Below are 121148 nucleotides of genomic sequence, written 5' to 3'. Positions count from 1 at the left end.
TGACCACCATTTTACTGGTTTATAAAGCGTAAACAGTCCCAAACCAGTTTATATCGTATAAAACTAGAGTATAATCAACACTGAATTCAATAATATTGAAATTAAGTATCTGGAAAGTATCAAAATCCTAGTCGGATTTGTTGGATAATTAGTGGGTTGCATTAGGGAAAATACGGAAATCTTAAAACAACTCATTTTATGTACATTTTGATTAGAAAAATTCCCCTGTTGTTCTTATTCAATTTTCTATAATTAAAGACGTTGTCAAAAAAAGTTCTTCAATTATTATTTTTCTTCACCTTTCCAAAGTTTTGTTGCATTTCTGCCATTTGCAGTGGAATCAATCACTCTGAATTTGTTTCCATTTTTATTTCTAATTTATTGCCCTCCTTTTTTAATAAACCCATCCCTCGGAGTTTTTCAGACTGCAAGATATTTTCCTGCAATTTTTTTTTCGCTAGGCTAATAATCTTCTGGAACTCAATGACGTCTTTGACGCCACTTTCTTATTTAGATTACGTCACAACAGACAAAAGCACTAAAGCTTTACTTTAAGAACAGTATAACAATTTCTAATATTTTTTTTTATTTGTAAAAGAGTAGTCATTCATTACTATATAAATAGTGCCTGTTTGGGAGGGTAACAGTTGAAATTGACACCCCGAGAAAACCATTGTCAACCGACGCGAAGCGGAGGTTGACAATGGTTTTCGAGGGGTGTCAATTTCAACTGTTATCCTCCCAAACAGGCACTATTTATTTTGTTATACTGAATGTCTTTTTTAAAATTTTTAAGAAAATTTTACGGCTTTTATATAGGAATAACGTGAATTCTACAGCGAACCGTACGCGCATAATTTTTGCGCATGTAACATTTTTTAATGTTACCCATTGCCAAGTGCGTTGCTAACGCTGAGGGTAATAGTAAATATTATTAACTGCGTCTTAACCAATCAGATTTCAGTATTTAACATGAAAGTATAACAATAAAAGATAAAATCTTTTTACTGCAATAAAAGACTCAGAATTGCATGAAAATAAGATTGTTTTTTTTAAATATTTTATTTATACCACAAGTCAATTCTGTAGAAATTTGGTCTTCCAAAAAGCAACGCTTGACTGATGCATTATTCTGTTGATCAAAACCTCAGGTAGCAATATTTACTGTTTTGATCGTCAAAATCAATAAACGGTATATTGAGAGTGTTTAAATTTTAAAAAGGCATTGTTTTTGCAGAGTTAAAACAAATCATTTCATATCTTTCGCAAAAGGAGCTGTAGTGTTTCTTCAATATACATATTAAAAATCATTTCATATCTTTCGCAAAAGGAGCTGTAGTGTTTCTTCAATATACATATTTCATTTCCTTAATTTTTTGTAATGCTTAGAAATATCTCTGGTCAGTCTCTACAATCGATTGATATGTTCTGCAAAGGAAAAAGAACCACGGCCTTGCAAGGTTGGTATCATATTATCTATCATCAGGGGTTTTAAATCACGGGAAGAAGAAGAAGAAGTTCGCTGTTCAATAACGCTTTATTGCCTTTTTAGCATATATTTTAAATAAGTATATATTGTAAATAAATAATTTTAATCGTAACTATTACAATCGTTTTTTCCTCTGTTTTGTTGTATATATTTGTAATTTGTATATTTTAGATAAAAGAACAAGACGTAAGGATCTCAAAATAGTTTCAGTACTGAAGCGTTTGGTTTTGCAAAGTCTCCATATTCTGAAATTTGTTAACCTTTAAATCTTAGGAGAAAAGTATCCTTATACAGTTATATATATATATATATATATGTATATATTAATTGCCTCAGAAATAATGCCACCCTCTATAAGTACTTTAAGTCCTTTGATTGTAACTGTTACTAAATTGATATTTGATTGATGTTAGCGAAAATTATGGTGTGGGGATAAAACTGCCCCTCATTTCCCAGCTACACATAAGTAAAAGATGTTTTACGCAATAAGTCTAATGTTGCATCCTTGAATGAGACAACTGTCATACCACCTGCTAATATAGATATTACGTATACGGTATTGACATAAAAAAGTAGTCGGATAGTTACGTTAAAAGATTGTGCGAGGTGTTCTGAATCATTTTCAAATTGAGAAAAGATTTTTCGTGATAAATATCCATAAGAAGTTTGTCATTTCAACTCACATGTTCAATTAACCAAGAATGTTGACACAAATGATATTGTAAGCAGCGCTAACTCAAACCTGAGGAATAATTATGAGTAGTATCAGGTGTTATGAAAGATTAAATTTGACCTGTCGACCTATCCATACACCACAAGACCTTTCTAATGAAACAATTAATAAAAAAGTATTTCCTTTTAAAATTTAAAATATTTTAAAATGGGTTTTCTTTTTTAAAACCCGATTCACAGTAAATATAAGTATCATTAACAACCTCCACAGAAAGGCTTCAGTGACGTGTTTAGTCGATAAATGCCCTTTGCTGTTTATTTCTTTTTAGAAAAATCTTTCGGTTGAAACCTTTAATACATGCCGCTGCCTTAGTCATTCAATATGCATTCCTAACCCATGTGCAGGAAAATATTTCATTGACACTGGTACTCAGGCTATAAATAAACAATTGTTAACACACACAAACAAAACTTTTTTTCGACAGTATTGCCTGCACAAAATGTTTGACCTAAAATAACACATTTTTGTTACCTTTTTTTAAAGTAAAAATGAAGGTCACATGCAGTTTCTATACAGTACATACTTTTTGCTTTACCAAAGCAAATGCATTTTGAAAAAAAAATGTATAAACATGTTCATGAAATTATAAAATATAAATCGACATCTGGTTTTTTTTAAAGACATATTTTGACAACCTGTATGTTAATTAGTATAATTGCAATAGTTATCTATCCTAAAACTATCGATATTCAGATCAAAATTGAATGTCATCACATACTTGTAACATTTTTATACTACTATTAGGAATTTCTACTTCAGCATGTGATATTATGATTTAATTGCATCCAAATGCGTTCTATTTCCCCCGCTGAATAAGGATGTCCTGTGGTTAAGTTCCTGAAGTGTCCCCCACACGGTTCTTTAATTCTGGTAACGCAGCTAAAGCCCGGATGTCCAACTGCTTGAACATTTATATATTTTCTACACAATCCAGTTATGTATACATCCTCAAGAAATATGGATGGAACCTCGCTCGTAGCCAGGTAAAGCTTGCCGAGGATATCACCGGATATGACATATGCTGGGCCGCCAAAGTAATCCGGGAAATTATCTGGTTTGTATTCTTCTTTTGAGATGTAATATTTTGAAAGCTTATTTCTGTCCACGGTCCCGTTTGTTAGTTTACATCCAATAATCGAATTCACCGGTTTGCTTTTTTTAAGATAATTTATTAGAAGATAAGAATTTAAAAATACATCGTCGTCTACTTTAAGAATATATTCGGGGTTGTTACAATGGAAGTAAACCCATTGAAACAAGCCAGTGATCTTGTTCACTAGATTTTTATATTTCTCCTTAATATCTAATTCAACAATGTCCATGAATTTTTCCTTCTCCATGGCAAATGTGTCTTTTATTTTTTGGTCGAGTTCGTCAACTTCTTTTCCGACAAAGAAAAACAACCGTAGAGAAGTATCCTGTTTAACAACACTACCCCATGAATTCCTGATAGCCATCCTCTCTCTGAAATGACCTGCTCTACTAGGTACAGCCATTAAAAGAAATAGAGAATGTTCACTTCTTTCGCAATGAAGAGGTGAATAAAACTGCAAGTAGAGGTTGTTCAAATGGAAGGTCGATAATGATGTAAAGTTTGCATTTGAAATATACAGCATAATGTTTACACTTGATAGTATTCCAATCATGAAAAATAACGCTTTAATGCTGTACATAAAAGTTGGTCGTTCCCATCGCAAACACGCCATTATGGTCATCTAAAAGTGAATCAAGAAAACAGTCTCATTGTCAAAATTATTGTTTTAACTTTCAAAACTTCCACCTCATTAACCAACTTATGTAACATTTATGATGGCTTTTTATTGTACAGGTAGGTTAACATTTAGTGTACATAAACGTCTTGTTTTGTTTTGAAAATAGGTTGGTTGAGACGATTTCTTTTTTTAAAACATATGAATTTATATATATATATTTTTTTGCAACCTTTTAAACAATTAAAATTTCACTGACAAGTAGTATCGAAGTAAAATAATTTAGTTTCGTACCTCATTTGCTTGAATAGATTCAATCCATTTTTCTTGCATCAATTGCGCATGCAAACTTCAGAAACATTTGTTGAATATGCTCTCATATTTTAGATATGCCTCTAAATATTTGAAAGCTAACGTCCATGTACAATGTCATCGGCAAATAAAAATATTCATACAGCCATTTCCACGTTGAGATCGAGTTTAATATTAAATAGTAGTCAAATTTGGCGTCATAATGGAACCATATGGTGCCTTTTTATCAATAGCCTTAGCGTTGCATACACATGTACATTAATGTTGAGTAAACAACCCAATAGTTTCTTTCTCGACTGACTTTAATAATAAAACTACTCTTAAAAGCCTTGCCCGTCCTTGGAATTTCCTTCTCATTCAAATTTTTTGACCTAGTTAAAATAAAACTTGCCTTTTAAGATGTGCAGAAAAACCTAACTACCTAGGGTGCACCGGAGATGAATGAGACTGTGTGTCTTGTCAGTAACAATGTAAACAACCCACCCTTAAAGTTATTAGCAACCGGAAAGAGGGGGGAGGGGGGGGGGGGTAAATGAAGCTTTTCAATATTACTATGCCACTGTTTACTTGCAGTAATAGTATATTACACGCAGAATATTGACAAGCAATCCGTTTATTGATGTATGAGAAATGAATGAGAAAGCAGCTTTGTCTAATTATCAACCTTTATTAAACTAATTGACATTGTGTAAGGATTCGCTATCCTTTTTTTTTTTTGCAAACAGAATTTTTTTTATAACATAATATTTTTCATTTTTAAACAATTTCCATCTGTGTTCCTATACCGTCGGGACCACCAGCCTAGTCTAATTATACCCTTCACAATCGTTTCACCTCTTTGTACTCCATCTTCTTTTAGCTTACAATGCACTGACCTAGTTTTTTAAACGTCAGTGTTGACTTGGGAAAGCGCAAATAATGTGTTAGTTGTATCGAGAAGACATTTGTAGGTTTATCATTGAATTTTCTTATACACTTGCCCAGTAAAAAACAGATTAACAGTATTATCGTCATAGAAGTTTTGTTTAAAGAAAGAAACCCAGCAATTTTCTTTTTGTTGAAGAATTAATTTTCTAACACATGAAATTTTAGTATTTCGGATATGTTCATGCGTACTCTTTCCGTATATACAGTATTTTGAAAGCCGATATGTTTCAGTGTTTTATTTTGCTATGAACAATTGCTATTTAGATAAATCAGGGTGTAATTTAATATGATGGACATGATTGAAGCAAATCTTTATTTTTTCTAGGCATAAACAATTTTGCTTATTGAATTGTATAGTAATTTTGCAACCTAATGTTTTGCATAGAATGAAAATTATGTAATTTTGCTTCTATAGATTCTAAAAAAAATTAATTACAAACACTTACAGTACAGGCAACGCGTTACCGTCAGAGTATTTTTATCGTTCCCGCGATACACCATCGCGGTTTTTGATCGCGGTATGGATTGCGACCGTGAAGACACCGCGACGGTGTGGTTTACCGTTATTCCTGCTACCGTACATTACAGGCAATGCGGGTCGCGTAAATCCACGTCAAATATGCGACTTCAGACTTAAGCATAACAGCTGCATTGTAAATAAATTGTGGTCTATATTATTATAAAATTAATAAATTATATTTATGAAATGGAATTTCATTAAATTGGAAACTACATTCGAATTACAACATAACATGATTATTACGCTGTTAAATTTTGTGATGTGTAAATGAGAACACATATCTTTGTATTTGACGTACTTATTTCAGTTATTATTTCTATTAGTTGTTAATCCTGTTTTTATAACAATCTTAAAATTAAATATTTTCATTAGATGAACTTGTATCAATGCAGAGCAATTTCATCTTCTCATTTTATAAGTTGACACGCATAGCGCCGTAAACGGTCAATACATGTGTATGTTTTAAATTGAGAAATGAACAAATGTCAACTAAAAAATCTATTTTTCCATTCAATAATAAAATTATCATCCATATATAAAGTTGGTGCTGCGTTAAATCACATGGAATCATAACGTGTTATGTCAGTATGCGTTTCCTGTGTATACATATAAAGTTTAAGTCACGATCATTTTCTGTGTATACATGTAGTGATTAACAAACTTAGGGTAGAAGACATCATGTCCTTGGGGGTTTTCACACCTATTCACGACAAAAGAAAAATTCTATATCGCTTACGGCTTCGTCTAATCGCACAAAACCTTACGCGAGAGAGAGAGAGAGAGAGAGAGAGAGAGAGAGGGGGGTAGGCGTAATTTAACGTACACTTATGTGAACTATACTAATATCCAATACTAGATATTCATAACATTAGTATTCATCAAAGAATATGGTACACTGTGATTGAATCCATCATGTAATTTCAGATTTGAGTCCACGTGCTGCACCTGTCATTCAAATCAGCCCGCTAGCTCTACCACGTATTCCCTCCATGATAAAGTTTCGTTCTATTAGTTTTATTTTTAATAAAGAAGATAAGAAGTATGTCTAACAGTTAAATTTTTTACAATGTTTGTGATGCTTGATATACTGTGTTTGGAAAGTTTAATTCGTTGTGGGTTTTTTTCTATCGTTTAGTTTATAACGGAGGTTTTTTGCGGGAAGGAACATCTTAAACACGTTTAGCGGTTAAAGAACGCAGTAAAATGAATCGATTATTTGATATATATCGGTGAAATTGTTTGATATGCATGTAGAATTCTTCTTGGTCAATTGTTACACATATTATCTACCTGCCTCATTCCTGTGTATTTTGTGCGTTCAAGCGTAGAGTGATTTCCTGTCAGTGCGATGGTTTCACACCTTTGTGTACAACAATTGAGACTACATAAAAAGTCAAATAAAGTGAACGTTGACAGTCATAAAGCTTTGTGGTCGGGTGGGGTGGGGGGGGGGTAAGGTTAGGAAAACGGGTTTACATATGTGTAGTAGCTTTATATTCAATAAGATAACATGCACAGGATGAGTGACCATCTTTAAGTTCTCCTTAAAGATAGCTTAAAGGTGTTTAAAGGTAGCTTAGAGACGATCTTTAAGCTACCTTTAAGCTATATGTGTTGCTTAAAGGTGGCTTAAAGAAAGCGTAAAGATGGCTTAAAGGCAGCTTAAAGACTATCTTTAAGCCACCTTTAAGGACAACTTATAGGTCCTTAATGTCCAAACCTCTTTCAGCCACCTTTAAGCTGCTAAGCCATTAAAAAAAAAATTTAATTCAATATTGTGCTTAATTTACCAACAAAATGTATTAACTTAATGAAAGAAAAGGTATTAAAACGGTTATTGTTCTAGAAAATAAAATGAAAAACAAAAACGAAAAAAAAAACGCCCATGGCGAAAATTGAACCCGGGCCCCTTTGTTTACAAACATCACCATGCTTCCTCTACTCCACGGTATCTTGCATATATAGGAGTGTTTTATATCCTATATATCAGTATATGTTGAATCAATGTATTGAATGTGTTTACTTGAAAACATTTTTGACAAACCATTGACAAACCATTCAGTTTGTAACAATTAATTATATCTAATTTATAAATTACAAGCATGCATGTATTTAGAATGAAATACGGAACTTGGTCTTCAGTGAACAAAAATATATTATACCTAAATGGAAACCGTTAGGCTCACTAGTAGGCTTTCCTAGTTAATAAATTTAAACCGAGTAGATATACGTTCATCTAATTTATAGCTATAAAAATGTAAGAAAGAAAATAAAATCATTTCTTTTATTAAATGCATTGATACTATTAGAGTATTTGTTCAATTTCCCGCAATTTCCCGTTTTTCGTGATCGCGGTGCCGTTCCAATATGTTTAAATATTTACATGTAATTGTATACATGATTTTTAAACTATCAATTCAATACAAACAATATTACCAATTACCGGTGACGTATTTACTGCATGTGGCAATTGCAAATGATGTATAGATATACTTGTTCATACATTTGTATGATGTGCCAGGCCGGGTATGTGACATATTTACCCTTCTACATATATTTAAATAATCAACCCCTATGTATGATCACCGGTACATTAATTAATTAGCCTCAAGATGTTACTCTTATAAACATGTATCGTTAATTTGTAGACCTAACATTTTTGAAACCCAGAGCTAGGAAATAATACTTTGAAAATGAATTACAAATGTAAATTAAATTTTATTCACTAGAATTATCGTATACTCGTACATACTAAGATTCAAGGCCTTTAGAAACCCTGACGTGCACCTGGGCACACGACACACCTGTTGTGTATATCTTGTATATTCTGTGTTAGTTCTAGGGGTTTTCTTAAGTTGGACAAACAATAGACTCTAATTAGATATACACAAACATGCACCTGGGCACACGACACAACTGTTGTGTATATCTTGTATATTCTGTGTTAGTTCCAGGGGTTTTTTAAAGACCGGGTTTGACCTAGTTGAATATCCACACGGACGGCAATTAAGCATATAAGGAGGCAGGCCACACCTCCGCACTGATAACACTGCAGAGAGAAGTTATTTATAGATAGCTGCATACCACAAGCACGTGGTGGCACTAGACAAGAACACACTGTTATCTTACACACATTTAATATATCATAGGATACGTGCACACAGATTTAATTTCTTTTACGTTTAGAGAAAACATGTTTCATAAAACGATTCCAAATGTTGTTTCTAAATTGAAATGTTTGTTTTGAATAATTCTTTTTTCCAATTTGTCTACGTGGGGATTTTGGATCACGTCTATATCAAACTGATGTGAATTTTCTCCCCACATTTTCATTCCAGTGGCAAGTTCCAAGAAAAGCCCTAACTTTATATTGTTCACTGCCAAATGCAATTCGTTTATCTTGATAAATATTCAAAGTATTATTGAAACTTTCAACAAAGTAAGTATCTCGTCCGAGCTTGAAATCATCAGGGTATTTGTAAATGATGGAGTTAACAATGACACCTCTCAGTCATTTTTCTGCTACAGGATTTTCGATCACAACACGTGAAGGCTCGTAATTCGGATCAACTCTACATCTAGAGGACGGATCACATCGTTTGTGATTATTCTTGTAGTGCTCCACAATGTTGTCAAGCATGGCTTTCAGCGTATTTCCATCCCCTTCACAGTGCTTGATAGCCCAATAGAAATGTGTGGCCACAGGTTCGGGTTTATCGTATAGTTCCTCAGACCAGGTTTCCCCTCTTTGTAACGTGGACCGCTGGAAATTAGAGTCAATGCTTTTTTGACACTCTTAATTCCATGCCAAATATCATTTTGATTGCATACAAAACCGTGTTCACGCTCTTTCACAAATTTATTTATTGCCATATTTCTGTCGTGGGTGTGAACATTTACGGAAACTTGTTTGTTATCAAGATCGTTGTAATTTTTTTCCGTTCCAAGTTTCTCGTGTCTTTGGGTGACAGGGTCCTCCGCTGTAGTGACATGCACACAATTCAAAACCTTGTGGCTTCGGTCCCCTATAGCCACCACACTTGTATCTTTAGCATTTTTCCTCCACCCATGACGTGCATCCGTTATTATGTCTATTCCGTCCAATTCATCATACATCCCAACTTCTTCCAAGAGTGCAGTGCTAATGGATTCCTCCTGAACAAACGATTTGTACTTGTGGAAGAAGGAATTGCATTTGGATACAGAGAGTACCCCAAATCCTGCTGCCTTGCAAAACCGAGAGTAATGGGAAGGTAACATCCCACTGCAGACGAATGCATGGTTGATACGTTCATTAATCAGATATTTTCCATTGGGAAGGTATGGTGATGACGCCCACAGATATACGTGTTTTGCCCGATCGGTCCTTGTACATCTAAGCTTCAAGGAAACGACATGTCCCCTTTTGGTCACCTTCTTGACTTCAAGTTTTCTTGTTGTTTCCCATGAATTGCAGCAACCCCCATAAGTCTACCAACAGATGACACTGATGTAAGAAAAAAATCCTGGTTCACCTCATTTTTCTTCACATTGATGTAGGTTCCTGGGGTCTTTGGATATTCCAATTCATTCTCATCGTTTGACTTTCCCCAGGCATTAACTAGTGCATCCATGATGTCAGTATTGTTGACGGGTCTGCCTAGTTGTTTCACTAAAACTTCTCTGACTTTTTGAAGATTTTGCAACAATTCATTTGTTTTCTCCTCGTTAGCTGGTATTTCTAACTTGAATGATGGTGGACGTTTCCGCTTTGTTTCTGCCATGATAACTTCCAGTAAATAATATTGATGTGTGGGATGGTCACTGTAAACTTTTTTTAGTACTTAGGTATCTTATAATGATTATATCTACTAATGATGGACTGTACCATTATGATAATGGGGTGTGAAACGTGCCTCTTTGTTTATCATTTTTATTTATTTTTCTAGCTACTTATATTTTTAAATATTAAATTAAGTCCATGTTATAATTATTGATACTTTATTTAACAGAGATATGTATATATATATATATCGGTATCAGTTATTTAAAAAAGTAATGAAATTCTTTTAAAGTACAAAAAAACCCTGTGTACCCTGTCCAGTGTTTGTAATGGAATCGACAATTAGCTCACACTTGCACAGCTTTCTTCATACTGTGGGGAAAACCTCCCGCCAATTGTCAATAAATCAGTCAGTTACAGAGATGAAGATAGCTAGGGGTCCAGCAGGGAACATCTGACTAACACACAAATGTAAATTGACAATAAATGTTCTGGTATGTTAAAAACTAGACATGTAAAATAGCTCTTATAAGCGAATATTTCCTCAATAAATTTAAAAAAAATAAGAAATATGATTATGATCAATTATGAAGCCTCCCTTAGTACACCCAATTCCAAAACATTTCCCTCCAAAACAAAGCGCGGTTCTCAGGCCATCTCACAATGAAAATGGAGGAAAATGTGGAAACAAGTGTTATATCATTGAGAGTCAATTCTGAGCAAAAAGAAGCTATTATTCAATTTTTTAATTTCAATGACTGGGATTTAAATGAAGTGAATCAAGAAGATGCGGACAGTAACACTGAAGAAACTGAGTTTGAAAGAACATTCCGTATTTCACAGAATGAAAACTGCGAAGAATGTCAGCATTGTTTATGTAGACCATGTATCACAGATGAAAATAATAGACAGATGTGGTGGTTAGGGCAAACGAACGAAATAGGGTCCTGAGAAAAGAAAAATACAAGCTTTTCTGGACAATGCTATTTCACAGGGGAGTGTTTATGGACACAAGATACAAATCTCGGAAAATAGAGTCATTGCGGGCAGATCCCAGACTAAGAGATGTTGTATGCCATCGCAGAGATATTTTGCCACAGTGTGTTTTAAAACTTGTGCGATTCTGGTATCCCAATCCGAAAAATATTCCATACATGGGACATCGCTGGAAGTGAAATCATTAATTGCTGAATTATTAATTTTTATTTATTACTATTATTTTTTTATATATTTACAAAAGAAAAGGATTAGTATACAGAAGTTATGTCATCGTGCTGTGACCGCTATCATGTGTGGACTGGTATCATCTTTGCATGGCCATACCACTCGCTGATTTCGATAAGGCTAATGATAAACACTAAAACGGACTGCTGCTGAGACGGTTGTTTACACCGTATGTGTTCTTTATCTTGGAATCTGTTTATAGTATGAAAGAGTTATTGTGAAAATAAATAATTACAGGAATACTGGGCTTTTTATTTTATGGTAAGACTGTCAGCCATTTGCATGCGTCCATGGTGATGTGTATTTCCGGTAAAAATGTAAACACAGAGTGAATGTCTGTGAGCTGTCAATCAAAACCGGTAGAAGTTTAAATTTCAAGTCGCTTCAGATTTTTAAATTAAAAATACAAATTTATCAGATGGTATTTTAATGTTCTGTGAATTCTTGAACATTTGCTTCAGTTAACTTTAGTTACTGGACAACTTTCAAAAGATGAAAACAAATGAATAATATAAGAAATCAAAAATTATCCCTTCGAAGTGAAAGCTGGCAAGAAAATTGAAATACTAGTATCCTCCATTTTTCTCATTGGCTGTTATTTATACCCCAGACCCGGTCTTTAAGTTGGACAAACAATAGACTCTAATTAGATATACTCAAACGAACAAAACTATGTCTAGACAAACAAAGCAGTAATATCCTGCCCGATATAACAAAGGCAGTTGAGAGTCTTTTCTTCTAGAGTTAGACCTAGAAATATTTCTTCTAGAGTTAGACCTAGAAATAATGAAAATTGAAAAAAAATACAAACCTTAAACCGATTATAAAATTAATTCATGCATTTTTGGTTCATTATCTTTATTTTGTTTAATTACCGGATGAACATACTTTAATTAGTTTTATGCACAGATTAAGATACAGAGACTGTGCTCACCCCTAAAATAATTTTGAAACCCCAAAAAATTATAAAGAATTTTATAACGGCAATTTGTGTTCATCGGAGCGGTGTTGATGATAGCGAACTGTGTTTAATAGAGCGACAATTAAAACCGCCTGGAACACCCCCTCCCCCCCCCCCCCCCTTCTATGGAAATTATATTATCACTCAGATGACCCCCTCCCATCCCTATAAAAGAGCTTTTGCATTTAATATATGTTTTTATTGTTCACTTTGATCAAACTTGACTTAAAGGGAACTTAAAGATGGTTTAAAGACAACTTAAAGGAAGCGCAAATGCCACTTAAAGATGCTTAAAGGCGGCTTAAAGATGGCTTAAAGGTGACTTAAAGAAGTTTGGACATTAAGGACCTATAAGCTCAGCTTAAAGGTGACTTAAAGGTGGCTTAAAGATTGTATATCCTTTAAGCCACCTTTACGCCACCTTTAAGGACTTGCTTAAAGATTGTTTTTCGCCATGTGATGTACATGCACACATAAAATGATATCAATATATTTACTGAAATGTTTAAATGTTTTTTTATCGGCATGAAATATCAACAGCAAAACTTTCAAAACCTGTTCTTAATTTCTTTGAAATGTGTAAGAACATAAGAACAGTTTAACAACATTTCGTTATCAAAAAAAATTATCTAGTTCTTCTGTTAAGAGAGAGAGAGAGGGGGGGGGGGGCTCGGTCGCGAGCGAAAGCTAACCTCTGTCACGGCGGGTAGCTGGTACACCATCACGACAACATGACAAGGGATACCCACAATGTATTTCGATTACATAATTTATGCAACTCTGTGTATCTCTAACGCTCCTTACTCTCTATTTGTTATAATTCAGTTCAGAGAGATACACGTTAATTTGATTTTTTGCATTACGATGGGGCGTATTCGAAGGTGACAAAGAAGTTGATGAGCAAGGAGAGGCTGGTAGACACTCGGTATCTTTTATTTCTCGCAGCTTGACCCTCATATCCTGCTCACATCCAGCATGCAAGACCTCAGCTCGATTGACTTCCTTAGGCCGGCCCCACTGAACGTCACACTCACTTCCACACTGAAAATTCAAGTCAGACTGAGTCTTGAAGAACACACGGCTTCGCACCTGAAGATTGTCGTCGCAAACGTAACGCACTAGAAAGGTGGAAGCCCAATGACAAACATCGAGCCATACTTAAGTAACGCAACACAGAATCACTAAAACGTGAATTCACAAAAAATGTTCTTTACACGTAAAAGACCTTGTAAGAAATGAACGGAACGTGCTATAAATACTGGGTTGGTAACTATAGGAAGCCCTAGCTTTTAATCACTTGCTCATCATTGGTTGACACGCATGGACTTCAACAACAAAAAAATTTAAATGTAGGCGGACCAATTAATTGTTAAGAAAACACAATCACACTGCGTACACATTTATAATTTTATTGACAATTAAAATAATTTCATGATAAGTTTTATTATAAAGACCTTCTAAAAATATGATAATGGAATCGATTATTTCACAGTATTAAATTAAATTAAATACTTTAATAATTTATTTAATAGCTATGAAATTAAAAAAAAAGATAGTAAAAAAGACTCCAAGTATTTCGATTATAATCTCTGTCAAAATCTAGTTAAATATCGTCATTAAATATAAAGAAACATGCAATTTATTTGTCATTGGGGGAGATAACTCCCGCTTGTATACGATACTTTTCCATCGATAATTTTACCGTGGCTGGGTAAGGTAGATGATGAGTTTACCGTGATGGGAACGCAGTATACCTGCCTCACCTGGCCAATCACCTCGATGTGTTTATACCGTGACGGGGCGCGGGAAACACGGGATCCACGTTGCCTGTACTGTACCTGAAGTCAACCATAATTGCTTTCGCCAATGAAATGGTAAAGTGCAATTTTTGAATTTAAAAAATCGTACATGAAAATGAAGTAAAGGATCATGGTCGGGGTCGGAGTAGGTGGTGGACCTTCATATCACAGGCACCTACATTATTATAACGAAGAGGGTATCTATTTTAAAGTACCTGTGTTTCAAATTTAGACGTAGTTAATGAAATTTTGATTAAAAAAAACAACAACAATAACATGCAGGTATATGCAGAAAGTTGGCTGGTACTTCAAAAATAGTCATCTTGCAAGTTATGAAAAATTGTCGATTAATGTACATGTTTAATAAAAACTGTTAACGACTTGTCATATGGGAACTGTTCATGTATTAATGTCAGAGAAATATCCCTACTTCTCAAACTTACGCACAGGCACCTCAATACGTTCAATATAGTAATTACAAAAATGGATCAGACAACAAGCAATGCAATGTAAAGAATGTTTACAAGCAATGTAAACATTCATCATAAGGTACCACAAGGTACAATTAATAATTACTGACATAAAATTCAAAGCAGCTTTTAATTAAGTGCTTATCTAATAAATGGATTTAAATGGCATACTAATGCTCAATATGATCGTAAAGTAGATGAAAATATGAATAATGGGTTGCAGATAAAATAAACAAACAAAACGATGGTAAAATAGGTAAGAATTAATAAATAAGCAAAACCCATATAAAGATATTTAATCGTTTAGTATTTGCAATACATTCATATACAAAATTTAAGGCAGTGATTTCAGCATAAAAAATGTCATTGCCTCCAGACAGCAATTAAAAAAATGAAATGCTTTTTCAATATGAAATCCACAACTATTGCAAACATTTTCTTTTTTATAAAAAATCTTTATAAAGATCAGCATTTAAGCTTCCAGTACTATTCCCCAATTGACAATGGATAATATTTTCCATTCGATTTTCCCTTTTTCGCTTTTTTGACATATGTACAGTTTATTTACCATTATATCTTTCATAATCAAATAGTTAACTGTTAATTTTAGTGACTTTTCGTCCACCTTCTTTAAAGGATAACTACTTTCAGGAAAAATGCAGGGCTTTAAGAGATCTATGAGATAATCATTATAGCTGTCCATACACTATCTTGTGAAATAATGTTAATTTATGTACTTTTAGACATACATTCTGTTCTGTATTCTGTTCTAGTACACATGAAAACAAATAACCTATTTTCTATAAACTACAAAAAAATCTGACAGTAAAGAGTTATAATTAATCTGTACTTGGTTACCTTAAACTTCAGTCTCGCAAGGGAATGAAAATCAATTTTAGATTAAAAAAAAATGCTAGCCCGACTCGCCCGTCCCATCCAGAAGGAAAAATGCCCTCTTTTGAGTTTTATTTACATACTAGTAAAATGAATTGATATCAAATTTTCAGTTCTAAAACTAACTGCAATCGGAAAATTTTACCTTTAAAAAAATCAACCAAGTCCATATATGAAACGCACAGTATACAAAAATCAAAGTTTTAAAACTGAAGCTTTCAATTCAAACATTACATTTATATCGGGTAGAGCAAGTTCCGTTCAGTTGAATGAAGTCGGGGCCAATTTTCAACAGGGTCAATTTTCAACGTGTCGATATCATCAGAATTTAGAAAAATCTTTTTCAACTTGTTGAAAAATGACCCCGGGTATAAATTTCATTACTTTTGGTCTCAAAATTCAACGTTGAAAAATGACCCCCGGGTCAATTTTCAATGTTGAAAAAAGACCCCCGTGTCAATTTTCAACCCGGGTCAATATTGTTTGTTACACCGGGTGTAACTAAAATGTGACTCACAATACAAGTGCACTTATAAATCTATGCGCAAAATAATGCATCGTTCAATAAATAAATAATGTCAAAATCCTTTTTTTTTCTTATAAAATTATATTGGTACGAATTAATGATTGTCAGCACAATATGTCAATTATAACAATTCTTTAATTTTAATTGATTTTCAAGTTGCAAAGCACTGTCCGGAAAACAATATAATATTAAAATTTGTATAACATTTGACATAAAATTCGTTATTCAGGCCCAATCAAGGGTGTACGGAGATTTACTTTGCAGGTTCAGGGTGAGCGGAATACAACTGTCAGTTTAGGTTAGTTAACGTGGAATAACACATCATCTCAAAATGGCTGGCCGTTGATCGAAACGACATTTCGTTTCATTAAAAGGATTTTATGGACTGAAACATGTAACTTACTCCATATCCGAGTAGATAAAGTGTCATACTTGTGATCCGTACATCCCGAGTTCGAATCCCGCACGGGCTTTTGTTGTTACGTACTGGAACAATTATTTTAGATATTTCTTTTTTATGCCCAAACTGCAAATTGTTCGCTCATTTCACAGTTGTACGTGTACAGTATATATCCTGTTAATTTGAGGGACTTTTTCCAGGTGTGTTATTCCACCTTAAAACGTTTACTACTAATACAAACGAAATACAGAAACATATCGCGTAAATACAATAGTGTGTATGTTTTCTAATGTGATTTTTACTACATTTATATGAATTAAAATATCCTATTAAATATGCAAAAGTAATGTACTCGTGAATACACTGAAAAAAACATGAATATGTTTCAAATCAACAACTGTTAACCACTTACAAAGTCGAGACAGATATGTTTTCTAGCAAGCAATAACAAGTGACTTCCTGCAGACATGCCTAATAAGGTCGGTGTTGCTCTGACTTTATCAATAATCATGAAAAGAAATTAATCACTTCAGTGAAAAGGAAATAAACAATTAAAATTGTTATCTTTGTAACTATATTTAATTTTTACCAGCGTAACAAACAAAAGAACTTCTACAAGTAATAACAAACATGTGTTCTCCCCGTTTCTTAAAATTGACGCAAATTATAGCGCGTATAGCTTTGATTAACTTGTTGCATTCAAGCATCAGCTGTTGCGTGAAGCAGGACTCCGTTTCCTTACTGTTCTTCTTACCTCCCCCCCCCCCCCCCCCAAATTCTGTGCACGAGACTTCTCGAAATCTATTCGACCAATTTCGATTATTTTTTCACATGTTTAGACGTGATCTAAACTTAATACATTTTTTTCGTTGACACTTCCGGTACCTTATTATCGGCCATTGTGTAATTTTTGACGAACAATTTTGTGCAGCTATAAACTCGGAAACCATAAGAGATATGAATATGAAATTTTCAGGATATGTAGACTATAGTTTGACATTGTGCAGCATGTAATTGTTTAACGCCTGTTTGCCAATTCTTGGAGCTCGCCTGAGCACGAAAATTGAGTTCAAGTTTTAATTCAAAATTTTCATACGTTTTGATTTGTATCTTTTGATCAGTTAATATTTTGTTAAGACAATCTCATATATAACAAAAGTGGTCGATAAAAGTTTCCAACAAATTCAAGAAAAAGAGGTCAGTCCCTTTTTTTAGGGGCCATGACACTTGTAAACTCTATTACAAATAACTTCAAGATTTTGTAATGCATTATATAAGCACAGTTGTCGATCGTAACAATATCTATCGGGTAAAATCATTGCCACGCCCATTTATTACGTAATTGGGGATTCTGAGGGGCCAAAGTACTTTAACTTTGACGCAATATATTTAGAGAAGGAGACATATCTTGTTAAGCTTTGTAGAGGAGAAAATGCTTGCATTGATGAATCTAATCGATTCCATCAATCAATACACCAAAGTTTGTCCCATTAAGGATCTGGAGGACTGGCTCCTAAAATATTCAATCATTTGTATCTCAAAAATGATCAACAAATGTAGATGGTTGTAAGAACAAAAAATGTTAATATTTGTGAGACCTTTTGATTAAATTCGAGAAAAAGAGGCTGGCTCCCTAAATTAGGGGCCAAGTCACTCGTAAACTCTATTACAGTTAACTTAAAAATGATGCAGATTTTGTAATGCATTATAGAAGCAAAGTTTTTGAATGTAACAATATATATGAGGTAAAATCATTGCTCCGCCCGTTTACTACGTTATTAGAGATTTTTTTGGGCCAACGTACTTAAACTTTGACGCAATATATTTAGAGAAGAAGACATATTTTGTTAAGCATTGTAGAAAACAAAATGTCTGTATTGATGATTCTAATCGATTCCACTTATCAAAACACCGAAGTCTGTCCCCATTAAGAATCTAGAGGGCTGACCCCCAAAATATTCAATCATTTGTATCTAAAAAATGAACAGCAATTTTAGATACATGCAAAAATGTTAGTATTTGTGAGACCTTTCGAATGAACTCGTGAAAAAGGGGCTGGCCCGTTAAATAAGGGGCCAAAACACTCGTAAAGTCTTTTACACAAACCTTAAAAACGATCAAAATTGTGTAATGCATTATAAAAACAAAGTTATTGATCGAAACAATATCATTTTGTAAAACTCATTGCCACACCCATTTATGATGTTATTAAGTGAAAAAGCAAAACACTTTGTTAAGCATTTTAAACGATATTGACAATCGTATACATTATCTGAAAAGGAGTGGTTGAGGGAGAATTCTGAAATTTCATAGATATTTTAATCGTATCGTTTAAAAATTGAACGGAATACCTACTCGTTAATCGTAACGAGATCGTATCTAGATTTATTTTGTTTTGGTCCGGTCGTTGGAAACGATTTTTTGTGCATTATTATAACACCCCAACACATTAACCTTACACTGCTTAAAGAATAAAACAAAATCGATTAATAATCTGTTTATAAAGTAAACCATAAAAATATAACATATTTCATTGTGCAACTGTAAGCCTCCTCATATAGACATTGTTTTCGGCAAAACAGCGATATATATATATATATATATATATATATATATATATATATATATATATATATATATATATATATTTATATTATATAAATTTCAAATCAGACCACTCAGGTTTAAGCTGCACTTGGTCTGTTACTCTTGAATTTGCACTTAGACATTTAATTTTTTTTCGTTAACATGCCCTTGGTGTAATATGATGTAAAAACCGATTTTACTGCGTAGTTTTGTTTTTTTACTTCCTTATGCAACATGCGAGCTTTTGTTTGGACTGCATTTGTTTGGACCATTAGAACTGCCTATTGTTATGGTATAGTACTGTTATATGCATCAAACCTGCGATGTTAAGTACCAGTAAATATTATTCTATAAAAGGATAATCATACTTCACGTTTATTTTTATTACTTGAACTTTCCTTTTTAGGTATGCTATGTTTGCATTACTAAATTTCATATATAATGAAAAACGATGTGGATAAGAACATATTTAGTTTTTCGTTTCAATCGACCGCAGCCATATATATATATATATATATATATATATATATATATATATATATATATATATATATATATATATATATATATAGAACTCAAATATATGTATATCTTGACCGCCATATAGTAATCATATTTATTGATTTCAACCTGTTACAAATGTAAACATATGTTAAATTCACAGGAGTTGATAAGTATTATAAATACATGCATTGCAATAATTTCCAATATTAGGCTATTTAGTATTAACTTGCACATTGACCGGTCTACATTTCAGATGTTGTTGCACGATTTTCTGTAACCGGAAATACGACAATCGAACTAAATTAAGATTTCATGAATGGAGTTTACAATTCCGAATAAGTTCACTACACTCCCCCCACACTAATGACATATAATATAACCGTATCACTTCTGTTCTTCAGTTGGTAAGATGATGACTAAACGTCGTACATATCTGCTTATAATTGTGTCCTGACATCCATGATGATCACGTTCTGCACTAACGTTCTTGTATCTTAATTTGACGTCCCGAACTCTTCCATCCACTGCAGGGAGTGCTTAACAAATTTCGGCCAATTTCCATTTTCCGCGTATGTTGTTTGAATCCTGAACAAGCACTAAATCTCCAACTCAAACATTTCGATTTTTTGTATGCCATTTTTGTCTAATAAGAAGGGTGTGAAAATAGTCCCTCATCCATCGTTTCCAAAATGTACCAATAACACGCTGCACAAATTTCCACCTTATCCTTGGGTTTAAACAAGTGTTCCATTCTCCCACTGGCACTCGTGAACTGGCACGTCCAAGTAGTAAATCATTAGGGCAAAGGTAAGTGCCCTCTACAGGATCGCAATTCTTGGTGCCGATCGGACGTTCGTTGAGTAAGTTTCCAATTTCGAAAAGAACTGTTTGAAGTTCTGAATCTGTTATGACTGCAGATCCAATAACAGATTCCAAACAGATTTTTGTTGGTTCGCTGCATCCATTCTCCCATGGAGCATCTGCAGATTTGATTGTCTCCCAATCCATACCCTCCTGTTTCCCAATTTTTTTTATGTTGTTCCATTCCCATGAATGTACAACAGTCCTTAACGTCTTTCCTGTTGCAACAAGTTGTGTTCCAGCATCTGATATCATTTTTCGGGGATATCCACGTATTGACACAAATCTACGCAATACCATCATAAAACTTCCAACATCATAACATTCAGCTAGGTCAATGTATACAGCTCTAGACACTAAACAGTTAAAAAGTACTCAATATCCTTTGCCATGAGTCCTTTTCTTTACAGTATCTTTGATAACAAGTGGTCCAAATAAGTCCACAGCACAGAAGTATAATGGTGCTGCTGGCTTGAGTCTGGTGTCTGGAATTTGTTCCATTTGCTGAGATTCTGTGATTTTAAATTTTTTCCTGCAAGTCACACATTTTGATTTCACACGTTTTATTATGGTTTTTACTTTTGGTATCCAATATCTACTTCGAAGTTTGGCAAGAGTAACATCAACTCAGGAATGATCTCTGTCATGAATTTCTTTTACAATAAAGTCTGCACTCGGTGACTTGATGGAACAAGAGCAAATGATTTCTTATTCCAACTATTTTAAATCCATTTCTTCATTCTTTGACCAACAATAATAATTTCATCTGATGATGTGGTCCAAGACGTCTAAATCTGTACATAACATCCTTTGGATGATCCATTCGAACATGTCTAATCCAATTATCTTCTGCCCTTTTCAATTCGTCTGCTGATAGACAATGTACAATGCCTCGAAATGTGCGTTTTTCTACGATAAGTTGTAAAATGCATGTCAGTCTGAGAAGCTTGTAATGTTGTTATTCTGTTGAGATCAACAATTTCTGCCACATTCAAAGTTTTCTTGTTTCTCTCTGTTACTGTAACATCGGTATGTTGTATAATAATATCAGGGATTTCCTTTACTTCTATATCTTGTTTAATAGGCCACTTTTCAAAAGGATGGTATAGAAATTCTGGACCTTTCTGCCACACAGACTCGCTATTAATAAGACTTGGTGATGTTACTCTAGTTGTGAAATCTGCAGGATTCTGACCAGATGGAATCCAATATCAGTCTGTTTTACAAGTTTTGGATTGTATTTCAGGTACTCTGTTGGCAACAGATGTTCCAAATCCATAACTCTCTTTTTGAATCTGTGCTCTAACTATTGCAGAATCCACAAGGCGCATGACCTTTTCAAAGGAAATTCCCAACCCGTTCACAATATTTTCACGCAGACGAGCAGTCAGCACAGCTCTACATAGTTCTAGTTTGGGAATAGTAAGTTGTATTGTTGGAGCAATACGATTTTTTGCCATTAACAGTCTAGCAAAGAATGTATCCCATGCCGTTTCCCATCGGATGTATGCACAAGCTCCAAATGCCAGGTTGCCACCATCAGAGAATAATATCAGCATTGGATTTCTATACATCGTTTCTGGTTGAATACACCGTGGTATCTTTATAAGTTCGAGATCAAAGAGACCTTTGAAAAATTCAATCCATTTTTGTTTCATTTCTAAGGATAGAGGTTTGTCCCAATCCTCACAGCTGTTTGCATTTTCTTGACACAGAGTTCTCATTAATGACTTTGCAGTTAGTATGTACGGCACGGCCATTCCGAGTGGGTCATTTACCCTAGCAACTTGTTTCAGTACCATTCGCTTCGTGAGTGTGATGTTCATATTTGATAACTCTGACACATTGTGAGACAAAATACTAACTATCCTGTGTCTGTTTTCAGTTGGACTTTGAAGGTGAAAACATCGTCCTGTGGTCTCCAAATCAGTCCCAGAACCTTTTCTGTCGCTGTATTCAACAATTTAATTCCATTTGCGTCTTTGTCATGATTTCCTGAGATGATCCAATGTTTGACAGTAAATCCACCATTCCCGAGTACATGATCAATATCTTGTGCAAGTCGACATGCATCTTCAATACTTGTTTCTGATGTAAGGATATCATCAATATAGCTACTGTTTTTACAACGTCTACAACCTTTGCATAATCATCCTCTAATAGTTCAGCTGTTTTTCTCAATGCTATAATGGCAATGGCACCACTTGGACGGTTTCCAAAGGGAACACTTGTAAGTGCATAATGATCAGGTGGCCTAGTTGTGTCAAACTTTCTCCATAAGAATTTGTGTGTGTGTTGATAATCGTACAGAGCTGTACATTTTTGACATGTCTCCAACAAGTGCAATCTGATTTTCACGATATTTGAGTAACACAGACATGAGATCATTGAGCACTTTCGGTCCTTTCATCCCATAATTGTTGAGGACATGACCCATGAATGAAGCGGATGAGTTAAAAACAATTCGCAGAGGTGTGGACTATGATCCAGGCTTCAAGACTTCATGATGCGATATTGTAACGGTTTTTCAAGCTACAAATAAAATAATTAGTTTATAATTCGTGAGTTCGCTTAGGTTTCCTTCCTAAGAATCAAGTAAGAATCAACAAATGCAACGAAGACTTCAACTGCCAATAGAACACGCAGTAATAATAAGATTTTCCTAGGGCCTACCTTGGCTATTTGATTGTAAAACAACTAACAAGAATCAAAATACAAAATTAACCTATAATCAACTATCCGTAGACTGTGGATTTAAACAAACAATTCTGTTTGCTACCACTGTGCTACACAACCACTATCAATTCACCAATACACGGTCAGTCGAAAGTCACCAAGACACAATCGAAGTCACAAAGACACTATCAAGTCACTAAGACACAAGTTACAGAAGCAGGGTTAAGAACTGAGTGGTCTAGCTAACAATTCTGTTGCTTTCCGACACAGCTCAAATCCCTGTTCTGTAGAACTCTAACCGAAGAGTTTCGCCAGAAGACCGGTTGAGTCGTTCAACGGCAGAAGACTGACTAAGAATGATAGGGTGGCTGTATATATACCCTGCAAATTCTCACTGATTGGTTAATCATGCATCATTTCTATTGGGTATACTGATTATCACTGATTGGTCAAAAATGGAGGCATCTGATTGGTTAAACACATGATACATTTCAAATCCGGAAGTAAAATCATTACAATATGTAGTGTATAGGTCCTTCATATGAATTTATTTCTGCGTTTGTTAGCTGTCTTGCTACCTTTCTGTGTATCATATCCTCTATCTGTGTGTGATATTCCTGTGCATATTCTTTGCTTGTGTTGATGAGTCTTTGTTCAACTGATTTCAATCGACTAAATGCTGCCTTAATGTTATTTGGTAAGTTGACAGGATCATGTTTCCATTGATATGATGCAGTCCAGTATTTTCCAGATGTATCATATTCTAGTCCTGCTTCAATTGTACGTAGTTCATGTTCTTCCTGTATGGTAAATCGTCCATTACCAATGCTACATTGACCGCATCGACAGCCTCCACACTTTGGATTACAGTATGATCCTAGATTCTCAATATCTAGAAAACTGCCAAAATGTTCCTCTAGAGGTTTTGTATCGATAACCTGCATGGAGTTTATATCAATCCCAGACAGATGATTGATGTATGCGTCCTTTGGAATAGCTGACAATTTCAACATTGCATGACTTCCTCTTAGACAATATCCAAATTGGTTTTTCATTAACTGAAGGTTCCTTCACTTTCAATATTCACTGGTAAAAGTATACTACAGCCTGCAACTATCAACAGTTCAATTTCACCATCTGTTCTAGATATGTCACTATCTGATATTCCCTTGAATAAGTTTGATACTCCACTGATATATACAGGTTTCGAATTTATTGTTATCTTCTCCATACCATATGCCTTGATCTGCCATGTTTCTCATCAGTTAAGGGAACAATGTATTCCTTGGTGTAAAGATGCTCAATGATGTTCCCAACTTTAGATATACGAAGTGTAACATCGATTCCCTTCATACTAAGGCGTTTTGCAGCTGTATGAGATATCAAAGATATATTTAACCCAGGGTCACAAAGTGTTAATAAATTGTCATCCTAGCATCTGACCTCACTAACCATCAACACAACAGTTTCTCCAGATTGTTCCCCATTCACTAATTGTAAACAGTTATTAACTTTGTTCATAGGTTCTTGGTGTAATGTTGAATGATGCTTGTTGCTACAATGTTCACATCCTTTTTTATCTGGACAACTTTTGGATATATGTCCTATCCTTAAACATATGAAGCAAGCTCTGTTTTTTTTCTGAGACAGTCGATCTTACTGTTGACATCCATTCTGTTAAAGGTCCAACAATGGCTAATATCATGCGAGTCAGTGTCATGGTACCATCAGGGCTTCTGTGAATTCATTTTGGACATTCTTGCATTGTGTGGTAACTGATTACCTTTAAAAAACTATATCTGGAATATGAGCTAATCCATCAACTCCTTTTTGTAAGATTTCTTGGTTTTGTTTCATTTGGACGCAGAGCTCATTTGTGGCCGAAGCATTTGATGGTTTTTCTATGAAATGATTGGTTGAATTTGTTTCAGATAAGTAATGAACCTTAGCTCTAAGTTCACATCTTAATTCTGATTGAATGTATTCCATTGCATTTATTTCTTCCAGAAGAAAGTCAAGTAAAGGGATAAAATGTACATAGTTCTTATGCTACTTCTATTGCAGAATCCACTAACGTTTCTGAACTGGAGGAAGAATTTTCTCAATTTCACTTATCAATGTTGTGGTATTTATTTCTCTGTCCATATTAACACGTTTTAAGTCTAAGTAACATCTTTCTATGACTTCAACACTGTTAATAAAACACAAATGATCCCCGTCAGGAATAATTCTGAGTTTTCGAATGTCTAAAAGTATGGAATCTGTGAATCTTTCAGGTATACCGTATTTCATTTCAAGTCTTTTCCACATTTCTTCATTATCATTATCTACACCATGCACTGTCTTAAGAGCTTTGCTCATAAGACTTTTCTTTAATGCAAACGGGTCTGTTCCATATGTTGGATACATAATGCTTTCATAATCTCTCTTGAAACTGGGGAATTTTCTTATCTCACAACTAAATATTGGAACATCTAATTTCTTCACTTTAACACTTTCCTTTTGTTTGTCTTTTTCTTTCTCATTTTGCTGTATAGTTTTACGCTGTTTATTAACATGTGCACGACATTTACACAATTCGTGATACATTGAGTCCATATATCTATCTGCATTATCAATGATATCTTGCTCAGTTTCAGAATTTAACAATTCTATATATTCTGCATGTCCACTCTCTAGTTCTTTATAAGAACCCTCCATATTAAATAAAAGGTTCTTAAGTAAATCTGGACTTTCAGAATTCTTTAATTTTTATACCCCCGCTCCGAAGGAGAGGGGGTATACTGTTTTACCCTTGTGTGTCTGTCTGTCCGTCTGTGTGTCTGTCCGTCCGTCTGTCTGTCCGTCCGTAACAAAAATGTCTGTCGCATTTATCTCAGCAATTATTTATCGCAGATGCTTGAAATTTTTACACCGTGTTTGTTAAGGCATGCCATATCGTGGGATATATTTTTGTACCAATCGGACGTCAACTTCCTGTTAAATGACGACATTGCTTATTTTTTTAACCAAAATTTTCAAACAAATTTTCGTCAAAGATTTCTCAGCAACCATTTATCGCAGATGCTTGAAATTTTTACACAATAAATGTATAGGCATGCCATATCGTGGGATATATTTTTGTACCAATTAGACGTCAACTTCCTGTTAAATGACGACTTTGGTTTTTTTTAGCAAAAATTTTCGAACAAATTTTTGTCAAAGAATTTTCAGCAACTGTTTATCACAGATGCTTGAAAATTTTACACAGTATATGTATAGGCATGCAATATCGTAGGATGTACTTTTGTACCAATCAGACGTCAACTTCCTGTTTAATAAGTACTTTGTTTATTTTTAGCCAAAATTTTCAAACAAATTTCCGTCAAAGATTTCTCAGCAACTATATATCACAGATGCTTGAAAATTTAATACAGTATTTGTATAGGCATGTTGTATCGTGGGGTGTATTTTTGTACCAATCATACGTCAACTTCCTGTTTAATGAGTACTTTGTTTATTTTTAGCCAAAATTTTCTAACAAATTTCCGTCAAAGATTTCTCAGCAGCTTTTATCGCAGATTCTTGAAATTTTAACACAGTGTTTGTTAAGGCATGCCATATTGTGGCATATATTTCTGTACCAATCGGATGCCAGCTTTCTGTTAAATGTCGACTTTGCTTATTTTGCATATTCACATCAGAGTGGGGGTATCACTAGTGAGCATTTGCTCACAGATATCTTGTTCGAATCTGTTATTAATTCTGTGAAACTTCCCTTGTAATATTGACCGCCTCCGTTTCTTGGTCAATGCAAGTGGTGACTTCTGAGGGGTTCCAGTCCTTTCCATCATATTTCTGTCAGTATTTATATTGTCTTCCCTTGTGTTGAAATCTAGACCGCCATGTAGTAATCATATTTATTGATTTCAACCTATTACAAATGTAAACATATGTTAAGGTATTCGATGTATAACGACCATGTTTTGTACCAAATAAATGAATGGTCCGATATTCTTAAACATGATATCATTTTGAAGATGTTATAAAATAGAAATACTCCACCAAAGGAATTTTCAAAATATTGATTATGGTCCAACTAATTACACCTTGAATTTTGCATTGGAGTCTATGGGCAACGTATGTTTTAATAAGATATTGTAAAAAGTAACTTAAAATTTGTAAAACTCTCTTGGTTAATACATGCATAAACTTTCTCTCTTTTAAAATATGAAATAAAATGAAACATTTACCGCAGATATTTTGACGAAATTAAAATGTTTTTCTTTTTAACAAGGGGAGATAACTCTTTAAAAAATTTTAAGGTGCAAAATGACCGGCTTCTTACATGTTGACAGTCATGTGAATTTGGTTCATTTCACTTTTATTGTTATCTAGAAACACATATTTAACTAGTTTAAAATGATTCAAAAAATTTCAACATCTCTTCATTATACATTGAATCCCTTAAGTTCACAGGAATTGATAAGTATTATAAATACGTGCATTGCAATAATATGCAATAAAATGCTTTTTAGTTTTAACTTACACATTGACGGGTCTACCTTTCAGATGTTGCTGCACGATTTTTTGTAACCGGAAATATGACAATCACACTAAATTTAGATTTCATGAAGGGAGTTTATAATTCCAAATAAGTTCACTACAATATATATACAGTATATAGTTTTAGAAACTATTGTGTTGAAGGTGAACTTGACATACTTTAATCGACAAACCATTCTACCTGTTAGGGATTCATTTTGCAAACACCGGTTTTTCAGCCATTTTTTTTTTATCAAAGTGAGGTCGATTTTAAAGTTATTTTTGTCGAAAATTGCATGCATTGACCCCTCTGAGGATGAAAATCTTTTATAATCAAAGTACTGATAGACGGAGGCATCATCTTGGAGAAGATTAATTTATAGTCAAAGTATTAGTGCATTGACTGGAATTGATTATATCTATTATTATTTATCTTAAATATGTAATTTTGCATGACAAGTAGTTTTGTTTCCGCATTTGAATTGCGTACATTTTTATAATATACATTTTTGGACTTTTACGACAATATTAAGAATTCCGGTAAACACCATATAAATCGTGTTAAGTAATATTTATAATTAGAATTAATTCTATCAAACTATGAATTAGTATTTAAAGTATTTCTCAAACATTGTATGAATCCAAGCAATATTTAAATGTAGTCTCGTTTATCTTATTTTCTGCGAAGAAAATTAGCGGCCACTGCAAGTAACTGGAATTTTTCTATGTCCAAGGGCCATAACTCTGTCGAAAATTGCTCTATCGTTCCCAATATAAAACTTGACCTAGATATTATCATGATAAACCTGACCAAATTTCATGTCAATATGTTCCTCTGCGAAGAAAATGACCGGAAACTTTTGGTAGACCGACAGCCAGCAGCAAAGCAATATGCCCTCCCTTCTTCGAAGGGAGGCATAATAATAATTAGTGCGTAAATTCAAAACAATGCAATAATCCTTAATAACTTTAGGAAATACCAGTTGGAAACAGTACCGGTTCAGACAGTTTTATTTAGACATCTCCACTCTACGTGCAACTGAGACAACAGCCGTACAGAGAACACGCTGTTACACGGACAATACAACCGCCCCCTACCTACCATCCACAACCATTGACATTCCATGTAAAGAGACGGCGCGATACATCATAGTGTAAACGACATATGACGCGCCTGAAGATGACCCAATTACAGAAGCTGTTCTAGAAATCTGTGAAATAGAAGTTTATGGTATGTTTATCAAGTTTCTCAAACAGTTTCATGTGTAGTAATTTGTCGCAAGAAGCCCATTGGTCTCATTTCCGGAACGGGGTGGGGCATTTTTGAATCTGAATAATCAAGGCTGCTTTCATAGCATTCTGACAAATTTCAGTTTTGTAGATATCGAGAATAATATTTGTTAATATGTTTTTCTTTATTTTGAATGTTGAAATGTGACTTCTCTCATGGGCCTAAATTGTATCTGTAGTGCCACAGTTTTAACAAGTCTGAATGTATACTTTCTGAAAATGAATGCATAGTAATGTTACAAACGCTGGTTATAGCTAAGTAGTTAATTGGAAGACCTTTTGAACATTTCCGTATATGCGTCTTCATGTTGATAACATCTTCAGGTGTTTCCTAAGGAATATCGGCAATTATAGTTTTTTCAATTTGTAAACAATTTGTGTAATATTTCTTTTTTTACATTCCTGTTGGAGCCCCAGTTAATCATTTGTAATAAATCATTCAGTCATAATTTAAACAATTTTTTGATTTTCACTATATAGTAACAAATTTCGGGGTAAATATTGGTGTCTCTGGTTCTTAAGAAAATAATGTATTAAGACAAGCACCTTATTTTTAATATCTTGTGATTATTTTTCCTATGCAAATGTTTTGTCTTTTATTTTAACAATGAAAAGTCCTTTCTATTATAACGCTTTTGGCCAAATTCGCGCTAGTGGTTCTAGAGAATTAGAAGTGTGGAAAGTTACCAGAGGTGCACACAACAGTTCAAATTATTTATCTTTTTAATTTAGGTTGCGAAGTTGGTCAATATGGCGATTATTGCAAATGTTGTGAAGGGTGTCAAGAGTGTGACATTGAAAACGGCAAGTGCGGTATGTTGACATTTGAACAAATGCATTTTAAGATATGTGTATAAATTGTTTTGTTAAGTGCAGTGTATTTATTAAAAGATCGATTTATTATTAACCATTATAATACGATTACTACCGGATACACATCCTGATTATTTACATTTATTAATAGGTTGATCACTAGGTGCACGGAAATGTAATTCTCTCTCTTGGTAGAAGCATTTATTGGACATTTAAATGTCTACGGTTCTGTTTCGGTGGAAATTCGGCATAACTCTTAACGACGAATACTTTTATTTTCGAAGATTATAATTGTTGTACATCTTTTTCCGATTAACAGCCAAACAACCAGAGCTTTCAATCCAATCCCACGACCAATCATGTGATCAATCCATTATATATGGCGTTATATTGGCCCTCTGCTTTAGTCTCGTTTTTAACATCACTTTTGTCATTTGGTAAGTCGGATTTGGATTGTTTGATATTATATATGAATAAACGATATTTTATTTATATTTATGCGTATTTATTTGTTTGTTTATATATCTGTATACATGTATTTATTTTTTAACTTATTGAAATTCGTTATTTAGTAGTTTTAGAAATAAAATGTGCAGAGGCGAAGGGCAAAAGAAAGACGTAACAGTTCCTAACCAGACATCAAGTAATGCCTTTTCAACAGACCCTGTATTATATAAGATAGGAGAAGACAACGAAGGTTACCAGGAACTTAGAGTTACTTGAGTCTGTGATTTCAGTGACGCACAATTCCAAATGTGTTTTTCTAATTTTCAATTGTTTTGGATAAATAATGAATGCATTTTTTCCGTTTAGAATGTTTTATCTAAACAAATCAACAAATGTAAATTGTTGATTAAGAATCCTTATCGAAATGTTCCGTTTATTGAAACTTATACGAATTAATTCTCATAAATTGTGTTTATCTATAGTTTGTGCATTAACAAACGTCATTCTATGTATAAAAAACGTGTTTTCTTTTTAATCAGAATAAAAGAAAAATATAACAAAGCGGGAATCGATAAACTATTCGAAAAGATCAAATGATTGTCTTTGCCTGGCGATGTTACTCCTTTACTGGTTATAACGTTCTAACAGTCATATTCATATAGAATTCGAGGAATAAATAAAAAAATCATGTAACCCAAAATTATATATCTTTGTCAAAAATGTGAAATTTAAACATCTTTTAGTAAAGCATGTGGATGATGGAGACTGACGCACAACATATTACTGAAATATAACTCTTTTAGAAGATTACATTTGATTTTTTTTATCGTACGTTGTGAACGTTGTCAGATGCACTAACCAGGTTATTGTAGCGCCTTTTATGACGACTGATGCAAAGAACCACAACCCCTGCACACAAAATTAGTTTGGTTTTTAAAAGTGCAAATCATGTAGCCGTTTTTCGGTGGATAAAATGACGGATATCTGTAATAGATAACTTTGTAATAGATAACTATGTATTTATCATAATGGTAGTCTAAACGAGAAACACTGATAGAAGTTTCCAAATGAATTTTATGTGTACGTATTATTTTTTTTAATATCAATATTTTTTTTCAATTAAGATTTCCTCATGTAAAAAACATAAAGTGTTAAATACAGCTTAATAATTATTTTTTTTTAAGAAAAATAAAAATATACATTGTATATTTTACAAATTGTGCTTTCTGCATTTTTTAAAAATCGAACGGTTTTGAGTTGTTCAAGTATGGAATCTGATCGTTCGTTGTAGAAAACCTTCGTCGCATCCTTTTTAGGCCAAAATTATCAAAAATTCCAGTGCTCTTTTGCATTCGTTTTCCACATTCTACATCGCACTTTTGTCACTATACTGTCCTTATTGGTCGACCAGACAGTCTCCGATGCATCCCCCTGTCAGTCTGTCGCATTCATTTGTACACGAAACAGGGTCCATGCTGCACATGTTTCCTTATTATTCCGCGCACTTGCATCTAGTTCTTGCAGAATCCTGTGAAATCAACACATGTTATATATTTACAGTTTACACTGCATCTTTTGGATCCGGACTAGTTAGTCCCAAAATTCCTTGTGATGCGTCATGTTAATTTGTATCAATCTCGACATTAAAGCAAAAAAAAAATGTTCATGGGATTGTTTTATATGTAAAACATTATATTATGTACATGTAGCGCTTACAAGAGGTCGATTGTATTTTTTTTTATCAATCGAGTACGTATTAGGCTTGCACACATTTAGGTATATTAGGCGTTTAAATTAAAACGATCAATAAAAGCCATTGTCAGCTTTTGTTGTCTTTCCTGATTGCTATTTCTAGAGCCTCTTTATAAGCCGCTGACTTTTTTACAATTCGAAGTGAATCAATTCACATGCCTAACCCATGGCAACAGAGGTATTACATTGCCACTGGCAGTCGGCCGATGTTTTATCAAATGCATTTTGCACAAAATAGAGGGTACACGTAAAACAAGGAAATAAAAACCGAAAACATAGAATTACATAAACAGATAATAAAATCGCCTTTGAAGTCTAAGTGCCTAACAGATGTAACGAATGCAAAGGTTGGTGTTGGTAAACTAGAATGGTGTGGGCTTTAATTTTGGAAGATGTTTAGGATATGTGATAATGTGGTTAAATGTCTATATTTATCAGAAATTCATAAACTACATTCACATAGCTATTAACATAAGTTATTCCCCCTTTACTACCTGTCGGTATCTGTACAAAATACGTCGTATTATCTTTTTGTTGTTGTAAAAAAGGTATATGAGGCGTATTTAAATGATCACCATTTTGAATATAGTTTAAACTAAACTGAACGGAACAATGTATAATTAGCTTCAACTAAACAAGTCATGTGATATTTGAATGATCAATAACATGTCAGGTTTAGATATTCGAGAAGACGAAATACAAGAAAGTGCATTGATTAATATGAAAATTAACTATGTATTTTAGTCTTCCCCCACCCGGGAAACACAATTATTCATCCAACATTACTCCCTCCCTCCGGCGAAACAATTTCTGGAACCGTTAATATAATGTACTTTTGCGGACTCATTGTAAATATTAAATTCTTTATGGCGATAGGTTCCCTGATAAATATCGTTTATCTTCCCCAGTTAATATCCAGGAATAAGTTTTGGTAGACAGATAGGGGGATGGCTTTTTACTACTTAGATCAACAATGTAAACATACGTACCATCATCAATCAGTTTCAACCGCCCCAATTTAACCTAGTGAAACTTTCTTTATTCGATTTAATAATCCGTTAAAAACGTGTTCAAACGAACATGTAGTTTATACCTAGGGTACGGGTTTTTTTGTTGTTGCAAAACTTTAGGGTAGTGAATTTTTTTTATTCTCAGTGTAGGCAGTATGGAACCTCGCACCGATTCCCTGTAACAACGCCACCTTCCCCCCCCCCCCCCCCCCCCCCCGGGAAAAAAATATTTCACCCAAAACTAGTGAATATAGAGTATGTACAATGTTGATTCAGTATTCTACGAGGTCATTTTTCTGCACCCCATACGGAGAATTAAGACCTTAAGGACATCCAGGTAACCTTGAACAATTGAGGAAGTTTTATTCGTGTTAAACACTTGTCTACGATGATTACTCTTTAAACCGGTACTTGCGTCTGTGCTAAAATATGAGTGCATAGAAAATGCTTAGAGGAATACTATTTGTATTTAATTTGCCTAAAATTCATGATCCGATAATTTACCAAAAGTTTAATCTTAAATTTAATTCTACATCAAACATACTTTATGGCAGAGTTACTTTATGCCAATAGCTTTAACCCCCCCCCCCCCACACACACACACACACACACATTCAATAAAGATACGAAAACGAAAGTTAATTATTCTAGAATACAGCAGATTTTTAAAGACCGCCATTTGAAAACGAAAGTTCATCGGTTTCAGTAATGAATAACTGTAAAAATAAACAATCTTTGAACATATACAAATAGACTACTTTATGGATAATTCTTCAGCAGTATGCTTACAAATGTCAATAAAGAATGACCCATAATGGGAAGAGATAACCGGTAGAAGCTTTTACTTTAATCTTGCATATTAATATAGCGTAATAATCAAATCTGCGTCGATAGATACCACATATATTGATTTAAAACCCTTCTTTCATTTATTTTTCAATAACAAATTCTATGGCAAAGTTTCATGGTAGCTTTAGAAATGTAAACATTCAATACACACTCGATGATCATAATTATGGAAACAGCTAATCGCACCAGACAACAAATAGTGAAACTAATCAAATCACTTACATTCCGTTAGATTTTATTCGTGGGTTTTTGTTACTGATAATAATGCTGCACTAAAAACAATGTTAAACAATTAGGATCATACACAACCTATTCAATATCAGAAAACATGATAGTTATGTCAATCGAAACTTTTTTCTATGAAAAAAAGACATTGTTTAAAAAAAAAATATTACGTCTTCATTAGAAATAGAAAAAAAAACGTTTACAATGTAAGAGCATGGTTATATCAAATGCAAAATTTAAGAATAGAGGAAACAGTTCTACTTCAATGTTTTGGATATATTTCAGTCCCAGCTATATTGTAACTAAATGTCTTGGATCAATCCCTGGCCAGAATAGAAATTTTGTTGTGAACAAAAATTATCTTAGAAAATGATTGACTCACAAACAAATCGCTAGTTTCACCTTAACTCGTGTACATTTTTTGCCGATTAGTAGGCTAGGTACTCTGGTGTAGAAATTGAACCAATTTGACCCGCCTCTGATACCGAAAACGAAAGTTCATTTGTTTAGGTAATGAATAAGTAGAAAAATAGACAATCTATGAATATATAGAAGATAAACTACTTGTTGGATAATGTTTTGCAGTATGTTAACAAATGTCAATAAAAAAAAAATACCCAATAAGGGGATAGCTAACAGGTGGAAGCTTTTTACTTAAAACTTGCTAATTAATACAGCGTAAAAATCAAATTTGCGTCGAAAGATACCATATATATTTGTGTGTGTATATGGTTTAAAATCCTTCTATCGTTTCATTTTAAATAACAAGTTCTATGGCAAAGTTTCAAGGTGGCTTTAAAAATCTACACATTCAATACACACTCGATGATCATAATTATGGGAACAGCTAATCGCACTAGACAACAAATAGTGAAACTAATCAGATGACTTACATTCCGTTAGATTTTATTCGTGGGTTTTTCTTACTGATAATAATGCTGCACTTTAAACAATGTGAAACAATTAGGATCACAAATAACGTATTCAATATCAGAAAACATAATAATTATGTCAATCGAAACTTTTTTCTATGAAAAGAAAAACATAGTTTAAAAAAACATAACGTCATCATTAGAAATAGAAATGCGTTTGAAATATGACAGCATGTTTATATCTTATGCAAAATTTGAGAATAGAGGAAACCGTTCTACATTGATATTTTGGATTCCGATATATGTTTAGGTCCCAGCTAACTGAATGTCCTGGAGCAATCCCAGGCCAGGACAGAAAGTTTGGGTGTGAAAAAAATTATCTTAAAATATGATTGACTCACAAAAAATATTGCTAGTTTCACCTGAACATCACTATATAAACTCGTGTCAATGATTGGACCATTAGAAGGCTAGGTAAACTGTTGTAGAAATAGAACCAATTTGAAAAAAAAACGACAACTGGTTGCCTACACAAAATGGAGGGGTACAATTTAGAAAACCTACAGTCAGACTTGAGGATCGAGCTTGTGAATGGTCTAACAGGAGAGAATGTTGAGTCGGTGAAGGATCTGATGTCTCGTTATAAAAGTGACCCCCAGGACTGGAAGGACATGGAGAAATGGAGCGATATCAAGTAGGTGATTTCTTTATACAAAGGTGGTCGTATATTATGTATTAGCGTGTACGTGTAGGAAACTGGTAAATGTAATGCGGAATGCATATAAATATATATGTTTTTTTAGGTATATATCATAATAATTTATAGTACATGTAAAGGTAGCTTTCGTTTTACAATAACATGTTTGCCATACAAGTTTGGAAACACTTGCTTGTTTGAAAAAGAATACATGCCTTTTTTGTGTATGTAAATTGAGCTTGAGAATAAATAATTCAATCCATTTTTAACTCAGTGTTGAATACGTTGAAAAGATATGATTTTAAAATAAAACAACATATGTTAAATCCATTCTATGAAACAGTATAGTAATTCTAGAAAGGGAACCTTTGATACTGCATGCTATATTTCTGTTCAAGAAAACAGTGATATTTTAACTGCATTTAAATTTAATGTGCTGATCGATTAAATGATTTGCTTTTATTATTGCAATGTCGTATTATAAAGTTCAGTTATATTGAATCCGAAACTAGTTGATTGTTTACCTGCGGATTTTTCCTTCAGGTACACAAGGACTTTACTGGACAAAGGTAACGGCCATTATAATCTGATGATTCTGTGCTGGAACGTTGGACAGGAGAGCCCCATACACAACCACCCCAACTCACACTGCTTCATGAAAACACTAGAGGGTGTGGTCCACGAGGAGCTCTACAGGAAACCGGATATGACGTCGTGTCAATGTTCATGCGGATGCAAGATGGAGAAGATTGGAGACAGGGACTATGCAGTAAATGACGTGGCCTTAATAACTGGTAATACTTTGTTTTTCATGCAATTGTCATCATCAACTATTGCAATTATTTCATTGGTTATTAGGAAACTTAAATTCGAACTTTATTTTGTTAATTTAATTATCCTCTACAGACGAAGATGGCGTGCACAGAGTTGGAAACAGAAGTCACGTGGACAGAGCCGTGACGCTACATCTCTACTCGCCGCCATTTACCACGTGTCACAAGTATGACGACGACACGAGCAAAGAGACCGAGGTCCCCATGGGATTCGATCAGGACTTCAGTGGTCGGTGTTGTAGCACCACATGCTTCAGTTAATCATTTTGTATTAAAAACGATGTGCAAATTTTTTTTTACTGTAATAGAATCTCAGTGTACCATTTGAGTAAACCATGTTCGTGTGTATTTATTCATACATAAATTCGCGCATGGTGGAAAGATTTGTAAATTATTTATTTCTATAGTTTGCTTTTTGTCAGCTTTGATTTCACTACATTCTGTTAATATATAAAATATGGTAGAATTGCAAAATTGAATCTTTGCCAAACATTCTTGTATAAACCTTGTATGTGATGTTGTTCTGTAGATGGAAATATCATTCCACATATTATTGCAACACAAATGCAATTTGACATTTAGTGTCTTTTAAGATACATATACCTTAAACAGAGTTATGGTATTAACACTTTTCCAGTAAAAACAGTTTGCTACTTTCCCCAAACTCTTACCGAATTAACTCTGGTTTGTCATTTGTTTCCCTTTTTTCAAAAATGATATAAGACTCAAACTTATACAGTATCTTTAATGCGAATTAAAAAAAATCACTTGTCCTGTATGGAGTTAAACATCTGTTTCGGAATTGGATATGCCATTTTTTTTTTACTTTTTGTACATCTAGTATGCTGATCTGTATTGATAAAGGTGTTTAACATCTTATGATTATTAGTCTTTATTAATATTATTATATTCATAAGTGGAAAAAGCTAATTGTCATGTGAATTCTGATGTTTCCTAGCTACTTTTTTTATTGTGTTACATGTATTGCATCTTATTTCAAACATATGTTTTAGTCACAAACAAATAAAGCGGGTGGACAATGTAGCTTTTTGGACAATCATTTAAAGGTATGTGTATTCCGAAATGAGTACGGTTGAGTAATAGTTAACCGAGAGTTTAGATATTTATGTTCTAATAAAATGGAGAGAAAAAATATATGAGTTGTTTACTGATTGTATTGTATTAGATGCTTTAATTGTTGTTATTGGTTAAGTTAATAATAACATGTCCCGTATGAAATGTGCATAACAGTCAGGATATTTTGGGAATGAAAGTTGGACAAAGACATGGAAAGTACATTCATGTCTTTAAAAAATGTTTTACAATTGGTGTTTGTATCACCATTAATATCTGTCGTTGAAATGTTATGAAATGCATGCGCAATATATTAAATAATATTGGCCAATATAAAGCTAGAATATTTATTAAACAATATGGAAGATTATATGATTGACGACCCCTTCTTATTTCAAACGTAATCGAAGGCCTATGTATTGATCTTAACAGCAACAAAAATATCATCTAATCTGTATTACTCATCCAGCGAACGAACAATACATGTAAAAGAAAATTCCAGATTTTCACTCTTACACAAAACATTCAACTCAGAAAATGATTCTATATCAAGCTTTTGTTAAAACTAGGACGTGAATCGATCGTGTTACACATCGAATATACGGCCTGTTAGTTATGGAGGGATTTAAATCACCCTCCATGTTAAAGGTTAGTCTTTTAGACGTGTACACAATGCATTTCATGACTGTGTGGGATATTCAATAAAAAGATTAAAAAAGAGAACTATTGAATGGTTCATATATTAAAGAAAGACATGGTAATCATGGTATTGATTTCGTATCGCTTTCCTTAACTGTCAGAGATGTAAATCTATCTAAGTTATTGTAAATAGTGTTGTAAACAGAGTTAATTAGTTAAAGTGTTAATCAATATATGTTTTCCACCCAGCATTCCTAAAGGGCAGCAGAGGGTAAGAAATGCTAGGTGACTAAATGCTTTTGGATAATAGGTTAATCTAATCAACAGGCTTGTTTTATCTAAATGTTTACATTTTGTATCTGCAGTGTTGAAGAATAATTTGACAGGGAATATCGAAGTGAATTTGGCAAGCCTTTTTTGTGGAAATTAATCAGGAAAGACCGTTCAACATTGTGACTTGTGGTAAACATATGTTTACATATTTTTATTCGTTGCATACCTGTGTGTAATGACACAGTGCAATCATGAAGAAACTCTACATCCGGGAAGAAATTGATGTACGGATGAAACCAAATATTACGGAAAGCTGAATTGAATGTCTCTCTAAAATCCGATGGATGCTCCTGTATTTCTAAGACTCTTTCTGTTTTCACAAGGTAATAGTTTTGTTTTATTTTTGATAATTATTGTTTTGATAATTATAACAGTTTTAATATGCAGTATCATTTTCTTTGTCCATGACAATTTTAGTAATTATACATTTACATATACACGTACATACAGTTCACATTCTTTACATAACATGTTTTAATAAGATTTAATAATATAATAATTATTAAATCTCATACTTTTATATGTTTTCTGTATGACATATGACCTTTATGTACTTTCACAATCAACGGAAATTCTAGAACCACGGATACTCTGACAATATTGTTTGATAGCGTAAAACTTATGAGCTATAGATTTATGTCGATTTTATTACCTTTCCTTTTCTTTAAACGGGGTGTTTTTTTAATCATTTACTAACTCAAGTCAAAATCAAAGAAAAGAGATATCATCTATATTTATTCAAATGCAGTAGGTAGGTGTAAAAGCATATTACCTCCTATCTATTATACCTGTATATCTATTGAAAATTAAAACAATCTAGTTAATGATAAAAATATCTGTTTATATAAAACAGTATTTAGCTAGAAAGGAATATATTCGATTTATGTACCGTTCGCATACCAAGCTATGAAAATTAAGGGATCTGAAGTTTAATTTGAAAAAAAATCGAAACAAATGTATTGTATACAATGCCATTTTTTCGTGTCCTTTGCGAGATTACTCCACCGGTCAATGGTTAGTTTTTGAAATGTTTTCGGTAAACTTTTAAAACGGGGTTTTCAAAGGAAATAAACCGGTTATTGAAATTGACAAAATGGCGGGCAACTGCCAAAGGGGTACCTCTATTGTACATTAACTACTGCTGCAAGTTTCAAGGAAGTCTTTTTTTTTTGCACATTAATAGTACATAAACATGTACATCAAACATATTACCTAGAATTTGATTTTCGACAATTTGAAACTAGATGCTGTCATTAGACAGTAATACCCGCACCAAGTGTTTGCCCCTAAATAACACTGTTTCGTATCAGTTTAATTAAAAATGAAGGCCACATGCAAGATCCGGTAATACATTTAAATATTATAATTTTTATAGCTAAAGGATGAAATACCTTGCCATTTGATAATACACACGAAAAACACTTTATGTGCAATTTGGGGTTGAACTGTTTGCAGTTAATGTTCAGTTAATCAATAATCTTAACATTTTATGCCATAGAAAGTATAATGTTCTATATGATTTCTACAAACAAAATTGAAATCAAATTATGCTCTCTGCCCGTGGCGGTTGCCGGTTTTAGATTTGCTTTTGTGTGCCTACATATACATCATCGTGTTCACAGATTTAGAGAAGGGGTGGGATGAGGGGTCGAGACCCCCCCCCCCCCCCCCCCCATGAAAATTCATTTATATCAATAGTAAAATTACCAAAAATCCACCTTGGACCCCAATGCTCTAACACACATGTAAACGTTCTAACCCATTGCATTTCAATGTTAGGTAACATTATTTTGGGGGTAAATATTTAATTAATATGTATACTTTATTGTTTATCTCAATAGGAAGTACATCACAATATGCAGATGTCCTGCACCACCTTATAAAGCTGATATTTAACTAATAAAATAGTGCAAGGGTTTTGAAGAATAGGTCATAAAAATACATGCATGTTACAAATAACTGATCTTTGTCTGAAGTAACGTACAGAACACAGGTCTGCAGGTCTCATTAGCCGGTACTAGTTTTACCCGGCTCTTCGATTAGATGGTTTCACGTGTATACATACATGTATGTGTTTTCCATATACAGAAAAGGATTGATTAAGATCAGCTAAAGGAATTCATTATTGTGCTTTAATTGGATTATCATTATAATGTTGACCAATTTAGGTAAGCATAATACATGTAGTAGCAGTAGCACAATATAATGAGATGGTAGCACACATAATTAAGTTTTACTTTCACTTTCTAAATGTGATATCCCTTTTACAGCATACTGTATCATCATCTTTTAATATTTCAATAAGCTTATCATCGTTGCCTATCCTATCGCATTTGTAAAGTTTCTGTCGTTTTAATTGCAAAAGTTTTTTTTTTTTCATTTGTCAGACTTACACTATTGAGTTAACCCCATATTTACCTTGTATAAACAATTTCGTTTTAAATTTGTGTATTGCATGTAAGTAAGTGTAGACACTTATCATTTTTATATGAGTTATAATAGGAAGGAAGGAGTATTTCTTTCTTAATGTATTATAATGCATCAAATACAATGTAGGTCATGACATTATGGGACTGTTCTGACCCCACGAAACAGGAAAATACAAAATATCTTATAATGTCATTATGATGCATCAAATAGTGTAAAGTACATTAATGACCCCAAGGTGTTGTCTTTACCCCCCCCCCCCCCTTTTTATGAAATAGGAAATGATGATACACTGTATATTTTGTTAACTTCTGAGATCATCATCCCTAAACCATATTATTTATTCTTGCTCTTTGTGTCATTGCGCGTCAAATTGTATATAGGTTATGCCCCCTTGGAGACAAACGGACATTCTAGAACTAAAAATAATAAAGTAGTTTATCTTATTCATATGTAGTGATTGATCCGTGTAGGTAATTCCTAGCCTAATGATGACACTGCTTTGTTTCGGAGACTTTACAATTGCCCCAAATAGGCGAATACACATGCATATAACATTTTGTTTATTATCTTAAAAATTGAAATAAGCAATTTCCAAAATGTTAATGTGCATCAGAGAGAAAAAGCAATCAAGAAATGATTTAAAATTTGCTACTGTACATATGTAAGAATGTATTAAGAAGACTGAATCTTTAGAACCAGGTTGAATGGGGTAGGGGGGTGGATGTGGAGTATAAACATTTATAATTTGAATCATTTATTGTTATTAATTTTAACTTGTCAATGAATATTAGTTATTGATCCCAAGGTAGAATTATGACCACTGATCATATCTCAATATATCATTTGTCAAGTATGTAATGTATGTTTTTTAAGAATAACATTTTTTACCAGTTTATAAAAGTTTTTAGACACCCAAATTATATTTGGATTTTAATAGATCATTCGACAGTTAAGGGGAAGAACAGTTTATATTTGAGTTTGGTTGTTGGTGGGGGTTCCAAGTCATATATTTGACAATTTTTTAATGTAATTTAAAATAAGACTTAGCCATACTACAGTCATGAACATGAATAGTACAGAACAAAACACAAACTTATACATGTATATATACATAGGAGGTATTACAAAACATAGATGATTGATCTATATCTAGGTTCTTAAAATGAATCATATATCATGTACATATTATATTATTGTTTCTTTGTTCAAGGCACTTCAGATGGTATGTAGGTCATGATCAAGATGCTCTTCCTGAAGTTATCAAATATCATAAAAACCATTAAGATCCCCAGCTTAATCCAAAGTTGTTCTTCCTCCTTAGGCCATGGCGCATCAGATCATTATGGCATGTAAGTCATGACCCTAAGGGGTCATCCTGACCCCCTTAGAATCAGAAATTGTCAATAATCTTTAGATTATAGATGTTTGATGATCCTATCTCTTTTTAATCTTTATTATTAAGTCTCCCGGATGGAATTTGGAGACTTATTGTTTTTGTACAGTTCTAAATACATGTATTATTTGCTCACCTGAGCTGAAAGCTCAAGTGAGCTATTCTGATCACATTTTGTCCGTCATCCGTCTGTCCCTCCGTCCGCCTGTCTGTCTGTCCGTCTGTAAACTTTTTACATTTTGAACTCTAAAACCGATTGGCCAATTTCAACCAAATTTGGCGCAAAGCATCCTTATGGTAAGGCAATTATAAATTGCAGAAATGAAATACCTATCTTTATTCAAAGCGGAGAAAACCTCGAAACTGTAGAAAAAGGGGGGGGGGGCAGCATTTTTAAAAATCTTCTTCTCAAGAACTACTGAGTCAATTTCAACGTAGTTTAGCATAAATTATCCTTATGGGAAGGAAAATATAAATTGCAAAAATTAAGGGCTAATTCTGTTTCAATTTGTGTAATTTACGGAAATGATAATAAGACAGAGAGAATGGGGTCAATCAGTTTAACTTCGGATTCGGTATTCCATATCTCAAAAACCTCTTTGAAGCGTATCAGAAATGGGTCAATCTGACAAAGATGAATTTGGATGTCGTGGAACAGTTTGCGTGCGTAAGGAATATTTGAAACATGCAAGATATATTAATGCCGATTTTGTGAAGTAAATTGAGATTAAATATTCCAATGCGTTGACATTTTCACCTTTGACGGTGGTTTTAGCTTGTTTTGATTTTCGTTTCGTTTTCATGAGTTACGGTTTGTAACTTAGGGGAACTATCGCCTGTATTTTGTAATTTTTACGTATCAATCAAATATAGATATCGGAAAATACGACAGCTGACTGTTACTTGTGGAAATAAGATACATTAACAGATACGGTACTTCAAGAACTAAAATACAAATTCTAATGGTAATACGGTATGGTCTTTGCGTGATAGTTGATTACTGCAATGTGTTTTAGGCTAGATATCAGTGTTTTCTCTAGTCTATTCAGTCTAAACGGAGATTAATTTTGCTGATGGCAATACTAAGTGTGTGTAAATGCAGCATAGACATAAATAATTGTTAGCTCACCTGAGGTGAATATACAGAGAAATATCTTTGAAAATATTCTTCTCAAAAATCAATTGGCCAGAAAAGCTGTAACTTGTGTGGAAGCATCCTCAAAAAGTGTAGATTCAAGCCAATCCAATCCAAACCAAGATCCCCAGGGGGTACGGTGGGGCCCCAATGGGGGGTTAATTTTTTAGATACCAAAATTGTAGAGAAAAATCATTAAAAATCTTCTTCTCAAAACCCAGATAGCCAGAAAAGCTGTAACTTGTGTGGAAGCATCTTCAGGTAGTGTAGATTCAATTTTTTTCAAATCATGATCCCCGGGGGTAAGGTGGGGCCACAATGGGTGGTCGAAATTTTCACATAGAAATACATAGAGAAAAATCTTCTCAACGAAAATCATTAGGCCAGAAAAGCTGTAACTTGTTTGGAAGCATCCTCAGGTAGTGTAGATTCAATTTTTTTCAAATCATGATCCCCGGGGGTAAGGTGGGGCCACAATGGGTGGTCGAAATTTTCACATAGAAATACATAGAAAAAAATCTTCTCAAAGAAAATCATTAGGCCAGAAAAGCTTTAACTTGTTTGGAAGCATCCTCAGGTAGTGTAGATTCAAATTTTTTCAAACCATGATTCCGGGGATAGGGTGTGGCCACAGTGGGTGGGTTAAATTGGAATACATAGCGAAAAATCTTTCAAAAATTTTCCTTTCAAATACCAATTGGCCAGAAAAGCTGTAACTTGTGTGGATGCATCCTCAGGTAGTGTTGATTCATTCTAGTTTGTCCAACCATGTTTTCAGGGGGTAGGGTGGGGCCATCAGGGGGGGGGGGCTCAAATTATGTTGGTGCGTGTAATTCGGTACGATCTCTACGTAATGGTTGATTAATGCAACATGTTCTATTAAGATTCTCAGCAATTTCAATCTAATCGGGGATTATTCTCGCTGCTAGAAATATATAACTAAAGTATATATGTGATGAATAATAAACTGAGTTTTTTCTTTGTTTAAGTGCAGTTTTCTCTTGTTTTAATTGTTTACAAATTCCTATAATTTTACTAACCTGAGAGTCAAGCTTCGAATTATAAGCAAGATACAGAGCTTTGCGCCCAATATTACTATATGCTTGTACACAAAGCTGAGGTCATGCTAAGTTTGTTAATATTTTATATGCAGCTATGCTGAATAGGAAATACCAAGTTTAAAAATCTTAAGTTGAATGGAATCAACTCATGTAACAAAAACATGACTCAAACCAAGCTATGTATCTTGCTTATAATTCTACGATTGACGCTGAAATTTTGGTTGATCAATAAAAATGTCTAAAGGATGATATGCTGTAACTACTTTCTGGTGCCCCTTCTTCAACGATGAATTGCCTAAAATCTACACAAATTTTTGATAGTTTTTCAAACACTTGAGGATAAAAGCATTATCAGTGTTCGTAAAAAAAATATTGCAACGGAAAATCATCTTTGTTTGTACACATTTGTTGCCTGCCAATACATTAATTTGAATTATAGCTCTTTAACATATGTGACAACATTTTTTAGTTAAGTTTATTCTTCAATCAAGTGAGTAAGGATATGAAACGTCATACGAAATGAATTCATGCCTGGAAAATGACAATCGTCTATAATGGAGAAGGCCAACTAAATTTTTCAAACGCCCATATAAAGCCAGTGTTGCTCAGGTGAGCGATGTGGCCCATTGGGCCTCTTGTTATTCTTCGTCTTCTTCTCTTCTTCTTTCCCGCTCTAAACTTGTTTCTCAGAGATGGCTGAACAGAATTGTCAAAACTCTAGGATTATGATAGGCCTGCATATCTAGTTCTGCATCCTGGTTTGGTTTTGTTCTCATTTTGAGATAGACAACCACTTTTCTGGGGGGGGGGGGGGGGGGGGGGGTTAAAAGGATATGGGGTCTAACATTGAACCTTGTAGGAAGAATAGTAGACTCTATTGTAAATGGTAACTTGAAAACGGACAAGGATAATAATATAGGGTTTTCATAATCATATATGGACTGTTACTGGCTACATATAGGGTTTATTAGATCTGGCACCTGGGTCATTCCCACCCCCAGGAATTTGAAATTACCATATTTTTTAGAAACTGTTATAATCATGACCCCTAAACCATATATATTCATAGTTCTGATGTCAAGGGGCATCAACTGTAATGTAGGTCATGGGCCCTGTGGGTGGTCCTGACCCCCATGAACAGCAAGTCCCTTAATATCTTCAAAACAGTTGAGATCCCCGCCCTTAAACCATATATATTCTTGTTCCTTTTGTCAAGAGGCATCAAACAATATGTAGGTCATGGGACCTGGGGCTGGTCGTGACCACCCTCGAACTGGAAGTGCACGAATATCTCGAAAATGGTTGAGATCCCCACCCCTTAACCATATATATTCTTGATCCTTAAAGTGCATTAAAAAGGTATGTACGTAATGGGCCTCAGGGCTAAATTTAATTTTTCAAAACCTTACTGCACATCTATAGAACAGTCCCTATCATATCCCAAGATATGATGAATCTATCCATTAAATCATAAGAGGAGTTCTCGGATCTATGTTTTTTAGTGATAAACGTCAAATTTCTGCTACTATTTGACTCCCTGGATGAAATTTAAATTTTTAAAACCTTATTGCACATCTATAGTACAGCCCCAATAATATCCCAAGAGATGACGTAGCTACTCCAAAAGTTGTAAGAGGAGTTCTGGGATCCATACTTTTTTTTGCAAAAAGGCGTCATTTTTTGTTGCCCACCGATCCCCTTAAAAAAAGTACTGGAACCTAATCACACTTCAATATAACACCACCAATCATATTCTAGAAGAGAATTTGGTAAAAAAAAAAAAAACCCAGGACTAACAGAATTTTTGAAACCTTTTTACAAAACAACATGATACCCCAAATCAAACATCAAGAGTTCAGTTTGCTGGTTTATAAGATGTAAGAGCAGTTTAAGAAAGAGAAACGTGACAGACGGACGGACGGACGGAACAGGGTAAAAACAATATACCCGAACTTTCTTTAGAAAGTGCCGGTATAACTAGATGCTGTCATTAGACAGTAATAACCGCACCAAGGTTTTGCCCCTTAATAACACCGTTTTTTAAACAAGTTTTAGTAAAAATGAGTCCAACTGCAATCTCCGGTAATTTTTTAAAATAACATTTTTAACCAGGTTTTTCAACGGAAAAATCCGGTTATTAATATGGTGAAAATGGCTGGTGGGTGGGCGGGCGGCTGCTTAAAGAGTACCCTCTTACAGTTTTCATGAGAGGAAGTTGTTCATTTCCAGAACAATTGTACATATATCAGAGGTGTGCATATTAGTAGGATTTGGATTTCTGATAATTTATGAAAAAAATACCAGCTTTTGAACTCAGTTTATAGGGCAGTCCATTTCACTGGATATGGTAGGTATTGTTTTTCAATTAAAGTTGACAAGGGTTACGGATACAGTTCAAATAAAAGAAAACCCGGTTTGCTGTCACATTGACCGCTTTTTACTTGTCATAAAGGATAAGATCCCATCCAATAATGCACATGAGAGCCTCTCTATGTACAATTTTGGGTTGAACTTTTTGCATGTGAATTTTAAACTAATCAATAATTTTAACATTAAATTAAATAATGCCCCCTCCCTTCGGCGGTTGCCGGCTTTAGATTTGATTATGCCAACAACATCGTGTGCAAGGATTTAGAGAATGGATTGAGAGTGAGGGGTCCAGACCCTCTTCTCATCTTGAAAAATTCATTTATATTAATTAAATAACAAAAATACACCTCGGACCAAATTACCCTACCCCCTGCAAACACAATTTCATGCATAACTGTGACCCCCCCCCCCCCCCCACACACACACACACACTCTCACCATGGATAAATAAACATTAGAATAATTTGGTATTAATGAAAGCCTGTCCTTGTAGTTGCAACAAAGGAGATTGTAAAAAGTGCAAAATAAATGACTTAATAATGGTGCGCAATGATCCTCATTGCAGAATTGCGAGGTTGGAAGAAATAATTACTGATTTAAGGTGGTATAAGACATATGTCGATATATATGTGGATAAAAGTGCGTTGTGATCATAATTTTTTCACTGTGACGTTTTAGAATTATAAAATTTTACGATACATGTATTTGGCAAAAAATATATTTTTAAATTTATTTGAAAACTTAAGTTAAAAATAGAAAAGCCCCCGCAGGATTTAAACACTCTACTTACAGACACGTAATTAACCTTCTAATACATTGTGCTACACTCTTAGGTTACATTATTTTGGGGGGAAATAGTATATACTTCTTTGTTTGTTTCAATAGGGAGTATATCACAATATGCACGTGTCCTGTATCACCTTAAAGCTGAAATGTGTGCTTTACATAGTTTTTATACCTGATAAAATATTGCAAGGAGTTTTGAAGAATAAAGTAATGAAAATACATGCATGCTACAAATAACTGATGTTTGTCTGAAGTTACGTACATAACAAGGGTCTACAAGTCGCATTAGGTGGTACATGTACTAGTTTTACCCTACTCTTCGGTGAGATTGCTTTCTCGTGGTATACATACCGGTATGTGTTTTCATATATTTACATGCATAAACGTTTCGTTTGTGATGATTAGCTAAAAAGGGATTTTTAGTGTGCTCTTATTTGATTTCATAATGAAGTTGACAAATAGAGGTAAGCATAATAGTTTATACATGACGTAACACAACATTATGAGACATTGATATACGTAAGTTTTACTTTCACTTTCTAAATAAGTAATCTCCCTTTGCTAGCATACTGTATCATCATCTTTTAATATCTAAATAAACTTATCGCTGCCTATCCTCTTGCTTTTGTACACATGTACAGTCTCTATCATTTTAATTGGAAACGTTATATTTTCATTTGTCAGACTTACACACTGTTGAGTTGACCCCATATTGACCCTTTGACATTTTTTATTAATTTTGTGTATCACATGTAAGTAAGAGCAGAGACTTGTCATGTTAATATGAGTTATAATAGGAAGGAAGATGTCTTTTTTTCTTAACATATTAATGCAGCAAATATAGTGTATATGACGCAATGGGATTGTTCTGACCCCACGAAACAGGAAAATAACAAATATTTTGAACACTGTTGAGATCCCTACCAACAAACCATATATATTCTTGTTTCTAATGTCATTACGATCCATCAAATGGTGTAAAGTACATGACCCCCAGGAGTTGTCTTTAAACAACCCCTCCTCCCTCTGAATTTGGAATTTAGTATATTTTGATACAAAAAGTCATGTTACTTTTGAATTTCGGAGAGGATATCTTGACTACCCTTCCCAAAGCCCCCTCCCCCCCCCATTCCCTCTATATCCGTGCCTAGGATAAATGTTAATGTTCTGCTTCTATTTGACTACAAAGATTAAATTCAATTTCTCAAAACCTTATTGCACATCTTTAGGACGGTCCCTATCATATCCCAAGATAATGTGTCTATACATTAAATCATAAGAGGAGTCCTAGAATCTAGGTTTTGTTTTGGAGATATACACGTCAATATTATTTGACTATGTGGATGAAATTTAAAATTTCTAAAACCAGATTGCTTATCTATAGGACAGCTCCTTTATATCACTAGATAGCATGTGTCTATTTATTAAATCAAAAGAGGAGTTCTGTGATCTATTTTTTTTTTTTTGAGTAATAAACGTCGTTTTTCTGCTTTTATTTTGACTCCCTAGATGAAATTTTAATTTTTAAAACCTAATTGTATATCCATAAGAAAGCCCCTATTACATCCCAAGTTGTGGTGTGTCTATTCATTAAATCATAAGAAGAGTTCTGGGATCTGTGGTTTTTTAGGAGTGGAAAACGTCATGATGAAATTGAGATTTTTAAAAACATTCCACATCTACACGACAGCTCCAATCTTATTCCCAAAGATGACAATGGTGCTCCAAAAGTTAAAAGAGGAGTTTTAGGAACATTTTTTTGGCAATAAAACGTCACTTTGTTATTGCCCATCGACCCCCGTTATAAAAAAAACATGAAACATTATCACACTTAAGAATGACACCTCAAATCATATTATAGAAGATCATTTTGCTACTGCAAAATATGCTGACGTTTTAGTAACCAAATTTTTTGGAAAAAAAAAATAGGAAGCAACTTTTCAGTTACCAAATGACCCCTTGGGAAAATTGAAATTTCCGAAACCTTATTGCGCATCTATAAGATATCCCAAAACATATTCCGATTGGTGATTTGTCTATTGTTGAATATTTATGGAGGGGTTTGAAAAAGAAGATTTTTTGCGACAAAACGTCATTTTTTACCAAATATTTGACTCCCAGGAATACAAAAAAATTTTTGAAACCTTTCTACAAAACAACATTACACCCCAAATCAAACTCCAAAAGTTCAGTTTTGCTGGTTTATGAGATGAAAGAGCGGTTTGAGAAAATTAAATGTGACAGACGGACCCGCGAGCAGGGTAACAACACTATACCCGAACTTTTTTAAAAAGTGCGGGTATAAAGAGTAATAACACCACTCCAACTTAGTTATATTCATTGCATTATATTGAAAATAGGGTACTTCTTTTTACTGATGACTCCTCCTACATATCTCAAACCACGTTGTTGTTGTTTCTCAGATCAACTATACATATATCTAAGATGTGCACATTTCTTTTCTTTCTTTTTTTATTTTTGATTACTGAATGTTTTTCTAAAAATGTCACCTGTTGAACTCTTCGCAGAATACTGTAAATAGGGTACCCTATATATCTTGATATGTAGTGTTTATCAAATCAGGGTAGACAAATGGATCATAGATACTTTTTACACAAAAAACCGGTTTGCTGTAACATTGACAACCTTTCTCTTGTTTTTGATATTGAACGTGTTTCTTGCTTTCGTATCTGCTTTCAGGACTTATGTATGGTTTTGCTGGCAATGATTTTATACAATTATGTTACTCGATCTTCTGAGTGGTATAATTGCATACCAGTTAATAGTGTCGTTGTTACAGTTATAACATATATGTACATCTGTTGAGTTTTATTTGTTTACGTTATGTGACACAAAACGAAACACATTGATCATTTTTTTCTACTTTACCTACAACAAAATGTGTTTTCTTCAGGATATATTAAGTTTTAAGGTGTTTTTTTTAAACTCCAAACTAGCTACATACAAAACTGCTCATATCTTAACTAGGTGCTTACAAATACTCATTCGGAATTATAACACTTTAACGTTTAGAAGATGCGCTAATATCAAGGTCAAAATGAATATGCAATTTCTTTTAATTTTTTTTTCTCTTTCTGGCAGCAATCTCAATAATTAAAGGAAACATCGATGACCATGGTTTCTGTCATGAACAAAAACTTAACGTAACATTCTGCGTTTATTGTGGATCCGGTGTTCCAGACTATATTGCAGTTACAATAGTGGCAGGTGAAAACAACCCCAATGGGACCTACCAGTTATTCTGTAAGACACCTCAATGGATTTGTTCTGGCTCTATGACAGAAACCTACAATACAACTAGTGATACACTAGAGATAGGATTTATATTCAATCATTCAATTCATGGTGGCCGTTACTTATGGATAATACGTGAACGAAACGGCAGTCAAGAAAATCAACAAATCCTTCTGAAACCTTGCTGTAAGTAATATTTCAATTTGAAAAAAATCGACTCTTACAGGATTTTATTATATATAATTAAAAACTATACAATAGGTTGTATGTGTAAAAAGAGTTGTATCAATGTTGTTTATAATCGCTGACAAGTAAAAATTAGAACATATGTTTTCAAAAATTTCATAAGAACTTTTATTAGTTTTGCACTTTTGGATAGAGTATTTGACCAAATGACTATAAGACTCTAAGCAAAGGACAAACATAGATAATATAGCATCAGTCAACACTAAACAATCAATCAGCCGCAACTGTACACTTGTTCTTTCATGCTTTGTCATACTGATATTTTTTAGTGTCAGGATTTACAACAAACGCCAGCTTTTACAATGAGTCTCACATTACTGTTGATTGTCAGCATTCGTCTTTCAATTATTCCAATTCCCTAATAAGAATAAAGATAGAAGACGGAACAGACTTCGGCGCTTGCTCAAAAGTTGGGTGCCTCGAATGCAAAAGTAAGAACACATTTTAATTTTAATCACAATTATTTAAGGCAAGACTTTTGGTAAATACATGTATAAATGCGTAAAGACAGTCACAAAACACTTATTGTACTTTTTTATTTTATTTTTATGTTAGCTGCCTCTTCATCCCAACGTATACCTTTTAAATCAAACAATAAAATATATGAAACGTTTTAATTAACTATAAAGATTAATTTGGTTAAATTGATTAGCCATGTTATGAATCATCATTTAAATACGTTTTAATGCATAATAGTATTTTGGCCTTAAGCACGACTTTATTTGTTTCATGGCATGTAACAGTAAAAAAAAAAAACGTATATTCATTAATCAAACGTAACGATTTGATAGATAGAACTACATTAACAATAAAATCGAACAGTGCATGTTCAGTAAAATATTAATTTCAGTAGAAAAGAACAGAATCCTGTTTCATTAATTACGAACATCTAAATCATTTTCTTCCCCTAAATTATAGCTACTTTTTATAAGCTTTTTGGTTTGCATCAGTGGTTCTGGGCTGGGATTCATAAAGATGCTTAAACAGTACTCAAGTGTAAGAAAATACTTAAACTCATAAAAAATACTAACGCTTAAAAAACGTTACGCTTAGAATTTGTTTTTAACTTAAGTTTTATTCATGAAACAACTTATGCGTTAGAAAAATCCTAAGCAAAACTTAAATCTAAGAGTCCTCTTGAGGTGTCTTAAAGTTCTAAAAAATACTTAAGTTCAGAATCTAAATGGCTGCCATCGGAGCACAAAGAAGATGTTTTCACAAAAGAAAAGACTGTTTGGTACGGTACAGTGATGTTGAACTAGTTGAGAGGTACAGATTTGATTCAGCTGGTATCCACTTTTTAGAGGGGTTGATTGGTAATGTACTTATGAGTGGTTCCCAGAAACTGTGCAATTTCTCCACTGCAGAAAATTTTATTAACACTTAGATTTCTAGCTAACGGGAAAATGCAAATTTGTAATGGAGACGACATGGGTGTCTCGCAGCACACCGTTTCTAGGGCAATTACTGCCACTCTTAGATGTCTCTCTTCTCCATAAATGTGTGCTAAGTTTATAAAATTTCCACTTAATCTTCAAGAAATTGGCAAAAATCAAGAATTTTTTTTTCAAAATCGCCGGGTTTCCTGGAATTGTTGGGGCAATCGATGGCACACATGTACATATTATCGCTCCTTCTGAATACGAAAACGAGTATGTCAGCAGACATAATTACCACAGCATCAACACACAGGTCGTCTTTGACCCATTCCACAAGATAATTGATGTCGTAGCGAAATGGCCAGGGTAAACACATGACTCAAGAATCTTTGATGAGAGTGGACTCAAGTCTTTGTTCGACCAAAACAGAATTCCTGTTCACACACATTTGCTACGAGACAGCGGGTATCCTTCAAAGATATGGCTCCTTACTCCATTTTTGCGACCAAACCAAGGTTGTCAAGCAAACTATAACAGGTACGTTTCCCATTTCACACAATTCTCTCTTAGGTACAAGCTAAGTTATGTCTTATATATATCCACCCTGTCCATATATGATACAACCAACACTGAAAATGCAGCGAAAAAATGGCCATGACCGTTTTACTTTCAATTTCCTGATAAGCGCCCTCTAGAGACAGCAGTGCTAAATTTATACAAAACATGGGGGGGGGGGGGGAGTCAATGAATTTTTCCACCAAAATTTTATTTTTATTTCATTCAAAACTGTCACTGTACAGAATATAACAGGGATATGGCATTTTGTTGGTTGATCTAGATCACTGTTTCACACCCCTCTCTCTCTCTCTCTCTCTCTCTCTCTCTCTCTCTCTCTCTCTCTCTCTTGGGGGTGTGGGTGGGGGAGGTTAATATTGTTTGGTTAATTTGGTTTTTAAATCATAAAAAACTTTTTTCATTGTGTAATTTCAATATAAATATATAAAAACATGCTTATGCTATCATGAAATCTTCTGTCTTTTTAAGTAGTCATATATAGCCTACTTATAAATTAAAAAGTGCATGTACATTTCAACATGTATATAAATATATAATATCTTTATTAAGGAACCTATCTAAATTTGAAAAAAAAAATCATAAAAGAATCCCTGAATCCATGTGAGACCATTCATTTTATCCGGCATGGGTTTATATTATTTTTTTAATATTTTTGAATATCCAAAACCTTTAACGACTGAGACAAATTAGAAATAAAGTACATCATCATGTTCTGAATTTCAAATGCAAATTTTTGTGATGAAAACACGTATACTATAAGATGGTATGGGACATCTGTCGATATTAATGTGGATTAAAGTACTATGTAATTGAAAAGCTTTCACCGCTTTAGAATTTTCCAATTTTACAATATTTAACCAAAAAAAATAGCTTTTAAAAATATTTGAAAAAGTAAAAATTGTAAAACCCCCTGCGGGATTCGAACTCATGACTTACAGGTTCGTAGTGAACCCTCTAACCCACTGCGCTACGGATTTAGGTGACCATTTTGGGAAAGAAACTACTTATATAATTACACTTTATTTTATTGTTTATTTCAATAAAAAATACGTCACAACATGGAAGTGTCCCATACCACCTTCATTTAACTGGCATGTCCTTTTTAAAATCAATTACAGTTACTTAAATGCAATATATTTCTAAAATATATAAATAACAGTACAATATTTTATGTTCATAGTGGTCACGTGATATGACAGTCGAAAGGTACAAGCAGATGTATTTGTGCTTTTGAGGTCATTTAAAAAATTCAATATTGCAAGGGCATAATCATGTCAAAATTCACAACTGAATTATAAAAAAACTAGATGTTATATCGTAGATTTTGAAAAACGGTGCGAAATTTATAAGATAAGAATATTTGTTAGTTGAAATTGTAATTTTAAATGCATAGGTTAAATAATTTTGAAGGTCACAGGATAATTTCATTAAAAAAAATAATTAATTTGTAAGATTTTACAATGATCGTAGAAGGTTTTAAGTTACAGAGCATATTTAAAATTCACATGTCAAAGTTTGTCAGGATCATTTAATTGTATGTCCTTGCAATGAAGTGATTTATTTAGGTACTCAGTTTTAAGGCATACGATATTTTACACAGAACCGAGGTTGCCTCTTTAAACAATGCATACTTTTAACAAAATGAAAATAAGACTATATAGGTAGCATTCTACTAAAAATAATCTTCAACAAAATATCCATTTATAATTTTCCGTTAATCTATGAAATTTATTTTTCTTCGCTATAAAACTGAATAATAGCCTTCAATGACTTAACAGCCATTCTCCAGAAATGGTTCCAAATATGGGATTGCTTTCAGTGAAAAATGAACTTTTGATATTCGTGTTTTAATTGTAATAATATTGAAGTACAATCAAATACAGGTTATTCATTGTAGAAAATACATTTTCAACTTAATAAGCACGCTTTTTAAAAAAATTCATTCGTTTAATTAGTATGTAATCAACATTACATAGATTTAAAAATGTTGACATGAAATATCCGTCTAAAATATTGAAATACCTAATTGTATTAAATTTGCATGCTCTGATGGATGTACCAGACACAATTATGGAATATAACGGTAAAAAGTCAAACATATAAATCAGTTGTCTTTTTATATTTGATAAAAAGCTTGGGTGGTTCGTTACGGATGTCAGAGATTATCATTTCACAAATATCTACTGCTATGATGTTTTAAATAGTCATTAAATTTATTGGTTATATCTTCCTAAACTTCCTTTTTTATGTGGAGGAACTGGGGTCTTATCCCCATTTAAATATGGGTTGACTGAATCCACATCTCACCTTTTTCGGATTATCACTTATGTTTCTCCCTGTTTGCCTGCTTTGCATTAATGTATATACGCATATAATGTATTAATGCATATATATACATATGTATATGTATTGTTACTAATAAGTCAACTAAATAAGGTCTATTTTTCGCAAGTATATATAAACTCTTAATAGTTTAAGTTTCGGGTATTAGTTCTAAAAAAAAACTGACATCCGTAAATAATCATGTTTAGAAAAAAAATCATGAACAGAGTATTTATCAAATATTCTGATCTGGGAATAATACCATTTCGATATAAACATGCATGCATATTAATACAACGTTGAAAAGCCAAATATATTTTGGTCACCTGATATTTTTTTTTATCAAATCACATGTTGTAGAAAACAATAAGCTTGATGCACTATATTTCAATAGAGTAAACTTTAAATAGCATATTATGCTAATATTACATGAAAAAAGACCACTTTGTTGATTTTAAAACATACGAATAGATTATCCATCGTGGAAAATATACATAAGAAGCACTGGAATGAACAGATGCCAAATCTGTTTTCCCCCTGATATCCGTAACGCTGCAGCAAATATTTAAAAAAATATTGTCAAATGATAAATTGTCTTAGGTGAATTGGTTTTAATCTGCAACTGATATATCTCTTGCAAATAAAAATAAACTAAAACAGATAAATCCACACATAATGATTCATATTTTTTCGAGAGTTTAGCACACTCTCATCATATTTTTCTCAAAAATGCACTTTGTATCAAAATATTAATTGCTTCAGTTTAGAATATCAAAGTTCCTTTAGTTTCTAAACTCATCTTCTGTTTCGCTTAACAATCCAAATTATTATCGATAGAAAACCGAGCCATATATCACTGATTGAAAATACTGTTACGGATGTCATACGTTACGCCGGTCAGGGGTTTTGGTAAATTTTCCTCTCCCTGTACCATGCTATTACATTATTTTTCTACAGATGATGATAGATAGCTTTGGAACACTGTGTTCTCCAAAGGCAGCATGAATAAGTTTTTCAAATGCCATCAATTTAGTTGAAAATGGCGATACGGTAGTCAGGCTTTGAAATGCGTCAAACTCAATTTTCAATTTTATAATCGATGATTAAAAAAAACACATAGATTTTCGACTGTAAATTGTATATATTTACTTTTAATATGCCTATGACATTCAATTACTATAATATCAATATATATTGTTTTGAATATCATCGTTTACTTTTAAGTCAAACACGTGTTACGGAAATCAGGACTGTTTCAGCGACAATATATAAATCGGGGAGATAAAAGAAAGAAAAGATTGTTATCAACAGGTGTTTACTGACAATACACGCTATGTGATGCTGAAATAAAAAATGAGTTTTAATTGTCTCTTTCATCACTGTAATGCTATTTAGTATTGTAGTAAAATTGAAATATTCACGTGCAACATGCTGAAAAATACACAAACCGATTTTTTATTGAAATAATTTGACATTATTTGACACTTCAAATGCATATTGTTTGGTATCAAAATCTGTCATTTTTACTGTAGATATCTCCTTAGAAAAGTATCAGCCAAATACATTAAACGGCAAATAATAATTTTGTGACGAATGCTGGCGACAACATTATATCATAATTGGTACTATTTCTGGAGAATGGCTGTTAACCTAATGCGTCATTTTGAAGCATATGACGTCATATTTTGTAATATAGCGAGAACGACATCTCGCTTATTTTTCAGTGTTTACGATACAACGGACATAAAAATTGTAAGTAATAGCATTTGTTGTTCTCAGTTAAAATATTAGTATGAATTAAAGCTAATAAATAGATTGATAAGTACTTTCGAGGTTTGTAATACACTGTGATGTCATAATGCACATTTCCCGTACTTTTTGTCTGAACGGAGTTTATTGACAGCCTTAACTGTGCTGCGTAATGGATATGCTTAGTAGTATTTAATGCATGTACGACTGTTCATGTAATAAAAAGGTGGCCTACAGTAATTCTAGGCATTTAGCATCTGTCAGGGAGTATAATTAAGCTGCTTAATTGGTATTATTTCTGTTAGTGTTCTTACATGTACATGTATGCATTGAATTTGATAATTTTTATAAGTCAAAAATTTCTATTACTCTTCATTTTTTATTTTTTTTGTGATGTAAAATAACTGATTTTTTAAGGGTATTTTAAAGGGCTCATAAAAAACAAGAAGCATTATGGAGAGAGGCATAGGTCAGCTAGGAGACGGTTCCATGTTCTGCATGGAGAAATAAGACTGTCTCTAGACAAGGCATGTCCCGTTTTTGTTGCTTGCTGCATCTTTCATAACATTTGCAAGGACAGGCAGATCCCATGCCCCCTGGATGATGGTGACCTGGATGACAATTAGCAGGATGATGGTGATGGGCTGAATGTACAGGTTAACCAGAATGTCAATGATGGAATTCGGTACAGACAATTGTTCGCTGAAACTCACTTTTGACAGGTAAGCAATAATTAACGGTAATTGAAAACAAATATTCATGTTTAAAATATATTTTATTTGTTCAACAAAAACAACAGCAACAAAAACAAAGAAAACAATATGAATGAATTTTCATAGAATATCACTTGAAATAATTTGATGTAGATTATCTCTTCAAGAATATTTAAAATTCTTATTACTAAATTCATTGATTCAAGAATTTCATGTCTGTTATATAAATTTTAAACATTTTAGACCTGTTTACATACATGTACTGTACCAACTTCAAAGAATTAATATTTAACACATTATTGAAGGGTTTTTAAGAAGTTAATAAACAAACTGGCTAAACCTGAACATATTCAGTTTGGTTACATATATTGACAAACAATTGTACAAAAATTAATTAAAACTTTCAAAACTGTCATAACAAAATAATTTTTAAGCCCAGTCTGATAGATATACAACCAAACAATACCAGACAGGTAAAAAAAAAGAAAGAAACATACTCATGTATTTTCTTTCACCGACATATTCACTTATTTTCCAAATAATGATAATATTAAAACCAAATTGAAATAAATCTTCCATGGATTTATATTATACTAGCTCAATATACATTAATTTACGATAAACATGTACAATGTATATGCGTCTTTCTGTCTTATGTGCATGCATTCTCATAATGTTATTAAATAAATGACACATAATATATATCCATAAAACATAATTAACTTCAACTTATACAGAACTATTATCCTTAAATTTGTACTGCTAATATTTCGGAACATCTTGTATAATTTGATATGGTAATCTTATTTAAAATGTAAGTTACATACATTATTTATCTGAATTATGTGCTTATAATGGCAATTATAATTTTATTTATAAAGGATGACTATGTTACCAGGTACACTTGCCAAATAATATCATTCCTATTAATGAACAATTTTATTTATGCCGGATGACAGATGGACAGTGAATGATTCAATTTATTCCGGTCCCTTTAACTTTCTTTTTTTCAATCGCAAGTAATCAACTTCATGTTTAAGTTTTTTTACAGTTAGTTATTCAATTATTCTTTTCAGACTTGTGCTACTGCTGTATTCAGCATGAATGGCTGGCGTTTGCTGGGACGCTGCTGTTCAGGTAGTGGCAGGGAACTTTTTGTGGCCGTAGTGTCCTGTGTAGTGTCTGTGGAAATGATGTGTGGCTCTATGTCTGGTGGTCCTTCAATGACATGTGTTCCCCTGAAAATTGAAAATTTAAGTTAAAATATGACTGTTTCCAACAAAATTATTTGTACCTGTATTTTTTACTGGAAATAAAACTTTGTTGATGTTACATTGAAAAAAAAAAAAAACAGAATCCATTCCCTAGATATGCAGCTTGGCTGATATTGTGGTTCTGCTTCAGTTTAAAAACAAAATTTAAGATACATGTACTAAGTGTTTCAGTGCAACAATTACATATTAGGCTACTTACAGTCCTAATTGTTAACTATCGCCAAGAATCTGTAGCATGGAAGAGTCAATGCCGCCATCAATGCCACTTGAACAGGCATTATGTTGACCTACAACATTCGATACCGTTTCTGCAATGGCACTCAAAGGCATGGGAGGGGGCCGCCACCTGTAAATTTGTTGTTCATAAATTAGGCAAAATATTTCACATCTGGAAGTTTTTTAGAACTCAACTACATGAACATGTAGTATAACTGAAAAACCTTGATCTTGAAATTATAATGAGATACAACTGACATTCAGATCTATAAGCATGTTTGCTCTGTTTGTAATTCAGATACAAGTTATTTTTTTGGATGTATATCAGGATATAACTACGAGTAGGTTACGTGATCAAATCTCATAGTGCCCTTATTTCTTTTATTTACGTCTTTTACAAATTAGGACAACAATATTGCTCCATACTTTCTTTTTTGTAATGAACTAGAAAGCCGCTTCGATTAACATGACGTAACACAAAATAATTCAACAAAGTTGCAAGTGTTTGATTATCATGATAAATAAATAAGACACTATTTTTTATAAGACAACGCTTATTTTATTATAATAAAACGAAACAGTATAGAAAATTCATCTGTAGAATGAAAGAAAATGATTGAAGCTTGACAAAAATGTACCACTTTTGTTAAAGTGGCAGAGCGGTCAGAGATTTGAAAACAAAGCGATAGAAAGTCGAGTTAGAGTCTACTTAGGCATTTTCAGAGGATATTGTATAGAAGAAAAAGATCCAAGAGCATAGAGTCTAATGATTTCCCTCCGACATTATAGATCTACGTGCAAGCTATTTTATTTTTTCGGAACAAAACCGACAGAGAAGCATGAGTTAAATTTTATTGTGAATGGACTAAACACGAAAGGTCTGATCAGTTTTTTGTTTTTTCTTTTACTTGTGCCTAAATTATGTTTTCATTACGATATTTTGTATGTTATAGCTTAATCGGTTAGTTTGAGTACATGGAGAACATGGAGAAAAAAGTGACCTAGATTATTCATGTTGTGCAGAAATGACAGCTGATTGCACAAAATGTGCTACATAAGGGAAAATATTTGCAAATGTAAATATTGAAATTAAACATTTTAGAATATTTTTGTGATTATTTATCATTCTAATATATTTATATATATATATATATATATATATATATATATATATATATATATATATATATGTGTGTGTGTGTGTGTGTGTGTGTGTGTGTGTGTGTGTGTGTGTGTGTGTGTGTATAACAAATATAGAGCTTATAAAAAAAGAAAGTTTTGAATGTACGTTAAATCTACTGTAAGCTTTATGTAACCGATCAAATTTATAGCACTGTGTAGAACAATGACCAACTGACCTGTGCCAGAAACTGTCCTCCTATAACTCGAAATCTCGCTCTTGGAGTTTGAAAAAAATGTCGTACCATTTTATCTCAACATCAGCGGGTGTCCTGCTGGGCCCAACTCCCATCGCGCACAACTTCTGCAATACCTCGCCTCATGCTTTTATCTTCATGTCAGAAGTTAAGGAAGGACTAAGCTTTCCCCGTACAATGTGCTTGTAGTCATCAACAAGTGATGCTAATGCCAACGTTTCGTCAGAGTTCCAGTTTGGCTTCCTTTTCTGTTTCCCTTCCATTTTGTCCCTGACAGACGACTTTGTTTACATTCGTCTGCAGTGTTACGTTACACAACAAAATTAACCTCCTTTCAAAGAAAGCGCTCTTTGTTACTATGTACTTTGACGCCGAACTCAAGTGCGAAGATATATTAGATCTGTACTTAGTTAAGAATGATGCTTAGTATTTTTATGAATTTGTTCTTAAGTTTTTTTCAAACTAAGAATTTATTTAGCACTTAAGTGCATTTTTGAAGATAAATCTTAGAATTTTTATGAATCCCGGCCCTGGTTTTTTCATCTCGTAGGGGACAGATTAGACGCCCTCGAGCTTCCGTCCAAATTGAATCCATTTAAATGTACACATTTTGAGATTAACTGCTAATGTATTCCTCTTTTCTTTGACTTCCTTATCAGTAATGCGTTATATTTGTTATTTATTCGTGAAATTGTTATTTAGTGGTACAGACATCAATGGCATTCCACATATATAGTTGACTTTTAAAGATATGTATTTTTTTCACGAATTCAGGGGCTCATTTTCGGTAAAGTGATCTATTACCTTTCTAACAAATTGTGTCATTACACCCTAATTGCTCCATAAAATTTGAAAAACGTAGAATGTATGCGCATGACTGGAAGCGTTTCTCTGAAATCATATTTCACTTATCTGTCAACAAATTGTCTGCACTCTTCTTATCTAATGCATATTTTAATGTATTTAATGTCGATTCTTACTAAATGGCGTTTGGAAAGTAATATTTGAAGTTCTTTTTTCATAATATAAAAACGGACTTTTTTTTCTTTTTTATTAGCAATTTATTATTTGTGTGGTCTTTTTCTATTAAAGATTGGTGTCAATAAATGTTTTAAACGGTTTAGACATTTTTAGTTTAATCCCTGAATTAAGTTTCTCATAATTGTTTAAAAACAAAATAATTATTCCAGCATCAGTGACCAGTAACCGAGTATAAATATGAACTTATGTTTGAGAGCATTGCAAATGCACTGTCCTGCAAATACAATAAAACAAATTTCGTCAGTGTCGAACAAAAATCATTTAACGTTTTACGAAATCCCGTTAAAAACAATATAGATAGGCATAAGGAACTAGAAAAAGTAAACATTTAACAATTTATGTCGTGCGAATGAGATATAAATTAAAAACTGCAAACAGTTTTGAGTATCTATTCGTTTATGTTAATTTGCAAATAAGAAATAAATTTTGATAGCACTAGCTATTATCAAATGGGGAATTTATCATGTAGTATGTACCATCAGATATGATCATCAGATGTTCATTCTTATGCGTATACCAAATTATATTGATTAAATCATTAAACGGTTGTTTGCTGTTTTCATTTTTTCCATTCTTTTTTTATGTATTTATGTAAGATTACATAGAGTATGTTAAAATAAATCTAGACTACCTAAATAATGACACATATTACCATATATTTTAACGTTCACTCCATCTATGGTATGGGTGTAGGCAATAAAATTACCAACTTTGTTATTGAATTGAAAAAAAAATTGTGTTATGTTATAGGGCTTCCAGATGGCATACAATGCATGGTGCCGTATATTCCAGGAAAAGCAATTCAGTGTATATTAGATGGGGCAATCTACAATATTAGCGCTCCAGATATTGCAACAACAACCTTAACTCCAGAAACATCAGAAACTATTAGTACAGCGCTGCAAGGCACCTCAAAAGATACCATATACACGACACAAGCCACCTCATATACGTCACCAGAAATCGAATTGCCAACATCAAATGAAAATTCAGATATAGGCAGATTTACGTCAACCGAAAAGTCAACACCGTTGCAAAGTGTGACAACCATACCAGAAAGTTCAGCGACATCTAGCAAAATAATCACGACAACGGTTGAAAGTTCTTCCTTGTCACGTGCACAGAATGTCACAACACCGTTGACAGACGGTTTATCAACCTCTAAAAGTATTACATCAACAGATAACTTGTCAGGATCCTTAAATATAACAACAGAGTATCCACAAAGTTTGCCAACAGAACGAAGAATCGTCACGTCCACAGAAGGTTCAAAAACAGAGTCGACAAATAGTCTGTCAACAGAACAAGCTATCGCTACGTTCACAGAAGGCCAATCCTTAAATATGACAACAGAGTCTCCAAACAGTTTGCCAACAGAACAAAGAATCGTCACGTCCACAGAAGATTCAAAAACCTCTGTGGAAACCATCGGAAGCAGAACAGTTAAAGAAGAAACGACAACTGAGTATTTAGAAACGACTGTAAAGCCAAAAAACGCTTCATCAAATGGTATACATTTATTTTCATTATCATCTTCGATAAATAAAATAAAACAGTCATTGGTGTATTATTTTCAGTCATAATTGTTCTAAAGTACTTATAGAATAAAAACTTGATTTGAAATATTTCAATTATTATATACACTCGAATAAGTAACATTTTCATAAGTTTTTGTCAATTATTTTATTTCATTATAATATTTTTTTTTTATTTCGAAGGAGAAATTACGATAATCAATCAGAACATTATCGATCAAGGATTCTGCCATAAACAGGACGTCAACATTCAGTTGTACATTAACTGCGGTATACCTTTCTATGCCGAAATTAATGTGGCAATAGTGACAAGCAAATATGAAATCCGCAGCCCAAACTACCTCTTGACTTGCAGGAGGTTAAATGACAGCACGTGGTATTGTCCCAAATTTGATATTATGACAGGGAAATTCAATTCATATAGTAGTATATTAGATGTAAATTTTATGTTTAATATAACGATCCATGCAGGATATTATGTAAGGATGATATCTTCATGTGATGGAAACCAAGAAACGAAACATATTCATCTAATACCATGTTGTAAGTTCAATAAAAAAAGTTATTTTTAGATTTTTAAATAATAATTTTAAGGTACTTAAAATAACTGTAATTTGCATGATTACATATAAATTATACGGTATTTCACAGCATTACTAATCAAGGTCGGTAGTGTATTTTTCCCCATTCAACTATTGCTTGCTTGAAACAACGAGAGATAAACCAAGTTAAATGCTCATTCATTTAATATTTTGGTCTAGTTTATATGCTGGGTAACATTGTTGAACTGAAAAATGCTCCATTTTTACTTCTTCTTTTTTTAAATTTGAAAAAGTAATTGTCTTAAAATAAAAAGCAAAACTTTAAAAGAGAAGAAACACAAAGTTATGTACCAACACAAGGTATATTAGCCTCAATTTGTTGGAATCCGTGTTCAGTTTCAGGATTTACAGTTAATACTACCTTCTACAATGCCACTTCACTCGTCATCAATTGTCAGCATACGTCATTCAACGACTCCATCTCTCTAATCAGAATCAAATTAAAGGGAGGTAACGACCTTGGGGCATGTTCCAAAACAAGCTGCGATAGTTGCAAAAGTACGAAATATATTTAATAAATATAGAAATATAGATGTACACAGAAAAGAAATTTTCCAAGTTCATATTCTTACATATTTCTAACACATTTTATGATATACAAAGGTAAACTGATACAGACTTATGGTTTTATAACACAGTTAAATAACAGATTAGATGTTATTCTGAAAATGCAAAAGTCAGCCAAAAAGAAAATAAAAAATTAAACGGTATTCTTTTTATGACACAGTAAATACTCTATTAGATAGGTCGTGTTTTCTTTTTTTTTAAAGTCTTAATACGGCGTTTGTTAATACATATAACTATCATTCTATGTTCCTATTTGTATGACAGGATTACGAGATGGTATACAATGTGATGTATTGTATGACCCTGAAAGTATATACCAGTGTGTGTTGGACAGTGCAATCTATAACATAAGTCTACCAACAACGCAGCCAGAAATTCAAACAACAACGCTACAAAATGTGTCTACTTTTCAAAGGGTAACAACGACATCGGAAAACATAAATGTGTCAGAAAAAAGCGTATTGACTTCAACAGATAGCTCATCAACAACGTTACAAAGAATTATTACGTCAAGTGAGGGATCAACAGCATACAACTCATTCACAAAAACATCATCGGAAGGCACAACTGTTAAAACGTTTGATTTAACGTTAACAAATAATACCCAAGCTACGTTTTCCAAAGACCATTTAACAACAGAGAGCACAGAATCTGGAGAGATTTCTACGTCACAGGACGGCATAGAAAGTTCATCAACGTCACGAGAAAACGTTGAAAGTACAACCAGTGCGCCACATTTTGAATCAACGTCAATACAATCAACGAAAATTATAACAACAGCTCCAAGAGATGGTAAGAATAATACTTTTGTTATCAAACTGTAAAAAGAACGGATAATTCAAACTAGTTTATTTTTGCCTTTGAAATGATTATAATATTTATAAAAATTTGGGGTAGGTGTTATTGTTTTTTCCAAGATATGCTTTTTATAATTTAATTTTTTAAATGTAATATACAAAATATGTGAATCAAGACTGTCTTTAAGATTTAAAAAAAAAATACAGCTTAAAAGAAAAACAGGTATTTAATTACAATACTATTGTTTATCACGTTCGTTGATGTTTTTTATCTGTTGTTATCTAAGTTGCAACAATCACGTTAATCAACAAAAATGACTGCTATCGAGGATTTTGTCATCTAAACGATGTACAGATACAGTTATGTCTTTGACAAAATTAAATGTTGTGCATTGGTTGAACTATATCTGGTAGCAAGTGTAAAAGACCCTTAAGCGAATAATCTGTTGACATGTTCGAAGTTTAGTGACATTATTTGGAAGTGTTATGAAGATGATTTTGTGACAGGAAAATACAACACATCTAGTCATGCATTGGATATTAGGTTTAATTTCAACTACGCCAAATATGCTGGGCGTTATTTGAAGATAAAATTATTTTGTGATGACTCTCTAGAAATAACACATCGTCATCTCATAGCATGTTGTAAGCATATTTGTATAAGATTTTTTTTTTCATAAAGGAAAAAAAATTTACATGGTAGATTAAAATTGCCATCCAGATTCATTTCAAAGTCAACGATTTCTACATTGTTTACAAAAAAATTATTTTGTCTCTGATTCAAACCAATCCATACTTTTCATAGACAGCAACTTTTAAGAAATGAAAGAAAACGTAAAACAGGTACAATTTTTAAAATTTATGAAACGAATTGCATGTTTATATAATATATATCCAAAAACAGCTGCTTTCATTTACCACATACAGATCTTCTTGCAATGTTTTAGCTCACCTGAACCGAAGGTTTAAGTGAGCTTTTCTGATCACCTGTTGTCCGTCTGTTCGTTTATAATTTTTTTTTTACATTTTTTTACTTCTTCTCTAAAACCACTGAGCCAAATTCAACCAAACTTGATTCAAAGCATTTCTATGCGAAGAGGATATTAAATTGTTAAAATAAAGGGCGTAACACTTTTAAAAGGGAGATAATCGCGAAACAGTGAATAGAACAGTGAATGCAGTGTGTCCAAAAAAATCTTCCTCTCAAGAACCACTGCACCAGAAATGCTATTATTTACACAAAAACGTGTATATATAGTGGAGGTACTTAATTGTAAAAATCGTAACACTCAGACAAAAGCTGGGGCCGCAGGTGGGGTTCAAAGTTAAACATAGAATAACGTAGGAAAAATGTTTAAAAATCTTCTTCTCAAAAACCACTGCACCAGATATGCCAATATTTACACAAAAGATTGTTTATATAAGGAATATTCTAAATTGTAAAAATCGTGACTCTCGAAAATAAACTCGGGCCCCATGCGAGGTTCAAAGTTTAACATGGAAGTACGTCAAAATTGTTTTAAAATGTTCTTCTCAAGAACCACTGCACAAGAAATGCCAATTTTTACACAAAAGCTTGTTTATATAGTTAAGTTCTAAATTTTAAAAATCTTAACCAAAACTGGGGCTCCAGGCGGTGTTCAAAGTTAAACATGGAAATACGTAGAAAAAATGTTTAAAATATAAATCTTCTTTTCAAAAACCACTGCACCAGAAATAACAATATTTACACATAGCCTTAAAAATATATTAAAGATTCTTAATTGTTAAATTCTAGACTCTCGGACCAAAACTGGGGCTCCAGGCGGGGATCAATGTTAAACAAAGATTTACACATAAAAAATGTTTAAAAATTTTCTTCTCAAGAACCGCTGCACCTGAAATGCCAATGTTTACACCAAAGCATGACTATAAAGTGAAAAATCGTGACCCTCGGACAAAAATTGGGCCGCCGATGGGGTTCAAAGTTTAAATATATATAAAAAAATGTTTAAAAATCTTCTTCTAAGGAACTATAATGCTTTAATTAGTGAGATTACGATGGAAGCATTTTAAAACAATGTAGATTCTAAATCAATAAAGCTGTGATCACTGAAGTAATACTGGGGACCAAAGAGGGTTTCAAATTTATCATCAAATTTATGATATATCATTGATAATGCTATTTTTTTCTTTTCAAGAACTACACAGCTACAGTTAAATAGATTACTATGCAAACATCCTAAGATATTGTTAAAGCAAACTATAAATATAAAACACGGACCAATACTTATATTGGCTCAATAAACGGGTTTCAAAGTTTAAAATAGAAATAGCATATGCCATGAAATAGACTGTTACAAGGAACTGTTGTTTAGGTGAGCGATGTGGCCCCTATGCCTCTTGTTAGCTTCATAAAAATATTGATTTTTTATTCCATCATCAAATTAAACACAATATATGAATGGAATAAGCGGACAGGTGAATGTACATTATTACAAGTGAACAAATCGTCCTTCTAATCAGTAACTCTACATATAGAGCCATTTCCAATGTCATCTTCAGAACAGCAAGACGATGTTATATCACTTTCAGATAATAAATCACAATGTTTTATCCTTTACGACTAATATACAAATATATCTATAATAATTTCATGATTCTACTGAATATTTAAAAGAAATCATTCATTTATAAGGATCTTTGAAAAGAAAGAAAAGTGTACATATTTAGGGTTAAAAAAATATAAGACCTGGCATTTGCACAAGTTGGTGATACTATATTTAACTTATGTCCTTAATGAAAATGTCAATAAATGATTGACAACGGCAAATGGTTGTCATGGATAATCAATACAAATAAATGCTATACAATTAATGTATATGGTATATCATACTGTGTGTTGAATGATGACACAGCTCCTGTCTGTTGTTGTTAATGTATAAGGTACAATCTACTGTGTGTTGTACGGTGACACAGTTCAATAATAATTATTATGACAATGATCCTGATAGGCATAATTTTTACAGTTTTATAATTCTAAAATGTTATCATGGCTCAATATTATATTATCGTTACGTCTAAATAAATTTCTCATTTTGCGTCTCCGAATTATCGTAAAACGGTTTGTGTTAATTATAAATTAGTCATCGGTATGGTCAGTCATCAAACTATTATCACCTTGCAGGACAATTGTCGCCGGAATAAACAACCCGTGACACGAGTCCCGGGTCTAACACCTTGAGCCATTTAATTTACCAAGTAGGTGTTAATTAGGTATAGCGCTTGGAGATACCCAGCGACTTTGAGGTATCGAGCGTAAAAAAAACTATAGATTATGAATAACGGAACTGCAGTTTGACTTCGAGAGATCAAGGATTTCGAGAGATCAAGAGTTCGAGAAACCAAGAGTAAATTTGCTTAGTTAAATAGGGGAAAAATCGGGACCCTAGACTCACTTCGAGCGATCAAGAACTTCGAGCGATCGCAGTTCGAGCCATCGAGAGTTACCTGTATATCATATAGCATGTTTATATATGTGATTTCCTTTTACATTTAGAAATGCCTAAACTATTATATTTTTTCTTGGACACAGCGAAATACACCTTTTTGTTTGTGATTTATGATTTAATGAGTAAATGCTCAATATGCAAAGGATAGTTGATTTAAGTTTGCTACTTCACAAACTAACAAAAGGGGAACTGTTTAAAATGACATTATATTTGTTTACGACTGTGACTCATTCGATGTTTGCACTAGAAAGAAAACAACGATAGCAAACTCATTGTTTAAAAAATATCGTTTAACAAAGCCTAACTTTTAATGAACAGCATTTAAACAAAAACAATTACACAAATCACATTTAACTTGGGATATGAAATTGATGATTCAAATAATGTCAATGAACTTTAAATTAGAAACCTACGAAATTGAGAGAAATGTTCGTACATATACATTTCCTTACTATATGTTGACTCCTTATAAAGTATAATCTTAAATTTAAAATCATTGTCATAGATTTTTTTGTTCTAGAACGACTAAATTTGATTTTTTTTCTCAGTTTCAGAATTTAATGTACAATCGTCCTTTTACAACGAGACATCTGTCATCATAAATTGTCAACATTCGTCGTTCAACTATTCTAGCTCTGTGATCAGAATCAAATCAGAGGGAGGGGACGACTTTGGGTCATGTTTCAAAACAATGTGTTACGGTTGTAAAAGTAAGAACGTAATTTTTTTTACTATATTGAAAAACATATACAGTGAAGACAAAAATTAAACTCGTCTGATGTGTTTCTAAAATAAGTCAAAATTATCTATTTTGACGATCTTACAGTATTATAAATATTAACTGTATAAAAAACTTTACATTAATGCTAACTTTTGAAAACTGATTTTTAAAAACGTTGTTGACGACTCACTATCAACTTGTACAAACTAAAGTGGAAAAAACTCATTTTTTTAATTGTCGTTAACCTTTATAACTAACGACCTCTTTATAAAAAAAATGTACAACAGAGACACGTTCAGAGTAAATAAAATAATAGTAAATGGTAAATAATACCTTAAAATTCCATATGTACAGTAAAACACGCTTATAGTGATCACGCTTATAATGAATTAACGCAGTAAGTTCAGCAACGTTTGTTTCCCCCTGTGTAACCAACAAATATAACGAATTACGTTTATAACAAAGGCAAATTGCTCGCTCTGGTAGTCCGTTAAGCCTACGTAAATGAAAATATTCATGATATATAATGTCCTTTTTTGTTTTAAAATAATATGTCTCAGTGAAATATATAGATATAAAAGTGGTGTTTAAACTTCCCAGCATTGTTTACATACGCTGTTTTAGGGTTACCAGAAGGTATACAGTGCATAGTGCCATATACTCCTGGTAAGATATTCCAATGCATATTTGATGGTGCAGTCTACAATATAAGCATCCCAGCAAATCATGTTACCCAAACAACCTTACCAGGGACCACAACAACATCAGAAAGGACCACGGCGATTTCAGAATATCGCTTTTCTTTGACCACACGTATGACATCAAAAATACTCGAAAGCTCAACAACACAAACATTTACTACGCCTGCGAGATTATCAACAGAACAGAGTTTTACAACCGGGCTTACAGACTTAACAACTGAACAAATGTTTAGGACAACAGAGTCACAAAACTCACTAACATCAAGAAATATAACACCATCAACGCCTGATATTTCATCAACGTCGCTAATTATTACGACAACCTCCCCGAGTGAAATTAAAACGTCACCAAATGTCATGCTGACGTCATCTAGTATTTTTTCAACATCAAAACGAAATACCGTGATGACTACTTTACCAGGAACGCAAACGTCAGGAGGATCCACATTGATATCAACCCTAAAACCAATAGATGGTATTGCATTTTTTATGTACAATTTTCGATACTTCATTGTATATTGACAAGTACTCGTGCGCTGTTTTAAAGTTGTTCTTATTATCACAATAAGTAAGTTCTTCTTATATTCTTTGTGTTATATCTGTATATTTACATTTGCAAATTTGCGTCCCTTTATGAACCTTTAGAACATCCAAAACGTTCAATTCTGTATGAACTTCTTCATAACGTCACAATGAACTTCGCACGCGCTTATCGCTTGTCGTTTGGAATATTGTTGACATCAAATCTCGGTAATTTTTACAGTTCTGGACGATTTTTTCTTTTTCAAACGTAAATATAAGTAATAAACAGCATTTTCTAAATTGCTATTTATTTCTTAGGTAAAGAACATTTCCTCATATTATTTTATCGATAAGTTGGGATCGTCTACCACTCTGGTTATTTGTAGATTAAATTAAAAAATAAAAAGTTGTAACAGAGGCATGTTATTGATACGGAAATGAAGACAATAGTCACAATCATAAATAGTTCATGGGAATTTCATATTGTCCTGATAATTTATGGTGTATTATAGATTGTACTATAGATTATTACTGAATTGTTCAGTAAAAAAAAATCATCTATGACAGGGTTCTCATAAAATGCAATTCTCTAGTTTCAGAATTCACTGTGTATGCGACCTTTCATAATGAATCTTTCGTCAACGCTAGATGTCAGCATTCATCATTCAATTACTCCAGTTCAACAATACGAATTAAAGTAAAAGGGGGAAATGACTACGGCGCATGCTCAATATACAGCTGTAACGGCTGCGCAAGTATGAAATAATTATCAGAAAAAAGTAGAGTGTAGACGCTTCACAAATTCTCTTTTGTTTTTAAAGAATATTAGACAAAAATGGCGTTTATTTGAGAAATTAAGGTACATTTGACTTCGTAAATTTTTCGGGAAAAAAATTAGAAACTTCAGTTTGTTATTTTTAAAACAAAATTACCATATGATTACAATCTTTCAAATCTAATGAAGTCAAAATCGCTAAACCATACGTAATTTTGTAACAATCAAATGTTAACAAAACAACGAATACAACAACACTGGTCATTAATAGTATAACACAATGACTGTTACAGGGTTACCAAATGGAATTGAGTGCAATATACTGTACACTCCTGGTGAAGAACTGCAGTGCACATTAGATGGCGCAGTTTATGATATCCCTGTACAAAATATGACGCCACCTGGAATCACAACAACACTGCTGCAGATTTTAAAAACACAGCATATCAACACAACACCATGGATAACTTCAACAACGCCCACAAGTAACTCAAAAGAAAGCTTAACAACATCCCCCCAAAGCTCAGCAACCTCACAAAATGCTCCAATAACAACAACAACACAGTCCCCGACAACGCAACAAAATATCATAACAACAACAAAGTCCTTGACAACGTCTCAGGACATTTTAACAACAACAACACAGACCTCGACAACGTCAAAAGATATCACAACAACAACAACACAATCAACGACAACGTCACAAAATATCATAACAACAAAGAAAAGTAACCCAACGACCTCCCAAGAATTCATAAGAACGACAAATAAGCCTATAACATCCCAAAGAGGCACGACAACTAATATCAAAACAATCCTTGACAAAACCACAACGACGAAAAGTAATCCAACAACAAGAAGTATAACCACGTCGACCAGAAAAAGCTTTGAAACACCGCATGGAAACATAAAAAGCACAACTCCAGCGAAAGAAACCTACAGAAGCAGCGGTATGCTTTCTTTGTTTGTACTAATCGATTAGATGTTGAGCTTGTTCGCATTATACTCTAGTCTTATATTGGAGGCATATTTAAACTTTTGAGAATAACTGACCAAACGTTCTTTGAATAAATATCTTCTTTATATTATATCCGTAAAACACAGTAGCATAAGAATAAAGACGCAATCGTATTAAACAAACAAAAATAGCTGATTTTTGTTACGAGTCTTCTTGTCATCCAAATAAAGGGAAGAATTCCGACCAAAGTTGTTGTCATCAGCATCATTTATTAATACATGTTTATCATAACACAAGCAAAATATACATTTTCCTTTTTTCAGGGGTGAATGTTGTTCAAAGGCCCCTAATCAACGTAGCTTTGCTCCTGATCGTCGCCACACATTGTCTCAAGTACATGTAAATCGTTTCTTATCTAAAAGTTTTGTTTGAAAATGGCTTAAATAGTTAAATTCAATTATCTTGCGTTGCATCTAGCGAAAAAAGTAAATATGTATATAATATTCATGTCTTTATGTGTTGGTTTCATGTATATGTATTTAGTATTGTTTTATTTTATAATAAATCTTCTGTTGAACTGTTTATTATCTGAAAATCTCTCGAAGTCGGTTAATCGTGTAATTTTATAATAGTATATATCATATACAGTGTATACATGCTTGATCGTGGATATTTTAATATAATCAAGTTATTTATAACAATGGGTTAAAATGATTTAATACGAACAAACAAATTGCATACTATGATGTAAGGTTTCTATTAGCACATTTTTATAGATATGTAAAAACGCATTCTTTTTTTTGTTGGGAAGGACGTTTAAAAAATAATATCAAACTTAGGAAACACATATTTATTCATTGTAATACTATAGGTACAGTGTGTGTATTAAAAATTGTTTTAATTGTTGGTCTGGTTAAAACCACACAAGAACTCGCGAATGAGGATTGTTAAATGTCACTTGCATACATCTGACACCATTTTGTTAGTATTATCCTATTTTGCTCTGTTTTATTTTTTGTTTCTTTTTCTTTTGTTTTGTTTTCTTGCTGGTTTATTGTAATATCAAAGATAATTTATATCCTGTACGAAGATATATATTTGTTTTACTCAGTGGGAAAATGGAGTATTAAATATATCTTGAGAGAGAGAGAGATAGAGAGAGAAAGAGAGAGAGAATTCATAACATACTGTTATGCCACCGAAGTGGGTTTTTTATTGATATTATACATGTCACCATTAAATATAAATTTGTATTATTTAATTGCTTTTACTAATATTAACCGAATCATTTTTTTATTATTATACTTCGATTGAATACTAATGATATGCAAGATTGTACGTTTCAATTACACCCGTTGGCATTATTGCTAGCGCTCTCGAGCGCTAGCAACTACGTTAGTCTTTTTCACTAGAATACGCATGCTCGACTCTATAGTAGATAAACTGTACCATTTGAATTTCGTTTTATCATTTTTACATGAAGTTTTGTGTTTTATTGTAAATGTCAAAAAGTAACAGTAGCTTAGATCTTATAATGCAAAGTTTCTTTCAATGTTATAATAAATATCTAGCTTTATCTTAAATTTCTTCAAGCTCGGAAAACACTTCGGATATGTTTACCGAGCTTGCCGGAAAGGCCCGAAAAGATACGATTGCTATAAAACAGTACCAATGGTTCTTAAAAATTAACACTTCGAAATTGTAATTACAGTAGATACATAATGAATTAGGCACATTCAATGAGCTATGCCATGCCTCTAGATTCACAGTTCTAAATTGAGACCCCACTCCAGTACAATTCTAGTACACCACCGTGTCTTCCTATATTTAATCGATTCAGAAATATAAACCAATGTTTTAGAAATCTGCTTCTGTGTTTTATGATGGCTACAACGCTAGCTCACCAATCTTTTTAAAAGATAAGCTTGTAATACATTTACATTTCTAAACTCTTCAAGTATAGATTTCAAGGTTAGGCTTAAGTTTTAATACTTAAATTTGTGACTGCATACAAAAAGTTGAAGAAGATAATGGCCACAATTTTTATAACTGGTAATATTATTTTATACTAACTGAGGATACGCATAGGCACGATAAATATTTGAATTGTGAATGGGTCATCCTTTAAAATATAAACCCGTTATCGCCAATCATGTATTGACTTTACAAAAACCGTTTTCTTTCAAGGTTTATTTTTATCTTTTCTACCTTTATAGAGTATTCAACCAAAATATTTGTACCTGGAGCACCATTTAGATAAGCAATTTCTTTTCACATACTTTAAACAGTTGCATAAATACTCCAAATCAAATTGATGTGGCAAAACAGAATAATAGACTGCCTTATATATTTATCATAGTAACGATTTTATCCAAGGACACATTGACGTGCCAACTTTTTATTACCAAAAACTTATATAAGTGTATATAGGTTTTAAAATATTCTTACCTGTACACTGTTACCGTTTGTTCTGACATCTACATCTTAATTGTCGAGATTTGTCTCCATGCCTTAATGGAGATGAAATCGTGAAAAAGATGTTACATTGACCAAATGTGCGGGATATTTGGATTTTTTGATATTCAGGGTAAAAAATAAAAGATTGGAGACAGGGACTATGCAGTAAATGACGTGGCCTTAATAACTGGTAATACTTCCTTTTTCATGCAATTGTCATTATCAACTATTGCAATTATTTTATTGGTTATTAGGAAAGTTAAATTCGAACTTGATTTACAGAGTTGGAAACAGATTTGGAAACATAAGTCACGTGGACAGAGCCGTGACGCTACATCTCTACTCGCCACCATTTACCACGTGTCAGAATTATGACGACGACACGATCAAAAAGACGGAGGTCCCCATGGGATTCCATCAGTACTTCAGTTGTCGGTGTTGTAGCACCACATGCTCCAGTTAATCATTTTATATTAAGAACGATGTGCAGATTGTTTTTACCTTAATAGAATCTCAGTGTAACATTTGAGTAAACCATGTTGGTGTGTATTTATTCATATCTAAATTTGCGGATGGTGGAAATATCTATTAAAATATTTGTTTCTATAGTTTGCTTTTTTGTCAGCTTTGATTTCACTACATTCTGTTAATATTTAAAATATGGTAGATTTGCTAAATTAAAGTTTTGCCAAACATTCTTGTATAGACTTTCTATGTGATGTTGTTTTGTAGATGGAAAATATCATTCCACATACTATTGCAATACAAATTGCAATACAAATGCAATTTGACATTTAGTGTCTTTTAAGATATATATACCTTAAACAGAGATAGGTATTAACACTTTTCTAGTAAGAAACAGTTTGCTACTTACCCTTAAATCTTATTGAATTAACTCTGGTTTGTTATTTTGTTTACCCTATTTGTCAAAAATGACCTAAGACTCAAACAGTACAGTATCTCAAATACGCCTTAAATAAAAACTCACAAAACCCTTATGATTTTAAAAAAATTCTCTCTGGGTTTGATACTTTTTTTTTTACTTTTTGTACATCTAGTATGCTGATCTGTGATGATACAGGTGTTTAACCTTTTATGATTATTATTCGTGTTTTACTTTATTACATGTATTTTATTCATAAGAGTATAAATCAAATTGCCATGTGAATTCTGATGTTTCCTAGCTATTTTGTGGTTTGTATTACAGTTATTGCATATTGATTCAAATGTATGTTTAAGTCACAAACAAATAAAGCTGGTTGACAATTAAACTTGTTTTAAAATGATTTAAAGGTATGTATAATCCGAAATGAGTACGGTTGAGTAATAACTAACAAAAAAGTTTAAATATTTATGTTCTAATAAAACGGAGAGAAAACATACATGAGTTGTGCACTAATTGCATTGTATTAGAGACTTTAAACATTGTCTGTTAAGGTTAAGATAAAAAAATAACATGTTCCGCATAAAATATGCATAACGACGAGGGTTCTTTGGGAGTAAAATTTGGACAAAGTAATACCGAGCTAAGCGGGAGGGGGGGGGGGGGGCGAAGCCAGGATTAATGGTAACAGGTATATATAAGAAAATCAGTGAAAAATGAAAGTTGAAGCAGGGATACTAAGGCCAAAACAAAATTTCTTCCAGTCCTGGGCGCTGCAATATTGGCAGCCATTTTGTTTTTTAAAAATTTGTTCGATCATTGATTGACTGGTTCTTATCTATGTTCATTCCCCCTTAACTCGATTAAATAAGATCCAGTGTTTCAACTGAAGGTAATATGAATTAAAAGAAATTAAAAAGGAAACCAGATAAGTTTCAAAAGTGTTCAGTTAAGAAACACAACTTGTTCTATGTATGTCTTATCAAATTATCAGATGGAAAATAAAAACATTAACGTCATGGAACTGAATTTTTAGATACTGAATAGAGTATTCAATTTTATTACAGCGGCATTCATATGATTTAAATTGATGAACAATAAAAAAAATCGGAATCACGTAACTCTCTTTGGCTATTTCCGAAGACAAAACTTAAGGGGGCTGGATCCTGATATTAAAAGTCTCTAACTTTTCATAAATCAAGTTTAATTATCTTTATATAACAGTTTACTGTAAATTCATGATATTTTGAGACGATGTATATGTGTTAGATTTTGCATGACAATGCTTCAAAGAGGACAGTGGTTCATATTATGTGATTTCTCACAGCATGATAGGTAACCTCTTTTTTTCAATGGATAAAAAATAAACAGAACAACTAAATATTTGAATGACATCATGAATATTGTATCACAAAATGGCATTGGTTGATAAATCCTGCTGTTTGATAAGTTTCCATTTTAAAAAAAAATAAAAATAAAACATAGTAACCCTCCCTCATTTTTTAATTTCCTAAATTTTAGTGGATTATTGTACCAATAATTTTTTTAATAAAAAGTCTCTAACTTTTTAAGATATACTGCACATAGAGAGGTCGCTCCTAACTCTATAAGATGAGAAAAAAGAATATGTGGATCTATGGTCATTAAAAAAGATAATCCAAATTTTCTCTATTTAACTCGGATTTTCTCTGAATTTTTTCCTTCTAAGTAAGAAAGGACTGAAAAAGTTATTTTTCTCAGAATTCATTTGGTTTTGCATAAAATGAACAATAGCCACAATGATATTTAAAAAAAAAATTTAAAAACGCAAAATTTTGTACTTAATTATACTGTTTTCCACGAAGTTAACTTGAATTTCCTCTGTTTCGCGTAAGTGTCGAATTTTCTAAATATATTAACTAAACATTCTTCTTTACAGCAATTGACATGACAGTTTATTCAAATTCAAACAACAGTAATATTTAGTATGCATGCATCATACATTACATTATCATACTGTCATATAATTTCAAGGCATCATACAGTGTAGCAACAAAATGTTCTTCTCTACATATTGAAGGAATTAATCACATCATTGATAACAGAAAGATTGAAATTAACTTAATTCAAATTACACACATGTAAAAAAATATATTGAGAGTAGAAATCGATCATTAAGCCCAAATTAACTTGTGTACAAAATATCAAATGCAAATGTGAGAGAAATCCATCTAAAATTGAAGCTTTTTATCAAATACAGATGTAGATTTCATTAGTCTTGTTTCAATATTTTTGTAACAAAAAACTTGTTCACACCATACTGTAACATTAGAAATCATCTTTGACAAACAAAATAATAAATAATGTACAAAGCTAGATTTTTTATGCATTACATGTTGTTTAACTTTCCCTCAAGGATGCAAAATATTCAACAATTTTGCTTGTGACCTTTCTTGACTTGGATACTCGAACAGACTTTCCACACTGTTCACTAAACAAAGAATAAATTCCCTCAACAGGGTCTCTAGAGTAAGCAAGTTCAAGATGTTTCAACTGTAATCCACTACCTGCATTTTTTTTTTTGCAATTGGACACTCAGCTTATTATTTTCTGACCAATTAAAGGCTGTAAAGATGGCAAGTTGGATTGCACAACATTCGAATTTCTGTAAAAGTCTACAGCACTTACAGAAGTTAACGATGATGTCCTGGCGTTTACATTTTCTAAACCAATATTCAGAAAGTTCATCAAGGACTGGAGAGAATGGACATCACTTTTAGTATCATGGGCATCATAATCTATACCTGCAATATTTTTACATAAATATTCTTGTCTGTATGATGAAAGATCTGGTCTCTCAATTCTGAAAAACTTCAAGGTGTCTAAAAACACATCAACAACATTGGTAAAAGATTCCAACTTTTTACATCTATCTAATGCATACATAAGAATGGGAGAATCAAAAGACTCCACATTGTGTCCAACTAGAATTATTTTCTTCTGAAAGGTTTGGCAGAAATCTAAAAACATATCAACTGCAGTTGATATAGACTTTGAATCGACTCTTTTGCCATGATGGTACATAATTCCATTTCTAACAGAGATGCCAGTGACACTCGCAGACTGAGAGCTAATGGCAATTCTTGGAAAAACATAACAACTGAAATGTAACTCTCCAGCTGCAGCAGCTATTTGGGTAATATGGGAAGTCCTTGCTGTAAAAGATTAAAGGTCTTACATAACATTTAAATTGTCACGACTGTGCCATATTCTGGAGTGGACTCATGATACACATTTATATTCATGGACATAGATGTACTTGTTATTATAAAACATACCTAATCCAGTTGTTTCCAAATCAAAGTAAACTGGAACATGTTCTGATGAAATATTTACTGGCACTCTGACTGGGGAGGGACAGGGAGGAGGAATAAATGTAAGATCTGCTTCCTCTCCACACACATCAACCTCTGGGGAATATGTCTTTCCCTCTCTAGTTTCCTGACAAGAGCTCTTCTGCTTCCTTTTTATAGAGAGTAGATTTCATAAGTTTCATTCCATATATAATCTGTATTAAATGATTTTACGTGTACAATTAAACTATTCAGAAAACCACTTAGGCCAAAAAAAAATCAAAATACCTTTTAGCTTTTAGTTCTAGTCTTCTCCTCTTGGCAGCTCTTGTTGTGTTCAATGCTTTTCTCTTCCTATGTTGAAGATCTCTCAAGACTGCAAACCGTTGGATGTAGGAACCTGGGGATAAACCCATTCTGGCATTTACCTTGACACAGTATTTAAAAATAGCTTATGGTACAAAAATTACATGAGTTATAAAGGTTATGACAACAAATTGGGTTGGTGTGATTTTTTGTGTATAATGTAATGAGAAAACTTATGTAAATGGTGGTTGAGAATGCCTTATCAATAAACCAATCAATCAGTCTATATCTATCTATCTATCTATCTATCTATCTATCTATCTATCTATCTATCTATCTATCTATCTATCTATCTATCTAACTATCTATCTATCTATCTATCTATCTATCTATCTATCTATCTAGTGTTTCCATCTATTTATATATCTATCTACCTTGGGAACCTAAGTGTGACCAATATTTTTCTGGGCTACAGCGACTGAAACTCTATAGTTGAGACTGGCAGATCCACTAAAATGCAACCTTTTAGGAGCTTTAGATGCTATATAGTTGTTAATGCTTTCATTGGCCTGTGTTGAACCTAGTTCAGCTATCTTCTTCGAATGGCTTTTGTACTTCTTGAAGCTTCCTGTAGATTTTTGTCTGTTAGGCATTATATATTATTTTTACTTCTTCTTCAGAACAACTTGTTGAATTTCTACCAAACTCTGCATATAAAAATCAATATGGAGAGAGAGAGAGAGAGAGAGAGAGAGAGAGAGAGAGAGAGAGAGAGAGAGTTTTACAAAATATATTTTTATTTGAGTAAAGTAAATTATTTATGTTAATATTTATTAAAGTAGAATACTAAAAATGTAACCTACCGTTAGCTAGTTTAGTGTTTACATCCCATATATGGGTTTTTCTATGTTGTTTCCTTGTGGGAACATTGTTTACGAACCTGCAGTTTGTATTGCTACATGGGACCTGTAAAAAAAAACCCATATCATAATCATCAATATACTCAAATTTATTTATTTTCCGTATTCTTATTTATTTATTTAACGTTAGATCATAATTAATACATGTACATGTAGCTTACCTTTAAAATGGCAGCAATACCATATGTTCTTATCGAGGTGGCATGTGACAGTTGGAGGGGGTTTGTGCAGTTTTTGCAGGACGCCAACGCGTTTGCAAGAACCCCAAGCTCAACGACACGTCTTCCACTGTCCCATGGCATGCTTGAATGTTTTGATTCACAGTCATCACTGTCGTCTGTGTCGGCATTGACATCGTCAACTTCTTCGTCTACGACGATGTTGTTTAGGTCCGGTAGATTTAGAGACAGTGATGATGTAGCGTTACATCTACCTGCATTAGCATAATAATGCTCTTCCGATATCTGGGCCGATTGTTTCTTAATCACCCATCTGGCTATTGTTGCACTAACAACGTCCTTTTCTCGTTTTTTCCTTTTCGATGATGTAAACACCATTGTTTGTTTACATTCGAAGCATACGACACTGATGTCGTAAACTTTTACGAGCATTCAATATGAAGTAGTATTGATTAAATAACATCTATTAAGCATTATTTGTTTTTAATTACTTTAGTTTATGATTATTTTTTGAAGAACAGTTGTAAATTGCATTACTTTCATAATGCATAATTTTACAACGTATGAACCGTTTTTCGGTAGTTTGAGTTGCGCGGCAAACTCAAATTTAGCTGGATCGAACCTCTTTAAACCTTTTACGTCTGAAATATAGCGTCATAATGTTCACTAAGCACGTGACGTTTAGTTTAACTTTGACGAATGATTTGAGTAGGTAACCAGGCGGATCTTACTGTGTGCGTTTTGAATAGATTTTATTATACAAAAATCAAACTTCACAGTGTGTTAAATCTGCGCTCAGTCCAACAGTCACGCCGTTTACATATTACTTGGAAAGTGCATTCATGTCTTAAAGAAATGTTTTACAACTGGTGTATATCATCATTAATAGCGGTCAATGAAATGTTATGAAATACAATATATTAGATAATACTGGCCATCATAGAGCTAGGATAATTCAATTAAACGATATTGAAGATTATATGATTGACGACCCAATCTTATTTCATACATTATTGAAGGTTTATGTATTGATTTTTACAGCAATAACATATCACTCAATACAGCAAACGAACAAGTGAACAAAATTCCAAATGTTTACTCTAACACAAGACATTTAAATCAGAAAATGAGGATCGGCTGCATAATTCTATTTAGCTATTATTTGAATAGGACGCACTTTACGTGCATCGGCCGTGTTTTAAATCGAAAGAGGTCTTACGGCCTATTGCATGTAGTTATGGAGGTATTTAAAAAATCTCTCTTTGGTTAAACTTTTTATCGTTCTAGAGGTTTACACAATGCATTTCATGACTGAGTTATTCAATAAATCAATAAAAAAGAGAATTATTGAATGGTTGTTATATTAAAGTTAGACATGGTGTTCCATGGTTGCTCTTCTTAACTGCGTGAGACCTAAAGTTTTCAACATTATTTGTAAATAATGTTGTAAACAGAGTTAATTGGGTAAACTATAAATCAATATATACTTTCCACCAAAAATATTTGAAATCTTATCAGGTTCTATGCAAACAAAAGAGAGCATACGTAAGTATATTTAAATATATTTAAAGGGCTGCGACATTTTTTTTCATATTCACCGATCTATGCACAGACTATGCAATCATGATAGCAAATCCAAAGAAGGGTAGAGACATGCTAGGGGACTAACTGTTTTGGGATAATATGTTAATCTATTCAACCGGTTTTTTTCTAACTGAATGTTTACATTTTGTAGTGTTTAAGAATATTTTGACAGGGAATATTTAATGAATCGAGCCTGCCTTTTCTATATAAATCAGGAAAAGGCCTTTCACCCGTGTTACTTGTCGTATTAACGTGTGTTTAATCGTTGCATACCTGTTTGAAATTAAAGAGTGTACCCATGAAGAATCTCTACATCCGGGAAGGATCTGATGTGCGGATGAACCAGATAAAATGCTGAATAGATGATCTCCCTAAAATCTGATGAATGCTCCTGTAATTCTAAGACTATTTCTGTTTTTACAAGGTAATATTTTCATTTAATTTTTTTTATATTTATTAACTTGATAAAACGTTTTAATATGCTGTCTCATTTTCTTTGTCCATGACAATTTTAGTAATTATATACATTTTCATATACATTTCTTTATTCTTCAATTCTTTATATACGTTCTTTGTTAAAACATAACAAATACAATTCATTCAAAACGTTTATTGTGAACCCAATATCTAAAAGTCAAGGTCTATTGAAGGGTATCTGCAAGGGGTTAAATGCAAATATAAGTAATTACAACGATTATTTAGTGAACATGGCGTTATTAATAGCGATTGCATATTTGTTGGCATATTTTCCCTGATGCACTAGAACTATTCATATCGCCATGTTTACTAAATAACGTTGTCTATTTCGTAAGTATATGCGGGTAGATTTTAAAACATAATTTAAGTCTTACATATTTTTAATGACAGAAAAATCAAGTAAATGGATAATTTGACTTAGATTTTTTGTCAGATTTTTGTCAGATAAGTATTTAAATACAGTTTAAAATCTAAAATGGGTATATTTGTGTTTAACACACAGTTATTCAATTCGTTTTTTTTTTTGCACGACAGAGCATTTAACAACTTATAAAAAGATATGAGGTAATTAAACTCTTCTTGTTAAACAAATTGAAAGTGCTAGACATGGCCACAATACATTAAATGACTGCATGGGATATTCAGTAGATATATTTAACAAATTTCTTTACCGAAGTAAATGTAGCATATGGTCTCGTAGCGATTGAAATGATTCCGGTTTCCTCTGCGTCCGTCAGTCCGTCCGTCCGTCTATCTGTTCCACTTCAGTTTTCCACACTTTTTTCTTTATGAGTTTGAGGAATAATATAAAATTTGCTGAACAGCTTCAAAATGTCAATCTACAGCTGCAGTTTACACTTTTGTAGCGTCAGGTTGACATATTTTCGAGAAAATTAATTTTTTATATTCCATTTTTTTGATGTTCGGGTTCGTTATCTGGTTCGGTGTGTATTGAATAAACGAGGAAAGTATATAGTCAGTAATAATATTGTGCATTACTTGTACTATTCCTTTTATTGTTTCTAACAAACAAAAAGTTATGTAAAATAATGTCAAGTATTGTGTTGTAAATTTAATCTACAGGGTTTTTTGTATTATTACAATCGGGTTCGTTATCGGGTTTGTCTGTTTGGGGTACAGAAGACGGTAAGAAATGATATTCTGCATAACAATGCATTGTTTTCACAAATTTCTACCAGCAAATACATGTACTTAATGGACTTGACGAAGTTACAGTAGACAAAATAAAGAGTATTATTTTACCCACCTCTTTTTAATTTGTATAACAATTATGTAGTTTGAATTTCCTCCGTTCTTTTATTTCTGATGAAAGCATAACATCTCGTTTATAATAGTTTTGAAATAGATGTATGCTTTGAAGCTTTCATAGAATATTACAAACTGGTAGGGGACGTGTATTACTTGTGCAATACTCTCAGAATGCTTGTGTCTAAAAAGTTCGTTTGCATTACTTTGACAAATTATACTGAATTGGTAGCAAGGCACTCTTCCTTAAAAAAGGAGTGTTTACATTCTCTTACTCTAAAAATCGTCCACTTTGTACAAGGAGAAAAACATAAAAGTGATAGATAAAAAAAGATACAAATTCACCGAAAGTTAATTGCTTTTTTCAATGAATTTGAAAGCACTGTAGTACCATAAAACAATATTGTAAAAGTGATAACATGAATTTAGTTACAAGTATGTGTATTTTCATGTTTGATTGTTATTTATACTAGCTTCTTGTTTTTTGTTTCTCTAGAACTACATGTCAGACTAATCCCTATCAAAGAAAATGCTGCAAAGATCATTACTTGATATTGGTAAAAGTTCATAATGAGTAAAATTAATTTTATTGAATCAACATTTAAAAAAAATAAGTATTTTTGCCAAAAATGGTAATTAATATAACCATTAGCAATAAATTGTATACGTGAAAGAGTACACAATTATATTATTTCATATTTGATTTCTTTGATTTGCAAGTGTAATTTACGTTTACAAATAAATTAAACGCATATTAAAAATTTAAGCTCACATAGGATGAAAGCTCAAGTAAGCTATTCTTATCACTTTTTGTCTGTTGTCTGTTAATATGTCTGTCCGTTTGAAAATTTGATTAAGATCTTCTTGAGAATTGGAATAGTCAGTATCTGATATTCTGCACTTATGGAATGACCTTGATGCAAAATATTGTTGATTCTCAATTGTTTCGACTGTAGTTTCTGGATAATTCTTGGAAAGTTTTATTAAGGTTTATATTTATATATGAAAAAATGTGAAATACCTGTAGAACTTCAATGCTTAATGTGTGATATGACAATGCAATCATCCTGTTAAAAACGGGCTCTGTGTTAAACATAATACTATTTAAAGACAACTTTAAAATATGTGTACATGTACACGGGTTATATTTTACTACATTGTCTGGATAGTTTGTTTATGACTCCTTAAAGCTGATTGAATTATCGCTATTGTTTCTCTGGTGAGCGATGTGGCCCATGTACCTCTTGTAATCTTTTTAAGAACTAGAAAGTCGGCCAACGCCGCCTCCACCCATAATTCAAAGAAAAAGTAGCAGGTGAGAGTATTCACATAGCAGGAATGTCAAAAGCACACTTAAATCCTTATTGTTTGAACGGAGCAATCTGTGGTCCTCAAAACCTGTTTAGTCTGAGCAAAAATCATCGCCCGAGTTTAAAAGCGCAATGTTTTTTTTTATATCGATACCGCCACATTTTATAAAACCTCGTTTATCAATCTTCAAAACATCCTAAATATGACCATTTGACAAATTACAAAGTTCTAAATAAGGACTTGTTTGTTTTGTTGTAGATTAATATAAGAAGGTATATTCTAAATGAAAATTTAGAAAATGAAAAATTTTGCACTTGTCTTTTGCGTTCCTGTTGATGATATATGGCTAACAAATAACTTGCTATTTAAATGTACATATTCTGATTCCGGTAATAGGAATACCTGCAGACCTTTTAGTTAGACATCTGACACTGCTGTGTTAATTATCAAAAACGTGTGTGCCGTTAGAGATACGCTTTTCCTCTTTTAGAGCAAATTTTGATATTTCTTTGCATTTCATACCAATCATGTACAATGAAGACATGAATATAAAACCGTGTGATGGCATTTGACGAGAATTTGGATATTACTTTAATATTTTTTTAATCTAATGACATGTTACATAAAGTTTATCTAAGAACACACATTAAAGCGTTGAAAAAATAAATTTCATTAAAAAAGTGATTTATTGGGATCGAACATGTGCCGATTAAAAATTACATGATTTGTAATAGTTAATGTGCATTTATTTTTGTTCTGTATAAAAAGTTAATATCCTTTTTAATTCACAGTCCTCGTCAAGGAAGACAAAGCTTGTCAGATTTACAGATTTACAAAATCGTATTTGAATACGGTCCAACGCAGCTTAACCTTTTCAGATATGTTATCAAAAAGGCTAATATTCTTTGGCAAAAAGCGCAAGAAAGATGCATCTTGAAAGTCGGCGGAAAGCCATTAGATGGCTTTCTGCTGATTCACAGAGATGATGATGATGATGATGGAAATGTTACGCACTGTTTAAAAACATATGGCTTTGACGTGTATCAACAGGAGAAACTATTTGAAGGTAAATTTTACTGTTAGAGGAATAATAAATGTAACGTGTCACAACATATCTTGCAATATGCTTTAAAAAGGTAAACAGACTTTATATACCTCATACATAGACGAAGCAATGAAGAACTTAATGAAATGCATTAACATTTTCATAGATCGATCTTATATTCATTGAATAAGTTTAAAATGATATGCAGTGTACTGTTGAATTTATGCTGGTTTCACCCCTAATACGTTCCTTTCAACATATCTTAAGAACAGTCAAGTATTTTTAAACACTTGTTGCATGGACAAATTTTGTTTTAAATACCAATACCTTTCATTTTAAGAAACATTGCAACTGACCCTATTAGTTAGGGGTTTAGAGAGATTAAAGTAATTCATTCTAAGCTCTTTGCTTGATGAAAAAAAATTCCGATTTTTCAAATGAAGATTCCGCTATGAATCCAAATTATGTTTCGTTATCAAATGTCCCAGTCAAGGTTTTGTCACACCTTTTGAAAATCAGACGGAGGACACCGTTGCTTGCAACGACATTGCGTCTAGTTGATTTTACTTCTTTACAAATCATAAACTTATTTCATGTTGTATATTTGTGTTTTTAGCTGAAAGCATATTGAATGACCAACGGGAAATGGTCTGCATATTATATCTCGGGGAGGAGTATTGGAAAACAATGAACCCAGTAAGCATGTTTTAGGTGCTTTTATCATGATTTTAAGTTTAAAAATGATTTCAGATACTTTTTAAAGTCTGAATATCTATAATATTATAAATATATTAATGATTTTTAAACTGATAGAATTGCAGTTCAAACGATTCTTAAACATTTGACATTTGACTTATTTGTGGAGTTGAAGTAATTTTAACATGAGCTTGGATTTTGGGTTGGATGTAACTGTGTTATTTGCTCATCAAACCAAGCTGTCAGATATTGCGTATCTTCGTCCTGATTTGCTAAGAGAATTTTATTTATATTCATAAACTGTCAACATCGGATGTGTTTTGTTTAAAGGTATGATCTATCGTGTGAAATGCATGCTGTTTCTACTTTTGTAACTTTCTTGGATGAAGTCTGACAAGTGTTGTTGCTTTTAATATATTCATATTTTTTTAGAAAATATATATTTCATTGTTCTTTGACTTTGATAAAATGTGAGGTTAAATACATAATATATACATTTGTATTTCTTATCAATGGTTGCCTTTGCTGTAGGCTAGCATACAGAAAATACGAGACAACATACGAAAAGCTTCAACTTCCAATATCTTTCTAATGACGGCCTCTGATGATGAAAGAAATAAAGTAATTGAATGTTGCAAAACATTCAAACTTTGTCCCAATGCCCAAGTCATCTCTCCAACCTCAGACAGAACAACGCTTTACGAAGCATTTTACAACGTTCTAGAAAAAAATCTTCAGATCTTTCTATCCGATTTGGAAACGCAGACATCTTCTCGACAAATTCATGCAACCAAAAGCGAACTCAATTCCCTCATTGAAAAAGTCAAATCAAGGAATGCATCAGTTGAATCACCTTTAACAAAGCGATGCTTAGAAATAATTGAAGCGTATGTACATTGTATATTATAACATCATTCTCAAAACAGATTTAAAATTATTACTAAGTCATTCAAATTTGTTATTGTGCTTATTTTTAACAGATCAAGCAAACGTGGTGTTGTTGGATATAGGCTCTTTGGCAATGAATTGCATATATATGAAAACGAACATTTGAGAATTGGAACCAAAGAGAGATCGGAAATTGAAAATTCTATCCAGGAGAATTTTAACGGAAAAGTCCATTTTAGATCATTAAACGGTGTGTTGATACCCCATTGTACTGTAAAGTGCGGAGATTACTTAAAAAACAGTACACTTAAAAAAGGGGGCACCATAGGTATTTTTGGCGAAATAAAAAAAGCTGACGAAAATGATACAAATCACACCGTGGCGCTTTCGTCTCCCCATGTAATTAGTAGCGGTGAAATTGCATGCACAACTACTGGAGGGAGATTTGGTGAATGTATTTGGCCAGAAAACAGTTCAAATATTCATGATGTGTCTATAATACAAATTGATCCCTCTTCCATTGGCACATTACAACGAACAGTCCTTAACGAAATTATCTCAATCGAACAAATTCCCAAAGAACGTCTTCTTTACCGAGAAGTTTTCAAATATGGGGCATCTTCACACAAAACATGTGGTTTAATTGAACAAATAGATCATTTTAGGCTCTTTGGAAGTGATGTCATGACCATTTCATCAGACGATCCTGAACGTCTTTTTTCCACCAATGGGGATAGTGGGGCGATTGTGTTGACAATACTTGATGGGAAACACCTTGGAATTGGTTTAATTTATGGAGGAAGCCTTGAACATCGAGAAGCAGAAATCAATATTCATAGAAACGAGAGTATAGCAATATTTCTGAAAAATGCCTTAGACCGATTTTCAAAAGAGAAAAACATGAGCATTGAATTTGATAGAATATAAATGTTTTATCTTACTGGAAATAATGCAGTTCCAATCAATGACTATCCGTTTTTGTTTTTTATGTTTTTGTGTTTTTTTTAAATTTGGAGTTGAAGTAATTTTAACAAGAGCTTGGACTATTGGGTATCTTATCTCTGATTTGCTAAGAAAAGTTTCTTTATATTCTTAAACTGTCAATATCGGAAGTTGTTTTAAAGGTCTGCTCTATTGTGTGAATTAAGATCACTGGGTCAAAGCTGATGCGTTCAATATATTGAATCTAATATGTCTTTAGTTACCATCTCTGAGGGGGCTTTTGCGATTTTTTGTGATTTCGAGGTTTGTACTACAACGTTGCATTATGTCCAATATGCAGACAAGAAAAAGGAACCGTAAAAACAGTTCACTTCCAGGTACGTTAGGACAGGCAAGAACCCTCGAAAGGCAACGTCATACCTGAGTGGGCGCGACAGAAAAGCCTTGCTAACGGGATCAGTAACAACACAGTCTACGACAACGTCAAAAGATAACATAAATCAAGAACACAGTCTCCGTCAACGTCAAAAGATATCATTACAACAATACAGTCACCGACAGTATCACAAGATATCAGAGCAACAACACAGTGCCGAACAGCGTGAAAAAAAATTACAACAACAACACAGTCCCAGACATCATCGCAAAATATCATAACAACAACACCGTCCCTGACAACGTCACAAGAAATCATAACAACAACAACGCAGTCTCCGACAACGTAAAAAGATATCATTACAACACACCAACACAGTCTCCGACAACGTCAAAAAATATCATTTTACCAACAACAACACCGTCCCCTACAACGTCACAAGATACCATAACAACAACAACAGAGTCCCTGACAACGTCACAAGATAAAATAACAACAAAACAGTCTTCGACAAAGTCATCAGATATCATAACAACAACAAAGTTCCAGGAAGTATCACAAGATATCATAACAACAAAACAACAACAACAACACAGACCCCGAAAACGTCAAAAGATATCACTACAACAACACAGTCCATGACATCTTCAAAAGATATCATTACAGCAACAACACAGTCCCCGATAATGTCACAAGATATCATAACAACAACAACACAGTTTCCGACAACGTCGCAAGATATCACAACAACAACAACAACAACACCGTCTCCGACAACGTCACAAGATACCATAACAATAACAACACTGTCTCCGACAACGTCAAAAGATATTATTACAACAACAAAATTTCCGACAGAATCAAAAGATACCATTTCAACAACAACACCGTAACCAACAACATCACAAGATAGCATAACAACAACACCGTCCCCAACAACGTCACAAAATATAACAACAACACATTCTCCAACATCGTCAAACAATATCATTACAACAACAATACCTTCCCCGACAACATGACAGGATATCATAACAACAACAACACAGTCTCCGACAACGTGACAAGATATTATTTCAACAACATAGTCCCCTACAACGTCAAAAGATATAAATACAACAACAACAGAGTCTCCGACAACGTGACAATATATGATTACAACAACACAGTCCCCTACAACGTCAAAAGATATCATTTCAACAACACAGCCCTCGACAACGTGACAAGATATCATAACAACAACAACAACACAGTCTCCGACAACGTCAAAAGATATCACAACAACACAGTCCCTGACAACGTGACAAGATATATAACAACAACAACACAGTCTCCGACAACGTCAAAAGATATAATTACAACAACACAATTCCCGACAGCATCACAAGGTATCATAACAACAACAACACAATCCCCGACAACGTCACAATATATCATCACAACAACAACACAGTCTCCGATAACGTCAAAAGATATTATTACAACGACACAGTCCCCGACAGCGTCAAAAGATATCATTACAAAAACAACACAGTCTACGAAAACATCACAAAATATCATAACAACAACAACACAGTCCCCGACAGCGTCAAAAGATATCATTACAAAAACAACACAGTCTACGAAAACATCACAAAATATCATAACAACAACAACACAGTCCCCGACAACGTCACAAGAAATCATAACAACAACAAAAAGAAACCCAACGACCTTCCAAAAAATCATAATATGAATGTAACATCCCAAAGAGGCACAACAACAAATATCCAAACATCCCTTGACAAAATTACAATAACAAAAAGTTATACAGCAACACAGAGTATCGCCACGTCGATATATATATTTATCACATGTTTATCCCAATATACGGTGGATATCACTCATGGGATAAATTTTTGATATTCCACTGTGTGTTTTTACGCCACGTGACGTTATAGTTAATCATTACGTAGGTTTAGACGGTTGATTGACGTAGAATGAAAAAGTAAATAATTAATTCAGTTGAGGGGTGTTGAGATATGAATTTGAAACATTTAATGTTGTTTCAGTTGTTTGTCATGAATTCATAAAAAATGTTCGAAAATGAATGTCTGTTTGTTAAACCTCAAGGAACTTTTTTTCCATGCGTTACGTTGTTGACGTGTTGTAAATAATGTATTGTGCGGCTCACATTCACAATTTTTACAGAAAAAGTTGGGATTAACAAAATACTTGGTAAAACATGTGATAAAAAGAATCTCTCATGATTTGCGATGGTATATGATTTTTATCAAACGAGTTGTGTGTTTTCTATCCCCGAGCCTTGGCGATATATATATATTTATATCCTTAATGTTTATTTTTTTAATGTATTGATTCATGTATATGTACTTTGTATTGTTTTATTTTTTATAAAATTTTCTGTGATACCTTTTTATTATCTGAAAATCACTCAAAGTCGGTTAATCCTGAAACTTAATAGTAGTATATATCATATATACATGCTTGATTGTGGATATTTTGATATGATTAATCAAGGTATATATAAAAAGGGGTACATATGATTTAAAGACTAACAAACAAATTGCATACAATGATGTAAGGTTTCTATTTGCACATTTTTATAGATATGTTAAACACGATCATTTTTTGTTGTTGGTGGTGGACGTTTGAAATAAAATATACAACTATGGAAACAAATGCTTATTTTTGTAACACTATAAGCACAGTGTGTGTATTAACAATTGTTGGTCTAGTTAAAAGCAGACAACAACTCGCGAATTAGGATTGTTAAATGTCACTTGCATACGTTTGACACCATTTTGTTAGAATTATGTTATTTTGTTTTTGTTTTTGTTTTGTTGCTGGTTCATTGTTTTATCGAGGACAGTTTATATCCAGTATGAAGATATATTTCTATTTAATTCAGTGGGCAAATGGAATATTAAATATATATGAGAGAGGAAGAGAGAAAGAGATTTTCATCTCATCCATTTCGTATTTTTCAAAATACTCTTAAGAATTCATAATTTACTGATATGTCATCGAACTGGATTGTCTATTACTTTATCGATATTTTACACATTAAATTAAACATGAGATTGCTATATTTGATTGTTTTTACTTGTATTTACTATTATATACATTATAGTGTACAAGATTATAGGTTTTAATTACACCCGTGTGCTAATAACACATTTAGATTTTTAATAAAGATTACAACTCTTTCTCTCAAGTATAGATATTCGGGTTTCAAGTCCCCTTTCATTTTTTATTGTGGTACATTTCTGATTAATTCATACAAAATATGATATGGTAGAATACAACTTTTATAGGAAGAAAAATAATACACTGAAACATAAATTTTAGGCTAGGTTGAGATTTTTGGGTCGTGTACACGAGGAAGTTTGTCTTTAAGAATAATACCTTAATGCACATTAATACACCTGTAGCCTTTGAAGCAATCATTTTGTATGATAATGCTAAATGACTCAAATAATTTGTATTGAAGCAACCTTTTACATTGACGAAACGCAAACAAGAAGTCATGATGTCATTTTTTGTATGTCAACTTCACAGAAACTGATACATATAATAAAGAATGAGGTTAGTGACGATCAGTGCTTGTGAGTTTTGGGGTCCAACTTCTGTGGTGAAACATTCCATTCTACATTTCGGTTGATGTCCTGACGACACCATACACTTTTTTTTTTAATAAATATCAATGATACATATATGCCTCAGGTTTGGGTAGCGGTCTGAAGCTAAAACTAATCAGCGGTTAAGAAATCTTCTTTTTAATAAAGTTTCTGATATTAAACATTCTCCTTTTTATCTATAACGAAATAAATTCTGAATACTAGAAGATAACAAAAAATTGTGTGGAATCAGGAACGGTACACTGTAACTACTGAAGGTTCCTTATTTCTTGCCAGTACTCAATTCCGCGATTCAACAGTTTTGTATCAAATAACGAACATACAGAATTTATTATAAACTTATATACTTGCACCTGTCCAACAATAACAGCGAATTTTTAAAAAAAATCGCTGGATGTATTTCTTTATATATTTCTTGAGATTTTCTGCAAAAATAGTTAACTAGCCTTCATTAGGAATCTATAATATTTAATATAGGTGTGACAAACACAATACACATATACCTATTTTGTCGAATTTGCTTTGGATTTCTTTATACTAATTGAGTGAAGTCAAAACAAAATGTATCTAAATATTTTAGACCCTTAATATATGGAAATTGTTGGTCATCCGTGTATGTACTTTTTAACAAATAAACACTTGTCTTTAAAACTACAAAATGGGGGTAGTAATGTGTCCTCAACCAGAAAAAACAACCAGTGTTTTTGACGAGTGAATATCTCGCCAAGTTAATTCAGTGTAGATTGTGCTTTTAAAATTTACTTGTTAAGAAAATACATGTATTATGAGCAAAGTGACCATGAGAAAAAAAATCGTATTATTTACTTTAGCAATGAAAACATTATTAGATATCAGAAAAAATGTTATATTTTTGTAATTCATCTGATTTTAAGAATTCTGACGAAAATGCGTGAGAGAAATTGAAATGAAAGAAAAAAAAGATCAAGTAATGTAAAGTGTTTACATTTATACAGACAGTTTTGATTTGGTGAATATAAATAAGATCTAATTTTTAACAATAAATCAGAGATAATTTGTTAAGTTTGAAGAAGGGCAATTAAGATATTTGTAAATCATAAAACAAACATAATTTTATTAAAACGACAAAGAAACATACTACACGTTATAAGTTATCGGACATGAATTTGAAATAATAATCTATTTTTTTTAAAAATATACCACAATAGATACATGTATTTTATTTTAGATAATCTTATAGGTTTTGTCAAAAGAACACACACAGTGATGTGTCGGTTTAAATAAATATTTTCTTATCTTTACGCGTGTATAAACATCCATTTGTAAACAGTCATAAAACTTGGTTTATGGCTTACGTGTATGAAATATAGGAAATATTACTAAAATACGATATAATTTAAATAGTAAGATGATACAGCTTTGGACATTGGCTTTATTTGGAAAAGGTAATATCAAAGTTTTTCCATGTTTTAAGTAAATGGTTGTTAAAAATTATGTTTTGGTACATACACTTTCGCTTTTTATAAATTTTCTGATTGTATTTAAGGAAATTGACACTCTCAAAATGTCTTTGAATAAAATAGAGTCAACTACAGCTGGCTTTTGTTGTGAAGTTTTTGTATAATTTCAAAACCACTCAGAATGTGAACTCTTCCTCTAACTTTCCACTTAGGTTAAGGGGGAACGGTTACCAATGACGAAGACCGGCTGGGCGGTGACAATTACAAAATTAAGAGCGGATCAAAGATCTGATTTTAATAAGGTTGCTAGGACATTTACGCCTCGTCGAATAACATTCGCATGAACACAAATAATTAATAATTTCAATTTTCTGCTCTTTCAAGTTACTAGCTATAGGCTTTAAATTTTGTAATATTCCGTCATTATATAGTTATCACTTATTAGATGTAAGTTCGGTTGAGGTAAAGTCGTAAACAGCTAGATCTTCTCGATAGCTTATATACTAATTGTGCTAGAACAAGAATAGATTTCCTGGGTCCCCCGCCGGTCAAGCAGTATACTAGTATCGAGTCTATCGACCAAGGCTGATTTAGGAACATGACCAAGGTATTAGTGGTATAAACATTTGGTATAAAGAACTATATATATATAATATTAGTCAAATTTGGCCCCCATAATTAGCAAATTTTTAAAGTGATTAAGGTACTTTAATTTGTTGTGTTATTTTATAAAAGCGTTGACATAAAATATGTTTTTCACCTATTTATTTAATTTAACTCACTGGCAGTGCATGACGTCAGAAGTGACGCTGTTTTCATATTTTCATCAAAATCAGTCAAAAATTGTCATTTTTCTTATCTTTTTTCGAGTGGGAAATAAAGAGCGACTCTTTGAACAAGAACGAACTTTTTGTCACTTATAAGTACAGGAGAGATACATCTTTGGTGAAAGTATTTTGTTTGTCCAAGCAGTCGCTCAATGTTACTTTAAAGAAAAACTTCTTCAAAACAAGCCGTTTTATGCTTAAAATGCGAAAATGGCGGGAAAGGTAAACTTTATGATGTCATATTTTTAAATTGAGGGCACTTTAATCAAAATGAAAATTATGAAAAAACTTCAAATGTATATTTGTACAAATAAAGAATTACAGTAAAATGACAATGTTTATTATAGGGGGCCATTTTAGGCTCAAACCATATATAGTCCTTTAATGAAAATCCGTCAAAATTTGTAGGCATGAGAGCGCTTACAAGGTCAATTTTTGGATAAAACGGAGTCATTATTGTGGTCAAAGTCCCATAACTCCAACAAAAAGTATCGACCAATGCTGATTTTCGAACTTGACCAACGTATTAGTAGTATAAACATTTGGTATAAATTTAATGAAAATCCGTCAACATTTGTAGGCATGGGAGCGCTTACAAGGTCAATTTTTTGATACATATGTAAAACGGAGTCATTATTGTGGTCAAAGTCCCATAACTCCAACAAAAAGTATCGACCAATGCTGACCAAGATAACAGTGGTATAAACATTTGGTATAAATGTAATGAAAATCCGTCAAAATTTGTAGTCAAGAGAGCGCTTACAAGGTCAATTTTTGGATAAAACGGAGTCATCATTGTGGTCAAAGTCCCAGAACTCCAACAAAAAGTATCGACCAATGCTGATTTTCGAACTTGACCAAGGTAATAGTCATATATACATTTGGTATAAATTTAATGAAAATCCGTCAAGATTTGTAGGCATGAGAGTGCTTACAAAAAAGTGTGACGGACGGACGCACGGACACACGAACGGACGCCCGGCATTTCTATGTCCCCGCTCCGCGTTGCAGCGGGGGACAAAAAAAAACCCTGATGATTCTGTGCTGGAACTTTGGACAGGAGAGCCCCATAAAAACCACCCGAACTCACACTGCTTCATGAAAACACTAGAGGGCGTGGTCCACGAGGAGCTCTACAGGAAACCAGATGTTATGTCATGTCAATGTTCATGCGGATGCAAGATTGAGAAGATTGGAGACAGGGACTATGCAGTAAATGACGTGGCTTTAATAACTGGTAATATGTTCATGCAACCGTCAATATCAACTACGGCATTTTGTTATTGTTTATTAAGAGAGTTAAATTCGAACTTGATTTATTTTATTAATTTAATTATTTTCTACAGACAAAGATGGCGTGCACAGAGTTGGAAACAGAAGTCACGTGGACAAAGCTGTGACGCTACATCTTTACTCGCCGCCATTTACCAAGTGTCACAAGTATGACGACGACACGAGTGAAGGGACCGAAGTCCCCATGGGATTCGATCAGGACTTCAGTGGTCGGTGTTGTAGCACCACATTCTCCAGTTAATCATCTTATATTAAAAACGATGTGTATTATTCTTTTATTTTACTGCAAGAGAATCTCGGTGTACCATTTGAGTGAACCATGCCCATGTGTATTTATTCATACCTAAATTCGCGCATGGTGAACAGATTTGTAAATTGTGTGTTTCTATAGTTTGCTTTTCTGTCGGTTTTGACTTTTTTTTTGGACTTTTTTTTTACTTTGCCAAACATTCTTGTATAGACTTTATATGTGATGGTGTTTTGTAGATGGGAAATATCATCCCACATACTATTGCAATACAAATGCAATTTGACATTTAGTGTCTTTTAAATTACGTATACCTTAAACAGATCTAGAGTTATGGTATTAACACTTTTCTAGTAAAAACAGTTTGCTACTTCCCCCACCTTTTGCCGAATTAACTCTGCTTTGTCATTTCTTTTCCTATTTGTCAAAAATGATCTAAGACTCAGACTTATACAGTATATTTGATGCGAATTTTAAAAAAAAATCACTAGACCCGTATGGAGTTAAACAATTGTTTCGGAATTTGATTTGCCGCTTTTTTTTACTTTTTGTACATCTAGTATGCTGATCGTGTTGATAAAGATGTTTAACCTTTTATGATTATTAGTCATGATAATTGTTTTTAATAAAATTGTTATATTCATTAGTGTAAAAATCTAATTGTCATGGGAATTCTGATGTTTCCTAGTTATTTTGTGTTTTGTATTACAGTTATTGCATCTTATTTCAAACGTATGTTTTAGTCAGAAACAAATAAAGTGGGTGGACAATTTAACTTTTTGACAATTATTTAAAGGTATGTATAGTCCAAAATGAGTACGGTTGAGTAATAGTTAACCATTTGTGTTCTAATAAAATGGAGAGAAAACATATATGAGTTGCTTACTGATTGTATTGTATTAGATGCTTTAATTATTGTCTGCTATTGTTTAAGATAAAAATAACATGTTCCAAATAAAATATGCATAACGACGAGGGTTCTTTGGGAGTGAACTTTGGACAAAATAATACTTGAAAAGTGCATTCATGTCTTAAGAAATGTTCTACAATTGATGTTTGTATCAGCATTAATAGCTGTCGTTGAAATATTATGAAATACAGTATATTAAAATACTACTGGCCATCATAAAGATAGAATAATTCAATTAAACGACATGTCAGATTATAACTGTTGACGACGTCTTTTTATATCAAACGTTATCGAAAGTCTACGTATTGATCTTTACAGCAACAAAATGTCATCTAATCTGTATTACTTTACCTAGCGAACGAACAATACATGTAAAAGAAAATTCCAAATTTTCACCTTCAACTTAGAAAATGGGATCGACAGCATAATTAAATGTTAAGCTATTGTTAAAATAGGACGCCCCTAGGTGCACCGGTCGTGTTTTAAATTGAAAGGGGTCTGACGGATTATATGTTCCATCAAAAATATTTGACATCTTATCAGGTTCTCTGCATACAAAGGATAGCATACATACGACGTATATTTAAATATCTTTAAAGGGCTACGACATTTTTTTCATATTCACCGATCCATGCACAGACTATGCAATCATGATAGCAAATCTAAAGGAGGGTAGAGACATGCTACGGGACTTGTTGTTTTTTGATAACAGTTAACAATTAATATTACAGGTTTGTTCTATTTGAGTGTTTGCATTTTGTATATGCAAAATTGAAGAATGTTTTGACAGGGAATATTAGGACGAATCGGGCCAGCACTTTCTGGAAATAATCATTTGTGTGACTCGTCGTATATGTTTATTTGCTCCATACCTGTGTGCACTCATTGAGAACTCTACTTCCGGGTAGACCAATGGAAACCGATGTAAGGAGGAATCTTAATGCCATAGAAAACTAAACCGAATGTTTCCGTAATAGCAAATGCATGCTTCTGTATTTTTGGGGCTATTACTATTTTTACAAGGTATAGTTTTATTCTTAGATATTCAAGTTTTCCACTGTCTTTGCCTGTGATAAAACTACGTATCGATTTTGTACTATATAACCCATAGTACAAATGAAGCCAAATCGAGGCGCCAGTGGGGTTTGCTTATTTATATTTAAATATATAATCGTACGATGGCTTGAAATTATATAAATATAAGTCATAAGGAAGCATTCATTGGACTTTATTGGATTTGATCACGCCCTGGCCGATATTATCACCTCATAATACTCAAAGAATGATTCCTTATATAGTTCTCGTTTAATGAAAAAAGGTTTCCATATGCTGTATCTTTTTTTTTTGGCCTGTCCATGATATGTTCAGTTTTAAAAATAATTGTTTTACAGTTCGTGTTTTGACATATAGGTATTTTCACCATCAACGAAAACTTTGGAGCCATAGAAACACTAACAATATTGTTAAATTACGTAAAGCAAAACTTACGAAGCATTCATTTGGTTGATGTCGACTTTATTACTTTTGTTTTTGTTAAAACGGGAGTGACTTTTCAATTAATAATTATCTTAAGGCAAAGGTATATTTCATTATTTAACAATGGACAAAATTCCGAGATTTGTTACTTTTATCCTTAATATTCATTGGAATTGGTTGATTAAAACATGATTTTTCATTTAGATTACCAAAAATTTAAGCCCCGGTACACCGTATGACACAAATATATAGTTCGGACGCATCATTTAAAGAATTTATATCTTTGTTTCATACAGTGTAGGCACCTTTCTAGATCTTGGCCTTATGTTACAATGAGAAAAAAAAAATAAATCACATTAAAAAAATATATTCAAAGCCGTAAACAGTTGAGAAAAAAATGTAAGTTAATTTGTGTATACCTTTTGAAAATAAAAAAAAATCGTTTATATATAATGGTAAAAAATTATATATATATAATTTGCTAATAATCGGGAATATACCCAATTATGTACCGTTAAATTTTTACTTTGCGTATACAGAGATTCGGAAGTGAAGGAAATCTGATTTTGTCTTTAATAACTCCTCCTCCTTTTTTCAAGATAGGAATGTTTAGCATATCAAATCAAGTGTACATATATCAGAGATGTGTATATTTCTTAAAATTATTTTCGCATGGTAGTTCATATAGGGTATATCCCTATCGGACAGATAACCCCTCCTACAGTTTTTAAAGTGGTAAACTGGCGGACCATTTAATAATGTAATGTGATTGCAACAATTATAAAATACATGTATGTACCAGGTATTAAAATGTTAACGCCTACTTTATTAAGTATAAAAACAAAATACATTTTTTTTAATTTACCTCTCTACTTTCTATAAAACGTGTTTTAGCAGATATATTTTTTTATTAGATTAGTTTTAAAGTCCAAATTAAACACATACAAATTGTCTCATTCATTCAAATAAAGTTTTTACAAATTAAAACATTCAGAATATCTCTTTTATAAATTAACCTTTGCAAGATGCTCTAAAAAATGTGAGTCAAAGTAAATATGATCTTTTTTTTGCAGTAATATCAAAAATAAGAGGAATTATCGATGAACATGGATTTTGTCATCAACAACAAATAAAAGCAACATTCTGTGTTGACTGTGGATCCGGTTTCCCTTTATCCATTACCGTTTCAATAGTGGCAGGTGAAAACGAGCCAAACGGGGACCAGCAGTTATTTTGTTTGACACCTCAATGGATTTGTTCTGGCTCTATGACAAGAACCTACAATGCAACAAGTGATACACTAGAGATAGGATTTATATTCAACCACACAATCCATGCAGGTCGGTACCTTAGGATGACACGTGTAAGAAACGGCAGTCAAGAAAATCAACAAATCCTACTTAAACCTTGCTGTAAGTAGTATTTCACTGCATTCTGTTGACATTTACAATATTTCAATATGTTTTTAAAAAAAACAAATTAAGTTCTTTTTAGCTGTATGTTGATAGATTTTTTTTAAATGAACTATACGTTGATAATTAATCAATTTCTTTGTAATTGTGCCCCTTCAAAGAAGGACAGGCATATTGCTTTGCTGCTGTCTGTCGGTCGGTCGGTCCACCAACAGTTTTCGTTAATTTTTTTCGCAGTAAATGAACATATTGAAAAAAAAATGTATACAGGTTTATCATGATAATAACTAGGTCAAGATTGAAATTGGGTACAATCGAGCAATTTTCGACAGAGATATGGCCCTTGGACGTAGATAAATTCCACTTATTTGCAGTTTCCGCTCATTTTCTTCGCAGAGAATGAACATATTTATATGAAATTTAGTATACTGGTTTATCATGATAAACCCTTTGTCAAGTTTGATATTGTGTATGATCGAACTATGTTCGACAGAGTTATGGTTCTTGGACGTAGAAAAATTCCAGTTATTTGCAGTTTTCGCGCATTTTATTCGCAGAGGGTGCATATTTTGATATTAAATTTTGTATACAGGTTTATCATGATAATATCTAGGTCAGATTCGATATTGGGTACGATCGAGCGATTTTAACAGAGTTATGACTCTTGGACGTTAAAATGTTCACTTATTTGCGGTTCCCGCTTATTTTCGTCGCAGAGGGTGCACATAGTGATATGAAATTTAATATACATATTGAAATAAGATTTAATATACAGGTTTATCTAAATAGTATCTAAGTCAAGTTTATTTTTCGGTATGATAGAGCAATTATCGACAGTGTTATGCCCCTTGGATTCCAAATATTTGCGGTTTGTTTGCTGATGTTTCCAAGGGAGGGGGCATAAGTGTTTCACAACCATCATTTGTTCAACACAATTGGCTGTGTAAAATAGTATATATCAATGTTTTTTATAGTTGCTAACGAGTAGAAAGTAGAACATATGATCAAAAAAATTATTAATTAATTGCAACTTTTCTTGTTTTTGCACCTTTGGATACAATATTTGACCAAATGACTAAAAGACTTAAGTAAAGAACAAATATAGAAAAAAAATCCTCAACCAATTGCGCACTAAACAATCATAATCAACCGCAATTGTACAGTTGTTCTTTCATGCTTTGTGGTGTTGATTTTTTTTAGTTTCAGGATTTACAACAAACGCAAGCTTCCATAATGCGTCTTTGATTACTGTTAATTGTCAGCATTCGTCTTTCAATTATTCCAATTCCCCAATAAGAATAAAGATAGAAGACGAAACAGAATTTGGCGCTTGCTCAAAATATGGCTGCTTCGGATGCAAAAGTAAGAACACGGTTTAATTTTAATCACTATTATTTAAGGGAAGTGTTTTGGTGTATACATGTATAAAGGTGTAAAAACAATCACAAATTACTTAATGTCCCATTTTTTTAATAATGTTGATAATGTAAACTGCCTCTTCATTCCAATATATACCATTTAAATCATAAAAAAATTATATATATGAGACGCTTTAATCAACAATAAAGATCAATTTGGTTAAATTAATGAGCAATGTTATGAATCATCATTAAAAAAACGTGTAACTCCATATTAATATGTTGGCCTTAAAGGGACTTGTACACGATTTGAGCTCAACATTTTCAATTTTTTTATTTTTATGTCTAGAATTGTTAATATAGATGTTTTCAATGCTTTGACAAAATTTGAAACTCAAATATCAAGTTACAAGCGAATTACAGAGGTTAGAATTCTTTGTTTTGTAAACAAAGCTTGAGTCCTATTAATGTTTAAATATTTGTTGTATTGGTATAAGTTTCAATCTAATGTTGCTGTTTGTTGTGATGAAATTATTTATGAATCCATTGAATCAGTCTATCTTGTTTCCACAAGTTATTTTGATAAAAAAAAAATTGCAATTTCTTTACATTACAGTATTTGTAAACAAATATAAGTCTCGAGCTTTGTTTACTTAACATCTACTTCTTTCCTCTGTATCATGACTTCTAAAATCCACACTTTGGTGAATCATTCAAAATACATAAGTAAATTATTTTATACATAGTAATCGAAAATAATTTTTTTTATCTAAAATCGTGTCCAGGTCCCTTTAAGCACGACACTTTATTTGTCTCATGGCATGTAACAGTAAAAAACCGTATATTCATCAATCACACATGTACCGATTTAATAGGTATAACTATAACTACACTAACAATAAAAAACAAACAATGCATGTTCAGTAAAATATTTATTTCATTAGAAAAGAACAGAACCCTGCCTAATTAATTACAAACATCTAAATCATTTTCAACCCCTAAATTACAAATACTTTTTATTATCTCTCTGGTTTGCATCAATGGTTCTGGTTTTAATCATCTCGTAGGAAACAGATTAGACGCCCTCGAGCATCCATCCAAATTGAATCCATTTAATTGTACACATTTTGAGATTAACTGCTAATGCATTTTTCTTTTCATCGACTTCCTTATCACTAAAGCGTCATATTTGTTTATATTCGTTATTATCGGTACAGTTATTATCTAGGGGTACAAACATCAATGGCATTCCACATTTAGGTGACTTAATGATTTGTTTTTGTCTCGAATTCTGGGGCTCATTTTCGGTGAAGTGATTTATTACCTTTCTGACAAATTCTGTCATTACACCCTAACTGCTCCATAAAATTTGAAAAAAATAGAATGTATGCGCTTGACTGGCAGCGTTTCTCTAAAATCATATTTAACTTACCTGTCAACAAATTGTCTGCACTCTTCTTATCTGATGCATATTTTAATGTATTTAATGTCGATTCTTACTAAATGACGTTTGGAAAATAGTATTTGATTTTTTTTTCATACATGTAATATGAAAACGGACATGTATTTTCTTTTTATTGGCAATTTATTATTTGTGTGGTCTTTTTCTACTAAAGATAAATGTTTTAAACGGTTTTGACATTTTTAGTTTAATCCCAAGTCAAATTTTTCATAATTCTTTAAAAATAAAAAAAAATATTCCAGTACCAGTGACTAGTAATCGAGTATAAATATGAACTAATTTGTAAGAGCATTGCAAAATGTACTGACCTGCAAATACACTAAAAAAATTCGTCAGTTACGAACAAAAATCATTAAACGTTTTACGAAATCACGTTAAAAACAATATAGATAGGACTAAGGAACTAGAAAAAGTAAAAACTTAAGCTCTTTATGTCTTGAGAATATGGTATAAATTAAAAACTGCAAACAGTTTTGAGTATCTTTTTGCTTATGTTAACTCGCAAATAAGAAATAAATTTTGACTGCACTAGCTGCCATCAAATGGGGAATATGATCATCAGTTGATCATTCTAATGCATACACCAAAGAACTAGGGTCAGAAAGTACTAAAATTGGCCTATACTCAAAAAAATTATTTTTCACTGCCAATAATAATCTCCCGTAAATGGCGTTCAAAGTAGGCATGTTCACAGAACACTTTCATATGAAACACAACGTCATTGCAGGTCCAAATATAACGTCATGTATTTGCTTTATATATTAATAGACCTATTTGAAAATATTTTCGTCTACACAAAAAGATTCCAGTCAAATAAAACATTTTGTTGTTATTGAATGGATAAGAATCTACATGTAAATATGTACCGAGTAAAACATCCGGTTCGAGTGACTATGGATACGATTAAATGCGACACCGTTCAACACTTGGAATTCGTCGATGAAAGAAGTAAGCATGGTAAGTGTAAACATACCTCATACGACACAGTTTGTAGATTGTTTAGTTTAACTTTTCAGAGCTATGCCTATTAAAATGTGTAATGTATTGCTTCCCATGCGTTCAATGCAGTTTTTTTTAAAAGATCAGGCATAAAACGCCACGGAAAAAGCATAGTCTACTTAAACGAGCATTTTTGTTTTGGTCATTAGATAGTAAGAAATGGTAATGGCACATGTTAATAATAATAATAATGAAATATTTACCACGATATAGGTGATTGTTTGTAGACACTAAATGTGTGATGTGTGATGTGTGATGATGATAATGATAATGTTTTAATGATTATGTGAATGAACTTGATTTTAATAAAAGGAAAAAAATACTAATGACAACTTAGGTTTTATAATCAAACTGATAGATTTGAAGTGAAATTACAACATTGAAATCAAGCAACAAATCATATTTGAGTATATCAAGTTAAACACAGGCCTCTGATTTTTTCTCAATAAAACGTTAAATGTATGGAGAGAGAGAGAGAGAGAGAGCTAAAGTGAAATTGATAAAAGTTCGGTACATGTATGTACACTGTACATACAGAGTGTCCCAAAATATCTGATACCATTTACTGTTTTAATAACTTCTAATTTTATTTATTCAAGAACAAATCAAAAGCATTTTCATACCTATGAAATTTTACATGATAAAAATTTTCATTGACAAAAAGTTTAACAAACATAAGTTTTTGACAATTTGAGCATTATTTTAAAAAACACAACAAAAAAAGAGTGCGTCAAAAATAGGTCCTTCTCATCAATGACAACGTTGATTGGATGGGTATAAAATTCCTCACAACAACCACTGTACGGATCACATTTTCTCAAATCTTCTCACTGTAAAAAGAATCTGTTGCTTGTTAGGTTGTTTTATCCCTGGCAGGATTTCTTATTTCATAAATCATACAACTATATCTGAAATCTCTGTTTAAAAAATCAGTTTTAAAATGAAAGATGCTTCAAGCACGTCTGATAATTTTGAATTAAATTAAATTCAACCAAAGAAATATGATGCAATTTTGTGACATCATAATTCAATGAAAGCCATGTTTTTCTCCTAAACGTTTTTGTGGAAAAAAATTTAACTTTTTTACTTTTTGTGAATTTCAAATGGTATCAGATACTCTGGAACACCTTGTAGTTTATGAATGTGGTGATCAAGAAACCTAATGAGCTACTTAACCCGTTTTTAATTTATTTTGCACAATGTACAGTAGCACTTGGAAATCAATATAATTTGTTACATGTGGATTTAAAATTAATTCTTAAATTCTTTAACTAATTCAAATCATTTATTAAGCTGATGCTATATATATGTAAAACAATACTTTATTGTCTATAGCCTAGGCACTGATGTAATGTTCAAATTACACAATTGTAGTTCATGTTTTTTTTTTCACATTCACAACATGAAGTACACAAATCTGCGCTTAAGCTGAGAAATAGCTTATCATTGCCAAAATAACCCAACAGTCACTCAAAATGCATTTAAAATGCAATTTAAGGTTTTTTATGTATGTACTTTACAAAGAAATTTTAGTCAATATGTAAAATTTGATCTTTAAAAATTCATTTTCTGAAAAGCTTTACACTTTCATTAAAATTCAGATGATGGAGAATGGTTTGAATATCATTCATTTGATTGGTATCACAATATAATTTTCATTGGAAGATTAACACAACACTGGAGTAAGAAGGGGGTTCCAATGTACTTTTGTCACTTTAACTGTCACTTTCAGATCCATGATAACCTCTATTGCTGTGGCATTGGATTTCCAGTAAAGTACTCCAATTTATTTACATTATGCATGTGTGGTGCAGAACTGATGCAATACTTTTGATGATGTATGAGGGCACATACCAACAACCTGCGCACGAGCTTGAACCTTGCAATAATTCAGAGTTGGTATGCCTTGGATAAGAAATGCTGGATTTGCATAAGGATTCTCAAAAGGCCATCTTCATTATGTATATGGATGTCACAGTCACCTTTTATATGCTCTTTGGCAAAGCTGGAGGAGGTCTAGAGGAACAGCTGGTAACGTCCACAAGTCAGTTCCTGAAGCCTATCCTTATTCGACTCGGGGAAGTCTACCGCCTCACAGACTACTTTCTAAAATAAGAAGCAGTGGCTTACATGTAAATGAACATCTTTCACCTGCCACTTTAGCTGGTTGACAGAAACAGCATTTTTGCTCCAACTGGAAAGGGGTTTTAAATACATGTTCCTGCAAGAAGTGTGATTTTATCAGCAATTTTAAAATGCTATAAAGAACACAATTTATTAAAAATCAAATATCCTTTTCTGTTTTTATGCATTTTTATTACATGTAATAATTTAATTCTGTACAATGTACAAAATGAATTTTAAAATGCATATTTTCTCAATGGTTTCACTTAAACAGACTTCATTGGCAGAAAAAATATGTTGAAACCGCGGTAGGTAGGGTAAAACCTGTATATAGCTCTGTCGCCCGCAAATAGAGAAATCATTTGTGCCACCGGTACAAAAGTCGTCAAAACGGTTTATACCTTTAGATTCGCTATCTGTACACAGAATTATATACACCCTGTTTCTCATAAACCGATACCTAAATTCACACATGTACTTAATACGTACATGTGTGCCCAGTATTATGTTTTGTTTGAGACATTCGATCAAAGATTAGTTCTCATATAATGTCGTCTGTTCCACATGGAACCCACATGCTTATATCTTAGTGTTTGTGACATACATGTTGAATATCGGGATGTTGTTGAATTTTTTGGCTACGCTTTACTTTACACCTTTCTATGCTTCGTTCAACCGCCGAATAATTCAATATAGACGATAATTTACCATGATATTCCTATACTTCAGGCATATCTGTTTGAAATAAATGCAAGAAAGCAAAGATATGATAACTGAGGTAAAATTTATATAGTACTGATAACTTATATTGAGGACTTATTGTTTAATTTGAAGAGATTAATTAATATTGAGTAGTCTCCCTTCCACGTCAACTTCAGCTTAAATAATGTTCCATAAATAGTTTGGATGTTTTGAATTGTATAGATATGTATATATATATATATATATATATATATATATATATTTCAATCTTTGTTATCAAAATATCTTTAAAAAGTTCTCAGGTACTTACTGAAAAATGCGGTGAAATGTACAATCAAAGGCCTATAATAAAATCTCGATGAGAAAAATAGCCAGGCCTATAAAGACGATGCATGTATAGGCATAACTTCGATTTACATCCTTACATATTTTATGTAGGTATGTTTTGTTTTGGAGATTTAGTTTCAATAAAAGAAGAATGTTTTTGTTTTGGTTTTGTATATAAATAATTTTAATAAGTGTTTTTAGAATATGTACAATACATACCTGTACGAATTTCACCGTTTTGCTGTTCCGGTCCTTTTTTTAATGGCGAACAACGTGTCATACTGAAAAATCAAATATTTCTTAAAACATAAATAACAATAAATTTTTTCACCTTAAAACGAATTCTTGCAATCGGGATGCTGTTTTATTGCAGGTCAAATTATCGCGAAAAATGTAAACACCGCCGTCTTCTCCAGATTTTACGTGCGCCAGGCGACCAGCCGACAATCAATATTTTCATTAATATCAATTTTTAACATGGGGAGCATTCGAGTCGGAAAATAAAACTTGTTCAAAAATGTACATTTGGTACCAATATTTTATTTTATGTTTGATATTTTTTTCGAGTGGAATGTGCCCCACTTCAAATCTGGACCCAAATGTTCAAAAGCAGAGGAAACTCCGGACAAAACTCAAAACCAGTATAGGTTTAGGCAGTTAGCATTGCCCAGTCCACATCCTGTTCGGCCAAAATGGCCCACACATGTATTGATCAAGTAATGTTAATTCAGAAAACACACAAAACTTAAAAAAACACGATAGTTTATTTTCCAGGAAATTGGTAGGCCATTTGTAGTACTTTCTGATCCTAGTTCTTATAGCAATTAAATCATCAAACGGCTTTTTGCTTTTTTATATTTTTTTTTCAATCTTTTTTATGTATGTATGTTAGATTGCATAGAGTATGTGTAAAAATAAATCTAGAATACCTAGATAATGACACATATTACCATATATTTTAACATTCACTTCATCCATGGTATGGGTTTAAGCAATAAAATTATCAACTGTGTAATTTTTTTGAAAAGAATTTGTCTGTGTTATTTAATAGGGCTCCCAGATGGCATACAATGCATGGTGCCGTATATTCCAGGAAAAGCAATCCAGTGTATATTAGATGGGGCAGTCTACAATATTAGCGCTCCAGTTATTGCAACAACAACTCTAACCCCAGAAACAACAGAAATCGAATTACCAACAACATCAAATGAAAATTCAGATGTAGGTAGATTTACGTCAACCGAAAAGTCAACACCGTTGCAAAGTGTGACAACCATATCAGCAAGTTCAGCAACATCTAGTAAAATAATCACGACAACGGTTGAAAGCTCTTCCTTGTCACGTGTACAAAATGTAACAACACCGTTGACAGAAGGTTCATCAACCTCTAAAAGTATTACATCAACAGATAACTTGCCAGGATCCTTAAATATAACAACAGGCTCTCTGGATAGTTTGTCAACAGAACAAGATATCGCTACGTTCACAGAAGGTCAATCAACCTCTAATAGTATTACATCAACAGATAACTTGGCAGGATCCTTAAATATGACAACAGAGTCTTCAAAAAGTTTGCCAACAGAACAGAGATCCGTCACGTCCACAGACGGTTCAAAAACCTCTGTGGAAACCATTGGAAGCAGAACAACAGTTAAAGAAGAAACGACAACTGATAATTTAGGAACGACTGTAAAACCAACAAACGCTTCATCAAATGGTATAAATTTATTTTCATAAACAAAGTAAAACAGTCAGTTTAAATTGTTCTGAAGTATTTATAGAAAATAAATTCGAATTAAAATATTTCATTTTCATTTAATATATAAACCCGAAAAAGTAACGTTTTAATAAGTTTTTGTTAATTAATCTATTTCATTATTATTTTTTTGAAGGAGCAATTACGATAATCAATCAGAACATAATCCATCAAGGATTCTGCCATCAACAGGACGTCAACATTCAGTTGTACATTAACTGCGGCATATCTTTCTCTGCCTCCATTACCGTGGCTATAGTGACAAGCAAATATGAAACCAACCCAAACACCCTCTTGACTTGCAGGAGGTTAAATGACAGCACGTGGTATTGTCCCAGATTTGATATTATGACGGGGAAATTCAATTCATCTAGTGCTATATTAGATATAAATTTTAAGTTTAATTTCACCATCCATGCAGGAAATTATGTAAGGATGATATCCTCTTGTGATGGAAACCAAGAAACGAAACATATTCATCTTATACCTTGTTGTAAGTTCAATGAAGAAGTTCTTTTCAGATTTTTAACTTTTAATGTTAAGGTAGAGTAAAAATACTGTAATTTGCATGTTACATGTAACATATAAATTACACTAAAACACGCTCATAACGAACTCCTAGGGACGGTTTTTTACTTCATTATAAGCGTAATTCGTTATATCCGTCCAGTTAACAACATGTAATGAAGTCATTGGGAATGAAAATCACTTCGCTGTAAGCTGTCAATTCATTATAAGCGTGTTCGCTATAACCGTGTTTTACTGTATACGGTATTCAGTGTTTTCCATTCAACTATTGCCTCCTTGAAACAACGAGATATGAACCAAATTTAATGCTTATTCATTCAATATTTTTCCTCTAGTTTATATACTAGGTAACATTGAACTGAATAATGATTCATTTTTTACTTTTTTTTAAAGCTGATATAATAAATGCACTGAAATAAAAAGCAAAACTAGATGTTTCAAGAAGAAAAATCACATATGAAAAAACGTGTTAAAGTTATGTACCAACACAAGGTATATTAACATTAATTTGTTGTAAACTGTTCAGTTTCAGAATTTACAGTTAATGCTACCTTCTACAATGCCACTTCACTCGTCATCAATTGTCAGCATAGTTCATTCAACGACTCCAGCTCTCCGATCAGAATCAAATTAAAGGGAGGGAACGACATTGGGGCATGTTTCAAAACCAGCTGTAATAATTGCAAAAGTACGAAATATATGCAATAAATATAGAAATATAGATGTAAACACAAAATTTTCCAAGTTTATATTGTTACATAACTCCAACAAATATTATTATACACAAAGGTAAACGGCTACAGACTAATAGTTTTATAACACAGTTCAGTGACAAATTAGATGTTATTCTGGAAATGCAAAAGCAAAAAAACAGAATGAAAAAGTCAACGGTATTCTTGTTATAACAGACTGAAAACTCTATTAGATAAGTCGTGTTTTCTATTTTAAAAAAGTCTTAATTCGGCCTTTGTAAATACACATACAGTCATTTCATTCATATATTTTAGAATTTCATGCTATGGCATTTCAATGCAATGCTATAATATTTGTATGCCATGCAATGATAAATTGAAATGAAGAACCTAATAATATGGTATGCTATTATATGCTATGGTATGCTATGAGATTCGAACAAAAAGCCTCCATACATAAAAGAATTCCACATATTTCGAAGTAAAATGATATGAAGCCAAAGTTTACTATCTGCATTGTGAACATTTTTTTAAAATCATGTTGTATAATATGCTATGACGAATGAGATGCTATGAGATTGCAAGCTATGGTATGAGACTCAAATATTATTGTATGGAGTTTCAGTGCTATGCTATGATATCAAAATGCTATGCTATGGTGTATGTTGTAAAAAATATGCATACACTGATTGTAACTATTATTTTATGTTTCTATTCGTATTACAGGATTACGAGATGGTATACAATGTTATGTATTGTATGCCCCTGAGAGTATATATCAGTGTGTGTTGGACGGTGCAATCTATAACATAAGTCTACCAACAATGCAGCCAGAAATTCAAACAACAACGCCACAAAACGTGTCTGCTTCACAAACGGTAACAACGGCATCAGAAAACACAACAGTGTCAGAAAAAAGCGTATTGACTTCAACAGATAGCTCATCAACAACGTTACAAAGAATTAGTACGTCAAGTGAGGGATCAACAACACCCAACTCATTTACAAAAATATCATCGGAAGGCACAACCGTAGAAACGTTTGATTCGACGTTAACAGATAATAGCCAAGCTGCGTTTTCCAAAGACCATTTAACAACAGAGAGCACAACATCAAGGCCTGGAGAGATTTCTACGTCACAGATCGACATAGAAAGCTCATCAACGTCACGAGAAAACGTTGATAGTACAACCAGTGCGCAACATTTTGAATCAACGTCAATAAAATCAACGACAATTATAACAACAGCTCCAAAAGATGGTAAGAGAAATATTTTTGTTATAAAACTGTAAAAAGAAAGGATAATACAAACTAGTTTATTTTTGCGGTTTAAATACTAATAATGTTTATGAAGCAAGCACTGAAGAGTATACACCTAAATGAAAACAACTAAAATAAGGAGGGGGGGTTATTGTTTTTTCTAAGTTATTTTTTTCTTAAATTTCATTTAAAAAATGTAATATTCAATATATGTGAATCAAGACTGTCTTTAAGATTTTAAAAAAATACAGCTTTAAAGGAAAAAAGGTATCTAATTACAACACTATTGCTTATCATGTTCGTTGATTTTATTTTATTTATCGTTATCTAAGGCGCAACAATCACGATAATCAACAAAGATGAAATCGATAAAGGATTTTGTCATCTAAACGACGTAGAGATACAGTTATGTCTTGGATGCAAATCAGATGCTTGTGCATTGGTTCAATTGTCTATAGTAGCAAGTGTAGATGACACTTACGCGAATGACCTTTTGACTTGCTCGAGGTTCAGTGACGTTATGTGGAATTGCTACGATGATGGTATTGTGACAGGAAAATACAACGTATCTAGTGATGTTTTGGATATTAGGTTTAATTTCAACTATACCAAATACGCTGGACGTTTTTTGCGGATAAAATTATTTTGTGATGACGAGCTAGAAATAACACATCAACTTTTCAAGGCATGTTGTAAGTATTTTTGTATCAGGTTTTGTTCATAAAGGTACATGTATTAACATGTATATGGTATATTAAAATTGCCATTTGAAAGTCAATGCCTTCTACATTGTTTACAAAAAGAGTAAAAAAAGAGCTCTTTCTCTGATTCAAACAAATCCATATTAATTTTTAATAGACATCAACTTTTGAGAATGAAACAGAAAGTAAAACAGGTACAAATGATAAAATTTACTAAACGTATTGCATGTATCTATAATATATAATCAATAACATTTCATTCATTGGCCTCGTAAAGGTGTTTTCATAATGTTTTCAGCTTAATAAAACATATTGGGTATTTATTCCATCATCGAATCTAACAAAATATATTAATTGAATAAGCTGACAGATAAATGTAAGATATTGTAGGTGACCATGTCCTCTTTCTAATCAGTAACTCTACATATATATGCCTATCTAATGTCCTCAAAACAGCATGACGATATTATATCACTTTTAGACCATAAATTACAATGTTTTTATTCTTTACATATAAATCTATATTAGTGTTATGATTTTGCCGAACAATTAAAAGAGGTCATTCATTTATAAGGATCTTTAGAAAGAAAGAAAAACGTACATATTAAAGATAAAAAGATAAGAGGCATGACATTTATACAAGTACTATATTTAACACATGACCTTTCTGAAAATTTCAATAAATGATTGGAAACGGCATAAGGTTGTCATGAATAATCAATTTTAATAAATACTAACTATCGATGTTAATTCAAAAGCTATCCTCTGTGCTTTTTTTCACAGTTAGTAATGCCTTAAACTATGTTTTAGCTCACCTGAGCTGAAAGCTCAAGTGAGCTAATCTGACCACATTTTGTCCGTCGTCCGTCCGTCTGTGAACTTTTTACAGTTTGAATTTTTTCTCTAAAACTGCTCGGCTATTTTCAACCAAATTTGGCACAAAGCATTCTTATGGGATGGCAAAAATAAATTGCAGATTTTTATTCAAAGCAGAGAAAACCTTGAAACTATAGAAAAAGGGGGTGCATTTAAAAAAATCTTCTTCTCAAGAACTACTGGGTCAAATCAACGTAAATGAGCATAAATAATCCTTATGGAAGGGAAAAATATAAATTGCATAATTTATGAGCTAATTCCGTTTCAAATCTGAGGTATTATACATATAATAACAAAGCGAATGCGTCTTGGCATAGTTGGTAGGTAAACCCGGGCCAGAAAAAAAACCCGGGCAGATCGATATTTTACAATTTATGTCGGTAATAATTAACCAATGTCATTGAAATTTTTAGGATATGTTACGGACCGGTATATCTGTATTCGCTGCAAATATTGTCCTACAAAGTTAGAAGATAGATGCTTTCCCCTCTGGGCCTTTTGAGTTTAAGGGCAATTAATCCTGTTTTTATAAAGGGGGTTAACTATGACATAAAATATTATTGTTAGACAATAGACAAGTCACTCTATTAAGCTGTTAATAATTAAAATTATTTTTATTTCATAGAAGATTATTTTCAGTGGAGACTCACATTTTTTTTTATAATATTCAGTATACTTGATATTTATAAATGGTATCATTTTGATTAATATAATTTGACAATGTGTGAATGGATAAATTTTACATGATACTAGATAACCGGTGTATTAATAGAATAATGATTACAAAGTTCCTAAGGTATGCAAACATTTACTTTGTACAAATACCATATAGCAGATTAAGATATCCATTATGTGTCTCGTAACGTGAATGAATTCAGGTATGTTTGAAGAGATAAACATCACCATTTTGTGATTTTTATTAAATGAATCAGTTGTTAATAGTCTCTGTCATTTGTAAAATTAAACACAGGAAGTACACACTTTTATAGCATAGTTTGAAAATTCTATACTTAGAATTTCAATTCGCCGCATAAAATCATTAGTTTATTTCCTTTACTTAAATTTCTATGAGGTCTGGTGCTTTCATTTTTTTCATTAAAGATATGCAAGAAAACTTTGAAATATACACATTATATCTTCCAAAAATGGAGTATAATTTCACCCACAATGCAAAGCGACTTTCCATACATGGTTAAAAAATGGCAGCTATCTTGAAATTGAGATATCCTTCAAAAACGGAGATTGCCTAGACCTGATAAAGTGAGAAAGGAGGGGGACATAACGAAAATATAGGGAATTGGAAAGATTTATATCTTGCATAAGATCTTGTTATTTTCGGTAAAAATGGTATTTCATAGAGGTAGAATGTCAAAGATTACGTGTATGCAAAAATAAAGGCAAAATTCGAAAACTTTACACTATTAATGTTGTGTTATTTTACGGAGGGACCATATGATACAATATCCTTTGAACGCCCAGATAAAGTCATTGTTGCACAGGTGAGCAATGTGGCCAAACGGGTCTTGTTTTTTTAGACATATAGGAATACAACTTGTTGGTGATATATAATTTAAAAAAAATAAATACAGCAAAGTGCACAATGTGCTAAAAATAGTTGATATACATTTGCTACTTCACAATCTTCAAAAGAGGAACTTTTTTTTTTAAACTGCACTTTATCCGTTTACCACTGTGACCCATTTTATTTTGGCACTATAAAGAAAACAAGGATAGCAATTAACGATAAAATCTCGGTAATTTTAATAGTTCTGGACGATTTTTGTTTTTCAAACGTAGATATTAGTAATAAACAGCATTTTTTCAAATTGCTATTTTTTTTGTTTAGGTAAAGAACATTTCCTCATATTATTTTATTGAAAGTTGGGATCATTAAATCATGAAATTTAATTAAAAAATAAATAGTTATAAAGAGGCCTGTAATTTATGCGGAAATTAAGACAATAGTCACAATCATACATAATTAATGTGAATTTAATATGAGCTAGATAATTTATGGTATATTATAGTTATTATCATGGTTTTACTATAGATTTAAAGACTGAATTGTTTAGTCATAAAATGGAATTATTTAGTTTCAGGATTCACAGTAAACGCGACCTTTCACAATGAATCTCTCATCAGCGCTAGATGTCAGCATTTATCATTCAATTACTCCAGTTCATCAATACGAATAAAAGTAAAAGGGGGAAACGACTACGGTGCATGCTCAAGATACAGCTGTAACGGCTGCACAAGTATGGAATAACTATCAGAAAAATAAAACTAGACGGTAGACTATTCAACAAATCTCTAAGTTCTTTTAACAGCTTTTATTTAAGAAGTTAAGATACATTTGATTTCGTAAAATTTTCCAAAAAAAAATATAGAATTTTTTTTTATTTTTAAAACAAAAAAAAATAGAAATTAAAGTTTGTTATTTTTAAAACAAAATAACCATTACAATCTTTCAAATTTACTGAAGTCAAAATTGCTAAGCCAAACGTAATTCTCTAACAATTAAATGTTGACAACAACGTATACAACAGCACTGCTCATTTATAGTATAACACAATGACTGTTACAGGGTTACCAAATGGAATTGAGTGCAATATACCGTACACTCCTGGGGAAGAACTGCAGTGTATGATAGACGGCGCAATTTATGATATCTCTGTACAAAATATGACGCCACCTGGAATCACAACAACACTGCTGCAGATTTTAACAACAACACAACATATCAAAACCACATCACAGATAAGGTCAACAACGTTGGCTATGATTTCAACAGCAAGCTTAACAACGACTTACAGTACACCAATAACCTCCCCCGAAAGCTCCGAAACTTCACAAAATATCACATTAACACAGCATATCAACACCACACCACGGATAACTTCAACAACGCCCACACGTTATTCAAAAGAAAGCTTAACAACGACCTACAGTACACCAATAACCTCCCCCAAAAGCTCAGGAACCTCACAAAATACCCCTTTAACGGCAGTTGAAAACCTAACTTCAATGAAAAGCATCCCGACGTCAGCCTCTAATACTAGCATAACAACGGAAACAACAGGTAATTCAACAGCTGAACTAAACGGATCAACAACAGTGACAAATGAACCGACAAAATTCCAAGAGAGCAAATCAACAACGACAAATGTCCCGACCACATTAATAGAAATAATAACAATATTACAATCCTCGACAACGCCACAAGATAACAAAACAACAACAACAAAATCGCAGACAGCATCACAAGATATCATAACAATAACAACACTGTCCCCGACAACGTCTCATGATATCATAACAACAACACAGTCCATGACAACGTCACAATATATCACAACAACAACACAGTCCCCGACAATGTCACAAGATATCACAACAACGACACAGTCCCCAACAACGTCACCAGATATCATAACAACAACAACAACAAAGTCCCCGACAACGTCACAAGATATCACAACAACGACACAGTCCCCGACGACGTCACAAGATATCACAACAATAACAACACAGACCCCGACAACATCACAAGATATCATAACAACAACAACAACACAGTCCCCGACAACGTCACAAGATATCATAACAGAAACAACGCAGTCCCCGACAACGTCACAAGATATCACAACAACAACACAGTCCCCGACAACGTCACAAGATATCATAACAACAACAAACCAGTCCTTGATAACGTCACAAGATATCATAACTACAACAACACAGTACCCGACAACATCACAAGATATCACAACAACAACACAGTCCCCGACAACGTCACAATATATCACAACAACGACACAGTCCCCGACAACGTCACCAGATGTCATAACAACAACAACACAGTCCCCAACAACGTCACAAGATATCACAACAACGACACAGTCCCTGACAACGTCACAAGATATCACAACAACAATAACACAGTCCCCGAAAACGTCACAAGATATCATAACAATAACAACACAGTCCCCGACAACGTCACAAGATATCATAACAACAACAAACCAGTCCTTGATAACGTCACAAGATATCATAACAACTACAACAACACAGTCCTCGACAACGTCACAAGATATCACAACAACAACACACTCACCAACAACGTCACAAGACATCATAACAACAACAACACAGTCCCCGACAACGTCACAGGATATCATAACAGAAACAACCCAGTCCCAGACAACGTCACAAGATATCACAACAACAACACAGTCCCCGACAACGTCACAAGATATCATAACAGAAACAACGCAGTCCCCGACAACGTCACAAGATATCATAACAACACAGTACCCGACAACGTCACAATATATCATAACAACAACACAGTCCCCGACAACATCACAAGATATCATAACAACAACACAGTCCCCGACAACGTCACAAGACATCATAACAACAACAACACAGTCCCCGACAACGTCGCAAGATATCATAACAGAAACAACGCAGTCCCCGACAACGTCACAAGATATCACAACAACAACACAGTCCCCGACAACGTCACAAGATATCATAACAGAAACAACGCAGTCCCCGACAACGTCACAAGATATCACAACAACACAGTACCCGACAACGTCACAAGATATCATAACAACAACGCAGTCCCCGACAACGTCACAAGATATCATAACAGAAACAACGCAGTCCCCGACAACGTCACAAGATATCACAACAACAACACAGTCCCCGACAACGTCACAAGATATCATTACAACAACAACACAGTCCCGGACAACGTCACAAGATATCACAACATCAACACAGTCCCCGACAACGTCACAAGATATCACAACAACAACACAGTCCCCGACAACGTCACAAGATATCACAACAACAACACAGTCCCCGACAACGTCACAAGATATCACAACAACAACACAGTCCCCGACAACGTCACAAGATATCATTACAACAACAACAACAGCATCACAGTCCTCAACAACGTCACAAGATATCATAACAACAACACAGTCCTTGACAACGTCACAAGATATCATAACCACAACAACACAGTCCTCGACAACGTCACAAGATATCACAACAACAACACAGTCCCCGACAACATCACAAGATATCATAACAACAAAGAAAAGTAACCCAACGACCTCCCAAGAAATCATAACAACAACACATATGCCTGTAACATCCCAAAGAGGCACGACAACAATTATCCAAACAATCCTTGACAAAATTACAACAACAAAAAGTAATCCAACAACACAGAGTATCGCCACATCGACCAAAAAAATCTTTGAAACACCACAAGAAAACATAAAAAGCACAACTCCAGCGGAGGAAACCTACAGCAGCAGCGGTACGCTTTCTTTGTTTGTACTAATCGATTAAATGTTGAGCTCGTTCGCATTATACACCAGTCTTTCATGTATATAGGAGGCATATATAAACTTTCGGGAATAGCTGACCAAAAGTTAAATGAATCTCCTTTATATTTCATTCGTAAAACACAAACTCTCAATTAATCGACAATTAGCATTAGAATAAAGGCGCAATCATATTAAAAAAAAAAAATTCATTTCGAGTTTATTTTTTATCTAATTAAAGGAATAATTACGACCAAAGTTGTCATCAACATCATATATTAAGGACGTTGTTTACTCAGGGTTTGAGTTCTCAAATTCCGATTGTTATGAAGTTCAATGTAATGAGTAAAATTTGTTCTAAACACAAAAAGTATTTATGAAATGAATTATTATTGACAAAACATTCAATATTTTTACTTTATTATGGAATTAGGCTCAAACAAAAATTGACTTTTAGCCAAACAGAGGAAATTCGGACTAAATTTTGCAGATTTTGTGTTCTGCTAAAAGTTTATTGGCAATAGTCTATTATTAAAAGTTAGGATTTTATATTTAAGTCTATGTAATTTTGCATATTTTCCGTTGGATTTACCTCATTTATTCATTAAAATAATCTTATGGCACGAATTATAAAAATATTGAAAAATGCTTAAAAACGATAAAAGACACCATATCTCAAAATTTTGATCATTGACCTCATATAAATTTTATGACAACAGAATAAGGTCAATATAAGTAGTTTAATACCATAAATGTTTTTGTATTATCATCATTCAATTTTTTGTAAAATTGGATCAAAAATGGAAAGGGATTTGACAACTGATAGAGGAAATTCGGACTGGATTATTTCTTAAAATTGTTGCTGAAATCTTAATGCTGTGTACTTATTTAGTGCCACTACCATTCATAAACTGTATCTTATTTTTTAAAGTGTTTAATTATTTGTATTATTTTTATAATTAAGAAAATCTCAATCGTAGAGTAACATTTTATGGGATTTTTCTTGATTTTTCAATAAATATTCAATGGCCATTAACTCAAAAAGTAGGTCATTGACCTACTTTTCTGAAAGTGAAAAATAACAATACAAGCAAAGGTCTATAACACACAATAGATGGTTTTTCATTATCATCAGTGGATTTTTTTTTCATTCTGAGTAAACGTCATCCTTAATACAAGATTATCATTAAACAAGCAAAATATACATTTTTTCTTTCTTCAGGGATGAGTGTTGTTCAAAGAACTTTAATCAAGGCAGCTGTGCTCCTGATCGTCGCCGCGCATTGTCTCAAGTACATGTAAAACATTTCTTATCCAAAATATTTGTTTGAAAATGGCTTCCATGGTTACATTCAATTACCCTGCGTTGCATTTAGCGAAAAAGTAAATACGTATATACTGTTCATTTCTTTATGTGTTAGTTTCATGTATATGTATTTAGTATTATTTTATTTTACAATAAATCTACTGTTGAACTTTTTTATCATCTGAAAATTCCTCAAAGTTGGTTAATCGTGTAACTTTATAATAGTATATATCATATATACATGCTTGATCGTGGATTTTTAATATTAACAAGCTATACATTAGAAGGGGTACATATGATTTAAGACTTACAAACGAATTGCATTCTATAATGGAAGGTTTCCATTAGCACATTTTTAAAGATATGTGAAAACGCAATCATTTTTTGTTGGGAAAGACGTTTATAAAAAAAATATCAAACTAGGGAAACAAATGTTTATTAATTGTCATACTATAAACACAGAATGTGTATTAACAATTGTTTTAATTGTTAGTTTAGTTAAAAACCACACAACAACTCGCGAATGCGGATTGTTAAATGTCACTTGCATACATCTGACACCATTTTAAAAGTATTTTGTTATTTTGCTCTGTTCCATTGTTTGTTTTTGTTTTCTTTTGTTGCTGGTTTATTTTTTTATCAAAGAGAATTTATATCCTGTATGAATATAAATATTTGTTTTACGCAGTGGGAAAATGGAGTAATCAATCTATCTAAGAGAGAGAGAGAGAGAGAGAGAGAGAGAGAGAGAGAGAGAGAGAGAGAGGGGTCCGATGAATCGAGTATGAATTCATTATTCACTGTTATGTCACCGAAGTGGAGTGTCTTGTTTTTGTATTGATATTATACATGTAACTATTAAAAATAAATTTGTTATTTGATTGTTTTTACTAATATTTACTGAATATTCTTTTATTATTATTATTGGATTGAATACTAATGATATTCAAGCTTGTATGTTTCAATTATACCCGTTGGCTAATAATACATTTACATTTTAAAACTCTTTCTCTCAAGTATAGATTTCAAGGTTAGGTTTTAATACTTAAATATGTGACTTCATGCAAAAAAGTTGAACAAGATAATGGCCACCAGTTTTA

At 32.7% G+C, this 121148-nt stretch overlaps 5 protein-coding genes and 2 long non-coding RNA genes across 12 annotated transcripts; 4 read left to right on the top strand and 3 right to left on the bottom strand.

The window, feature by feature from the left end:
• Positions 1-1518: 1518 nt before the first annotated feature.
• LOC136273129 (beta-1,3-galactosyltransferase 5-like) lies at positions 1519-4521 on the bottom strand. The gene is made up of 2 exons (XM_066077207.1): positions 4226-4521; positions 1519-3937 (listed from the first exon to the last, which is right to left on the bottom strand). Exons 1-2 carry the CDS (start codon positions 4262-4264, stop codon positions 2978-2980), a joined length of 999 nt encoding a protein of 332 aa, XP_065933279.1. The 5' UTR covers positions 4265-4521; the 3' UTR covers positions 1519-2977.
• Positions 4522-28824: 24303 nt separating this feature from the next.
• On the top strand, positions 28825-31539 carry LOC136274971 (uncharacterized). 2 transcript variants are annotated; one of them, XR_010713437.1, is made up of 4 exons: positions 28825-29108; positions 29900-29980; positions 30300-30417; positions 30556-31539. It is a non-coding gene; the product is annotated as an uncharacterized lncRNA (long non-coding RNA). The 2 variants fall into 2 exon arrangements; XR_010713434.1 differs by having other exon boundaries at positions 28826-29108; positions 30553-31539.
• Positions 31484-36495, bottom strand: LOC136274977 (uncharacterized). Its single transcript, XR_010713440.1, has 2 exons — positions 36357-36495; positions 31484-31955 (listed from the first exon to the last, which is right to left on the bottom strand). It is a non-coding gene; the product is annotated as an uncharacterized lncRNA (long non-coding RNA).
• Positions 35380-96820, top strand: LOC105340251 (cysteine dioxygenase type 1). 2 transcript variants are annotated; one of them, XM_066083104.1, is made up of 3 exons: positions 35380-35829; positions 36376-36626; positions 96618-96820. In XM_066083104.1, exons 1-3 carry the CDS (start codon positions 35672-35674, stop codon positions 96803-96805), a joined length of 597 nt encoding a protein of 198 aa, XP_065939176.1. In that variant the 5' UTR covers positions 35380-35671; the 3' UTR covers positions 96806-96820. The 2 variants fall into 2 exon arrangements, with proteins under 2 accessions (XP_065939176.1, XP_011444509.3); XM_011446207.4 differs by lacking the exon at positions 96618-96820 and adding an exon at positions 36739-37832 and having other exon boundaries at positions 35388-35829.
• On the top strand, positions 38502-120885 carry LOC105340252 (uncharacterized). Of its 4 annotated transcripts, XM_066083064.1 has the most exons (12): positions 38508-38649; positions 38744-39034; positions 50989-51327; positions 51657-51818; positions 62784-63542; positions 63752-64111; positions 64507-64668; positions 65002-65529; positions 112150-112509; positions 115488-115649; positions 115979-118735; positions 119965-120885. In XM_066083064.1, exons 2-12 carry the CDS (start codon positions 38992-38994, stop codon positions 120042-120044), a joined length of 5712 nt encoding a protein of 1903 aa, XP_065939136.1. In that variant the 5' UTR covers positions 38508-38649; positions 38744-38991; the 3' UTR covers positions 120045-120885. The 4 variants fall into 4 exon arrangements, with proteins under 4 accessions (XP_065939129.1, XP_065939136.1, XP_065939148.1 ...); XM_066083057.1 differs by having other exon boundaries at positions 38502-39034; XM_066083071.1 differs by lacking the exons at positions 38508-38649; positions 38744-39034; positions 50989-51327; ... (3 more) ...; positions 64507-64668; positions 65002-65529 and adding exons at positions 98327-98744; positions 100271-100609; positions 101810-101971; ... (2 more) ...; positions 110392-110553; positions 111284-111817 and having other exon boundaries at positions 119965-120877.
• On the bottom strand, positions 77949-79800 carry LOC136273128 (uncharacterized). Its single transcript, XM_066077197.1, has 3 exons — positions 79663-79800; positions 79360-79544; positions 77949-79236 (listed from the first exon to the last, which is right to left on the bottom strand). Exons 1-3 carry the CDS (start codon positions 79788-79790, stop codon positions 78617-78619), a joined length of 933 nt encoding a protein of 310 aa, XP_065933269.1. The 5' UTR covers positions 79791-79800; the 3' UTR covers positions 77949-78616.
• On the top strand, positions 82429-94379 carry LOC105340253 (uncharacterized). Its single transcript, XM_066083084.1, has 7 exons — positions 82429-82787; positions 84603-84663; positions 85367-85421; positions 86209-86483; positions 87079-87158; positions 87690-88045; positions 88139-94379. Exons 2-7 carry the CDS (start codon positions 84636-84638, stop codon positions 88971-88973), a joined length of 1629 nt encoding a protein of 542 aa, XP_065939156.1. The 5' UTR covers positions 82429-82787; positions 84603-84635; the 3' UTR covers positions 88974-94379.
• Positions 120886-121148: the final 263 nt, after the last annotated feature.

The sequence above is a fragment of the Magallana gigas genome, chromosome 1 (genome assembly GCF_963853765.1).
Source record: "Magallana gigas chromosome 1, xbMagGiga1.1, whole genome shotgun sequence".
Taxonomy (NCBI): Eukaryota; Metazoa; Mollusca; class Bivalvia; order Ostreida; family Ostreidae; genus Magallana; species Magallana gigas.
The sequence above is the reverse complement of the archived record's forward strand: the minus strand, read 5'-3'. Positions and strand labels throughout refer to the sequence as shown.

Excerpts from the sequence above, each read along its gene's own strand:
- LOC136273128 (XM_066077197.1), bottom strand. The coding sequence starts at position 79,790 with ATGGGTTTATCCCCAGGTTCCTACATCCAACGGTTTGCAGTCTTGAGA. Across the intron at positions 79,545-79,662 it reads CTAGAACTAAAAGCTAAAAG|GAAGCAGAAGAGCTCTTGTC; the intron begins GTATTTTGATTT and ends CTCTATAAAAAG. Across the intron at positions 79,237-79,359 it reads TTTGGAAACAACTGGATTAG|CAAGGACTTCCCATATTACC; the intron begins GTATGTTTTATA and ends AATCTTTTACAG.
- LOC105340253 (XM_066083084.1), top strand. The coding sequence starts at position 84,636 with ATGCTGCAAAGATCATTACTTGATATTG. Across the intron at positions 84,664-85,366 it reads AAGATCATTACTTGATATTG|AACTAGAAAGTCGGCCAACG; the intron begins GTAAAAGTTCAT and ends AATCTTTTTAAG. Across the intron at positions 87,159-87,689 it reads ATTGGAAAACAATGAACCCA|GCTAGCATACAGAAAATACG; the intron begins GTAAGCATGTTT and ends CCTTTGCTGTAG.
- LOC105340251 (XM_066083104.1), top strand. The coding sequence starts at position 35,672 with ATGGAGGGGTACAATTTAGAAAACCTACAGTCAGACTTGAGGATCGAG. Across the intron at positions 35,830-36,375 it reads GAGAAATGGAGCGATATCAA|GTACACAAGGACTTTACTGG; the intron begins GTAGGTGATTTC and ends TTTTTCCTTCAG. Across the intron at positions 36,627-96,617 it reads TGACGTGGCCTTAATAACTG|ACAAAGATGGCGTGCACAGA; the intron begins GTAATACTTTGT and ends TATTTTCTACAG.
- LOC136273129 (XM_066077207.1), bottom strand. The coding sequence starts at position 4,264 with ATGCAAGAAAAATGGATTGAATCTATTCAAGCAAATGAG. Across the intron at positions 3,938-4,225 it reads AATCTATTCAAGCAAATGAG|ATGACCATAATGGCGTGTTT; the intron begins GTACGAAACTAA and ends ATTCACTTTTAG.
- LOC105340252 (XM_066083057.1), top strand. The coding sequence starts at position 38,992 with ATGGATGCTCCTGTATTTCTAAGACTCTTTCTGTTTTCACAAG. Across the intron at positions 39,035-50,988 it reads ACTCTTTCTGTTTTCACAAG|CAATCTCAATAATTAAAGGA; the intron begins GTAATAGTTTTG and ends TCTTTCTGGCAG. Across the intron at positions 51,328-51,656 it reads AATCCTTCTGAAACCTTGCT|TGTCAGGATTTACAACAAAC; the intron begins GTAAGTAATATT and ends GATATTTTTTAG.